Below are 120,842 nucleotides of genomic sequence, written 5' to 3'. Positions count from 1 at the left end.
TCTCCAGCTTCAAGCAGAAATACTTAAGCTCTGTACTTAGGAGTCCTAGGTTTGGCAGATAAGGTAATCCTGGCTTTTGCCTTAACTTCATTCATCTTCGTATTAACTGTGCATTGTCCCATCACAGATTTAACATGTGCAGCATATGAGCAGTTTCTTAGAAGATGGTGGTGATACAACGTTATCCTCATGGGAAGAATGCCAGCTGTAGAGCTGGGCAGCTGGCTTTGCTCCAGCTGCTTTGGCAGACTAGGGGTGTGGAGACAGAATTTCGAAATGCCTTTACCTTTATCTGGGATGGGAATTTTGACTCAAGTTTAGTCTCAGATGTGATCTCATGTTTCATCAGAGGGAATGCAAGAATTAAGCTGTTACCTGTGTTTTGAAGAGCTGCCTAACAGGTGATGTTCTTGTCTTAGAAAGCATTTTTAGACACTGAGCATGGTAGTTTCATCTATGTTGAGAAGAAGCCTGTGCTTGTTTATAAGTCAAGCCTGTTTTGTTTTTTTTCCCCTCTGGCCAGGTAAGCCTCAGCTTTTCTTATCTTACAGTCTTTGATGCAAGTCAAAAACGAAACTGTTCAGTCATAAGTCCTGGGGGTTTTTGTTTCGTTCCATTTGTTTTGGTTTTGTTTTATGGGGTATTGGGGTTTTCTAGAGAATGTTCTGGAACACAACTTTCTACTGAATGTGCAACTGTAATCCTTTTGAGATTAAAGGAGGAACTGCAATTTGCAACCTTGCCTACAGAACTTAATGTGAGGAGTCTATAATCCCTTCTGGCAAATTTATGAAGGTAAATGGTAGAGATCTGTCATAGCGCTGGCAAAGATCACTGGTCAGTGTGAAGCTGTTAATTCTTTGGGGAAGGATACTCTTGCTAAAACAAGGCTTGCAAATTACTTGCCATGCTATTAATCCTGCTCTGACAGTGAATGCTGAAAGTTAATTCACAGATACCTCAGTAATTGAAGGATCTATTCAATATAACCATTATTTTTTTCTTTTTCCTACCGCAAGGTTAAGAATGCTCCTGTTGGAGTAAGAGGTCCAGATCTCTTCATAAGGTATTAGATTTTGTGTCTGTACTCAGAAGAACATTGAGGAGAGGACTATTGTTAGTGATTATAGGAGTTCTCAGGTAACAAACTTAGTGGAACATGGCAGTGATATTTTTATAGAATGGATTAGTGCTGGCTGAAGAATTTAATTTAGTATTTGGGACTAGGTGGTCAATCTCTGTGTCTGTGAAGAGTTACACTACTGCACCTCTCAAGCGTATCTGTTTGGTCTAAGCTCAGTAACAAGCTGCCAGAGCACAAGTGCAGATGATGAGTCTAACCAGCATAAGAAGTAGAACTTGTGTAAATGAATTGTGATCCCCTGGTTTTATTGGTTGGCTGTACTAACTGCTCTGTTTTTACAGTTTGAGTTGTATTTCACAAAGATATCTCTTAAGTTCGTGTTTACAGCGTGATTTATGTTTCCTGAGAATCCATTCCAAATTCATTAAAAGCAGCACTTTCACACAATCACAGGCAATTGAATTAGAGAGGAGGTAGGTAGATGGCTGCTACTTAGCTCTCTTTGTCCTCTCCTACTTCGTATGTGCTGCACTTCACACTCAGAACTACTGTTTTGGTGCAAAGGATGTGACTTTTCATAGCCTTAACTATTTATTTATAAACTGAGAAGTAGAAAAGCATTCTTTATGGATTAGCTATAAATGATACAAGAAAACTCAAGCTTTGAGAAAATGCAGGTAACCCTGAGTCATATTTTTGCACATAATATTCTTTCCAATACTGATAAGACTGGTGTAGAAGAACACTCCAAATTTTCAGAGTGGTAACAGGAAAAGACAGGTTTGTGGAAAAACATTGAGCAGTTACCTTGTAATTTTTGGATGTAAAATTTAACTTGAAACAGCCTTTTTTTTTCTTTTTTTTTTTTAACTTGACTGCTGCAATATCTTAATGTCTTATGCACGCATTATGCTCTGCTTTATGAGGGGTGGGATGGGAGCAAAAAAGGAAGATGAAAAGCGAAGTTGCCCTTTGCTATTTAACTGAAGCTACGTCTCTGGTTCCCAGGGCAGGAGACCAGGTACAGAAATAGGTTATAGTTGACCAATCAGCCCTCCTAACCTTGTTATCCTTCCCACAGCCACCCTGCCGTGTTTGTCCTCACTCTTCAGAGACCTGAACTCCTTTTTTCCACATACGTTTGCCCTGCTAGATAGGGCTTCTTTTTGCTGCCTTCCCTGATCTGATGGGGAATGTCTTTCATGTAACTTAGCTAGGCAGTGCCTGGAGACTCTAGTGCTTCCAATTTATGAGCCAGTATTTTATACAATTGCTAGGGCGAGTAATGCCTCTTAAGGTGCAAAGTATGAAGAAAAGGGGAAGGGGTAGCAAAACTTTATCAATGCAGTAGTTCTCATTGGGAGTTGAGCTTGTAAAAATACTGAAAAAAATAGATTAAGAAACTTCCTTAGGTTTTTAGGTTATGTGAGTACAGGTAAAACAAAGGTCACGTATTAGGCTTAGAAATCTAGAGTGCAGATAATGCAGAGACAGAGTGACGGGGGAAAGCTCAATGTTGTAAACCTCAGTGAGGTTTTAAAAAGAAGTTCCCATGAAGCATATGCTGACACATACATCATGAATAATTTAGGGTGTGGACAGAGGAGAGGGCAGCCAGCTGTACTTTCTGAGCCAGCTGCAGCAAGCTGATAAGCTCTTCTTGAAGAGTTCTGCTAGGAGGAAGTAGCAGTAATCATAGTTGGTGGTTACAGGATTATGGGTCATTGCCGGGAAGCTGGAAGGATAAACAGTGGATCAGCATCCTTGGTAATGAGAGAACACAACAAAAGAGGTCTTGAAAAGACTCCAAGTTCAAGCTACCACCAAGATGTTCACTAAACAACGAGTGACTTTCTAGACATGCAGTGGCTTTCTTATGTCAGCATTAAACTGTCCATTGCTAACTGTGAAAGCAGGAGGTGGCAGGAGAAGCTTAGTTGTACCCTTCTATCCTCCAAGTATACCTTCATGTCTCTGACCACGTATGGAGGACTCCAAAGTGATTATTGTGGAAAAATCGTTACTTGTCAACTTGCTAGGCATGTTGAAGTACTTCATTAGACTGAATTGCCTACAACATCTTTTTAAAATGGTTTTAAGTATCTTTTTGGTGTGATTGAAATTCCTCAGGGCAGTTCCAGGCTTTTAAAAGTATTTGTCAATACGATCACTGTTGATAAACTGTATTGAAAATATGCTGAGAGAATCAACAGAACCTTTACTGACAGATAAGTACTCAAGATGATTTTGCATCTTGAACCTGCTAAGTGCTTAATAACATTCTGGAGTCATGACGGCTTCCTTCGATGACAAAACCCTTTTATCAGAAAGCGATACCTTTGGAAATGATTGTTTGCTGAATGCTGCTTATTTTGCTAGTATGTAAAAAGTACCAAAGGCTTAGGTGGCTGTTCACTCTTCAACACACTAATTAGAACTTTAAGTACCTTCAGAATATTGTGGCACTTCTGTGAAATGTTCTGTAGACTTCAAAATGTATGCTGAGTATTTTATACAATATTTAATTGAAGTTATAGTGCATCTTTTGTCCTTTGATTAGATCTATATTATCTTAGACTAGCTGAAGATCTTTGCTCTTGCTGAAACAATCTTGGAGGAGATTGATTCCAAGCAGTGATCTCTTGTGGTTTTAAGAACCCCTCTACAGGCTGCTGTTGCATTTGTGCTTATCCATAGTCCTAGTGGTGAGAAAAAAGAGTTCTTCCATGGAACAGTGACCCCTGCAGCAGCAATCAAAGGCATAGGGACTAATTAGGGCACCAGATTATTTGGATCCACTGGGCTGAGAATCTTGCTGTAAACAAATGTGTGTGAGTAGTATTTTAGCATGGCCACTCCCAAGAGTCCCAAGGACTGAGCTGAAGAGACAAGGTTCATTTCAAATCCCTAAGGCTCTTTTTTTTTAATGTTTCTAGCCATAAAACTACTGCCTGCCTTCCCTTCTTCCAGTGTAAATATCAGAATATTAAAATTCTGACTAGTACCAAAACAAGAGATCTAGTCAGACAGTATAAGAGGACACAAGGAAATGGAATGAAGGTGTGTCAAGGAAGTTCAGGTTGGACATTAGGAAAAAGTTCTTCACTGAACAGGCTCCCCAGGGAAATGGTCACAGCATCAAGCCTGACAGAGTTCAAAAAACATCTGGATGTTACTCTTAGTCATATGGTTTAGTTTTATTTAGTCCTGCAAGGAGAAGGGAGTTGGACTTTTGATGATCCTTATAAGTCCTTTCCAGTTTGAGATACTCTTTGATCCTTCCAGTACTCTTTGTATACTGCAGTAGTATTTTCCTTTTTGTTGCCATGAGAATCAAGCACATAATGTTTTTTTATACAGGTGAGTGCATGTATAAAGTAGTATTTTTAGTGCTGTTTATGTATGAATTCTTTGGGAAAAAAAAAATATATATAGCCCATATTAAAGTATGCCTGTTGCATGAATGTGCATGAGTCAATTTCTGTAACTCCTGAGACATTTGTACCAGTGCAGCAAGCGATAGGGCATGTAGCTTCCTGGACTGCATGATGATGTAGCTCTACTATGTAAAAGGGTTTTCACTCGACTCATTCAGAGAAGTGAGTATTTTTTCCTGTGTAGCCATGCTCTTGGCTTATGCTGTTGCCTAAGTGGAGCTTGAGCTGATTCAGTGAGGACTTCATTGATTAAGAATTCTGGAAATTCTTATAGGTGATGAAATAATCATTCATCTTTCAAGAGGAAAAAAAAGTGTCTCCAGAGTATCCACAGTTTTCAGTAAAGTTATTTTGAATATTCCCTGGTGCTTGCATTAGAGTCATTTTGGTAGAAATGGAGGAACAGAATTTGTCCTAGTGCTGAAGCTAGGTGCATTAGCCACACTGAAGGTCTGAAAAACAGAGGTCCTGATCTGTCCCAGTGGTTTGTTTGGAGTCACTTGAGTTAGAAAAAGAAATGCAGCTCCCAGCTGTTTCAGCAACTCCAAATCCATTTACATTTACTCATCCAATTTATCAGCTACAAACCTTTGTTGACATTCTCTTAATACTCACCTGCACAGAAAACATTCATTAAAACAGTAGGCTGGATGTATGCTTCATATTTAGTGTGATCTATCTGGTATGTCCTGCTCTCAGTTGGTAAAGTGCCAAGCACATGGGCTCAGTGAAGCCTCTCAAACTGTCATCATGGGGGAAATAGTTTGCTACCTACGATACCCACATTTTGAGGGATTTCATTTGAGACATCCAGGGATGAGTCGTACATTGTACTGTGGTCACAGATGGCTGTCTAGTTTTAGACCTCTAAGAAAGGCTAAGCAACATTTTCATAATGTCTCCACTTGTACTACTTATTTCCTGTAAGCGCCAGAGAATCAGAATGTTTTAATGAGAGTTAAAGGGGAGCTTGGAGAGCACCATCCAAGACTTTACTGCTTATGAAACAAAAGGTAAATAGCAATGATAAGTTTTACATAATTTTATAAATAGATAAGGATTGTTTCAAAATTGTTTATAAAATTAAGAGAATAAAAGTTGTGGGAATTCCATCTTCTAAATAACCTGACCTTAGAAATCTGGCCATGCTGGCTTTAGAGATCCCTAGGCTTTTTTCTGTCTGTGCTATGGAAGGTGGTAACCTGACACCTAAATCCTTTGGTGTAAGTGCATCTCAAAGCAAGATGTTATGTAGAGATACAAATACAGGCTTTTACCCCAGCATAACTGATGAAGGTTATACTCAAGGCATCACCTGTTTTTCTGCTTATGAAATTTTAAAATTATTATTAGGTATTTTTTGCTTTTTCCCTTCCATTACAGCATTTGCCTGCAGCAGCAGCTTCCCTTCTACGTACTTATTTTTAATTACTCATGATTGTTAGTGTTGGGTAATTTTGTTTGCTAAGGAAATCCCCTTGCAATGGCCTACAGACGTTGCCATAATTATGAAAGAAACTTCAGGCCTGCCATTTAGATTGTCATTTTGTATTTTGCTTGTGATAACCTAGTACAACATTCTCTTCTAGTAATGTATTAATAGTATTCTCATCTAAAAGCAATCTTAATTTATTTCCCCATTTTATTTTTAACATCCTTTTGGATGGAGGTCAAGATAAGTACAAAAGAATGTCCTTTAGAAATCCATAGCTGGAGAGCTCCCTGCATCATATTGTCTTTTCTCCAGGGCAGAGAATAACTGTTTAGCACAGTGGTTCTGTTCTGCAGATGCAGTCAGAAAACAGAGGTCTGGTGTTATGTTGAGGAGCTGTGGGGCTTTCAAATGGATATCCTGTGCTGCCTGCAGGTATTTACACTCATACAAACATATATACATTGATATTGCTGCATCTCTAGAAAATTCCCCAAGGTCGGTGATCCTTTAGTTGCTTTGCATCTTTGACAAATAGTCTGTGGTGGTGGTATCCGCAACAGCACACAGTTACCAAAAGAGAGAGCATGCCCTGATACGAACTGCTGTGAACACAAGTCCTGTTTGACTTCAGAAGTGTTTACCTTCAGCAGAAGAATGGTACAGGGTGGACAGGTGGGGGCAGTAATATCTTGAAGTACTGCATCCAAATCTGTGAGAACCTCTTAGTTTAAAACCTTTATATGAACTCGTTGAACACGAATTTGAGAGAGAAAACAGCAGCAGCCTGTTGTGCTGATAGAGACTGCACAGCATTTGGAAACAAAGCACTTCTGGATTAACATGGCAGAATTTGGGCAGCTTCAGTGGAACTACTCTGAATTTATTCTAATAGAGCTAAAGGCATGGCTCTGTCTTCAGCTTTTTGTTTTAGTTGATAAAGAATATCTGCTTGCAGTATCGTAAAGTAAGAATTGTAATAACCTCCTAAATTTGTGGTATTTCAGAAAGAGAGTTAATATGGTACACAGTGAAAGAAAGTATTTATCTTGCTTTGTGTCTTAAGATTTGAAAAGATTAAACCACAGCCTTTAAAACGCTCATATCTTGAAACAGCAAAAATGTCATTTGTTTAAAAATACCCTCAAACAAACAAAAAACAAACCCTAAAACTGGGACATGAAAATGAGACATGATTTAACTTAATTATAAGCCTTGAACAAGGAAACAGCATGTTCTCAGAATACTTAATTACAGCATTGTTTTTTGGTGTGTGTGTGTGTGTTGCTTCAGTCAGTCTTAAGCAGAAAGAATAAAAGGCAAAGAAAACACAGAAGTACAGTAAACATCTTGAAATGCAGTTTCCTTCTTACTGGGAACCTATCACATGACTTGCTGGAAAAGATTTATTTTTAAAAAAATTGCAGTTGTTCTTTGACAGCTGTAAATCTGCTTCTTGAGAAATAATATCCCATAAGATCTCTCAAGCAGCACTACAATGTTTAAATGGTTTTAGTGTTGTATCACTGAATTTAAGGGAAGAACACTGAAATGTTTGATTGCCCTGAAAACATTACTCATTGACAGATGAGGACAGAAACAGAGCAAGGCTTTCTACTATAAATGAATAATCATTTTATAGTCTGCACTATTAAAGGTGAGAAGATAATAATTTTGACTGAATTCTACAGCATGCAAAGCCAGTTGGGGTAACTCAATCTAAGATGATAGCTTTTTAACAGCTACGTTTCGCACGGCCTTCTGCTGCCCAACAGTGTGAGTCCCAGCTATCCCTTTTTGAAGTTGGCAGCAGAAATTTTTTAAGAGAAAAAAAGATCACCTACTGTCTTTCTCTTTGAACCAGTGTTTCTCAGAACTGCATCCTGCCTTGTGCTCTCACAGGTGAAAAAATTACCTGTGGTTGGATTGTGTACTTTTTCTTTATATGGCAGGTGAATGGAAGGACTGGTATTTTTGTATTGTATTGAAACGAAGAGTTGTCAGCTCAAAAGGATTTGTATCAAAAATACATAGGCATGTTGACCATGTTCAGTCATGCCTTAAAGACAAATTTAGGGTGGATTCTTATGGTAAGCTGAAATAGGTGTGTGCAAGCCAGGAGCTGAAACAAAACTCTGATGTCCCTGTTCTTGTTCTGCCCAGCTTTAGCTGCTGGGGCTGGTGTGAAACATTCTCAGTTCATGGAGGTGAGCTAGAACCCTCTGCACCCCCTGGTGCAGTGGGAACAGAGCATGAAGTAGGGTGGGATGTTACACCTGGAGAGTAGCTAAGGCCACCCACGGAACTATTTAAAAACTTGTTGCTTTAATTTCTGCTTTTGGGCTGTGAATGAAGGGATTAACCTTGCGAGGGCACACAGGAAAGCTACAGTGTGACTTGAAAACCGTACTTTGAGTTCTTTCTTGGGAGCTGATGCTTCTGTCCCTTTGCAGATGAATGTTCTGAATTTTTAGAAACAAAATCCACAGCCCTCCTTTATGAGGAAACCACAGTACTTTGAGACGTTCATGACGTTTGTTACGGTTTTATATGCCTCTGTAATTTTATGGAAAAAAGGAGGTGGAAGTCTGAGGCCGTATAAAAGCCTCAAGAGTCGAGGGAGCCAATATTCAAAACCCACTGCGGTGTTGCCACAGCTCTTCCCCATCCCGCCTCCCTGCCGTTTTCTAGAGCTCCGAGTGCAATTGCTGCATCTGAGAGATTCGTAACCGTATTACAGCTCCTCTTATCATTGTTCAGCCGTGCCTCTTGGAGGAAAAAAATAACACCAACCCGCCGCTTCGCCGACTTGCTCGGGCAGGGCTGTGCGCTGCCAGCGGCCGCTGCAGCCGGGGCGGGAACGCGGCCGCTGCCGCTCGCGTTCCGCGCACCGCGCTCGGCCGGGCCAGAGCCGCCCCCGGCCGCCCGCACGCCCCGCGCGCAGCCGCGCTGCATCGCCCTCAGCAGCGCCGGCCTCCTCCCTTCCTTCCTCCCTCCCTCTCCTCCTTCCTTCAAAGCACTGCTCCAGTTCGTAGCTGCCGGTGGCTGTCGCCATGGGCCCCGCGGCGCTGCTGCCGCTGCTGCCCGTGCTGCTGTTGCCGCTGGCGGTGGCCGCGGGCGGCCCGGAGGTGCGCAGCCTGAGGGGGAGCTGGCGGCTCCGCAGCGGGAACGGGTCGGTGTCGCTCCGAGCGGAGGTGCCGGGCTGCGTTCACACCGCGCTGCTCTGCAGGGGCCTCATCCAGGTACGGTACTCGGAGAGCCGGGCCGAGGAGCAGCCCCACCCGCCGTGGGCAGCCCGCCTCGGAGGGGAGAACCAGCCCCCCAAAACTCTGCTCCGTCCCCGGAGCTGCCCGGCCACTGCAGGGTTGGTTGGCGTCGCCGGTGCAGCAGCCGGGCTTCGTTTGGTGGCTGAAGTGTCCTCAGTCGCACATAAGGCCGAGGATACAAATGGAAGTTTTGCAGTATGTGAGATTGTGGTTTTGACACGCAGCCAAGGTGCTGACACCAGATACCTGCAATACCCTCACAGCATGTAAGTCATGCTTATCTACAGTGATACCTCAAGAGAATGAAAAGTTAAACCCACCCTCCTAAAGTTTGGCTTGTTGATGCAATAAGTTTAGGGATTTCAGGCGATTAAAAAGCCCTTTTAAAACTTGCAGAGAGTATCAGAACAGTGGAGAACATATACACCCATTCTGCCTAAATATATTCTCGTATATTCTGAAACACAAGAACAGACATTAAATTTAAAGGACAAGCTCCTGTCGTAACACTTTGAAGAAGCTTTTCTGCTTCTGTTTATGCTTGCTTATATTACGTTTTTAAGTTTATAAAAAGGCAGCAACCACTTTCTTGTACAAATTTTCAAAACTGCAGTTGCAGATTGATAGCAAAGTATTCTGATACTAGCATAAGGTGCTTGTGACTCAGACCTGACAAGAAACGTGGCATTAACTGCGTCATTGTTGAAATAAGATGCCTTTTTAAAAGGAAACGAAGAAAATGGAACATGTACCTGGAACAAGGAAAAGAAACAAAACACAGTGAAGTTAACAAAGTCATCTACAAAGGTGATACATACAGTTCTGTGCTGGAAAATGTAAAGTACTGTTGTATGCTGTGAGTATGTCATATTATCCCTCCTTTATTGTGGGCCCAATGGTGTGGTTTTTGCACATAATTTATTTTAAAAACACATTCTGGATGCATGCATTTTGTATTTTCTATTTCTCAGTTTTTATCCTTCAGCTTATTATACTCTGATTAAAGTTAGAGAGGTAAAAGGAGAAAGTGACACCCTTTGGTCAGGATAATTTTAGCATTTTCTGTGTTGGCACAGGTTGGGAATCCCAGCACTAATAATAGATTCCAAAGAGTGTCATTGCCAGATACAAAGCATCAACATTGGAAAAAGAAATATGTTACGAAGGGGTAGGCAGAGCTATGATGATCTCTTGTTTTAACGTCTGTGTGCTCAGTGATGTGACATCTTGGACATAGAGAATTAAGGTTTCGGAAGGGCTTTTCTATAGTTTTCAAATGTGCAGGGGCCAGGGAGACTTTATGTGGAGGATCGGTTAAGGGAGCTGTGCCGGTTTCTCTGATGCAAAAGTGCACAAGGTAAACTGAACATCTGGGATGTTTGGCTGTTCTGGGAGGTGCTGTGCAAGAAGTGTGAATAATCATCCAGGAGAAACTGTGACCAATGCACTGACTCAGACGTGCAAGACAATGATGTAATGAAAGACTCACATTTAACTACTCACACTAGGTACACTTAGGAAGTGAGAAGGTGTGATTGCTAATTTAGCTGCATGGCTGCACACTGACTTGCAGTTTAGCAGTGTATTTGGAAATGAGGATGATGAACTCTCACGTGCCTGGGCAGAATCCCAAGTCTGCACAGAAGCATGAGAGGTTAGTCAGCCGGCTGGGCAGCAGTGGATGCTTGGCTAATTAAATCGATGATGGTTGGTTGTGGTCCCTTACATGTTTACTTGAATACAAGTAAGAACTTGCTCCAAACACGTGCTGGTACGGCCGGGTATGAACCTGCTGTGGACTGGAAGCTGTTGCTAAATTGGTGGTGTTACTGTCGAGGTGCTGAGTTAACCAAAATGGTTCACTAGTCTGGTTGCTTGACCTCTGGACTGGACCCAGCTGGTGGCTGGCTAGTTCCAAGCTCAGAATGAGATAACTGTTTCTATGTATAGATGTGTACAGGTAACTCAAGGCCATCTTAATTAAACCCGTTCTTACTCACTTTAGCAAAGCTCAGTTTACAGAAAGAAGCATTCACACAAATTTGCACCAGGATAACTAAATTATTTTAAAATCATATTTTTATTTAAAAGATAGAATGGAGGCCATACAAAAACAGGGGAGCAACCTTAGCAGATTTGAAACCTATTCCAGATGGTGTTAGATGTATTCAATCCTTGTCACCAAAGGTGTTGCATTCTGCGAAGCAGCAAGCCTGAGTTGTTTGGAGGGAGTCAGTGACATCATTCGTTATTGCAGTTCGAGGCTTCGTGCTCCAGAGGAGGGCTCAGCTGTTTGTCCTGAGGGTTATTCACTGCGGTGAATGTGACCAAAGGTTTTCAAGTGCAGCTGCCTAAAATCATACTCCTATTTTTACAAAAGCATGCGCACTGCTGTAATTGTAGAGGCATGGAGCACTGGTTGCTCCATTTTTTCAGAGTTCATTATCTCTGGAAATCAGCCCTTTTTGGTGTTGTGTCAAGTATAGAAGTAGGAGATTTATTATAGATGCCTAAATACAAGTTTTGATCTTAGATATTTTTTTCATTTGCTCCTTTTGCTCTTTGCAATGGAATATAGGATCTTTATTCATCTTACAGAAGATGTTACCAGATCAGTAATGCAACTTGTAATCAAAAGTGGAGATTGGTCTGAAAAGCTGTACCAGGAAATAGGAGAACAAAGCTAGTGGGAACAAAATCATTCTGGATAGCAGGACCCCTGTGTTCACCTGGTGAAGTCTACATGCCGTTTTTCTGTGTGATTTGAAATGGCAAATAGCACTGCATCCTTTGCTTCTGTATCTGTGAGATTTTCAATGGATTAGCACCCAAAAGGGAAATTTAAAGCAAAATTTGGAAGGCCCTACTCCTGCAATGTAGCTTAGTGGGCATCTCACAAATGAGGGGAAGGAGGGCAGCAGGGGTAAGCTGATGAATATTAAGCCTTCAGAATGTGGCTTAGATTGCAAGAGTAGGCTGCAAGCAATTTATCACTGTGTGGTTCATTTCAAATTTAGGTCGACACACAAACTGTTTTTGCACAGGGATGCTGTAGCTGACTGCGTGTCTGTAGCCTTACTTTAATCTGCTGTGCAGGCCATACACTTGAAAAACATCTCTCTGATGCTGAGGGTTCATTACTCATCTCTCTGGATCCTCTTAGCATTTGTTCTAGAGATATCTTTACTCTGGCTCATAAAATATACATTGGAGAAACACATCTTCCTGAATGCACGAAATGCATGTGTCTCAAAAAATGCTCTTGGGGAAGACCCTTGAGTTCCCTACTAAAGTATTATTTTCTTTCATATTCAATCAATGTAGTTCAAATGTTGGATTATCTATGATAAAAGCTCTAGGGCCAGGAGATTGCATCAGATTATGTGTTTGACTTGATTGTTTTAATAACATTTCATTAAGACACTGTAGCCCGTACTATTATTTAAATGTAAAATTAAGAAAACACATGAGAAATACACATAAAGAAGGGTAATAGTCACTTGAATAAAGTTAGTGCAAAGCTTCATTTTGAATGCAGACATTTTACAAACTTGCAGTGAATCTGTTCCTAACCCTGCAGCTCTGGAAAAAGATTTGCCAAAACCATTTTGTCTGAAGATTCTGCTTTTGACCACTGTTCTGATAAGCCATATGTACCCACAGGTAACTTGTATATTAAGTCTGTGTGCTGGAAATAGGCATCCTCTACCATTTACTCTCCAAGTTCTGCACTGTGCCATTTCTTGTTGGCAGGTGACACCTGTAAATTTTCAGTTCTGATGAATATGGCTGTTGTAGCTGGATTTTCTCATATGCCAGCCATTTGCATTCATACATAAGGCTATTTTGTCTTATTAGCTGTCACTTAGATTTGCATAGACCATTACGAGAGGTCTGCAAGTGTGATGCTGATATAGGGGCTGGGTAACACTGCATTTTCTGGCCTGACAGACAAGGGCATGCACTTTACAGAGAAGCTCACAGTGATCTTGGTCATACTCAGATATTAAAATTTATTAGAAGTTTATATACCCCAACTGGTAGTTCTGTGTTTCTGGAAAGTAGTGTGCTTTTCTGTAGCTTGTTCTGCATTTGTATAAAATACTCTGTTGTTTATTTTCTGACACTTCATCACAACTTAGATTTTTTGGAGCAAGCCAGGTAACAATTCCACTGGGTATCCTATGGTTCTATTCAGGTTAGATGGCATTCATTGATGATGGAATAGTTGATTATTATATTATTTTCCACTGAAATATAGGTGCTCTGCTGAACTGTGAGAACATATGTGGAAACGTTCAAAAGCCTTAGTAAAACTTTGCGTAAGTATTAAAAGGCACTTAAGTGTTTCTTTCAAAAGCTTGTGATATTAAAAGAGAGAAAAGTTACAGTGGTCTGTTAAATACATCACAGTATTCAAATAATATTATGCAGTGGGTATTAGTATCTTAACTCTTTAGTCATATTTGGCCTAGTGTTCAGTTGTGACACATCTTGAACATTGACAGTGGCATTCAGTTTACTGCTTTCTGAGAGCAGCTACTGACAATTAGTTACTTTAGGAGGAACTTCCAAAACTCACGTTCCAAGAATACAATCCATTTGTCACTACTGTTAGTTCAGCCTGACTTCAAGCTGTGAAAATTGTGTAAGTGTCCTGACTGCTATCACTTGTGATGTCAAGGAGCACATGGGTATAGATAAGTATATATTAAGTATATATTAACTATTTCGCTTCCAGTCTGAAGTTGGGCACAGCAGAATCATTAAACCGTAAATTGTGAAACATCACTTGCAAATTTTATTTTGGTAATCTGTTGCACCATCAGAATTTTCTTACGGTGTACATGATAAAATACCAGCAGAGTTAATTTATGAGAGAAGAGCATGCAAGGTGACTTCAAATTAGACCATAACAAAAGCAGGGTAAGGCAAAGGAATCTGGTTTTTGTTCTCTTTATTACATTTTTTATTTCATACTTTATTTCATTATATGCAGATCTTCCCCCCGTGTACAGCTGACTCCGTCTGGTGTAATTCAGGTGTTTGTGCCATGCCCCTCAGAACTCCTGGAGTGTGGGGGCCTGGAGGTGTCTCTTCATTGGGCCAGGGTGTGCCTGGCACCACTCGCTCACTTGGGCTTGGAGCCTCACGTCTCATGTGTTCATGTCTCATCCATTTCCTCCTTAACAGGAGAAGCTTTTATCAGCGTAGCTTTTCAATATCCCCTTAAAATCATTGCAAGGACAAGCTTCCATCTGGCCTTCATTGTAGTGCTGCCAGTGCTTTTGAAGTCCCGCTGATGTCCTGTTATCCGACCGGGAAACTGCTTCCTTTTGATGATCTGTAGCAGGGCTTTTTACCTAATCTCAGCAGGTGGTTTGCTGCTTGCTTACAGCGTTGAGGTTGGGAGCAGGGAACAAACAGGCAGGCAGTTTGAGTGCTTCAGATTTTTCCCCAAATTGCAGGGAGCAGGAAAATGCAAGGCTGTTATGTTTGGTGGGATCTAAAAATAGCCGTAGTTGACTCCACCCCTCTATGAATTGCTTCCAGGAACACATTGAGCTGTTGAGCTATTGAATGTGAAGTGTATTTAATGGATGTGCAGCCTATTTCCTACCATCTTTCAGTTTCTCCTTGTGCCTTTAAGAGTTTTAAATTTGTGGGGTTTTGCATGCACTTTTTGAACTAAGCCTTTAATTTTGATGTGAAATGATTTCACGTGGGATGAAATTCTGTTTCAGAGAAATCCAAACAATTTGACTTACAGGGGTACATCTTCCGGCACTCAGAACAGTTGTATTTAATAATGAAAAAGTCAATAACCTCAGAAGTGTATTGGAGAAGTAATTCTGCTTTCTTAGAGGACTTTGCTGTGGTCACGCGTTTCTCCTGAATCTTGAGAATTGTCTTAAAAGCATTGCTTGAACGTTGCCACGACTGATTGCATAACAATCAACATTTGTCATGGTTAATATGACTGACCAGTTATTAGCACTTAACAGCTTTTCTGTGTGATATATGAGCTGTCTTACTGGTTATGTAGCAATGATATCAGTAAGCTGTTAAGTTTTACATGAAGGTACACGGAACTGTGAGCTTTCCATCTGAAAGGGCGGATGCCTGTGAGTCAGAAGGGCTAATTAGCACCTTCTATGACACCTATTTTAGCAGTCAGTGCATTTCTTGAAGTTTGAAGGCTTTAGACTAGAAAAGGAAGCTCCTTCAGGAAGAAGGATCTTCAGTACGTTCTGAGATTTAAACATGCCACTCTGTAAATGCCTGTAAGAGCCCGTTTGGCAATGATTTCTGCCTCTGGTAAAATATTCCTACATTTCTGCTCCTAGACAACCGGTTTTGTGTTTTCCAGAAGTCAGGACTTTGTTCATTGACATCTCTGTATCTGTGCTGTTGTGGGAGAAATGGTGAAGGTTTCTTTGTGCATCTTTGCCGAGACACTGATGTCGATTTTTGACCGTTAACCAAATGGCTTTACAGTCTGCTGTTGATAGTGCATTTGCAACTTTCATCTCACACCTTTTGTTAAATATTTCACACATACAAATGGCAATTACTGAAATTTAACTTGCACATTTTTCAAAGCATAATGTGAAATAAAACAGTATGTGATGTTTAATACGAATATGTATGTATATGTAAAAATATATAAGATGGTGTATAATGTTAAAGCAAGACCGTTGTAAAGTACATATTGGGGGGTTTCACAGTCTCTGACATTCAATGCTTGCCTTTCATTATCTCAGTACAATGATCTCAGTGGAGTTTCTTTCATGAGCCTAAATTTTGCATATTAATATGCTTTTCTTAGCCTTAAATTTTGCATCTTAATAAATGTCTGAGATATATTCCCCAAAAGTAATGGTATGAATGTCTTAAAATTCAGTAATAGTTCTGGTAAGCTCACGATGACTTAACTTTTAGAGTATACACTGTATTATCATTACAGAGGTCACAGTTTCACTAAGGTGACAAGACTTTTCCTTTTTGACTCTTCCCTTGTAGTAAGAAATTTGATTGATAGAGGCAAGGTGACACCTTTTCCTCGGTATGAGCCCAAGGAATGATGTTTGTATTACTGTAGGACTCCAGAAGGGACTGCGCTGCTGAGGAGAGTCACTTAGATGTTACGATTTTGCTCTGCTATAATAGGTTTATGTGTATATTACAAAGCCTGACCCTGTTAGGTGCAAAATAAATATGAGGTATGAGACAATTTTTTTCAGAAGATTTCAAATCCATAATGTATTTACTATCTCTACTGACTCTTAAAATGGGGAGAAAAATTAAGTTCCAGCAAGTAGGAAAAAAAAAAAAAAGCTGGTCAGATTTTCTTCAGTGTGAATTTGGATATTCAGGGCGGGTAGTTCAGTGTGTTGGTACTGTTGGAACACTGCTATCAAAGCAAACCTTAACGCAGCTCCCCTCCCTCTGAGCCGGGGTTGAGTCATGCAGGCCAGAAGAGACTGGCCTTTGTTTCGGGGCAGCAGCTCAGCCGGGCAGCGGCGGCAGAGGCTGGAACGGGGCTGCCAGGCCGCGGGTACCTGCACTGAGACGGGATGGGGCACTGTGCCTTCCTGCACTCCGACATGGGATGGGGCACTGTGCCTTCCTGCACTCCGACATGGGATGGGCACTGTGCCTTCCTGCACTCTGACATGGGATGGGGCACTGTGCCTTCCTGCACACTGACATGGGATGGGGCACTGTGCCTTCCTGCACTCTGACACGGGATGGGCACTGTGCCTTCCTGCACTCTGACACGGGATGGGGCACTGTGCCTTCCCGCACTCTGACATGGGATGGGCACTGTGCCTTCCTGCACTCTGACATGGGATGGGGCACTGTGCCTTCCTGCACTCCGACATGGGATGGGCACTGTGCCTTCCTGCACTCTGACATGGGATGGGGCACTGTGCCTTCCTGCACACTGACATGGGATGGGGCACTGTGCCTTCCTGCACACTGACACGGGATGGGGCACTGTGCCTTCCTGCACTCCGACATGGGATGGGCACTGTGCCTTCCTGCACTCTGACATGAGATGGGGCACTGTGCCTTCCCGCACTCTGACATGGGATGGGCACTGTGCCTTCCTGCACTCTGACATGAGATGGGGCACTGTGCCTTCCCGCACTCTGACATGGGATGGGCACTGTGCCTTCCTGCACTCTGACACGGGATGGGGCACTGTGCCTTCCTGCACTCTGACATGGGATGGGGCACTGTGCCTTCCTGCACTCTGACACGGGATGGGGCACTGTGCCTTCCTGCACACTGACATGGGATGGGGCACTGTGCCTTCCTGCACTCCGACATGGGATGGGCACTGTGCCGTCCCGCACTCTGACATGGGATGGGGCACTGTGCCTTCCCGCACTCCGACATGGGATGGGCACTGTGCCTTCCCGCACTCCGACATGGGATGGGCACTGTGCCTTCCTGCACTCTGACACGGGATGGGGCACTGTGCCTTCCTGCACTCTGACACGGGATGGGCACTGTGCCTTCCTGCACTCTGACGTGGGATGGGCACTGTGCCTTCCTGCACTCTGACATGGGATGGGCACTGTGCCTTCCTGCACTCTGACGTGGGATGGGGCACTGTGCCTTCCTGCACTCTGACACGGGATGGGGCACTGTGCCTTCCTGCACTCTGACGTGGGATGGGGCACTGTGCCTTCCTGCACTCCGACACGGGATGGGGCACTGTGCCTTCCTGCACTCTGACGTGGGATGGGCACTGTGCCTTCCTGCACTCTGACACGGGATGGGGCACTGTGCCTTCCTGCACTCTGACGTGGGATGGGCACTGTGCCTTCCTGCACTCTGACGTGGGATGGGGCACTGTGCCTTCCTGCACTCTGACGTGGGATGGGGCACTGTGCCTTCCTGCACTCTGACACGGGATGGGGCACTGTGCCTTCCTGCACTCTGACACGGGATGGGGCACTGTGCCTTCCTGCACTCCGACACGGGATGGGGCACTGTGCCTTCCTGCACTCCGACATGGGATGGGGCACTGTGCCTTCCTGCACTCTGACATGGGATGGGGCACTGTGCCTTCCTGCACTCCGACATGGGATGGGCACTGTGCTCTTCTGCTGCCTCTGTGTGAGGTGCAAGGCCATGGGGTGTCAGGTTCTTTAACCTGGGTCAGGGACATTGCAACCCGCCATAAGGTAACAAATACAGCATGAAGCCAGAAAGGCTGAGGATGTAGCTTAGACCAACTGTGCCTTCTATTCTTCCTAGATAGTGTGGTTAAAGGGAGAAGGGCACATTTGGTGTAAATGCAGTACTATTCTCAAAAGTAGTCATTTAGTTTTATACCAAAACCAAAATCACGTTGCTTCTCATTCTTCTCTTTTTCCATCCCTCCACATAAAACAATTTTGTTTATCCTTACCACAGCAAAACTAGCTGACAAGAAACAAGTGGAGTATTTGCAATAACTTTAAACTAGAGATTTGTTCACTGCTGTCCCTAGAGGCCTAAAATGCTGTTTCTTTGCCTCTTAAAATCCTATTAGTCTTACTTTCTCCATAATTACGAGGGTGATCATGTTTCTGTTCCTCTCATTAAGTCAGAAGCTCTCTTGATTTATTGGTTAATTTCCAGACTGTAAAAACAAATCCTGCTGCTTCTAGTTTGAGTGATTATAGCAGAAAGGGTTTTGACCTATATAAATAAAGCCAAATATTACTAAAGCTTTGCTTTCACGTGAAATTTCAAAGGTTACAAGGAGTATCAGGACTAAGATGGATTTTGCATTTGCAGACTGACTGAAATAAGAAGTGTTCATCTAATGGACATTGTGATTCTTTTTATGTAGTAACACTATTAATAAATCTTGTAATTTTCTTTTTGTTGGTCTGTTACTAGGATCCATACTACAGATTTAATGATGTGATGTACAGATGGATCTCACTAGATAACTGGACTTACAGCAGGACGTTCAAAACTCCTTTTGACGTCAGGTAGGCAGTAAAGATATGTCTAAAATAGTTCTGTGCCATCTTTCATGGAGAATTGCAAGTTAATCCATCAGCTCAAAATCTGCTTAATACTTTTGTATCTGATAAAACAAATTATGCAATCATGTGCAGCTGCAAATCTGTTGCTACAGAACACTTCAATTGTTGCTTTTTCCTTTTTTTAAAAATGGATTGTTAAAATTTACTTATGAATTGTCAACTGAGAAAAGATAATTCTTAGGGTAATTGAAAGCTATCCCATCTAATATCTGGTGGGTATGTGAACGTGTTATATATGGTGCGGTGTTCTTGAACATGCTAACTTGAGCTACTTCAGCTGTCATCTTAATTTGAGCATTTAAAGATACAATGTAGCTACACTGAGTCAAATGTTTTTGCAGGTAGCTGAGGCAACTGCTGGTACAATAGCAATACACTTTTTTATATTGTCTGTTTCTTGTGTGTCCTTAACTTTCCACACATATGTTTTCTTCCGTAGAAAGTGGCAGAAAGTGAATTTGGTTTTCGAGGGAGTAGATACAGTAGCACAGATCCTGCTCAACAATGTCACAGTTGGGAGAACAGACAACATGTTCAACAGATATGTAAGTAATGTGTTTATTTCTGAAGGTGCTTCTGTTTTTTCTTCAAAGCTCTGTTGTTCTGAGCATTTTCAGTGCATTCAAGTACCCATAAAAGTAGGTGGTTGGATGCAGAAAGTGTTGACCTGAGGACTGCGTGTGTTATCAGGTAAATGTTAAAAAGAGAAGCGTACTTCCATTTTCACGAGCTACGGTGTCATATCTAGAAGTGAATGTGCCTTGTCCTAAATGAGAGGACCAATGCAAGAGGATCAGTTCAGCTAATAATACATCTTGCTTCTTGGGATGTGTCCCAGCTCCAAGAAAACGTAAGCTTAAATCTGTTTTATTAGCTGTAAATCTGCTTACTAATTGGTATTAGAATGGTTTACATGTGAATACTGCAATGAAAATGCACATATTGTAAAGCCTTTGTGTTTTCATGCTTTTGGTTTTTAAAGAGGGTGGTTTATGTTTAATATTGCACGTTGGATAACATTGTCTTGCATTTTTGAGCTTCGCTTGTGTCAGCATGAGAGTACTCATTATGGAATGATCCTGAGAGTAGCAAAAACATTCCAACTAATTTTATAGCTTTAAAATACAAAATTATTCTGGTATTAACATAAGGAGAAATGCTTGCTTTTATCTGAAAAGGATCAAAAAACCTGAAGAGTTAAAGGAAGAATAATAGTGGAATAACTAAATTACAAATGAAATCTGGCATCTCCACATCTCAGCATTTACCATTCCAGCAGGTTTTATTGCAGAGGCTCTGGACTAAGAGCTAGATTCTGCCACCTGGGTCTGTGTGACCTAGGACAAGCCACTTAGTTTCTCTTTGACTTAGTTTTACCATCAGTGAAATCAAACATTTCATGGAGGTTTTATGAAATTGTCATTATTTACTATTTGGAGAGTATCTAAAAGTTTGTCAGTAGCAGGCTCTGTAAATTTAGGAAGTGGTATTATTTTGTCCATATTTCTGCAACTTCATTTTGTGTCAGATTGTAACAATTCATGAAATGGCCTTCACTGTAAAATCAGAGTGTACTGCATTAAATTGAGTCCGCGGTTACTGTGACCCAGACTTCTGCCTTGTTCACCCGTTCCACATGGCAACATCTGCAGAAAGGACTCTCTGAAGGCTCTGGATTGGGGAACGCTATTTGCTTTATAATTTCCTGCAGTATGCTACAGAAATAAGGGATGCTAGCTGGGCTGCTTCCAAATTAGAAAAAATTGCTTTTCTCCTTGGCTTTTCACAAATGAGCACTCTGAGGAATAAATGGGTATTAGCCATTGGAACCATATTGTCTTGATAGCACAGGATAGTTCTGAAATGGAACATTTCTCCTTTTATCCAGCCATGTTGAAGGTGATTTTGTGACCTGGTGAGGAAGCCCCCAAATGCTTCATTTGGTGCTGGCATAGAAGTGTGTCTGTACATTTGGGAGGTGAGAATGCAGCTCATTTCATTTTGGGGAATGAAATACAGCTTTGCAGCGTTCATGGACAAGGCAGCTCAGTGCCTTGTGGTAGATGAGCTGGCAGCACAGTGTGAGCTGGAAACACTCCTGTATGGAGCAGCTTTCTGAGTTGGAATAAGGTGTCTTCCCAAAGATGCAGATGAGTTCTGGATGGGGAAGGAGGGTAAAGATTCTCTTGCTGTCCTTGTCTTTCAAGCACTTCTGTGTCCAAGCAGAGCACTGCAGCCTGCAGTGAGGGCTCGGTGTGAGGAAAGTGGTTTGCCTAGAAACATCTCCTTGTATCTAGAACATTCCTGTGTATTTTCTTTTTTTCAGTTTATGAGATAGCTTTTCTCTTCCTTCAAAACCGGAGCACGCTGAGACAGTATTTCAAAAGCCTTTGAATAATATATGTATGGTATTAAAATCCCAATGTAATAGAGATTATAAATCTCATATATAAATGTCAACATGTAATGGTTTTGTTCTGTGTTTTGTCCTAGAGCTTTGATATTACCAGTGTGATCCAGGAGGTCAATTTTGTTGAAGTCCGTTTCTTGTCAGCCGTTTCGTATGCAGCAGAGCAGAGCAGATGTCACAAAGCACACAGCATTCCCCCGGCGTGCCCTCCACCTGTGCAGAAAGGAGAGTGCCATGTTAATTTCATCAGAAAGGTAGGGGCAGAATTGTCTGTCTCTGGCTTCAGGCTGGGAAAGAGGAATGCTTCACAAGCTGTCCTTACGGTTGTATTCTGAAATCTGCAATGTAGTTTTATAAGTAGGGCATATTTTTCATTGCAGCTTCCTTCTCCCGTCCCCCTTAGAAACCTGTAATCTTGTATGTTGACAATACAAGAGGCATAAGAAGGCCAGGCTTCATATCTAAGTGATAAGAATGTTTAAAAGGCTATTTTCATGAAAGGGTCAGCAAGGAGACTTTCAGCTAAGAGGACAGGATAGATACACAGTGGGAAATGTGTAATCATTACATTTTGATCCACTGGGTGGGTTTAGCAATGTATGCTGACAATAGAGTTCACTGTTGCAAATACCAGTGTGTATTGCCAAGGCTGTAAAAATCTCATCCAAGCAGCTTTGTGAGTGTTTGCTGTTGCTCATGTGCTGTGCTATTTATACTGGGCATGTCCCAAGAAGTGTTATGTAACACGGGACCTGTTCTCATCTTAGTAAAGTACTTGTAAGTACATATTCAGTGAAAACAACAATGTAATATAAATGAATGAAGCTCAGAAATTTTAAGATGTGGCTTCTTTGCTGTTAAAACTTAACTAAAGGCAGACTATCATTTGAGTAGCATCTCATGTATTTCTGATAGCTTTGCAGCAGATAGAGGCAATGTCCAGATGATCTTGTCTTCTAATTTCTGGTTTTGGGTGGTTTTGCACGTTTGTCTCCACTTAAATGCCTTTCTTGTTAATTATTTTCAAACTTTCTAATAAAGTCGTTCTGGAGTCTCCTCAAAAAATGACTAGGATCCTGTTAATTTAAACCTGGATATAATTTTCTTTAAAATTTGTTAATGTAAACATGGACTCCTTGTTGTCCTGGAAAGATCCTTTAGGGTTAAGATACTGTCTTTATTTCTAGTTGCTGCTACTTTTATTTTCTGTACATTTTAGAAAGTTTATTAATTCTTCTGAGTCTAATGTGCTTCTTAGAAATCAGTGCGAGGAGAGGCTTGCAAGTAATAATGCACTTACACAGCTGTAGTCTTTATTTATAGAGCAAAAGTGGCCTGGAATGATTTTATGCTTCACTGCACTGTACCTTTAAATTTGTAAGAAAATACCCTAATGTTTTTTCCTCAAATGAGTTGTTTGAGTGTACTTGGAAGCTGCTCCAGAAATTTCCAGAAACATTTCGAGTTCGAAGTATATGGCAACAACAGCAGCTATCACGTTTAAAAGTAAATAAACTAGGACATTGCTATAAGCTGGATGCTTTCCATCTGAAAGTAATGGAGAGCTGTTTACACAGTTCAGGTGCAGTATTAAGTGCAGTAAACTTAACTAAATCTAAATAGGAGTTTGTGGCAGAACAGAAACCTGTCGCTGCTGATGTACTCCAGTGATCCAGGCATATTGTTCTTATGAGATACTGTTTCTGATAGCAGTCTCTGTAGTATTGTAGTGAAACCTGCCAATCTGTCAGTGATTCATTTGTTTATTTTTTATAAAGGGAAAATGACTTTCAATCGGACATGTTTTCTAAGAATATGTTATTCCTGGTTTTCCCTTTGAAATAGGTGCAGTGTTTGCTTCCTGGAAGGCTCTTTTGCAATTTGATAGACAGGGAGGCTGACTGGCAACACAAGGGATGGGCCAGGCTTGTGCAATGTGGTTTGCCCAAATTAGTATGCCTTGGCTGTAAGTTATTAGTCTCTAAATTTAGAACTGTGTGTCACTGTACACTGTACATTGTATTTGCTTTGGGGGCTGGAGCTGTGTGAAACTTGGAGGGCAGATGAATAGATGTTGTCAAGGGATTTGTTAAGTAGAGGTCTGACCAGGTTTGAAAACAGCTAAATGGAAATTAGTGTACGCACTTCTCTGCCTGACCAGCATTTTATAATTCTGACAGTTATTCTGATGTTAGTACCAGAACTAAGCTACTTCTCAACCATGTTTTTGTTCCCTTTGTTTTTGTATAAGAGAACCATAAAAAGGGGAGAAACAGTGAACATGACTGAACTACACAAATGCACCAGACATACCCATTTCTTTCCTTGTATTAATCTGTGGCGTTTAAACCAAAAATAGGAGATAAACTATTTCATATATGATTTTTAATTTTATACTTTTCTTCTAAAATACTGTAACATTTTAAACTCAGTTTTCTGCTCAGTTTGTCTTTTAGGTGTACAATTAAATACTGACATTACAAACTAAGATAATTCATAGCTGAATTGAGAATATTCTCCTGGATTATTTTTTGGATCTTTACTGTTTGGGGTTTTGTTGGCATTTTTTTTAAGTGGTATGCTAAGTGTTGTTTTGCTCTTTCAGTAGTACAAAATTTCTCTGTACCTTTGATGTTTAATACAAAATTAATTTTTTTTAATATAATACAGGTAGTACCAGCAGAGTTCTGGTTGAGAAATAAGAAGAAAATACTGTAAGCTCTTTGGGTTTATGAAAACTGGAAAAATTCTTTCAGTGCACATCAATATTTTATTCCCAGATAGCAAATGTCTTTTATTTCTGGTACAGCATCAATGTCTGTGTGAAAAACAGGCAATTGTAACATAATAATTTTGTTTTCCAGGAGCAGTGTTCATTTAGTTGGGATTGGGGCCCTTCTTTTCCCACTCAAGGAATCTGGAAAGATGTTAGGATTGAGGCCTATAACCATTATCACCTGATTTACTTTTCTTTAACTCCTTTCTTTGGTAAGTCTCTTTCACTTCTTCTTTTTATTGTTGTTTCACCTTTGGAATACAAAGCATTTTATTGTTAAGCCAATTAACTATCAGTTTAGGAAATGTTCTGTGGGGTTTTTTATGACTTTGTGTGTAGTTCTTTCCACAGCACACCTTTTTTAGGCATTGAAACAGTACTTCAGTACAAGCAATAGCTGTTAAAAGTGTTAGAATTCAGAATCTTTTTTTTGCTTAAAGTACCCGAATAACTGCAGAAATAAATGTAGTATAATTGAGATTAGTACCTGTTCTCTGGTTTTTAAAAATCTCGTTTATATTGGCATGTGTTTTGACCAAGACTCCCTGTAAATATGTCTCACTTTCATTTAAAACAAAGGCTAAGCTGCTATGGGAATTTGGTTTTGTGTTGGAAAGACAAATGCACGGTGAATAGAGTTTGAAGAGTGCTGAGTTTTCAGGACACAACATGAAGTCTGAGAGAGAAAAGCAGTCGTGCTATGCAAGGATAATTGTTAAAGCTGCAACTGGAGAGGATAACCTCCTGCATTCCTGCTACCTAACTTACCAAACCAGTTTCCTCGCTTGCAGTGGTCTCTGATTTTCCTCTCCTTTGTCCTGAAGATCACTGCAGCTCAGCAAAAGTAGTTAATTTTCCTTTGAAACTTTTTGCAAGCGGTGATATGCCCCATTGTAGACCACCCATGTGGTTTTTTCACTGCCTCTTGAGCCCAGTCTTCAGTGGAGTAAAGGCTCGCACGTGGGTCCTCTGCACTGGGGCGGATTTCGCCCCTTGGGAATAGATTTGTTGTGTATGAATAAAAGAGGAAGACATCACTCCATGGCTGCTTCTAAAGCGTCCTGAAATAGCTGCAGGTCTTAGCTAGAATTAACGCGACTGGAATTTCCATGGAAAGCCCCAGCACAGACTGTGTGCTTTCTAAAATTTAGTTACAGTAAAAACCTTCTCTGGTCCCTCCCACATTCCCACAACTCCACCTTCTGGTAGGTAAAGTCTTGCTCTCTGGATAAGTGGAGAGAGCAAACCTCTTTTCATTCAGCAGAGAGTGGCTTGGAACCAGAGCAAGAGCTTATTAGTATTTAAACATAATAACGTTTGAAAAAGAAAGAGTAAATGAACAACCTGAATTTAAGCTGCCTACATACTTTTATTGTTCATCAGTGTCATAGCCTTTTGACCACTGAGTCTGTAAAAGATTCATTGTTCTGCGTTTCTGTGCCTAGACCCCACAGATCATTCGGTTAAGAATGGACTGGAATTTTTATATGTCTTTGTAGGGAAGGAAAAATGCACTGTAATGTCTGACCCTTGTACAGTGGGTATTTTTTTAACTTTTTCCACATTTCAGAAAATTGGTCTTCACTGGGTAATGCTGGGTGTAATATAAACTCAGGAACTCAATCGTTGCTCTTCATTCTATGAAAGACAGTGAAAATCACACCAGGGCTGAATGCAATTCTTTGTTTTTTGGAGTGAGCTCTCTTTCTCTTGTGGAAGAAGGAGAGCTTGAGTATATAAATGAAAAGAGAAAGTAAATTATTTGTAGTTTGGGTATACAAAACGTGTCTTAGTTCTAGTTTTCCTTGTTTTCTGTTTTATTCGCTTTTGCTTGTATGTTAATATGTAACATTTGAAATATAGGATTAGCCAGGCTATGTTAGTGGCTAGGCAATTCAATTGCTGAAGTTAGTAGGAAATTTACACATAGATCTTGAGTACCCTTGACCCTGGCTCTCCTTATTCAGTAAGTTCTGTAAAAGAGAGGACGCTCTGTGGTAGCTTCAGAGAGATCTCAGGGAAGTCATTAACTTGTTTCCTCCACGACACATTGGTGGGAGACATAAAGATATAGCCTGTCAAGTCTAGACACAGTGGGCCCAATTCATCCCCAGTGTAGCTCCATTCATTTTGCCCAGTGAGTCTGGGATGAATTCAGATCATTTTCTGTTAATACTGTTTTTGTTTCATTGACAAAAGTGATTGTACTGGCTTGTGATTACAATCTTTCCCAAAGAGGACCATGTTCATATGAGTGCTGACTAAAAGCAAATACAATGTCTGTGGGAGTTGGTGGGAAAAAATTCCTTCCTAATGAAGTGACTGGTGTCAAGGTCTCTGACTTTTGTACAGAGCTCTGAAAAAAAAGGCTGGATGGCTTTTGAATGAAAAAAAGAGTTAAGAAACATAAATCATATTGCATTGTTCTCTTCTCTTTGACACAGATGAGCTAAGTAAGAAGATTAACCGTGTAGATCTGGTTCAAACACAGCCTGAAAATTGTTAAATTTACTCTTAGGTGTTTGAATTTTTTTTTAATGAGAGGTGGTGTTAACTAATAGGTATATAAACATAATTCTTAAATTCCCATTTTTTTTCTCCCCCTTCACTTAGTAAAGAGTGCTCAGCAGTGGTGTCTTGAAGTCGAGTCTATTTTTGATGTAGTCAGCTCCAAGCCAGTTGCAGGTCTTGTGACTGTGAACATTCCCAAATTAAAAACGCAGCAAACGTTCAGTGTGAGGCTTCAACCTGGAGAAGGCAGCATTGTGCTGCATGTAAACATCAACAAGGTAAGGAGGTGTGTGTGGAAAGCTAGTCAGCTGCAAAATGTTTCCCCTGGTTTCCAATGTGACTTTTCGCCTTCGTGCCAGTTTTAGCCCTCCCTCCCATTCCTTACTGTGTTCCTGACTTTTAACAACAGTCTTGTACCCCTTACAGGGTAGGAGAAGAGTTCTTTTGCTTTTTAAAATCTGATGTTTGTGGAGTTATGTAGTTCAGAGCAAAAAGATGATGAAGCCTTAGAAAAAAGATCACATAACACTGGCCACTGTTAAATGACCTATTTTGAGTTATTTGGGTAAATAACCGTTGGATACCCTGTGTCGCTTCGCTTCACTGGCAGCAGATATCTCACATGCTACTGTTCACTGGACTGACGGGGATCAGAATATACTACAATATGCATGATTGTCCCAGGACAGAGAGGAAACATTTCTCAAACCTCTTAGTAGATAATCTTCCAGGTAAATAAAAGCAAAAGAAAATTTTGTGGAGTAATACTCCTTACATTGTCTTGTCCTTTGGATCAGCAAATCTCAGGAGGAATTTTTGACTGGTAAAAGGTACTCTAGTGAGGAGCAAACTCAATTGAAAAATCAGGCTCAGGCCAGTGGACAGAGTGGGAGCCCAGGCAGGTGGAGCAGGAGCCACGCCTGATGGAGTTCTCCATGGGACCTTCACTGCCACAGGACACACATTTGTGGGTGGTGATATGCTGTGAGCAGGAATTTGGGGCTTCTGACAATACTGGCGGTTAATAGCATTTGAGGTCCTGCCCTCAAGCTTTTCTATATTTTACTGGCTCTGCTGATTTTCTGCATTGCTGTGTAAATCTGCATCTGTTTTCCCAGTTTGACTGCATTGTGTGTGTGTTCTTGAGTTCACTTGTCAGTTGTTTGAGTGGAGAGAAAGCAAGCAGGATGTTTATGTTCTAGTTTGTACATTTTGTGACTTGTGCATTTACGTGCTTTGTTTTATTTTGTCACAGAAGCCTAGAAACATAGTTTTTGTTAATGTTGTCATCTGACATGCAAGCTACATGAGCAATCACCAATACCCAGTTTCATTTAAAACAACCATTAGTCTCTGCTTAGCTTTTTAATGTATTATATTAAGCAGGTGCTGAAAAGTGAAACTTCAGAAATTATTTTTGCTTATTTAGTTGTCCCACCCCCAGCCCCAGAAGAGATCTGTTAGTATAGTGCAACTGCAAGTCTGGGAGGAAGCACTTCCTTCAGAGCAGAAGCAGCAGTGTTTCATTATTCTTTGTGCACAAAAGGCTTTGCTGCACGAATTCACATCAGGTGATTTTACGAGAAGCCCCGAAATGTGTTCTCATGTATTGACGAGGCTAACGGAGCCCTTACTCTGTACACAGACTTGTGTGGTGCATGTTAAATACTGAGAATTTAACACCAGAAATTTCCTTCTACTTAAGAGCTTATTGCAGATTATATTGTGGAGTCAGTAGGTGTTCGAGTGCTGCATATCACCAAGATGTTTATCAGCCTTCCTGCAGTTGCCACTCGAAGTGCTGTGTTGCCAACATGAGAGCATTTTGCTTATTAGCTAGTGGTGAGCACAGGGGTGACATCATTAGTGGCCAATGAGACACTCCAGTCGTTCCAGGCAGCTGCGAACACTCCCTTGTTGTCGAGGCACACACTGAGTCTGTGCTTCCATGCAGCACAGAGATCAGTGCTTCCTCACAAGCGGTTATGATAATTCTGTATTGGAGAAGCTGGAAGATACATTCACGATATAGTCGTGGTTGTGTCCAAGTATAGCTACAGCCAAACATATTGTTGGGCTGCTTTCTGGCCTCAGTTTGTTTGAAAAGATTGAGGCACTCCTTGCATGACTATGTTCAGTGCTGATCCCTCCATTGTTTGGTTGCATGCATTATTGCTTTCTTTCCACAATTTTTGTGCTGTGCACTCAACTGGCAAATGCTGGCAACAGGATTGAGCAGCAGAAGTAGGCTGCTAGAGTGAAGATAAATATTCTGTCATCTTAGAGATTGTATTTCATGTTTGTAAAAATTACGGTGTACTAATGAGGCGATTAGGAAGCACAGAGAGACAAAGGAAAAACCACTGAAAGAATGAAAGAATTTGATTTAAAAGCTTGACATACGTGAAGCAGTCAGTATGGTCGCATATTACCAAAGTCACAGTTGAAAAGTGTCACTGCTGTATGTTGAATGTAGCATGGGATAGATAAAGGGATCAATGAGAGGAGGTGTATGATACAGAGCTCAGTGAACAGTGGCTGCTCCTGACACAGATATTTGGGGTTTGGAGGAGTAGTGTGTCAGTGTACCTCAGCTGAGGAGTAGCAGCCAGATGTGTGCATCCATGTCTGGGTGTGCTCATGGCCTATTGTGGACATGAAGTGATAGCCTGGACTTCAGCAGAGGAAATCATAGTTCTCTCTGTAAATGATTTTCACCTCAGAGCTGCAGCTGGAGACAGCATTAGCATATCTCACCTGAAGCACAAAACCTTGTTAAATTTGCGGTAATTCACCCAAAGGTATCTGAGCCCCAGGTGCATTTGTTACCTCTTTTTATATATGTTGCTCTGACTTTATCCTTTGTATGTTCAAGAGTTCTGCAGTGGAGGCTTGGTGGCCAAATGGACATGGAAAGCAAACTGGATACAACATGACAACAACTTTTATGATGGAGGAAGGATGCCAGATTGAGAAGTTTTCAAAGGTGAGCCCTTCAGCTTAGTTACATCTGGCATTGCACTGGTACTGTTAGGACATCTGCTCTGCGTAGCAGGTGTCTAGAGCTCTTAAATATCTTGATGGATTGTAATATGCATGTGAAAATGCTAATGAGAAATGAGTTTTTGTAATATCACAATGTATGGCTACCTGTTTTCCATTAGTCTTAGCTTGTATGGATGCCTTTACTTATATTCAGGCTGCAAGATGACTTAAAGTTAGCTGGAAACCTCAGAAGCGAAAAGATGTTTACTTCTTGAGTTTTCTAGCTTATGAAAAGAAAACAGCACTTCTAAACTTGATATACCATGCTCTTGGTTTTGTATCATGCGCTGAAAACTCCTTTTAGATTTCTATAAGATTATGCAAAGCTTTATTACTGAGATTTTTCTTGATAATTCAGTTTGTAAAAAATTTATGGGATAGACACATTCCTAAAACCTAACATACATTATTAGAATGTGGTAGATATGCTTCAGGCTCGAGAAGAGGTAAGATCTTAAATATGACCATAAAAGTAATATTCAGGAATTTTTGCATAAGGGTTCCTCTAACACCCTGGCTGTTTAATTATCTGTTTGGTTTTACTAAGAAGCCTAGAAGAGGTGATTTCCAATTGTCCATTAAAAAGAAAAATCATAGAGATTAGACTGGGCTCCTTATGCCATGAACATGTGGAAACAACCATGTAAATGTATGCATTTGTTAGATGTTTCTGGTGTGTATTGCTTCACTAAAAACTAACCTGGTCACCAAACATCTAAACTGCTATTTGCTGTAACATTTGTTCATGTGAAAAAACCCTATGAAAAACTAGTAGCTTCTGGTGTTGTAGTCTTTATACAGACTGATGAAGTCATAATAATAATTCTTTGCTGTTATTAGTGTTCTAATTTTGAAACAATTGAAAAACCCACACCAAGTAAACACAGCATATTATGCTTGGCAAAACTGGTTGTAGGAAATACGGCTATAAAGCCTGTAAAAAGGAAAATTCTGTTACTACTGTGTGAAAACTGCACAATGATAGAAAGCTAAGCAGTTCCATTTGGGTGCTTGTGTCAGAATATTTCATAGAGCTCTCTGGCATATGATCATAAGGACTTCATGGTCTACAACAGAAGCCTCTTATTTTTTTCTTCTTAAGGGGAAAGAGGGGGAAAAAGAAGGCATTGCACCACATAGTGGGCATTGTAAATTAACCAGCATATGAAGCCTTTACAGTTTACAGTGTGAAGTCAGATCATCCATCCTGTGTTTTGTGAATCTCTGTCTTGGATTCTGACAGACACACGTGTGCACACACAGCATCACCCGCCACCCAGAGCTGTATGAGTGGAAAAAGGCTCTGCATGCAGTTTTTTCATGTTGTAGCATAATTTTCTCTCATGTCAGCAGGACTGAATAGCAACATTCATATAGCTTAATAAGAACTTTGATTAGTTCAGGAGATACAATCAGGGATTAGTATTCCTGACAGTTGTTTTGTTGTCAGTTCTGTTGTCCATGTTGTAGTGACTGTATTCAAGAGGAATAACCCTTGCTTCCACCCTTTCTTACTTCCACCTTTTCTCTTCTTTTTCCCCAGAAAAAAAAATTAGTGGTGAGGCATTTCACAAGTGGTTTGTGTCCATATGAGTATCTACTTAACTTTGGACAGGAGAAAACTGACGCATGAGAACTGTACATGTGAGAAAACACAGCTTGATTTTATGTCAGATTTGGCTACACCTAGTTTGAACTACTTTCTGGATTCTGACATGTTAGAATAGTCTTCAGAACATTAACTAATCCTTTGGGAATACTTCTGGGTGGCCTTCCAGTATTTACTTGCAGGAGCTCTATAGAGCTCTAGCCAGCCGTGCTGGGAATCTCTTTGGCTGAGAGAAATAATTACTCATTCCAGTTCAGAATAGCAGAAAACCAAAGTAGAATAAAACCCAGCATCCAGGATGGGATGTGGTTTGGTTTTGGTTTGGTTTTCCGTTTGAGTATTTTGGTTTAGAGTTTGTTTCTTAGGATCATGTGAAACAAAGTCATATCTCAGAGTGAAATTAGTTTTCTTGATGGAGGGTCCTATTTGGTATTGGTAAGTTGCTTTTCTTCTTGCCGTCCCTACGTCAAGGAATTGCCCCATGAGGCATTTGTTTGCTTTTCAGTTCTGTTTCCCCATCTTTCTGCATGCCTGTTTCTCCAGCACTGTACTCAGAGTTTTTTGTTTTGTAAGGCTATTTTTACACTTTCAAGATCTTGGCCTCTAGCTTCTTTCCCTCCATCCCTTTACACACTCTTTTCCCCCTAGGCATTTTAGCATGACTTCCAGAAGTCTTTCCTTCTGGCTTTGTAGTTTTCACACCACTTTCATGCTGCTTGCTAATTTGTTAGTCACTGGGTTGTTCTGTGATCTTATTTCAGCTCTAGGCCTCTTTATCCTTACTACTTTTCATACTGCTAAATATGGGAATGCCAAACGTGATCCACAGGTCACCTAACTGTGTACAAAGCCTTTGTATGTGCCTTAAAAAACCAGGTATCTGTTTCATAGTTATGCCCAGAACCAGCTGATTGGTCTGTGGTGGCTAGAGAGTCTCTTGTGCGTGCTGCAAGACTGGGAGAAATGTTCAGCCCTCAGGCAGCAAGCTCTGCCAGACAGATTTCAAGGTGGCCAAGGTTTTGGTAGCCAGAAAGGCATGTAGCCAGGCATGTCAGATGCTGGTTATCTCCCATTGCCCTTCTTTTACCCCACAAGGCAGAAGGAAGCTGTAGTAGGAACAGGAAGATGTGCTGTTGCCAATCGCCCCCGGGGGAACAATGGAGTTGCACTGAAACTTGAAGGCCTGGGAATGTGAGCTGAGGCTAAGGAGCTTTTACTCTTGCTGCTGCTGTCTGGGTGGTCCTGGCCTAGTGTTTCAGCCTCTCAGATTGCCTTGGGTTTGGCCAATTGCATGAGTTCCACTTGAGCATGAATAAAGCAATATCATATAACTTCTGTTAGTAATATATGTACTTCATTATGAATGCACTCTGAGACAGTCCCAACCTGCCTGATGACATCCATTAAGATGACATCCCAGATACTTTGGCAGCTCCAACTGCAGATCCCATTCCACTTTGTGCCATAAAAAAAGAGCCACAATGGAGACTGAGGAGTTTTTATCCAAGTAATTGAATTTACTGTAGGAAGGTCAGAACTTTTTCACCAGTGCAGTACTCATACTGTAGTTTTTCTTTTGTAGCCTTCAGGAGTTAGGGTAGCTGTGAAAGTTGTATGAAACATTGGTTATTTTTTTTAATTCAACTTCTCATGTTAAACTAAGTCTGCAAAATTATAGGAATGGTCACTGCCATGATGCAGAGAGGTTTAGGTTGAGCTCAGTGATCTGTGACCTCCACTAATGCATCTAGTTTGTCACATGCATTGTCTCTATCCAGGTATTTGGTTAATAATTGTCCTGTTAACTTCAAAGCACTGAAAAGGAAGCAAAAAGAGGTGATTTTCTTTTTCTTCCCTACCACTAGAAATAGATTTCTGTCTATATGTGTAGTTCTTGATAAGTTGGAAGTTTAGAAAATGCAGTCCCATAGTGGGATTAGTAATTTCCCTTTTGCACTCCAGCCATGTCTGGTGTGTGAAATAAAGAATTGCATTTTGTCTTAAAGACCAGGTGTATCATTTGCAGTTAACTAGGTTAATTTTAGCCTGATTTACTGACAGATACTTTCCTCAACTGAAGCGTGTGGCAGAGAGAGAACAGGCTGTACTCCCCAAGCTGACCTTTTGAAAAGGTAAAGCAAACAGTCATCTGAGGGAGGAGTGGTTGCTATCTTAGGAGTAGACTAGAAAAAATTAGTTTCCTGCCCTCCTGACCCAAACCTGTTTTGGCTAAAATTTACTACTAGCTTTCTTTCACTTTATTTAATTTTCCAGTTATCTCCCTATGATAATGAGCAACAGGTACAAGAAAGAAGTGTTTTCTTTCTGACTTAGACAAGTTGAACTGGAACAAGGATGCAGGAGAAAAAGTTTAAAGTCTCCCTGAAAGAGCTGTTTTCTGTAGGAGTTGGGAGGTGGGCGGGAGCTGACATGGCAGGTGGGGAAGGCACCTGTACAAATAAAGGGTCAGTGCAGTTGCAGTGCACTAACTGCTCTCTCATGGCTGTTTATGTCAGTGCAATCAGGATACCCCTCAGGGCAGCATCACTGCTTGTAGTAAAGTCCCAGAAAACGACTGGAATGATTTCCTGAGAACTTTAATTCTACCTCCAACCGGAAGAAGGAATGTTGTCTTGTTTCAGCATCACAATGCCATGTATTAGGCTAAAAGAGCAGCTGTAATGGTTTGGCTTCTGCTTTTTCTTGAGATGTGCTTTTATCTGGAGTGATCTTTAATACTTTACACAGAGTTAGTGTTTATTTAGTGAACTGGTCTCTCTGAAACATTATTGCTGATCATGCTGTTCCAACACAGCTGTGATGGCCAGAGGCCACTTGCAAAGTGGCATTTGTGTTTGCATGCATATTTCTTCTCTTTAAGTGCTACAGCTATTAAAAAGGTATCATTTCAGAACAGCGAAAGGGGAAGATTTTGCTGGTACTACATGAATCTGATGCTAGGCATTCAGGGACAAGACTTAAAACTGAGCTGCCACAGTCTCCTGGGAGGAGAAAATTGCAGATTAAATGGTGTCTCTGATCTGGTGCAACCACTGTATTCCTCTTACTGGTCTGCAGCTGGACTTCTGACTGAGTTCTGCAACAACCGAACTGCATATGCCTCTTCCTTACATACTTGCATGCACATGTACAATTGTTTGCTCATGCTTTCTCTTGCTCTCTCTTAAATACGATAGCAACTTCAAAAAGTGAACAGGTTTATTGAAAGAATTCTTTCTAGTCCTGTTACAGTGTCTTTTAAGCAAGCAGGAATTTAGAGATGAGACCATGTCTTTTGACTCCTTGACAAATTCTAAGCTGTTATTGTTCAGTTCAATCCCTTTTGTAATGCTTTTCTTTATTTATTTCGTTTTAATTCATATTTTGTCAGCTTTAAATCTAAGTTTCATATCTTCACAGGTTTATTTTCGAACAGTGGAACTTGTTCAGGAGCCTATTCCTGGCTCACCAGGTCTGAGTTTCTACTTCAGAATCAATGGTCGACCCATTTTTATTAAGGGCTCAAACTGGATTCCAGCAGATTCTTTCCAGGACAGAGTGACCTCTGACACGTAAGCCACATTTGATGTTCTCTAAGGATAAAGGATCATGTTTTCCTCCTCCTGATTCTCTCTACACCCTTTGTCAAAGGTTGGCTTTAGTGAGTAAAACTTTCAAGGTAGCACAGTAATTGTCCTGAGGTGAAGGCTTCAGAATTAGGGCTTAATTAACAAGAACAGATTTGAACAATGTTCAAGGCATGCAGGTGCAGTTACTTGTGGGAAGGGGATTGTTTGCAGTTCATAGGTTACTGGCCTTTTGGGTATTTTTAGGGTCAATGCTCAGGCTGTTTGACCTTATTGCCTGGACACATCCATTGGTATTTGGAGGACATGCACTTCATCCATGTCCTAGCCCATGTCATGCAGGGTTTCATAAGTGCATAGCAGCTTCTTTTCCCTTTTCCTCATCTCATCTAGGCTGCTTGCCTGTCAATGCACAGCACCCCAGAGATGCAGGTGGGGTGGCTGTCCTGTACTTGGACTAAGCTTTGCTCTGGGAACCAGGACAACAGGGCATGCTACAGTGTGCATTCACATGCAATTTAGAGGCTGCCAGTATGATGCAAGGAAAAATGACTGGAGCTTGAAACCCTTAAAATGAGATTGCGAGTCTCAGTCTTTCTCCTCACCCTGTCACTTCCCCATTCTCGCTATGCATTATGGAACTCAGGAAGAGAATATACATTTCTGATTGTGGTTAAAGAGAATTTGAATCCAAGTAATTGACATACAAAGCAAGTAATATCAGAGGAGAAAAGAACAACATGAGTAATAAAATATAGTATTTTTAAATCTGGGCCTGCCAATACTTCTGTAAAAGCACTTACACATGTGTCACTCCATCTATTTCGTATGTGTTAACAGGACCAAGCAACTGTTCTGCACGAAAAATTGCTTTTTGAGAGCTCTGTCCAGACATGCAGGTTTAGAAACTAGAGTATTTTGATACTTTCTGAGTTCTAAGTCTTAGATTGCCTGCTAATGACTTAGATTTGGGGTTTTTTTTCAGTAGGGGAGTTGGTTTCTTCATTTTTTGTATCACCTTAGAAACTCTTAAGTAATACAACTTCACAGAACTTTTATATCTCCTTTTTGTATTTGACAGACTGAGGCTACTCTTGAAGTCTGCAGCAGATGCTAACATGAATGCCCTTCGTGTTTGGGGAGGAGGAGTATATGAACAAGATGAATTCTACGACATTTGTGATGAAATGGGAATAATGGTAAAAACAATAAACACAGAATACTTATTTAGAAACTGACAAGAACTTGTAAATGAAAATCCACTTTAAATGAAAAAAATAAGAGGATTAATGCATAAGTTCTAACCATCTTTCCAAAGGACATTGTGGAGTATCAACACGAGAGGTCAGATCAACTTGATTTTTTGATTGGCTGGGGTTTTTTAGTTTTATTTTAATTTGAATGGTTTCTGATTACAAAGGCTGGGATGTCTGTTGAATCTGGAAATGATATTTTGGAGACTTTGTAGTAGAAGATAGCCATTAGGTAGAAGGTAGCCATGCTTTTCTCAGTTGTGGAAATGGATTTTATTTCTTTCAAAAGTATTTTCTTCCTTTTAGTAATAGCTGAGAAGGTTTAGGTTTTTTGGTTCAGACTTTCCATTTGGCCCATAGTCAAACATGGAAGGCATAATCCAAAGGGCCATTTTGAAAAAATTGTAATTGAATATAAATGTAGCTGTAAGGTGAACACCTGCTTCAATCACTAATCCTACATGAGTACCTTTGATTATATGAGCTTGGAGGCACGTATTAATAAGTTTTGATGAAGTAGTGACTAGATGAATGAAAGTCAAGTTGCATCTGGTATTAAAAATCCCAAGAAGTGTGTTTGGTCTTAGTCTACACCAGGAAAACAGCGAAACAGAATTCATACCTTGCTGCTTTCAGATGTGTGTGCTTGCAAAAAAAAAAAAAAGTTACATCTATTTTAGTCATCTGAATGAGTGTCCTGATTTTCAAGGCTTCTGAGCACTTACAGTTCTTTAATTTTTGACACCAGGCACCTTAAGTAGGCCACTTAGATCTGTGCCTGTACAGTGCTCAGTGCAAGATTTAGATCCTATTTAACAGCCAAAATAGCAAGTAAATGCAGAAAATCAGACCCTTATTCTGGAGGGGGCAGTGGTGGAGGTTTTTGGTTTTGTTTCTTCTGATGGTCTTGCAAAGGCTTAAAAGTGTATTGGAGTCAAGCTGTGCTTAAGGAAAAGCAGTCATAGCTCACTGAGGGAAATAGTGGAAAAAAGTTTCTTTCAATAGAGAGTTTTGACACCAACAGTCAGTAAAGGATTATGAGTGATTCTGCAGCAATAGCTTTGCTTTTTTTGTACAGTGTTAGGATTGTAACAATTATTAATGGCTCCATTATCCCCCACTGTCCTATTCTCTATCTTCAGTTTCCTTAGGGAATGTGTGCTGAAAAGAGCCACGTAAAAGCATATTCTCACTGCAGTGAAAATGCAACTGTATGTGGAGCTGGTCTGTCTCTCTCTCTATGTAGCATGGTGTTCAAAAAGTGGAGTCTCCTACAGACTCCTTTGGGTAAATCATGCTCCTTCTGGAGGACTTTTCATTAACATTTGAGATGGACTAGAAGGAATCTCAAGGTTACAGCAATTTAAAAAACAAAATGGGTAAACAAGAAATCTTATCCATCTCATTGGGCTTCCCTTCTCCTTTCTGTAATTCTCCTTCAAAGTACAAATGGAGTTTACTGTTGTTGAATTGAAAGGCTTGCTGTTCTCTAGTATCTACTTGATCTTTCTTTAAAGAGAAAGATCATTGTGTTTTTAGAGGATCTAATTTGTTTCTGCCCCTCTTACTGGGTAAGATTTGCTGGTTTTAAGATCATTTTGTATGGAGGTGTTTTCTTAACAAGTACACTTTAACATTTGTTAAGTGTGCTCAGTACCACATCAGAAGAATTATCATCTCTTCTCATTAAGTAATGGGTATTTGGTGTCACACCTGCAAAGTAGTAAATAAACAGGAAATTGTTCTGTTCAGCTGCAAATTGCTAGATGTTCATGTTTCTGATTGTTCTTTTGAAACTCACAGAACTTCACCTACTGAGCAGTATTCCACTCCTCAGTGTAGACTGTCAGGATCTCATTCCTCAGGGTAATTATTTTGTAACGCTGATATTGAGGATAACCACAGTGGAGTGGACACATACTTGAGCCCCATGGTGAATGTGATTTGTTTTCTGTCTGAACAAAGGATTGTGCATCCCAGTAGCCATATACTTTTTGTTTGTAAAATAATAAAAATAATTTGCTGACAGTGTTTTCTTATCTTTCCTTTTCCTTGTAGATTTGGCAGGATTTTATGTTTGCGTGTGCACTGTATCCAACTGACCAGAATTATTTAGAATCCGTAAGAGCAGAAGTTTCTCATCAGGTATTTTATCCTTGTATCAAAGCTGTATTTCACAGTATCTATTTTTGATTGACTGACTGTATAAGTTAGCTTTCCAAAAATGGTTGTTTGGAAGTGTTTGTTAGGGTACCTTTATGTAGCAGACGCAAAATGTACCCTTGCTAAATCTTCTTTAACTCCTCTAACTACTTGCTGGAGTAGTCAGTCAAGCAGATTGCACAGAATTTATCCTTCACACATGGCTGAGTAGATGTGGATGGTACACACATGCATGAGGCAGATACATGTCAGCATATTAGAAGTTTGCCCTTCTGAAAGTGTATATTACAAAACTTTGAGCCTGGTGACAAGTTGAGGGAATAGTGAATTGTGTGGCAGAAAATGGGAATTGTGGGCTCAGCATATGTAATATACGTGTGGACTTGTAATTCAATTAGTAATAAAGTGATTTTTTAAAAAGCAATTCGTTTTAAAGATGAGTACTTTTGTTTGACTTCTGAAACTGTAAGTTGTATTTCAGGTACGACGTTTGAAATCTCATCCATCGATTATTCTGTGGAGTGGTAACAATGAAAATGAAGCAGCACTTGCAAGCAACTGGTTCTCCATACCCTATGCTGATAGAGGAGTCTATATCAAAGACTACGTGACGCTTTATGTGAAGAACATACGAGAAATAGTTCTTACTGTAAGTGATCTCAAGAAACCCTAGGGGAATATGGCTTGGCAAAAAGTTTTAATGTTTGAGCAAGTTGGGATTTCCTTTTCTTCTTTTAATCCTTTTGAGACATGAAAAAGAGCACGTTGAGAAATTGCCCTTTTCAAGCCCTTCTAAACAACTCTTTAAACTCAAGAGTTATTCTCAAAGTAAAAAAATAGAAAAAATTACTTGTCTTTAACATTTTGTGATGTGTAAAGTAAAACCTGAAAGTGTAGTGGATCTTGCTTCTTTTTTCCTTCCTGTTTTTAGTACGTCCACAAGTGCTTTCACTTCAGTGGACAAAAGTCAACTTGCCCATTAATTAATCTAGATGATCAGGTTTCCTTTATCCTGATTTTGTTGAAGAATACTGTGAAAGGTATTTAACAACCCTCAGGTCTTTTAATATCAGTTGAACAAATCTATAAAGATGTTATTTTTTCAGTATGTGACTGAATATTTTTTGTTATAAGCAGGTAAAACCAAAGTGATGCTGAACATTAAACTCATGCTGTGTAGTCATTGTATTGATTGTTTTTGAAAAAACAAAATATTGGTATTCTACAGTATATGAAGGCAAAATAAAGTATTTTGATATAAAATTTAAACTGTGAGCATGCAGCCCACAAGCACTTGGAATCCTTGATGAAGTCCACTGTGATTTGGCACTACCCGTTTTGCACAGCTTTTGTAGGTTTATTTCTCCTCTTAGAAGAGCAGACTCTAGATTTCTCTACTGAGCTGTGTGTAAAGGTATGCTGTTGTGTTTTTGTGATTAGCTACATGAGTTGGGTGGCCAGTGTGTGTGCAGCAAAGTGATGTATTCTGGCTTGATACTGTGTTTTAGTTGCAGTTCACTCCTGCAGCACTGCCATCCAAGATGGACCCATTTTTATTTTAAATCCACTGAATAATCCGCTATTTTCCGTGCAAAAAGGAACCATAGAGGGAAATAACTTCAGGTCCTGTGTAATACAAGCCAGCTGAGGAAACCTGTAGCTACTAGTAGTACTGGACTAGGTAACTTGAAAAGACTTCTAACTTTGAGCTAAAGACTTCAGGGAATCCAGGATATCCTCTAGTAAATTGTTTCAGTTAATTATTAATTACTCACATCAAGAAAAAAAGAAGAAGACAGGGAAACAGGACAGTTTCTTAAAATGAAGCACATGTCTTGAGTGCATTGCAGTGTTGGAGCCAGTTGCTGTAACTTGTGACTGGAAACTTAACTCAGGCCTTTATCTTACTACAAGTAGGGTGTTAAATGAATTATACCTGCAAAAGGATTCCTTCAGTACTTTGTAGGCTACTGTTAAAAGATTTAGTATCCTAAGTCTACTGAGGCTATAAATAAAGGCAGCTCTGAACAATTTGAAATGTAACCCTTCTTGTAGTCTCATCTATCTTAGCATGCAGAGCCAGCTAAAATGACAATAACCTGTAATTATACCATGCAAGCATTAAAAGCAGAACACCTTGGATTTGGTAGGACTAAATTTAGGTGACTGTTTAATAAGAAAGGAGAAAATCATGGCCTTTTTCCTGCAAAAACACTGCAACAGTAATAATTTTTCTATAAAGAAGTCACAGTATTCAAATATTAATGTTCCTTGAGTATATATTTCACAAGGCACACTTTAAATAGCCTTCATTAAGAATTTAGAGGTGTATAAAGATAGAAAATCTCTTGATGAGAGGAGAGAATCCCTCAGAACAGCAGAGCAAGCAGAATCATGCCCAGCTGTCCTCCAAGAACATAAGTAAGAAGCTAATTAAGCAAGTAAAGATGATGAATGTTAGGATATAAATTGGAATGTTTCCTAGGTGGTGACTCAGACATTTGGCAATGGCATGTTGTCCCTGCCCCCCACCCCGCCTTTTCAAAAAATGGTCTATGAATTCAGATGATAAAAGCCAATCACTTTGTAAGGGGGTTGTATTTTAGTTTTGCTTTGTTTTCTTTAAATCCCAGGAAGATAAGAGCCGTCCTTTTGTTGCATCCAGTCCCACCAATGGCTTGGAGTCAGTTAAACAGGGTTGGCTCTCCCAGAATCCTTATGACACCCATTATGGTGACACACACTTCTATGACTACAAGAGTGACTGCTGGAACTGGACAGTGTATCCTAAAACTCGTTTTGCTTCGGAATATGGGTTTCAGTCCTGGCCTTCCTTCAGTACAATTGAAAAGGTAAGGCTGGGCTTCCACACCTTACTGTCTCCTTCGCTCTCATTTAGCGAGGGCAGTGAGCTTCTTCCCAACAAAGTTCCACATCCAAACTGTAGTAATGTGTTGTTAGGTGTGGTATGGCGCAAGTGGGATAGAAGTGTGTGCTGGTGGGGAGAGGGGATGAAACAGTACTGTTTCCCTCCTTAGTGTTAAATATACTTACCTTGATGTTGCAAGAGGTGGTTTGAATGAGAGACTATTATAAAACTCTTATTTCTAATAGTAATTCTATTTAAAGTATAGCTCAGTAATGATTGACTAACGTCTGTTTACTTTTGTGGTGTCTAGGGACATGTATTTGAGAAAGAGAAGAAACCTGACAAAAGCTGAATTGTACCAAATTTTAAAATGTTTTGATTTTTATGTATTTACCAATTTCTTTGATTTAAATAATTTGTTTCTTAATGTATTGCATGTAAGAGGATTTGGTTTTGTCTCCTGTTACATTTAGATATTATATATTCTATCTTATTTGTCAGATTGGAGCAGAGACATATCATGCTGTTTGTCCTTTTGTCCAGGGAGAGATGTTGATGTTCATGCATGCAACCAAAAGGAGTTCAGAATATTCCTTTCAATTTGCTGGGCAAAGCATTTTATCTGAAGCATAATCAGAACATTCATCCATATTAATAACATGCTAATAAAAATTATTCAATCCAAAGATTGTTTAGAGAGTATAATTACAATGAAAGCTTGGCAATAATAACTTAATGAGTTATGCTGCATTATTGTCTTTAGTTGAAAAAAGCTGTTTTATGATCGTTTGTTATCAGAGGCAGGTTTTGAAAAGATATATACATATTATTAGAATTTATAACCCTACTGACTTATGTAACCCTTATACCTAAATGTGTTTGACTAGAGTACATTTTTCCATATTAATCTATGGTGTTTCTGCTTTACTATGACTGCCAGCAAAACTCTGAAGTCCCTTGGCCAACCTAAACTGTAGGACAAATAAGTTAAATGTCACTGAGCCAAAAGTTGCTCTTCTGGATTCAACAGCAGTGTGTGTTTTCATTTATTTGTGCAAGGAGTGTAAGCAAAGGGTGTTAGTGATTCAAAATCCTTGCGTGACTACATGAGGCACTATAGAAATGCACTCCCAATTTTAAGGTTTTGGATGATGCCAGTAGGCTGTTATGAATGTCCTTTCCTCAATATCCTGACAGTCATTGAATGTACATTCTACCTTTTCCTTCGGATACCTTACTTTTGTGTTTTTTAAAAGGTTTCTTCCCCTGAGGACTGGTCCTACACAAGCAATTTTTCTCTCCATCGGCAACACCATGAAGGTGGCAATATTCAGATGCTTCAAGAGATTGGGCGTCATTTCAAGCTTCCCCAGAGCCCAGATCCTGTGAAGCAGTTCAAAGATATGATTTACCTCACTCAGGTAACAGTGATGTCTTCCATAGAAGTAGCTGTCAGTACTTGTTCCATTAGATTCTGTCAGCTGTTAGAACTGGACCTGGTCCCTTAGGGAATGTTCCATCATAAAGAAAGTTTCCATACTGAAGCATTGGAGAGTCCAGTTTAATTTGGAACTAGCTTGTCTCTCTTTTACTGTAGAGAGACTCCAATTTTCATCATAGAAGGGCTGGAATACTCAAGGAATTACCCAGAAACTGTCTCAACTGGCAGAAAGTCTGTCAGTATGTGGTACCTTGGTCCTTCTCTCCAACTGGGCTCATGTAGCTGGTGGAGGATGCAGAGATGTGCTGGGCTTCCATGGTACAAGATTATTCCCAGTGCTGCATGTTACTCCCTGTTCCAGGGTGGGGATGTTTTGCTCTTCCTGTGGCTCCTGTAGGCTCACTGCTTTGATTTTTGCCACATGGAACACACGAGCTTTGGAAGCAAGATTTTTTCCAAAAATGTAGTTCTCTATTAATTAGATTAATAGTAGCTTTTATTTTGTTATGGACTCAAATATTGATATTTTAGAGAATATATTTTGGGGTTTTTTTCAGATCAGAAGGATATATTTTGCCCGTCATCCATAGTAGTTCTACCTCATGCTTGTTTCTTTATTTGTGATTTCTGTGCAACTTTTAAAAGATGCTAAGTAACTTTTTAATGCTATTGGGCAAATTGAAAGTGCTGTTAATTTTTGTTGTGTTTCAAGAATTTCAGAAACACTCTTGATGGAAATAACTGCACACTCACTGAGTTTTTAATGTTTGAGAGCTGCTGTCAGCAAGTTTTATATAAAAGCAAAATAGCTTGAGAATTTTTGGCACTCTTGACAAGAGAACAAGGATAGATGATGCTGTGAAATTGAAGACAGGGGTAAAACTTGCACAGTGAGGTCCTGACTCAAAAAGCTGTGAGGGTTTCTGTAAGGCTAAGTCTATCAAGGCCTTATTAACAGGTTAAACAATTTAATACCAAAATAAGGATAGCAAAAAGGATAAAGAAATCAAACTTGCTTTAATGGTTAACTAAAAGTAATATCTTTACCTTTTAAGCTGTGCTAAAGGCCTTTATTTTAAGAACTTCTTCATATTTTCCCCAGCCTAATAATAAACTGTGTGAAGAACATAGAAATCTGTTTAGCGTCCATTGAGAACTTGGCCAATGAAAAATTCTGAAAAATGTTTTTTAGATAAGGTAGAGAATGAGAAAAGGAGTGGGAGTGCGGCTGAAAAAAGGTCGGTTTTCTGATGCACAGTTTTGACTGTATAGTGAGAATGTGTGTTTTAAGTTCAGAGTGTCAGGCTTTAGACACCAAGGTAATGCAGCTTAACGTCATTTTGCAGCTCTGGAGGGGGTTATTTAAATTAATGTAAAAAAAATTATTTTAAATTTCATTTTATTTTCCTTGTCTTCCATTTGCCTTTCAAAGACCATCTTCACTATATGGAAGTAGCCCTGTATGAGATTCTTGAAGGGTACTGCTTGCAAGGCTGTTGGGAGCTGCTAGGAATAGATTCCTTCCAGCAGAGACCCACTGCACTGCAGGTGGATATTCCTCAGGGCTCAAGTTTAAAATTATGTTGCTGTGAAATCTGTGTTGTGTATCAATATATTCACACATGTTTTGCAAAGAAGTAAAATCCAATATACCAAAAATATTTTTTTATCTCTTTGTTTACCAAGGTGATGCAGGCTCAGTGTATAAAGACAGAAACTGAATTCTATCGTTTTAGTCAAAGTGAAATAATCAATGGAGAAGGACACACAATGGGAGCTCTGTACTGGCAACTCAATGACATTTGGCAGGCTCCTTCATGGGCTTCCTTGGGTAAGTTTTTTGATAGTCTGGTAAAAAGCACCAAACACCAACTGTATTTTCCTCATCTGGAAGTATCAGAATAAGAAATACAGCTTTGCTCTGTCTTTTGGGCAACTTTACAAACTTTGAACATATTTCTGTCCATCCTTTAGAAATGCTTTCCAGGATGGGATTTACAATGTAAAGGCTGAGCATCTAGATTTCTTCTGTAGTCAGTTGGGGGAGAGATGGTTATGTCCAAATGTGATTCACTGCGTCCTTAGCTGTCTCAGAACTGGGATGAATTATTGTCTCCATGATGAATTTGATTTTCATAGAACTTCATAAGATATCTCTCACCCAGTGTAGCTTCTGAGGAGCTCTTCATAGGAGATGACTGGTTGAGATTTGATGTCTAACTTGGTGTCAGATGAGGTGAATCACTCCTTATGACTAATTTATTCTGTTAATATGCTCTTTACACACGTGGTATCTTGTATTTCTTTTCTCTTAGAACACAAAAATAATCAGACAATATAAAGAGATAAGTCACTTAGGCAGTAAGAAGTAGGGGAGGAATGAGGAATGTGTGGCATGAGGGAAGTGGCTGTGTTTCATGTTCCAAGCATTTTGTCTAGAAGTCATTTTGAAATTGAGAAGCTGTCCTATGGCAGCTGTATAGGACTTGGGTAAATACTCTTTCAATTTTAGTCATTTCTCACATATTCTGGTTTTGAAAATCTTTATTTAGGCATTTCATATGTGAAAAAACATGAGCAAATAGAAAAAGCTAAGAGAAAAATTTACAAGACTGTCTAAGGACAGTCTCGATCTGTCCTTAGAACAAAAGGCCATTTCGCCTGGTTTTGAGAAAAAATTAGCCCACACCATCCTCCCCTTCCTCCCCCTCTTTCTCTAGGAGATGTTTGTCCCTCTCCCTTTTTGTTTTTTTGGGTTTTTTTTATTAATTAATCCAAGCAAAATAACTGCAACAACAAAGGAAAAACCAGTAGACGAAAGAGGCTAATTTATTTAAATGTTAAGGCAGTGGTCCAACTATGATGCTCATCTTTCTGGACTTTCTAGATTTGTATTAGGAAATGGAATATCACTATGTTCATTTTTATGATTCTAGCAGTGAATGATGCTCTTAGGCTTTAAGTGCCTTAAGAGAAAAAGATGCTTGGAAAAGTGTCCCTTTCTAAAGTCAGGTGTATTGATAGATGTAATGGTTCTGGAGACCATAAATGCCTTTTTGAGTGCAGAGCTGACATCACTGTAGAATATTTATCAAATACTTGAATTATTCATATGTTGTTGAAGTTGCTTTAGAAGAGAGAAGCTCAGCAGAGATACAGCTGTCCCTTTGTTTTGTTGTATTCCCTCAGTGAGATGAGGAAAGGTTTAATATTCATTTAATTAGGCAGTGTGGTAGAGGGATTTTGAAATGCTAATGGCTGAAATTATGCAAGACTTTGGAGAAATTAGTTTTATTTGCACTTCAAAAACACGTTTCTGCATCTTGTTAGATGGCACAGTAGTATCGCCACTGAGTGCTTTTATTTGAATCTGGTACTTTGCAGAAAGTCATGGAGGGGTTTACATAATTTCCGGTACAAAGCAGAAATGTTTCCACATGGTGGGGAAGGAAGAAGGTAGCAAATATTTCTCCTTTTAACTTTTACCTTTAAGATGTTTGCTTGGGGTTGAATGATAACAGAGCACAGCACTTGTGACATAGTACTTCTGCCTTCAGCTGAGAAGTAAACAGCTTTTATCACATCAGGGTTCTGACTGTTAGCACCTCGCTGTGGAGCCTGTTGTGCCATGTTGGATGCTTCAGCATCTCTGCAGTGTATTTTGGTGGAGTGCTGTGACACTCACAGACAAGTATCACCTTGAGGTACCCAATTCGGTTGTCATGAGATTCCCTTGATCAGATAACTGGCTTTTATTGCAGGTTCAATATTTAGAGCCCCTGGTGAGCCCTGGTACAGGCTGTTGTGGAGAATAATTGATCTGAGTTTGTGAGACTGAGGTTAGGAAAGAACTAGCAGCATGTTTCTGGGGTTGCATTTAATGGTGTGAAGTGATTAATTTAAAATCATTTCAGGAAGATCAGTTTATTTGCACTCCTGCCATCAGTGTAGAAGGCTTCAGGGAAGAGTCAGAAAAAAGGGTACTGGGGTCTCATTACAAACCTAATTTTAGTTTCCTGTTCTGAAGTTTAATACCACAGAGAGTGCAAACCTCTTGTTATTGTCAGGAAAATATTGAGGAACTTGGATTTCTGTAAGGATTCGTTTAAGTGTGGTGGGAGGAGGAGAAAACCACCCCAGGGCTATTTTAAATAGCTTTTGACTGTTGCCTTTGGGCATGCATGTCTGTAACAGGGAAGTTTAAACCCAGAGGTTTCTCATGATAACTTCCTGATCTCCAGATTTTTTACATCTATATTTGGGGGGGGGGGGGGGGTATGTGTGTGGTGTATTTGATATGCAACTTGCCCGTTTTTAAATAAAGGAGTGTAGCTCTGGTCTTACGGAAATCAAGACAACAGAAGAACTGAAGAATATGGGATTTTTAAAGTCAGCTTCAGTTTTCCTTGCTGTCTGAAGTTACTTCGACAATTGTATTATCAAGATCCTGTTGCTGAAAAAGTTGTCTTTGGAGGACACTTCCTGTGTGAAACTGATATAGCAGTTCAGTTGTGGTTCTTTAAAATGGCTCTAGTTTTTTTGGGAAGGGAAATACCATCTTAAAAGCTGATCTGAGGTAAGCAGACTAATAGTGTTTCAAACATTCCAAAACAATGGGTGTTGTAGTAGTAGAATGGGTTTTGAAATGGTACAAACTTTTAAGTGTGTGGTTTGATTTTGTTTGTTGGTTGGGATTTTTGTTTGTTTGTGTTTCCCTGTGAATTTTTAATGCCACGTTCACTCTGACTCATCTTCTCCACTGTACAAGTTTTTTGAGGATCTCTGCTGCCCAGGTAGCAAACCTCTGCAGTGTGGCTTTGTAATCCAGTTGGAAATAAAGGCACAGCAGAGATTGAGAAAAGGATCCATTCAAAAAGAAACAGGATTTTATATTAAACTAAGTAACAGAAACTGCTCTTCATCAATTGCATTATCCATTTCCATATATGACAGTTGAAGCCTAGATTTTCATCATGTGAATTAAACTCAAGAAAAAAATTCAAGTCAACAGGCACTGAAAGCTCAGACCATGCTGGGTCTGAGCTTGTGGTGGGCTCTGTCTGGATTCTGCAGTGGGCAACATCTATTGCATTGGCAAATTAATTAATTGACAATTGAAATTCCAGGAAGTCCTGTAGCAGTCCTGAAGGCTTTAGAGATTGCAGCTCTAGATGCCCAGACTCTCCCTGCCCATTTCTCAGACAAGGCCCATAGCTTTTGTTTGTTAGATTAGATACTGCCCCACAGTTGACTCTGTTTCAGATAATCCAGCCCCAGTCCAAATCGCCCATCTTCTCAAGTTTAATGATTGAAGAGTAATTTGTAGCACTTCCAGGTTTTGGTAGATTTGTTCTTTAAACCACTGATGTTTTCTGTCAGGAAGTGTCCTTGGAATGCCAGAACGTGCCTTTGTTCATATCATCAGAGGATCAGACCCAGCCAGCACAGGTTTATGGAAGGCAGGTCCTGGTTGACCAACCTGATCTCCTTCTATGACAAGGTGACCCAGTTGGTGGATGAAGGAAAGGCTGTGGATGTTGTTTGCCTAGACTTTAGCAAAGCCTTAGCACCATTTCCCACAATATTCTCCTGGAGAAACTGGCTGCTTATGGTGTGGATGGGTGCACTGTTCCCCACGAAAGCAAACTGGCTGGATGTCCAGGCCCAGAGTGTGGTGGAGAATGGATTCACAACCAGCTGGCAGCGGGTCACTGCAGGGATTTCCCAGGGCTCAGTATTGAGGCCAGCCCTGTTTAATATCTTTATCAAGTGTCTGAACAAGGGGTTCAAGTGCATGCTCATCCAGTTTGCAGACAACACCAAGTCGGGTGGGAGTGGCAGTAAGGCTCTGCAGAAAGATCTGGACAGGCTGGATTGATGGGCTGAGGCCAGTTTTATGAGGTTCAGCAAGGTCAAGTGCCGAGTCCTGCACTTCGGCCACAGCAACCCCAGACAGCACTACAGGCTGGGGCAGAGTGGCTGGAAGGAAAACTGCCCAGTGGAAAAGGACCTGGGAGTGCTGGTCAACAGTGGCTGAACATAAGCCAGTGTGTGCCCAGGTGGCCAGGAAGGCCAGTGGCTTCCTGGCTTGTGTCAGGAATAGTGTGGCCAGAAGGACCAGGGAGGGGGTTGTTCCCCTGTACTCAGCACTGTTGAGGCTGTACCTCAAGTGCTGTGTTCAGTTGTGAGCCCCTTGCTACAAGAAGGACATTGGGGGGCTGGAGCATGTCCAGAGAAGGACAGTGGAGCTGGGGAAGGGTCTGGAGCACAACTCTGGTGAGGAGCAGCTGACGGAGCTGGCGTGCTTAGCCTGGAGGAAAGGAGGCTGGAACACACACACCCTATCCCCCACCCTATCACTCTCAAAAACTACCTGAATGGAGGCCATAGCAAGGTGTGGGTCAGCCCCTTTTCTCCATTAGCAAGTGACAGGACAAAAGGAAATGGCATCAAGTTGTGCCAGTGGAGGTTTAAATTGGATCTTAGGAAAAAATTCTTCACTGAAGGTGTTCTCAAGCATTGGAGCAGGCTGCCCAGGGAAGTGTACAGGTGTGGCATGGGAACTTAGGGACGTGTTTTGGTGGTGCACTTGGCAGGTGAACAGCTGAACTCGATCTTAGAGGTCTTTTCCAACATAAGTGGTTCTACAGTTCTATACTGAGAAGCACCAATATACTGAGAATATTCATCAGTTTATCGACTGTCTGTGTTGAAGAAACACAGCTGCCTCTCCTGAAGTTTTCCTTCAGCCTTCTCTTTGGTTTGCTTCAGTGCAGTTAACTTGAATGCCAGTGGTGTTTTTGCTGGCAACAGACTTATCTCATAGCACAGTTCAGTCTTGTGTGGGTTTCCCAGGCAGATTTGAGTTGTTGTTCTCCAAGCTAGCTGGTTGTGAACTTGCTGAGAAAAGGTGATGTGGAAGGTGCTAAGCTGGAGCTAATGCACTTATTCTTCACAAAGTTCATTCATGTCTATGTGGAGTGCAGACAAAGCATGTTCAAGTCCCCCTGGGAAAGCCACAGCAACCCTTGAAAGACGACATCACTCTGGATAAGTCTTTAATTATGAGATGTTTGAAAGTGCTAAGAGCTTTGTACAAGAACCGAAACTGAGAGTAATTACTAAGAGAGCTACAACAAAAACATATCACTGAAAATATTTTTCAGCATACATCAGCTTTAAACTTGTTGTATAAAACAAAGAGCCAGAAACAAGAATGAAGCCAGTATCTAACTTTTCTTCCTTGTGAGATGGTGCAGCTGACTTGCTACTTCTTTTTAGTGCCATTTCAATGACTGGATAATGGTTGAGGAAAGACAAATTTAAAATGCAGACAGTGGGTGCTAGATGGAATGTTAATAGAGAAAGAAATGGATGCAGCTTCTCTTTCAAAATGATTATGTGGCAGTGTTGCATAGCAAAAAAGAAAAATTGCATTTTTTGGAGAGGATGCAGAGTTTGATGGCTTTTCCAGTTTAATGGCAGACTTTCAAAGTATTAAAAGTAATGAGGTGCAGCTTTCCATTAAAGAGGCAACATTAACTGTTTGTCATGTGTCTGTCATGGATCCTAACTTCCATGGAGGAGGTGTTGTCTCTAGATCTTGGCAAATTTGTTTTGCCAAGCTCAGAGCTATCTTTGGTTTGAGAACTTATTTTTATCATTATTGCTATTGATGTTCCTCTAAGGAAGAACCGAAAGGAGGACTGAAAAAGGGGAAGAGAGCATTTTGTATAAATTTTTTATACTTTTTGTAGTAGTGGTAGTTCGTGGCAATGCGAGCTTGTTTGTCTGGATTCTCAACAGCACAGATGCTCCAGCTGCTTGGTTTATGTGTGGTACGCTCTGTCACTCTTGTCACTTGTGTTTAAGGCTTCTGTTAACTGAATGAGAGTGTAGCAATGATAGAACAAAGACATAGAAAACTGTAAACTTCTGGTGAAGCTCAAAGTAAGACTTGAAAGAGCACCAGATCTTTTCCAGAGCAGAGCCTTGCCTGGAAGGAGGCAAGAGTGCCTTCAGTCATTCTTTGCACTTGTTAGAGGTGAAAAAGGGTGGAGAAGGATGTTGCATTGCCATAGCAGGACCAAAAGCCACATACAGGGATTGTGTGACAAGGCACTCTTGGATTCTGTTTCAATCTTTCTTCTTTTTAATCGTTTTTAGAGTATGGTGGTAAGTGGAAACTGCTCCATTATTTTGCCCAAAACTTCTTTGCACCGCTGCTGCCTGTGGCCTTTGAAGACAAAGGAGTGTTGCACATTTACGGTGTCTCAGATCTTCATGTGGACCACAGGCTGACTTTGAGGGTAAGTGACACCTCCGTCACCACTCTTGTGTGCCTCCTGCAAAAATGTGAGATGCTGAAAGGAGCAGGTCTTTGTACAGAAAAGCTTCGGTAATGCCATGCTCAAACACCATGAGGTGCAGCTCTAGTCTTTAATCTTCTTAGGGGCAATGCTATCCTTTATTATAGTAGTGTGTAGTGCTTCACAGAAGAAGAAATTGCTTTGCTTATAGCCTGTAGGTATAAGGCTGAAATTAACCATTCTGTTGAAATCTTAAAGAGACTGATGGTTAAATAGAACAAAGTGTGAAAAATGGTACCTCACTACTTAACAAAACTGTTCCCTGGGTGTTAGAACTCGATTAACTGACTGGGGGGGGGGGGGGGGGGGGGGGGGGGGAAGGGATTGTACCATTGCTTACCTGTACTCAAACTATATGGCTTTGGGAAAAAGGACTGGATTGTTTTCTGAAATATTAACAGCACATCTGTAATTGGAAGGTCATCTATGCATGTCACCATTTTGTAATTGATGCATTAACTGTTTTTTGATAATACTGTAGAAACTGATAGGATTTTTAAGGCAGCATTTGGGCTGCTGAGTTTTCTTGTAGACAACAGTCTTCTTTTTCAGCTTGCTACATTTTGTTGGTGTTAATCATATGGCAACCAGATCCCAGATGAATTTAGGGACCATTTTTCACTATGAGATACAGCTCTTGACAGAAAGTGTGTCCCATGTGGGAACACTGTGAAGGATGGAAAAACAGACCTCGAGACCTGGAATGACTCACTAGTCACTCCTAGTTCCAAAATAGTAATTTTGGAACTAGTAGTATGAGTATGTCAGCTCCTAGATCACTGCTCTGTCTGGTGGGCTTCCGTGAATTTACAGATTCATAAGGTTGCTTATATGAAGTAATATATGGTACAGAAAATGGTTGCAATTTCTGGATAGTCAGTTCTTGGAGTAGAACTGCACTTAATGAAATTGTTCCTTTCTGGTCTGAGTTATTCTAACAAACATAAATTCAGATTTTCTGACAGCATCAGAGAAGTGTTGGCAGTAGAATAGTTCTGATGAATACTGTGTATTGCACTTAAAGAAAATTTAGAACTTAACTCTTGAAAGCAGTTAAGATCTATTCCTGACTGTGCACTCCGGTTAAGGCAAAAAATAACTGAAAATTCATGAAATAGAATGTTGTAATTCTCATTAAGTGCTCAATTTCCAAATTATGCCTTTTTTAAATGGTATATTCATAATGCATGGATGATGTCTGGGAATGTATTTTGCTGTATTAATATAACCTTCATAATACCTTTCAAGATGATGGAGCTTGCTTCTGTTTAAGGGTGATTATGCAGAAGCTCTAGCATACCCAGTTGGGTTACATCAGATAACACTGAGCAGTCTCAAGAAAATCCTTTGTTTGACTTCTTTTAATCAAGCAAGGGAGGAAAGAGAGTCAACAAATTAGTCACTCAGTAATTCCATTTCCCAGCACCCCCTTGGCAGGAATTGGCAATCTCTTCTCAAGGAGCTTGGAGAAAAAAAAAGTCTTGCAGATCGGGAGCAGCTCCAGACGGTTTGAAATGGACTTCTTGTTAGGGTTTTAGAACGATCTCATTTTTATGCCATATTTCTATTGTTTAAATCTTTGTGTAGTTTTTTGCTAGGTGGAAATCAGCTGGTGCTTTTAGAAGAACATCTGTTGTAACGAGCAGTCTGAAATCTAGGATGCTGCATTGTTTTCACAGATGTAGCCTTTCTTCTAAGCTTTGTGCTCTCTCGATGTGCTTGATAGGTCATTGTGCACGCCTGGAGCTCTTTGGAGCCAGTATGCACCCTTGCCACAGAAGGTGTGACTGTTAAAGCACAGAGTGCTGTTCCCATCTACAAGGAGTCCATAAGTGACCTTCTGGAAAGATGCAGTTGTACCAGGAAAAGCTGTGTTATTACTTTCTGTCTCGTGGGAGAAGATGGGCTCCAGAGTCCTACGAACCATTACTTCCTTTCATCTCTAAAGGATGCTGTGGGATTAGAAAAGACCCATTTTAGTGTAAGCATCAGTCATGCTAGATTACTGTATTTGGTTTTGCTAATCTTACTGGTTTGAGTTGTTTGCTGGCTACACAGTGTCTGATTCCACTGAATGCTCTAGTATAGTTGTTGCTATTCTGGCTTCCATGTTGAGTTCAAAATGAGATTTTTTTTCCTGTGTCACTATATATGTATCTAAATAAGACTGGTGGGGTTGGTTCATTTGTTTGTTTGTGCATGTTTTTTGTCTGGGATTTGTTTTATTTTAAATAATGAACTCCCCCTTTCATTTGTTTAGACTGTCTTTCACCTTGCAGCCTTGCTCCTTTCTTTCTTTTTGTCCCTAGATAGCAAATAGCATCATGGCAAGTGTTCTGGCTTGCAGACAGCACTGTATGTCAGTATAAGGTGATCCTAGTTCAGCTGAGTGTGGAGTGCACTACTGTCAGCAGTATTTCCTCTGGAAGTGCTCATGCTCTCAGATCAGTGTAACATTGCTAACAGGCAGCATTGCGTGTTCCTTTCCTCCTGCTTGAAATCCCTGCCTTCCAGTAAGGGTTCTGATTTGCATAATAGTGATTATCTCTTAATAGCTGGCAACTGTGTCAGTCTCCTGAACAGGCACAGAAGGCATCAGTGTTGTATAACACTATCATTTAGTCAATTTGCTGCTTTTTCCTAGATTCCTTCTGCTCCTAGCAAGCTTGCTGTATGTAGAGAGCATGCATGCCCTGTGTGTGCATACACACACATTTTGTTAAGCCTCGCTTCTTAGCATGTACATCTTACTGCAAAATTCTTAATCATCAGATGGGCAGGATGGGGACCTTTGTGTTCTCACATTGCCTTTCAAACTGCAGCTTTGCTCTTTAGTGCTAAGCTAAACAAGGGGGGGAATAGAGGTCTAATCTCTTTGAATCTGGACCAGCATAATTGCTTTACAAAAAGAAAATGGGCCAGATTTTCCCTTCTTATCTCTTTCATGGCAGCACAGCCTGCCTCCTGAGTATACAAAGGAAAGAAATAAGCCTGTTTTAATTTTTTTTTTCATCTGGTAGTACAGTCTGGGGTCTGAGTCATGCTGTAGGGCTTTTTTTTTTGTTTGTTTTGGTTTGGTTTTTTGGTTTGTGGATGATACCACCAATAATAAAAGCTCTGCAACTGGAGCATTGCTGGAAAATTTCATTCCTTTATCTTGTAACTGCGTTGTCTTTGGAATACTAATTAATAAGAATAGCTAGCAAGGATAAATGCAAAGTGATCATTTTAAGAAATGCAGGTATGATTAAAAAATGACTCTGTTTTCCAAGAGGCTGGTACTTCTATACTTAGTTACTAATAAACTAACTAGACTTTCAAATACATTGCTAATCCAAGAGCTACTTCCATAACATTGCTTTTAAAAAACATCAAGGCATTAGTATTTCTTCAGGAAACAAAATGCAGAGGATGTGTGCTTTTTCTCAAAAATGAGTAGCGTTGCTTTTCTTGTAACCGGAACATGATGTCTGAACTGACTGTAATTTGTCCTCTTTTTATAGATGGTGAATTGGTGTTTGAAAGTTATGTAGCATAGTCTTTCATTATGGTGAATGGGGAGTACTGCATGAAAATGTGTCCTGGATGGGATTTTAAGTCTCTCTGAGATTAACTACTGATAGAGCTTAATATAAAAATTTATACCTTGACCTGGTACTTTACAACTATTTTTTGTATATTTTCTAAATGAAGTATAAGGGCTTCACTGCCGTGATGCATTAAGATGAGATGACTTTCTGTCTTACTGGGATTTTTACCATCTTTTGCTTCTGTGTATTTCTATTATGTATGTAATTGAAAGGCAAGCTCTTTCAGTTGATGTGAATTGATAAGTTGAGTGAAGTGTTGATGAAAGGACAAATTTCTTTCACTGCAGTAAGTACGGGATACCAGTACTATGTAGAAGTCAGATTAGCATTTATTAAGTTATTTCCATAAGAAGATGGCAAAGTGGTAATACTTCTTGGCATTTTTCCACAATCTGTAGTATTCTGTAGGAAGGCTCTAGTAATGTTTGCAGGTTTTGCATGATTCTTACATATGAAGAATATTAATTTAGATCAAATGTGTTTGTTCAGCCTGTTTCACTGACATGTAGGTTTTTCCCAGTTTGGGTGTAACGGAGGTCTTCTTTAACACATTTGGGTTTTTTTTAATAATACGTTTTTTTTATTTCTCTTTCAGGCCTCTGTATCCCAACAAGATGACATTTATGTATTTGTTCTTCAGACCACTGCAATTGCTCCTTTTGTTTCTCTGGATGTAGGGAGTATAAAAGGCAGATTTAGTGATAATGGTTTCCTTATGACTGAAAAAAAGAAAACGGTTGTGTTTTATCCTTGGGAACCTACCAGTGTTGAAGAACTAGAAAGTTCACTAATCTTGACCTCTCTGCTGGACGTTGTCTGAGAATACTTCATTTCCTTCTAGATAAGGAGTGGAACAGGAGGAGGAAAAAAATTGGAGAATTTGACTGAAGTTGAAGCGACATACACTTTGAGCTGTCTGAAGAACATACTGTCCATTCCTGTCATGTGAATTTTAACTGCTGGTTCAATGTAAAAATACCAACAGCAAAGCTTACATATAATATATGTGGTTTATTGAAAGCACATCCATTTTTTTTTTCTAGTTTCACTGTGCTGTAATTTGAAATTCATTTTAAGATAACGGCAAGGTATGCTGGGGGCAAGGGAGAAAGACAGGGAGTGAAGCTGGGACTGCCGCCAGTAGGCCACTGAGCCCCTCCGTGGGCATGTTGCTAAACATTGGGCTTGTCTGTTGGACGTGGTTTGAAATGCAGCTGGGATCTTGCTGGGGTTCCACAAGGATCCTCTCTCCGTCCAAGCAAATATTAATTTTCTTGCAAAGCAGAATCAGCCTACAGTAGGTGGAGTTTCAACGAGCTCTACCACTGATGTCCACTGGTGTTGTAAAAGCACCACGTGGGTGTTACTTGCTGGTGGTGTGGGGGGTCTGGAGCACGTGTGGGGGGAGCAACTGTGTGTTCCATTGGAGAACTCAGACTGGGGGTTGATTTCTTGCAGTGATCACAGTTTTAATGGGCAGAGAGATGAGCATGTTGACTGGTACTTTGGTGTTAACCAAAACCGACATACTCCTGAGCAAGAGGAAGAACTTAAAGATGAAAGGGAAATGATAAATGAAAGTTTCTTACAAATGCTTTATTGGGTCACCAAAACAACTAACTGTAGTTTCATCTGATTCAAAACTAGTCCTAGTTAAAAGAAGACATGAAAACAATCAAAATACGGATGTGTATGTACCAATGTTTATAGATTTTGTAAAATAAATAGGGAAAATGACAGTCATGAGTAAAACTTAACAAATGCAGGCATTGACAAAGGAAATTAAAAGTTAATCTGAGAGGCACCATGGGCCAACAATACCAGAACAATTCTTCCGTTTTTTGGTGTCCTGGAATCAAAGTGGAATCAAAGCAGCAATAGAGTTGATATAAGGTAAGAATGAAAAAATGTGGAGAAGATATGATATGTACTGCTGCAGTGTATTAGGACAAAGGGCAAGTTTGTTGATGTCTTTCTCTTACATTGATGGAGAAATGTTTCTTCCAGCCACATCTAGATAGAATTTCAAAATGGGACTTAATAGCGTTAAATAAATAAAACTTCAAAGGAATCACTTGTTTAAAGACAATCAAGAGGCCTATTTGGAGGTCAGTGGTATTTGTTCATCTCAGCTTATGAGTGAAGTTTGAGATATTTAGAAAAGAGCTTTTGGATTGCTAGAAGCAAAACCCGTGAATTTGGATAACTGTGACCTTGTCTAGCTTGTCACAATTTTTAGGCAAAATCATGGAAGAAATTATGTGGTACATGATTAATAACTGATGACGTGGCTATGCAACTAAAGTCTACCAGCACAGTTCCATAGAACAGCATTCTATTATTTTTTTCCCCTGTTCCTTTCTGCAATTACCAGATTGACATAGCAAGGTTTGGGCAATTTTTTTGATTATTGCTGGTTTTGAAGGTCAGAAGCTCCCTAAGGAGTTGGTCCGTTCTTTCTCACTGGAAAGCTTTAATTCAGCACTGCGTGCCATTATGAAAGATTAGCAATTGCTTAAGCCAAATGCTTGAACTCAAAACAGAATTTAATGCGCAAGGTTGACTTCCATTATTGTCTTAATATCCTTAATATGTTCTTTTGGTTTCCTGGTGTTGTAGTAGGTGTGTATTTATAGAAGCTGCTCTCTCGCCATGCAGCAGTGGCTGTAACGTGTGCTTTGGTTAACCATTTCCCCTTCGTACTTTCGCAGTGGCGTCCTGTGCTGTACTTGGTTACATTGTTCTGCCTTTGTCTCAGATCAGGGCAGAGATAGGAAGGCAGCACTCCTACCCAGCACTCCTGCGTCACATCCCAGCTGAGTGTTGTTGCAGCTATGGCAGTACCTGTATTCCCAGTTCTATCTAACGGGGGTTTGGCAGCAGGAGCGTTGGGAGGAGCATTTGGTAAGTGTTGTGGTGCTTGTCCTCAGTGTCATTACATTATTGGTGGCAGCAGTAGAGGGGACTGGAATCGTCAGTGTTCTTTCAGTATGCTGCCTTGAAATGTCTTGTTCAAGGACCAGTGAATTTGCTTGTGCCAATGGCCTTTGTTTGCTCCTGGGCCCCCTCTGGGCTGTTCTCCACTGATGGCAAAAGCAGCAGCCAGAGTGTCCCACAGCCATGACAAATGCCCTTCCAGACCAGAACCTGAGAGCAGGTTTGGGAAGAGCACTGTATGGTGTTGGCTAATCTGTTGTCATAAAAGTGTTCTCTGACTGAGATTTGGCTCTGAACCCATTCTGGGCATGCAGAGGCCATCCTGAGCTTTAGAGGGCACCTGTTTGTTCGTACTTTCTGCCACACAAGGAGGATGTATTTTGCTCCAGTTTACTGGGGCATGTCCTTGGAAGCTTTTTCAAGTTCTGCATCTTCTCCAGGAAAGAAGCATGCAAATGTAGCTAAAAGTTCCTCTCTAAGTAAGTGTTCATAGTTCTCTGTCAGTCTTTCTTGTTACCTGCTGTTGGCATACCTTGTGGCCTGGACAAGTTTTCTGCCTTAGAGGCACATCTTTCTTCAGTACTTTTACTTCTGTTAGTTGCCTTTTGGTTTTGGAGCTGTGTAGCAGAGACCATTTCAGTGACTTGTAGCAGTGTCAGGAGCAGAGAAATGGGCCAATGAGTTTCTTATTTTCAGTACAGGAGAGCTGGGTTTGAAACTTACAAGCCAGCCTTTATATTGTCAGAATCACTGTTCGCTTTCTTACCCACTTAGGGAACCAGGAACTCATGGTTTGAAATTTTCAGGACAGGTTTCAGTCCAAGAGTTGTGTTTACATGTCCTTTCCAGTCAGGTGTTACAAGGTAGCGAAACGAAACCACCAATTTAGTTTAATTAGTGTGGAAAACCAAAACTTAAATGAAAAAAGGCCATTTCTGTAAGAAGTAGAGTCGGTCAGTAGAAATGTGTAAGTACCTGATTTAATCATTAGTGTGATGCTGCTCTGTGCATGTGTGTGCTGCTGACTCCACTGGAATGCTGGCGAGTGCACAGGTTAACAGGTGTGAAGTCTGTCCCAAGTGTGTTCCCTTGCAGTATGTAATGGAGGCCACTGCTCTGCTAGTGCTCTTCTGCATTGCACGTGGCAAGCGTGGCTGGATGGCTGAGAAATCCTACTGCAGTTGGGTTTAAATGAGGCCATGGGAAACCTCTGCAGGCTTGAAATAAGAGACATACTCCAGCCTGGCTCTAAGTGGGACATCAGGCTGCTTCATAATGCTGGATGGAGAAAATCAACTACTTGGTAACTAACTTGTGTTATCTTTGCTGTAGCTGTAGGAATCTTTTGAAGCCAGCAAAAGTTTGGACTGGGCTGTTGGCCATTACTCTAGAACTGCTCCATTTCAAGACGTGATCATTCAGAAACACCAGAAGCTGTGGATGGTGGGTGAGTATTGACCACTGCACCCTGAGCTAACAAATGGGCACCACCATTCCTGTCACTTTGCTTGGGGGAGGCAAGGAGAGTGGCTCTTTTTCCTTAAATGCATGGAAAAAGCATTTCACTTTCCACAACAGTTTCCAATTTTACTTTTCCAAAGGAGAAAAGACAGTTCATACACCACTGCATGTAGGTAAGATTCTGTCTCAGTTTGAGACAAGTTTAGGAGGAAAAACACTTTGAAATGAATGTGTCCTCTAAAGAAGACAGGTTTTGGCACTCCCTCCCTCACCGATACAAAAGGAATTTCTTGGATGAAAGTGAAAACAACTATTTATTTAACAAACAAAGTGCCCGCAGGGCATGGGGAAAAAATGAGTAATTGCTGAAATACTAAACCTCCCTGGTGTGGAGAAAGCTGGTGGATTTAGAGTTCCCTCTGTAGCTGGCTCGGCCCCTGCTGAGGTCCAGGGCTGGGATGCAGCGTCCCTGCAGCCTTCCTGCTGGTCCACGGCTTCCGATGATCCGGTTCTCGGATCACAGCTAGGCCGAACAGTTCCAGGAGAACTGAAGTTACTGGAGAATTGCTCTTACAGGACTGGGAAAACTTCTTGCCTCAGCTAACAAAAAAGAAGGTAGCTAAAAGCAGGAACGTACTCTCTGCTGCTGCAAGCAGAGCTGAGCAACGTGAGGGAGCGTGTGTGAGCTTGAACACAAGCCACGCTGAGGAATTCGCCTGGCTTCCCCCCGCTCCTTCTCTCGGACCCAGCTTAAAGCTGCGGGACCCATTTCTGGGCATAAAGCAGATGATAGGGGAATACAGTATTGACCTAAAATCACCCCACAACAGACTGTTGTCCTTCCTGCAGTCCACAGAATCTCAGAATGCCGCCCAGAACTTCCTACTACCAGTGATTTCCCAGTTTGTAAATACATCCCAAGATGATGCCAAGAAACTTAGAGCTGTGGCAGCCAATCTAAAATCAAGGGCAGTCTAACTTTCTGTATAATTCATTTTACATCAAATGTAGAGAAGATCTCTAGTGATCTTTGTCACAACTTTTGTTGCATTCCACAATTTCTGATGTTTATTACTGCAGTACAGTAGCAAAATAACGGAGCGAGCTCTATTCCACTGCAAGTGCAGATTCAGGTTAGAGATTTCTCTCTATGTCAGGTGTAGACAGAAGCTCTCAGGCTGATTCAGCTGATTCCTGGATTCTTTCTTTATTCCATCAGACCTGCAAAATGGGAATGGCACTTCCTATCTTGGCAAAGAGGTGTAAAGATAAATTTGTGTGTGAGGTGAGCAGATCTTATGGTGAGGTCCATGAACATATCTTGATAGTTACATGACATGAACACATTTGCTTTAAGTGTTTAAGACTTGGCATTGCTTTCTCTTGCTAAGCCTCTTTCCTCTGTCTGCTACCTTCATCCTCACACCTGCAAGGAGCCTGACCTTTTCCCATCAGTGCAAGAATCATTGTACAGGATGACCATTACTACTATGAAAAAAGGTCAAGCAAAAAGAGTAAAGCTGTGTGTTCTAACATTTTCTTCTAACTGAGCTGCTTGCAGTAAACGGGTTTGCTCTGCCATACACAAATGTCTCTTAGTAGGTGTCTTGCCACTTTCTGTAGTGTGTCCTACACTTGTTGGTATGTTCTAACTCCTACTCTTGCCTAGTTCTAACACACTGTGTGGCTTGCCTGCAACACATACTTAAGATGCAGAAGGTTAATGCAGGTAGGAAAAGTTGTCCTGTTACGTGACTCAACTGTAAAAATTTAGTGTTCCATTTTGAATTACTGAGAATACTTTTAAAATTAGTATTTTTCTATCTCTAAACAAAGGGAAAAAAAACCTAAAAGGACTAAAGCCTTTTTTATTAAGTACACTGAGACTGAGAAGCTGCCAGACTGCCATTTAAAGCACTTCAATACACAGGACCTAGGGGACCTGCTGTGTATGATCACTAACCTGATAAACAGCTATTATGCAACATCTGGTCATGAAGTGCTTTAAGGAAATACAGATCCAGGTGTCTTCTGGTGGTTTAAAAGCAGAGTTGGTCAGAACTAAAGCTAAAAGGTATGAATAAACAGCCAGGGTGCCCTGGTGTCCTGCAGGATTGTAGAAACCCCAGTTAAAATCTCCACCAGCCCGCTGAGCTGTGCTGGAAATTCTGTGGAAGCAGAAGGTGTGTTTTACTTGGACAGCAGCTCTACTAGGGCTCAAAAAGCCCCTCTACCGCTGGAATATGAGAACCTTTGCCTGTTTCTATTACTGTTGGAATACAAAGAGAACACCGGAGAAGTACATTAATTGAACAAAAATCTGTATGTGTTAGACACTGCTTAGATGTGGGTTATACATACAAGAACTGAAAGAAAGAATGGCATTTTTACTATAATTCGTCTTCTCTGGAAGCAATTAACATTCTCAGTAATTCAGCTGGATATAAAATTAGTTCACAAGTTCATTACTCATTGTTTAATTCATTACAGCAACTACTGCTCTAAACATTAAGCATTCTCAAGGTTTATCTTGATTCATTTTCTCAGGAGTGACACCCAGGTTACTGAAGACTGAGCTGAGCCAAGAACCACCCTGTCAATGCTCCATCTTTGTCCCACAAAAACTGGCTATGAGTGCCAATGCTGCTGCTCTTTGCTTTTTTCATCGTGAACTCTGGTGCCTGTTCTGTTCAGTTGGGCCAACATCAGTAACAGTACACTCACCATCTCAGATTTGATGTCAGACCAGAAGAAACACTGCTCATGAGCACAGTTACTACAGGAGTTTCTAGATAGTTCTCCTCTGGGCTTTGTCAGAGATTTGCTGAGACACTAAAGAGTTGGTTTCAGTGTAAATGATTCTCTGTTGCCTTAAGGATGAGAACTAAAACAAGGCAGAGGCTTTAATCCCAAAGCACAGCTGCTCAGCAGTAGCTGATGGTCCTGCTCTCCCACCATAAAAGATATTTTAGCTTTAAGACAGGTGGCTTGCAACCCTTCATTTATTTTAGTGCTTGGAAAGCAGCATGATCTTGTATCAATGCCTAAAACTGATAGGCTAAATTTTCAATAACTCTACTTGAAAGGTAATGTAAAAATCACAGCAGGCACAGACAGGAGAATTAATTTTGGGGTTTTATTATAAAAGTAAAATAAAAATAAGCATTTAAAAAGCACGATTTTTCAAAAGGAACAGATATAAAAAAACTATTTACAAGTAGGAAAATGCCAAACTTGAAAAAATTTTTGGGTAAGAGGCACCAAAGTTAAGTTTAAATACATTATTTGAAATATACAAGATTCTTTTCGGGTTCTCTTTTTTCTCTGAGTTGTCACTGTTGTGATTAAAGTCATGATTTTTCTTTGCCAGCTACTTTATGAGCTGGTTTCATGCAACTGTGCTGCAACAATTATGAAGAGAGCAGCTAGAAACTGTATCCTCCGATTGTTCTATGTGCTTAACCTCTTTAGTAAGTAAGTTTGTATTATGCACTACAAATTTCTTTTTCATCTGTAAAAGAAAATCCTCCCAGACCAGGAAAATAGTCAGTCTTTCATAGCGTCCAGTCCTGTGTATTAATGCAGCAGTGGAGCCCTGCTTATTGTAAATGGCTTGTAAATGAATACAATTGAAGGAAGCAATGGCTAGAAGTCACGTGCTGCAGTTGCCATTGGTTCAGGTGGGATTCTTCCAGTGCACTTTTGGTTGTGAGTTCACTTCCCTCTGGCCAGGATGACGCTGATGTAATTTGAAATGTGCCATTTGTTCCTGCAACTGCATATTGCTAATTGAACATCACTATTCAGCTATATAATTGCTATGCCCTGAACTGTCATGTCCATAGCCCAGGGCCATTTTGCCAAGTGTTAGTGAGGACTTGCTGTTCAGAGAGTCTGAATAAGTGAAACTCAGCTTGCGGAAGGAGGTCTCCACACCGCTGTCACATGTGCTTTCAGGGTCTTGAAATCTGCTATTACAGAGCTCACCTGAGGGACAGAGAAAAGGGAAACATTATCATTTGTGTGGCTTGAGCAAGGTTGCTTTAAGAAAAGCCTAAGGAATACAAACCAACAGGATTACAGCTCTTCTATAGGAAAATAACATGAGGTATTATAATAGGAAAAGCTGTGCTGAATGTTTCCAGGCCACCAAAGCATGTGACCTGATGTACTGCTGGCAGAGATCAACTTGCAGCTGGAGCTTGATGGGATGAGAAGCCTGGTGCTCTGCTGACGCTAATGGTGTCACTGCACTCTGGTCAGGACTCTGTCTGGCTATGGCAGTTGCAGGGCAGAAGGTTCTCAGAGTCACACTGTGCAAGTGTACAGCTCCAGGATGAGGCTCCTAAAACTTTTAATTCATGTTATGTCAACTTAGAGATTTCTTTTTGAGACAAATACTTGAAGAGTTGCATGCAGTAAGTGACCCCAAAATAGGAACAAGTCAGCAGCATCTTTCACCTGTGAAGGATCCACAGAAGGAGTGCCTGACTGGAAGAGGTCAGTATCCGAGCTGAAGGTATGCTGTGGGATCAGTGTGACTAAAGCAGTGGTGGCATCTTAGAGGTAAGTCTTGTTTATCTAAACAAACATCTTAAAATAAACAATGTGATGCCCTCCATTCATGTTGCAAAGGAGCAGAACACCTCTTACCCTTCACAATGAATCTAAAGGGGCAATATGTGTACAAGCACACTTCTGGGTGGGTGTGAAGGTTTATTCCATGACTGACCAGTTTTCTATAGAGAATAAACTGGCAATGTTAGACCAGAATGGAGTGACTGGGACATTTCTTTTTTCTTTCCAGAAATAACTACAGTATTTTTTTACAGGGTGTAAGGATCCACATTAGGGTACAAGCAGCACTACTGGTGTTTGAACAGGAAAAAACAAAGGTTTTTTTTACTAAACCTGGCCAGGCAATGACTGAACATCCCTGATGACAAACTTCTCACAATCTCTCTTTTTCTCTTAGTAGAGTTCCCTGCCCAAAAACACTGTAGGACCTCCATCTGAGGATGCTCAGAACTCAACTGGATGTAACATGGGAAACCTCATGTAATGTTCCACTGGCCCTACTCTGAGCAGGTAGTTGGCCAGCAGGACTGCTTGAGTCCTGTGTAACCTAAGCCATCCCCAATTTCTCTGCCTACAGAACACTGTGGAAGGAGAAATTTAATACCAAAGTCTTACTGAGAAGTTTAGGAGCCCAAAACATTTTTCATTATCCAGCAATGAGGGGCGAAAAAAAGTCAAAAGCTAATGGCACTTGTACATGCCTAGGAGGTAATTGCCTACATTCCCAGTACATCACCATTAGCAAATGGCAGGTGTCTGGTTTTAGCAGAAGGCAGCAGTATAATGAATACCATGATGCAGGTATGCTGATTCAAGTGGTCCATTTTCCCTCTCTCTTCTAGGCCTAGCAGCTATCTGTGATGAGAGGGGTCATGCTGCCATAAAGTATTTCTGAAACCAGTAAGCAGGTGAAGCAGTGTGTGCAAGAAGGTATGCAATCTATCAGCAGTCCTAGATAGAGTGGGGAGGGCGAACTGAAAAAAAGTCCTAAATAAATCTTTTCATACTTTGCTGTCAATTTTACCTGTCTCTCCATTTGCAAAGGTGAGCGATGATGATGAGGGAAGAGCTTTTGCTGTACTGTCCTCCAGGGGAGAAAGTCTGCGTGAGCTGGATAGTGCTTCCTGAATTACTTCTATGGCTTCTGTGTGATCCATCTGTCTCAAAGCAGTGATGAGCTCCTGAACTGTACCACCAGAAACCTGCAAGAGCAGACATCAGATGCTCAGCATCATCCAGGCTGGCTAAAACTGCAGGGCTGCACTGTCTCACCGTGCAGGAGGACAAGGTTCTCTGCATGTCTGAATGTTCTTTGTAACTTGTTATAGCACATTACCTCATAGTTATCCAGCAGAGTTTTCGATGGGGAAGGACTCAACCTGAAGGCATTATTAAGTATGCCAAGACCCAGTTTTTGTGCTAGGGTGGACCAGTTTTTGGTTGGATCAGGCAATTCCAATAGCTTGTAAAGCTGCATCTTGGAACTCTCACTCAGCTCTCTCAAATGTCCTGGGGAACAGAGAAATATATTAATTTATTATTTATACAAATCATGCACCAATTCATTTTAAAGCAGAAACAAAGCCAAACTGAAGACTGTTTCAGAGTCCAATCCCAGCATTTACAAATGTCTTGCTGCAATACTGAAAACGTACTCCATGTCCTTGAGACCTCTTAAGGGAATCATGCTCATTCTGTGAGTGAGGGGGTGGGAGGGCACCTCTTCTCTCTCACCACCTCAGTTACAAGCTATTGCAGGACAATGTCTTCTCACCACTACAGTTTCAGTACTCAAATACTAGAGGGATATTGTCAATTCTTTATAGGTGTTACCTTGTGTCAGTAAGTCCTCCAAAACCTCTGCTGACTCGTAGGGTTTGCCATTCAATATGTCATACACCTAAGAGAATACGTTAAAGTCAGTATTTAGCAGAAACCTGGTTAGTGTCCTTTAAGTCTCAGCAGTGTGGTATAAAGCCCTAATTCCATCTGTAAATCAGCATTTTTTTCCTCTCCCAGGTTCAGTATGACTCAGGATGCTGTAGAAAACCTGTGCTAAACTTTAGCGAAAAATCTTGAGAAGTTAATCTCCCTTTACCTTAAGCTGTGTCACCTGGCAACTATTTTCAAGACACAGAGGAAGCCTTGGCAGTAAATAAATGGCAGAAGCAGTGGCTAAGCAAGGAGTTGCTGCCTGCCTGCAACTAGTCATTTAAAATGAAGCCTGGGTTAGATTTTCACCTAAGGCTGGTACCACTCCCCAGCTCCAGATGATTAGAGATGCTGACTGCTTGTCCTTTACACTCACACCAAACCAAATGCACAGTAATCAGCTTAATCACTGTTGGGGGAGAACACAGGAGTGCATCTTCCCATCACACACAGGCTGCAATTCTGAAGAACACTCAGCAAAGAAACCCACTGGAGAGTGAGCCTTCAAACACAAGCTGCCCACCCAGCTAAATACTTTCCCACACTGAAGACTGCACTGCAACTACTTGAAGAACTGCTTGGTCATTTCTGTTCAGCAGCATTACTCTGTAGCTTTCTTCCAGTGCTGTTTCATCAGGGGAGTTTTATGGCTGAATTAGCCTAATTTTTGATGGCAAATTAGTTGAATTAATTGAAATAATTGTGGATGCAGTGAAAGGAGCTGGCTGAGAGAGCTGAGCTGTCCTTTATAATTAGAAAAAAACCAACAAAAAACTGAAAGAAAAAGCAGACCACATACCTCACAATTGGCTGCCATATCCAGTGGTGTTGTTCCAGGCACAATCCCTTCATCATCTTGATCATCTTTCACATCATCTAGATCGAACAATGGCTCAAAGTTCTCAATGTGAGGATTTGCACCTGAAGAACAAGTGGGGGGTGGGGGGGGGAAAATCAAAGAAAGGGCTTCAAGTTGCTTCTCAACGATATTTAAAATAGGCATTCTATGTACTGAATGGCAAATCAGCTAATTTAGCTATTCCAGCTAAATGATATTTGATACTAAGCTAGCAAGTAGCACTGTTTATCAATTACATTTAAATGCTGTCACATCTCTGTATAATGCTACTCTCCATTATAAAAAGGGGGGAAAAATGACAAGCAGAGCATTAGGGTGCAAAGAAAGAGCTCTGGTTGTATCAACTGACTTCCAGTCCCATCCTGCCTCACACAGCACAGCACGAATGTGATGAGGTGATGGTGTGGTGCTGCTTTTTAGTGTCAGAGAAAGTGGGGGTGTTTTTAAAAGACCAAGCAGACAGCCTCAGCAATGGGAGGCTTGGGCTTCCATTTCAAATGAGAAAAATCAGGTTTAAATACAATTGACAAAGTTCCAACAAATACTCCAACCTAATTCTTCCACAGTGACAGCAAATAGGAGACACTTACAAGCTCATGCTTCAGTGATGGGGTGTTTTTTTGGCTTTTTTGTTCCTAAAGCAGTCCAACACTTATCCCAGATATATATAAAAGTCTCTTCTCCACTTCTTCAGCTATAAAAGCTACAAAAGAATCAAAGAACTTCCCAAAGTCCTCCAGAGATTTTTTTGGACCAACATAATTTGCCTTTCTAGCCATTAGATGGTGCTGAAGAGTGATTAGTATAGCATCTCAGAGCAGGACTTTCTGAGGAAATTCAGACCTTCGTGCTTTTAACATCTGACTTCCTCCATCCATTAAACAAGTTCACTGGCACATTCTCTCCAGCTTGCAGCCTTCTAACTTGAATTGTCACTGTGAAAGTAAACTCTACAGCAAAGATCTATTTCCATACCTGCTGCTTTGAGAACTGCTGCCAATTTTGTTGAGCCCCTTCCAGCTGCTATGTGAAGTGGAGTTGTCCCATCATATGTAGTACTGTCCACATCTGCATCACCCTAAGTTTTTATTGAATGGCAAAAAGAAAAGAAATCTGTACAATGCAGCTGCAGAGGCTCATGTCAGCACAAACAATGCTATTGTGTGAGTAAGCACCATTCCATGCCTGGTTGCATAAAAACTCTAATTGCTGCCTGAAAAGAAGGAATTAGAAAGTAACTACAACTGTCTGCATGCATATGGTGGGTTGCGTGCTCCAGCGTTAGATGTATATATCCAAATAGGTCAGGCAGATAAAAGCCACTGTGCATTCCCTGTAAAAGTTCTGCCCATGACCTGAGTGGTGTGCACAGAATCCTGCCTTGCTGCTGCTCATCAGAAGGGCAGCCAGGCTGGTGGCACATCCATGCATGAACACTGAGGAAAGCTACTGCAGCCAGCTAGGGCGTGTAGAATTAAGGATACCAGGATCGAGGTGTTAGAGATGAGACAAATATTTATAGATTACACAACTGCATCTCTATGTACATCTCTGTACATGTTCTACTTCACACAGAAGAAGAGATGAACATGTTCATGAGTAACTACAGTGCCTGCCAGGATTACTCAGTACAAATTATACATGGCATATGCAGTCAGGTTAGGGTCACAAACTCTACATTCCTCAACTTGGGCAAAAGATTCACCAGCAATGCTGAACAAAACAGTAACATTACTAGTAATTTTGCCATTATACCAGTTCAAGTAATCTAGTTAATAAACAGGAACCTCCCCCCCTTACTCCCGCTTTTCTGAAGCACTCAAGGATTGTCAACAGCTTTTAAATTTGTAATTGAAAGGACCTGGGAGGAAGAAATTCTGCCCTTACCTCAAGCAAAAGGCAGCCTGCCAAAGGGATGTTCTCTTGTTCAACAGCCAAATGCAATGCAGTTCGTCCAGATTTTTGTTCCTGAGCATTGACATTAACTCCAGCAGCAATCAGCTGTTTGAGGCAGGACATGCTATTTGCCATCACCGCCATGTGAATTGCACTGAGACCTACACAAGACAAAATCCATCCACCATCATGTGCGTTAATATTTTTATAATTCAGAAATATCAGAGTAATGGGTTTTGAAGTGAGAGACTTCTAAAATGAGTTACAGTTACTGTACTTACCTGAGCAGAAGTAACATATTTTGCCTGCTTATACACTAAAAGATGATAGAATCATAGAATTGTTTGGGTTGGAAAGATCATCTAGTTCCACCCACCTGCCGTGGGCAGGGACACCTTCCACCAGACCAAGCTGCTCAAAGCCCCATCCAACCTGGCCTTGAACCTACTTTCAGGAATGGGGCATCCACAGCTTCTCTGGGCAACTTGTTCCAGTGTCTCATCATCCTCACAGTGAGGCATTTCTTCCTTATACCTAATCTAAACCTACCCTCTGTCAGTTTAAAGCCATTCTACCTTGTCCTATCCCTACATGTCCTTGTAAAACACCTCTCCAGCTGTCCTTTAGGCCCCCTCTTCAGGTACTGGAAGGTGCTGTAAGGTCTCCCCAGAGCCTTCTCTTCTCCAGGCTGAACAGCCCCAGCTCTCCCAGCCTGTCTGCAGAGGAGAGGTGCTCCAGCCTTCTGAGCATCTTCATGGCCTCCTCTGGCCCTGCTCCAACAAGCCCATGTCCTTCTTATTTTTGTTGGGGGCCCCAGACCCTAAGGGAGTACTCCAGGTGGAGGCTCAGGATGAAGAAAATGGTGTTAATAAATATGTTCTTTGTGCATAAATTGGAACTTGGAGAGTCAAAACCATATAAGAAAAAAAAAAAATCAAGATTACAGGGTGGAACAGAAGGCAGGAACTACAGAGCTCACCAAGAGCATCTCTTTGCCTCAAGAGAGTAGCGTTAAAAATAAAATCTGCATCTTGATACTAAACATGTAGGTACCCCACACTGGCCCCATCTGCTACTGAACACCTCTTCTAGAAAGTGGTCTGGGGAGTAAGTGGTGTATTTTAGTATCATCCTGCTGTAAGGTCACAGTGACCTGACACCTCAAGAATACCTGCACCAGAAAGATAATAGTAAAACCTTTTCTTTTAAAAACCAACAAACCAACCAAAACCCAACCAACCAAAAAATCCCCTCTCTCTCTGAGGAGGTTTTTTGAATCCACAATGACAATTTTAGGTCAGATATTTTACAATCTATTAGAGCAGGAGTACTAAATTGAAGTCTCCTGTGCACTGAAAAATGGAAGAACTGTCTGTGGTTATTTTACAGGCTCTAATTCTGCATGGTCACAAAGTACCAGATACAAAACTAAATACTAGTCCAGAAACTATTTCTAAGGGGATTTCATTCGCTAGACAGGAGGAAACATTTTCTTCTGGGGGGATTTTTTAAAAAACACAATGGTGGCATAAGGAACAAGGCGAACACAGTGCTTGAGGTTCTGAGACATTGAAGAGAATGTACAGTGACAAAAATTCAAATCCGTACTGTGCCACGTGACCATTACCAATCTTTCTGTTCTGTATAATTAGAAAGCTGACACATCTGTGGTCTCTCATCTGTGCCTGCAGGCATATAAAAATGAAGGACAGCATATGCACAATGGGGAAAGATGTTATTTTCAAGGTCTGTATCTACCTGTGTAGAAACATGGTGTTGGCAGGAATTAAGGTGTGTTTGTCTAGTAGGTCAGTGTAAAATACAGCCATTATCTTTCCATACCTTCTCCATTGGGAAGGTTGACCATCGGAGATACCCTCTCATGCTTGAGGAGTAGACTCAGAATCTTGTCATCTCCTTCAGTAGCAGCTAAATGTAAGACAGAATTGCCGTGGCGATCCAGAAGGCTGACATCTGCTCCAGCCTTCAGCAAGTCTTCCACCACCTTTGCCTGCTTTGTGATTACTGCCAGGTGCAGGGGGGTCTGCAAGTGACAGAAGCAAGCCATGAGAAGATAAGCCACAATTACATCATTTCTGCAGAAATCTCTGAAACCCATGAAAGCTCCTAGTGTGAGAAGATGTTACACCACTCCAAAGCCAACAGAAAATAAAAGCTTGCGTATGTGTACATTCTTTTCTACTGAACACTACAAATAGGGTTTCTACTTACTGGAAATAAAAGCTGCCTTGCCACTGTCAGCAGTTGGACTTTGGGAGGAACAAAGATATTGGCTACTCTATAAGCCAGGGCACTGACCTGGCTATTTGAGCATTGCAGTGCGAGGTACTCGGGAAATGAGATAATCCCTGTGGCCCCCACACACTGTAACCCTGCTTCCAGCTGCCCCATCGCCATGTTCCTACCACGGTGGGAGCACATTTGCCTTCCAGGTCCTGCTCAGACCTGCCTTTAGCAATGAATCTCATTTAGCAATGCTCTCATTTCGCTCCCGAATCAGAGATTTGCAGCTATGGGCATAGGAGTTCCTTATCCCTCAAAATGGCTGCACAGAAAACAAGAAAATTCTGCAGTTCTGTGCATTTGTCAAACTGCAGAACAAATGTGCATTTATGCAGTGTGTGTTGAAGTAGCTGATCCTGCACATTGCCCATTTCTGCGCACCTGCAGCACTGAGCAACTCTCAGGCTGAGAGGTTTTGGGACCTTCCAAAGGTTGGTTGCATACTGCATTCTTGTCAGTCTTGCTTCTGAGCAGCATCACACAGACCATACTCAGAAATGCATGTGTTTAAACAGTAAGCATTCTAGTGAGCTCTGGGAAATCGTATTTCCAATACTAAAATAATTTAAAAATTGAGTAAGATTCCATTTCTAGGTCATTATATTAATGGAGGACTTAAAAAGACTAATTCCAGCTCTGCACAATAAGCTTGTGTTTGTCAATAGATCTGTCAACACATTTGCAATTAACTACTGCATCTATAAGGTATATGTCAGCTTTCAGAATATCAGTAGAGAAGGAAAATTCTAGCCCAAGCCTACATTCTCCTCCATCAATGGCTTAAGGTTTAAGTTGAAGGTAGGAAGAGCTGTAGAGGTTCTGGTAGTCAGGGATTTATTTCCTGTGTGGAGCACAGCTTTGCTTCCTTTTTCTGTTAAACACAGGGCAGAGAATTCAATTCAGAATCTTCTGCTTACTTTCAGCAGCCTCCACATTTCAAACTTGCTTTATATGAACATAAAAATGTGAAGGAAAACAAAGAAGTCAAAATAAACCTTCTGGGACTACCTGTACAGAATTTAAACCTGCCTTTACTGTTCACAGCAAAACAAATGACACAAGTGTCAGTGTGCTGCTGAATGGTGTACACAATCCCTTTAAGAGATTCTTCTCCAGGCAGGTTCCCACTACTCTTTTTAAAACCTGAGTTACAATACAAACAGGCCAAACTGAAGTTGAGGAGACAGAATTGTGCCTGGCAGTTCTTTTCCTCCTAGGTAAAAGACAAGGGGATGGGCTTTTCTCAGTTACTGCAGAAATGAAAGGGAAATCTTGGTGCTCATGTGATGGGCACAAATGCAATCTGGGCAGTAGCAAGGGCATAGGTTATTATGGCTTCCACATGTGCTCACAGGTATGTGCCTACAGATTACTGATGACACAGGAACTGACTCATGATCCCAAGTTAACCAATGTCAGAAAGGTCAGAAGAGCCCAGAGTTGGCACACGGTAATCCATACCTCTGGCTTAGTAACAGAGAAGCCAAATGCTGAAGCATGAACTGAAGAATTGACTCTTTTTGGCCTGTTCAACACTTAACCCATGGAAACACTTCTGTTAACATCAAGCAGAGTTATGGACTAAACCAGTGAAAACATGCTCTCTTTCCTCCACCACCTTCCAATATATCCTTGTTTCTAAACTTCTTTGCATCAGTCTGATCTCTTCCCACAGACAGCAAGTTGTACAATTTCTTCTCTACCAGCTGAACAATCAGCAACACTTACACCCCCACAACTGCGCACCTGATAGAGGTCATTTCTCATGTTAATTATGTCCTTGTAATTCAAATCGGGCATCACTTCCAAGAGGTTTTTCACCAGGTCAGTATGAAGGTGGATAATTGCTAAATGAAGGACACTGAAACAAACAAAGAACAGATTAACAATTTCACACTGTTGTCAAATTTATTACAAAAATGTCAAAGCTTTGCTGTAGATCTGACTATATTCTGATATAAACATTTGACTGTTAGAGGTAATGATTCCAGCGCTAAGTACCAACACCGAAAATGAATCCCAGCATTAAAAAAAGCAGGCCAGAAGGTAACTGCTTAACCCTTCAATCACAAAAGCAAACTCAGGATGGCTTTTGTTGGCCCTCAGCATAACTTCACTACTAGGCTAATAGACAAAATGTGTGGCACAATTATTTCAGAAATCCTCAGATTCTCTCCTGGTTTGCTCTTTTTTCATATTTTGAATTATGCAGCAGATAAACACTTCTTACTGTCAAAACCTTCCTGCAGAATTTCCACAGGCCTCTCTGCCACCGAAGCAGATTTTCCCTTGGGGGTTTCCCCAGATCTGTGGGTTTTTCTTTATTTCGTTTTCAAACAGCAAAATGACTAAGGACTCAGGCTCAATGACTAACAACCACAGGACCCGCAAGCAGTGGCCAGGGGCATCATGCCAAAAAAGCACCTGTTTTGAGACATGAGTGACTGCACAGCAAGACACTTTACTTCTGCTGTGTTAATGCAATGGCCCTTCCTGTGCTTTTCTCCAGAGGCAGGTCCTACACCACCAGCCTGAGCAGCTGGACGTGCAGCATGGCACCAGGAAAAAAGCAGGTTGTGATTCCCATCCCCCCTGTCCCACAGAGTTCCATTTGCCTTGTTCCATTGAGATTTCATTTGAAAATCATGCCCTTTGTTTTGAAACACATCCTGCCAAGCACTTCCTTAGCCGATGCTGGCCACCTTCTAGACTCATCTTTTTAGCAAGTTGCTGCTGACACAAAATAATCAACACGGGACATGTGGTGTGTCTGTTATGCCACTTTAGAAATACCTGAATAGTCTCAGAGTCATACTTTTGTCAGAAAAATAAAAAGAAGTTCTGTGCCATTTAAGGCAAGGAGTCATCTTGAAATTGAGATGGAGAGCAGTGAAAGCCAGAAGATATTTTTAAAAAAGAAAAACAAAAAGTAACTTACCAACCAAACTCATCCTTAAAGGGTATTTTTGATTCTATACACTGCCACTGGAAGTACTATGGCACCTTGCTTCCTTCAACTCTCCTGTGCTGTTCAAACAGTCTCACCATTACTGGAAAAACAGCTGTTCCTCTGCTCTGACAGATGCTTTTTATTATGCTCTGTATCATGCTGACATTTTATTTCCAAATCTCACTGCAGAAACACATTTGTTCTTCTACTGCTTTTAGTTCTCTTTTCAGCAGCAAGTATTTTAATTTTACCCTACCATTATATGTGATGCTGCTGACTAGACCATGAAAGGTCAGTTCCATTTCTTAAACATTCCTACGTGAAAAAATGCATTTGAGCACCACTGTAGAGCCATCAGATACCTACAGATCAGTGGTACTGGTATAAATACAGTCACAGCCAGTGTTACTGAGTGTCAGCAGCAGTAAATATACACTCATCACAGATTGCTGGGTTCTGTCTCAAAGCCATAAATAGTTGACAGCAACATTTTTTAAAGGCTTACTCAAAAACTTTTTAGTTGCCATATAATTTTAATGATTAAAGTGAAAATTGGGGCAATTTATTAATTAATTTTGACCTTTTCCTTCTCCCCTAAGAGAGAGCTGGAAGACAATCACCAAAGCTTTGCTTTGTAAAAAAGTTTTGAAGTAATACAGATGTATGACATGCTCACAGAATAAATCCATCTCAGGAGAAAGGCAGCGTGAACTTGAGCCTCACATACTCGCAGGTACTTCTTGAATCAGGAAGAAAACAACTGTTTACCATCATTCTAAGAAGTATTGTAACTTAGTTAAAATGCCCTGCAAGTCCAAAACTGAGGAGCACCTTATTGATCTTATTGATATTTAAAGGCAGGTCCTACTTGCTCAAGACTAGCCCCCCCCCCCCCTTTTTTTTTTTAAACACAGAAGCTGTGCTTTTCATAGTGCTTGCAGATTTTGTTGCTAGCTCCCACCTCGTTCACATTCTTGCTTATCTCAAAGCAGACATTAGGTTTCCAGTTGGAAAGCTAAGCTAGTAAAGTAGCTCTCTCTGATTGTGCAGTCCTCTATCTGTAATCTGAGACCTATTTTCACTGAAAATGGAGTGAAAGCAGTAACCTATCTCAGAATAATTGAACAGTGAGATACAGGTCTTGGTCACGTGAAATTTTCTTTCTACCTGGACACCTTGAGGCTGTATGGCTTCTACTGTTCAAAACACTACAATTTAAGGAAATGCAGGTGATTGCACAGCGCCTGCCAGCTAAAAAGTGACGATGTGATAGTGTCACTTGCTTATTCAAGAGATTATCTTTGCCTGTGCTTAGAGATGCTTCTGCTGAATTTCATTTTAAATAACTACTGATCATTAGTTCCTCACAGTACTTCACTCTGAGTTCCACAGAATCTGCATGGCTGTAGAGGAACAAAGTGGATTTCCACTTCAACTCACATTATTGAAGGACTGATGTGCAAATATTAGCAGCCAAGTCTGCCACGAACATCTATGCAATCCCTTGGAAGACAACAGTACAGCACAGACATAAGCAAGAGCAAAATAATGTCCTCTGGGAAGAACCTGGTGTCAGTGGGAGAAATGCAGTATGGACCCTCCAGCTATTGTTTCTACATCTCCTGGTGAATCTCTTACTTGAAGCATCCTATGAAGAATTAAGGACTTGCATAGAATAAAAAGGGTGCTCTCCTTCAGCACCAAGCTGAGGATCCCCATACACCGTGTATCATGATGCAAGCACAGCAATTCATGCTCAGTCAAGATTTTAAGTAAAAGACAAAAAATCTCAAACTCACAACATGCTCAACATATCCTCAATGACCAGATTACTTTCTGACTGGTGCTGGATCAATGAACTTTATGGTGTACATGACTTCTTTGCAAATGAAACAAAAATGTCTAAATCACAGCTGTACCTCTCCCAAATAGCAGAAAGGAGAGCAGTATTTATTTGATTAGAGCAGTGGTGCCACTGGTGATTGGCACCCGTGAGGGACAGAACAAATTGACTATACCATTCTGCCCTCAAATCCATCGGTTTCAACCCAGTATGGTCAACTCACTTGTCTCCATTATCATCCTGGACAGCGGTGAGATGGCGCTGAGCTGCCAACAGCATCTTCACATCTCCAGTTACGGCATAATCAAAGAGAGCATTGCAGTGACGCCTGGCAAGCTGCATGGCCTTCTCCAGGAACAGAGCATCTGCAACACAAAATTTTGTCTGCATCAGCTCAGCTGTTTTCCGTGGACCACCACCTACTTTTGACAGGCATTTGTGCTGTCACAGAAATACAAAGTGCAGTCCACCAAGCATTATTCACTGCTTCACTGAGATGGTTGCTAATCACTTCTGAGAGATAAGGACAGAGGGAATGAACGCCTTGGAAGAAAAACTAGGTGCATGCTGAGCATTCAGGCAGCAGGAACCCTTAGAACAGTCAAATCTGGAAGCTCCGTCTGGTTTGACTAGCACTGAATTAACAGCACTGATGTGCAGTTGTGTGTAATGAGACAAAAGGAGCAGAACTTGGATCTGGAACTTGCAGGTCCCAGTAGTTTTGCCTTGAAGAAGCTGAGGCACGTGAAGCCTAAGTGACCCATCAAATATTGCAGAGAAGCTCATAGAAAAGCTATGGAATAAATGCAGGGCTTTGCACTCCTCCTCCAACTCAAATCATGCAGTCTAGCCTGCTTTACAGCAGCAGCACAGAGAGTCTGTTCTTCTGTTTAAAACATTTCACTTTTTACAATGGTTAGTATTTGTATCCTGATTTTAGAATTATAAAATGGACAGCCACTGAGATTTCAAAAAGCAGAAGTTGTCATGGTGGGGAGGCAGAAGGGAGAAAGGAGAGAAAAGAAACTCATTTGCAGAAAAAAGTAACTCCAGCTGCTCTGTCAATACTTCTGTGGTTCTGTATCAGCAAGAAACTGGTGAAAATGAAACAGATGAACTCTGAAACTACGGCGTCATTCTGTGAAGCAGAAGCATCTGAAACCAGCCTGTATTTTGAACAGTTTCATGTTTTTATAAAATCTTGTAAGGTTGGGGATTACTAAGAGCAAACAAGTACAACAGACTGTGTCATTTACAGCATAATGGGGAGACAATACCCAGGATTTCCAGCTACACAAAACCAGGCATTTAGACTGGGTCAGAAGTGTATCCCTGATGAACACGAACACATCATTCCTCTAAGGCAAAGACTTATTCAGCTATCCATGAAGCTTATTGTTCTGGCCAGTACATCCCTGTGGCTGCTGTACTGTATGCCTGGGCTGAAAGATTTATATTTGCTATTTCCCTCTCAACACTAAACGTGTTATATTCAGGATACATATTCAGGGTAAAGGGTGTTAAACAATTCAGTCTTTTCTTGTTATGCACACTTCCAAAGATCAAAGAACTCAATGCTGAAACTCCCTGGTTTTCCATATCAAACACATGGGAAAGATATCTTTCAAAAGATTACATGCATCTTTTAGCCTAATACCAAATGGTCTAGCCTGCAGTAGCTATTTTATGGAGCCTGTTTTTCTGCACCAATTCTTTGTATCATCGGGAGCTAGAAATTGCCTCCTTTCATGCCATTACAACAGACAAAAAAAGAAATGGTCAGCTTCCTGCCTACAATGTTCATTGCTTGGAAAACAGGTAAACAATTCCGACCCCTCCTTCACGACAGCTAAATGGACATTACTATTTCTTCATATCAGCACAAGATTTTGTTTTCTGAACCAGTCATGGGATTTATCACAACCAAAACTGCAAACAGCAGGTTGCTTCAGCTTTTCTCAAGAGCACCATCTGTTCTCAGGTCACAAGAAGCTACACCTTTGAGCTGTTTACAACTACAGCCCATCCCTGTGCCACTTTGGATTCCCAAGCCACGGTTTCTAGTGCTGTTAATAGCAAGTGTCAGACAGGGCTGACACACACAAGGTAATGTGCCCTCTCCCTGACCCAGGGAATAACAAAAGTGGTCTAGATCATGTTGCACTTGGTAAAAACGAAGCCCAAAAAATTCCTTCCTGCTCAATTCCTAACCACTACCAAGTCTCTCCAGTCCAACTACCATTTTTTTCATTTTATGCTAAGCATGATTACTCAAATCTTTTAAAATCAACTGTTTAAAAAAAAAAAAAAATCCAGGAAATGCATGTCTTGCTGTCTGGGAAAGTAGCCTTTATATATTTTAGAGCTCTGCTGCTAAACCAGTTCTGTTGACTATCCTTGCTTTCCTCCTTTTGTTTTCTTGCCTGAAATCAAAAGACAAAACCCTTTGCAACTGAATTAAAATGGTAAGATAAAAAAGCAGTTCTTTATTAGAAGCTTCCAGGTGCGTCCATACTTACGGGCTATGGGCACACCCAGTAATGGATTTCTACAGTTTTTTTAAGTTTAACAAATTATTGTATCTAGCAAACACTGTCCAATTCGAAGAGCAGTTGGTTAGGTAATTTTTCACCAGGTACTGGGACCACTGGAGCTGGTCCAGGACTTCTTTGCCCCACTTCTTGTTATGTCTTCTAAGATTCTGATTGGAAAACAAAATGTTCTTCTTGTAGGTCCTCTACTTGAAAATAAGACTGAACAGTATTTCAGGAGTGTATCAGAGGGTTAGCTTATTACTCTAAAATTCAAGAGAAAGGGTAGGCAAAATACCAGGAACTGTATAACCATGTACTAATGGTCTACAAAGCTACGAATATATGAAAAATACATAAAAAGCAAAAATTTTTAGGCATCAGTTTGATGCATAACACTTTGTACCCAACAGCTATTTTACTGAGTATTTGCCAAATAGAAATTGGGCAAAATTTCCATTTTAAATTCAAACCTATAATGCTACTTTGAAAGAAATTTAACTGTGTTGCAGGGAAGAACTGCTGCAACAGTCATCCTAACATCCAATAACTCATCCACTAGAGTCACTCAAATATCAAAAGCCAAGTCAATTGCTGAGTTATATTCCATCTGCCTTCACTGCTTGCAGCGTTCCTTCCTCACACAAATTTATTAAAAGGCAGTGTTAAACATGCCCAGCAAGCAAAGCTGTCTCATCTCCTTGCATCACAAGCAGAAGCTCAAGTGCCCAGTGGCAGTACAAAGGTGGAAGATTATCTACAAAACTAGATATGGGGAGGCACCTTAGATCTGGGGGAATGGAATCCCTCCCGTTTCCTCCAGGAGGCATTACTATGTTCAGAAAACAGCAAGCAGACATTTTTGGAGTTTCCAGACCTTTAATACTTGCTTTGCCCTTACTGCAGTTTGATTTACCCTAAATACATTTACTTGTTCACTTACCCTGCCACCTGCAGTCTGCTTCGCTTACTTCAGTTTTACAAGAAGAAACAGAATCCTCCTTCTCCTCATTAACAGCAGATGTTCTGCACTCAGTCCTCTCCATGGTTTCCACCTTCACATCATGTTTCATGTCCCATTTGTCACTTTGTTTATCAGAGCTCTTCCTGTCTTGTTCAGCTGCACAATTTGATAGACCTTCTAACAAAAAGTAGAATCATTAGTGTCCTGTATTGTTGCTTTTTTTAATACAAGTGATAAAACACAACCAGACAAAACCAAACGCTGAAAAATAAATACAAAAATTTACTTCAACATAAAACTTATCACTAAACTCATGAACCATAATATTCCAGATGCCAACACACATGGACAGCATAGTGATTGCTCTAAAGTGATGTTAAGTTTTTGACAGCCTCTACTTTAAAAATAAACCGTTTTATATTACAACAGATCTACATCTCTTTTTATGGTACAAGAATGTAAGTCTGAAGTGCTCACATGAAATCTAGCAGAATTACTCAGATACATTTTTTTTTCCTAACAGCAAGTTCATCCCCGAGACTCTGGAAATATCTACGGAGTATTCAACATGTACGTCTGAAATTATATTCCTATTTTAGGAAGCCAAGAGTGTCCTTATTATTAACTTAATCTTTTCCATTGGTTTCTCTGGGCAGTACCAGACTGTGGCAACAAAGGAAGAGACATTTTTGGTGATCTAGTCCTTGGGTCACCTGTAATCAGCACATTCAAGCAAGCGAAAGGGCTGTTGCTTGAAACAATACACTGAATGCAGAAGCCACATGGAGGGGTTTTGGTGACTGCTGCTCAGGACTGCACAGTAAAAAGGAACTACACTTGGAGAGGAAGAAAGAGAAGCAGGGCAGTACAACCTACACAAAACCCCTCTGCTGCCAGAGATTCAAGAAGAGGCCTTCCCCAGCATGCTTAGCTAGAGCTGCCTGACACCTTGGCTCATACTGTAGAAGAAAATACAGGTCAAACTCAATTTAACTGTTGGAAGAAAGACATTTTTGCTGTTACCATGTTTCATGCCAGCATTGGACTTTGTTGTGCCAGGGTGGAAATGCATCCCTCCAAAGGCAGAGTATCCGTATGAAGGAAAACTGAACCCTAAAGAAAGGAAAAGGGTTAAGAATTAATAGAATTACATCCTAAACCAATGAGAACGCTAAACCTAAAGAAGTGAGTTTTTGTTTTCTGCATATCTTCTGCTTTATTCCATGCAATAAATTTTCCAGGCTAAAGGTGAGCTCTCCCCTACCCCTTCAAAAATCCAAAGAAATTCTAAGTGGTCGGCTAGTGACACTTTCTTATCCCAACATGCATAAGACCACACAGATGTAGTATCATTACATCCTTCCTCTAAAACTCAACTGAGACATCACAAGCTGCCTCTGTGCTTTATCCTTCCTCTAAAACTCGACTGAGACATCACAAGCTGCCTCTGTGCTTTTGAATCCTTGTGATTACAACAAATTTGTATTCTGGTGTTATGCTATACATGTGCTGCTAGCAACAGATGTAGCAATTTGATGCTGCTCTATCTTCTGCTCTAAAAAAAGGGCTGTGGTTCAGATGACATTTCCTGACCTATAGGTTTTTAATGCTCTGCTGCAAGAACCAAAGTAATGCTCCTATGATCCTGCATATCAGATATGACTGACCCTGACTTCAACAGATAGAGCACAGTAGAAAATTTACTAAATAGTATCTCCAATTTTTAATAGTTCTTTGCACTAACAGGGTTCATTTGCCAAATTCCACTCGTGGTCCAAGAAACAATTCAGAACCTGTTTAAATTTAGACACACAAAATATTACTAACTGAGCTGTCTCATTAATTTCAGTGCCTCCAAGACCCTAGGAAGCAACAAAGCTTCGAAGTTGGAAGGCAAAGGAGATGACAAAGTGTTTAGAATAAGGAGATGCTTGATTGAATTGAGTAACACGAGTATAAAGGCATCAGAGTCAGGTCTTATATGCCTAGGAGACAAAATCGTCTTCACATTTTAAAAATCAGCATGAACATCTGTCCTGCTCTCAAAGTAGAACCCTTTTCCCTCTTTGCCCAAACCTGCTGCCTTACCAGAGCCAGCACCGCCACCTGCCCCTCCATACATGCCACCACTTCCGGCGCCACTGCCTCCACCATAGCCATCAGAGAAGTTTGGCATGAGTTTCTGTCGTTTCCTTTGCACTTCTTCTTTATCTGGGATAGAAGGAACAGAGCAAACAGGGAGTCAGTCCTGCTGGTGGCCAGGCACAGCGCAGGGTGTGCATACAGAAAGCACCACTACAGTTACAAGTTTATAAAGGAAAATGAAAAGTGTGGTAGAAGAGTCAACTTTCCTCAAGCTCCAAATAGCAGAAAATTTTTGTATGTACCAGAGCAGTGAGAACTCCTCTGAGAAACAAGCCAGGGCCAAGTCCCCAGTCAGACCAGCAGCATGGCTTGGGCCTGAGTGGTCTCCTCAGCTGTGTGCTCAGACTCAGGGGATGCATGTGGAGGTGTCTTGGGGGGCTCAGAACTTCCTCCAAAAGTGTCTCATGTACTTAGAGCCCTGGAGATTGTGGTGCCAAATTTCTTCAATGTCTAAGCCAAGGCATGAATCAGCATAAGTGCTCCAAATCACAAGTTTGTTCAAGAAAATTTGCCTTTGGGGAATATAAGCACAGGCTCTTCTTCCAAGCAAATCTACTTCAGAAATGGAGCCTTATCAGAGGATCACAAGACACTTTGAGTTTCAACAGTGCAGAGTACCTGCAGTGCCCCTTGACTTCTGTTTAAGGGATGGCAAGAAATGGTGAAAACTGTGCTTGCTTGAAATGATTTACTTAAAATATCATGACAGCCACTAGAACAAAGACAACTTATTTTCAGGCAGGGACATATTACTGTCAAACCATGCTGAGTAGCAGTAGAAAAAAAAAGCCTAAACTTATATTATAGTGTAAGTCCAAAATAAGACTTAGTCCCCTGGAAAGCAAACCACAAAGATTTAAAAGGACTATGCCCATGACTGGCAAAGTGAAAATGTCATGACAAGAGCTACAAAAATAGGGATACAAATATTACATGGGTTAAAATCCAGTAGAACTGTTGAGAAAAGAACAAAGTATCATTTGTTTATTAAACCATCTAGTAGTTTTCAACAGCCATATGACAAAAAGAAATTTCATGCACAGGCACATCAGTCAGTGCATCAGATGAGACAGCTGAATACATGAGACAGTACACTGACAAATCCACGTGCATTGTTTCCAGGTACACATGATGAGTAAGTATGCATGCATGCACGCATCAGGCATACTCACACTGATGAGGAGAGAAAACTCTAGAGAGCAATCTAGTCAGAGAAACAAAAAAATCCACATACGTGTGTCTAAGTTTGTGGGAACATTTGCAACAAGGGAAAAATATAGTTCCTAAATGGTAATTTCATTATTAGGTTGCATAGGGGATTTGAAAATGCACATAACAATGTTGAGCTAATTTTACTCGTGTAAGAGGCACATGAAAGAGGTTTGCTTCAAATCTGGCAACTTTGCTCTGCAGTTGTACACTTTGCTTCCCTTAGCACTTGTGCAAGAGGTTCCTGAAATCATTACTAAGAAGAAATCCTCTGGCAACTCTGAAAGCTTTCATGCTTTCTGCTATTTTATTCTAACAGTTGTGAAGTAGACTCACTTGGACCACCACCCTCCTCAGCTGTGCTGAGTGTCTCACCACTAATGCACATGTATTTTAGAGATTTTGACAGGGAATTGATTTCAACACAGCTCTACCTTAGGCACAGAAAACATTCAAGATTAGAACTCAGTGGTGTAACCTGCAGGCAGGTAAACTGCTAAGCAGAAAGATTATCTTAATACAATGAAACACCAGTTATGACTTGGGCCTCAAGGCATTTCCATATCATCAACATCATTGGTATTTAAAACTGTGACTGCCAGTGCCATGCCCGTCAAACATTTCAAATGCAGACTTCAAAGGGCACAGATCTGCTGGTTAAACTTCTTTTCAGTAATAATTTAGGAAGCCGGTCCAATACCAACTATTCTACTTCTGCTAAGCTGCTAGAATTTTAAACACAAGAGATTGAAACAGCACTTTCCCTGCTCTCACAAGAAATGTCTTGGGCTTACTTTAGTATTACAGGCAATTGGAAAATTCAGAAACATCAGTGATGTTGGCGTGATGGTAAAAGGTGAGAACTGCAAAATATGTACCTTTTCCACCAGGCACCAAACAGGCTTTGGTTTAGGGTTTGATCTGAAAGCACTGACAGTAAAATCTCCTCAGGTATTATTTGGCAGAAACTCAGAGGAAGAGAGTGCCATCTACTGTATGGACGGGCATGTGTGCATATAGGGAACCTGCAAGGAACAAGCCTCACTTAGAAAATACACATGGATTTACTGCCTACCAGTCCTACAACAACACCTACAAAGCGCATTATAAAGCTACCACACTGCATACTGACTCTGCCCAAAACAAGGAGGCAAATATATTTTCTAAAAGTAACAGCTAAAACCAAAAATTCCTCATCCAACCAGTCCTATCTTATTAAAAACATTCCTAGGGACCCTACAGTTTTTCTGTTCCCAATCTATAAAACGAGTTTAATAAGTTACCTTTGATTTCCGGATAGTAGAGAAAAGGCTTTGGTTCGCTTGTTTCTAGATCAGATTTCCTACGCAGTTGTACAAATACAGATGCTGGCTTTGTGATATTGACATCTCGGTACTTGGGTGTTTTGAACACAATAGCAAACTGTGAAGGAAACAAAGATAAGCATATCTATCATGGAGCATGGCTTTTGACAACTTGGCTTTTACATTTGCGCTATTTTGTAGGTGTTTGTTTATGGCTTGGAAGGCAAAGTTCAGAGCAAAGGGCAGTTACAGCAATAAACTTCCATTTTAGTTTTCGGTTTCACTTCTGAGCTTGACTCCTAAAGCCTTTTGGGAAAGGGAGAACTACCATGCTAAATGCCACCACATCCCCTGTGGCAGTACTGCACCGTTTGTCTCCTCATCGTTTAGCATCTCTTCTGTGGCATTCTCAGTGTGTTCACAGGAGCTCTCAGAGTTGTTTATATATCCTATCCAAATTTACACCAGTGCATGTTAAAGCAATGGGGCTTTCTCCCAATTTCCTTGTACTGTATTCCTAGTTACCTAACAGATGTCTTTAAAGAACTGTTAAGTTTCTATTATTACTAGGAAGTAACCAACCAAAGAAGAGGTCAGTATGGGATACAGATGCTTTTATCTAATTTACTAACTATAATATAATGCTATCTTACAGAGATGGGATAATCATTAACAAAGGACCAATGCTCAGTTACTTACCTGTCTATGTACATCTGTAGGAGAAAAATCTCCAAAGCCTTCCCACATACCACCATTCTCATCCTCTTCATAGAAACGTATCTGAATATCATCTACAAAGAACAAAAGAAATACTCTGGGATGCTTATGCATTTGTTTAACCTTTGGCTATGGTTATTTCAGATAAAAATCAACATGGTTACTTTTTGGCTGGATGACAATACTACACAATACATCAATTACCTTTTATCTGTTTTGTGAAAACAGCAGAAATAACCCATTTTTGACATCAGGTTTAGATCAGCCTAATCCTAATGATTTCACTGAAGTTGCTTTTACTGAGCTGTAAAAAGAGAACTAGGTTCACATCATCTTCCTATTCTAGGGTTATAAAACATTCCAGAGGAGCCTTATTTGGAACAAACATGTAAGGAGGGGAGAACTGGAAGCATGAAATGTAGAAACCACCCTCTTTCCTCCAACAGTTTCAGTTCAAAAAACTGTAGCAAAACCTGAAGTGCCACAGTTCAAGTTCCGCTTGCTGCTGGCAGAGTGCCACAGTGGAGCTGCAGCTCAGAGACGTCGCGGGTGTGAGTGAGCAGTATGTCAGCAGGGATCCTTCACCCTGCAAACAGCACAGGCCAGAAACATGGCACTTGGCTTCTGCTCCTCTAAACAAATTTTCTTTCATTCTCTTTGTATTTATTTGTTTGTATTTTTAGGAAAAGCATCACACTAGTAAATTCCTTCCACAGCACTCCCGGTGAGAAAAAGCTAGAAAAAGCCTGTTCTCTCTTAGGGTGAGTGAGGCAGGACAAGCTTCTGTAGCAGACAGACTGCTTCCCCTGGCCCACCACCTGCTAGTCTCAAGACTCTGAACCACCACTTCCAGTCCTGCTGTCCTGCACGCTCAAGTTCCTTCAGGCAGGAGGTTTCTGAAGGCAGTGAGGTCAGGGGAAACCCCAATCCGGCTGAGGGGAAACCCCACCTCAGGGCTTCCACTGAGTCAGACATTTATTTATTTATTTTGTGCGTCAGAGTTATGTTTTATCTCAGTCCTTCTGATGGCAGAGGGTAGATGCACTATTGAAAGAAAATAGTTCTCTCAAAGTCCCTAAAAGCCCCCAAAGCTTTCTCTCTTCCCTAAGTGGTAGAAGGGCATTTACAAGAAAGACATATGGAAAAGGACAGCCTGCATCAACAGAAAATGTTACTGTGGTTTTAACAACATGTGCAGGGACTGATTCCAAACAGATGAGAACAGGGCACCCACTCTACCATGTAATCTACACCAGGGTGTCTCAAGTACTACCTGTAGCTGAAAAATACAAAGGATCTTCCTCGCTCCCAAATTTTTTCTTTTTACTTAGCCCAAATATCACCAACCCACATTTAACTATTATCTTCCAATACAAAAACAAAGTATCCTAATCCACACTGCCGAATTCTGACACATTCAAAGACACGAGCAGAGAAAATGAACCTGTGAGAAGTATCTGTTTGCACTGAGTAACCTCTACCATAACCATATAAAAATGAAGTTATTAGCAGCAGTGCTGAACACATTAAGCTCCCATCCATGGCTAACAGAGAACGCTCATACTTACTCTTTACAATCAGGAACTTAGTAATAAATCAGAAACTTCAGAATAATTCAGAGCAGGTGTTAGTTAATGGAGTCAAACCTCACCCAGTACCCACCACCCCTCAAAATTCCAGAACATGGGCAAGGGCAGAAATTTGAGAAGAACAAAGATGATCACATGGTCAAGAGAAGCTGAATTTGCTTTGCAATAGACTATTTGGATTTATTATATCTCTGGACTGCTGGCTTGACTTCCAGAAAGGCTGAGTGCTTACAAATTCTACTGTACTATCAGAGTGAGAGAACACTAAAGACAGCACAGAAGGCTTCATGTGTACTCCAGATGAACACCCTGATGTGCCTTACAATACTCATGATTCTTACCTTTCTGAACCTTGTCACACAGCAGGTAAATCTCTTCCCCTCCTGTCACACACCCTGCTGTTCTGTCCATTCTTACAATTTTTAGGTTGGAGGCATTGGGAGCTTCTATTGAAAGGGAAGATTAAAAACAACGCTTACGTTCATAACAGATTTAGATCAAAAAAACACCCAACCAAGCACAACACACAGAAATGCAATAGAAAGACAAGGCTCCAATACAAAATACCTGAATTTGTTTTTTTAAACATGGATAAATCAAGGGCTTTTCATATGTAAGACAATCTTGTATCTTCTAAGTTTTGCCTGAACTGTGAACTACAAAATAAGGTCCCCGGCCATTCCAGCACAATTACTGCACTAGCAAAATAACCCAGCAGTGACCTGCATCCAGGACCCCGCACTAGTACTCATTTCATGACAACAGGGCCATGCAAGAGAATGCAATTTTTTCTTCCCTGCTTTCTGACAGAGTGACACTCTTGAGAGTTGTTTCCTGTTTCTCACTATCTACAGTGCTTTGCTTTACACTGTGGCTTACTTGAAAGCATGCCAGTTTTTGGCCAGTACACTGGACTGTGATAAAAAAGCCCATGTCCACAGATCCTAGTAGAGGCATTAAGAGACAACTATTGGTCCTCAATACAGAACTATCATCCGATAAGTGAAAGCAGCTGTGACAGGCAAGTTATGGTACCACAAGTTATGTCTGTTCTGCAAGGGAGACTTGAATGGTGCCAATGAAGTATTCAAAAAAACCCCCAAACAAAACCCAAGAAAAATCTTCTGAAATTAGCAGTCAAGAATTCACCTTGGGAGATCAGAAACTAGTAACTGCCACCTGTGTAGCAACTTACAACAGCAGAAACATGCATACAAAATGTCCCCTTTGTTTGTCTCCTTAGTTTAGGACAGAATTTTTGACATCGCTACATTTCCCAATTAACAGCAAGGAGCAGACTGTAGTAGAACAGTTTCATTTAATACCTTTTGATCTAGACTTTGTACTTAAAAAACAATGATATAGACACAACTGGTGCACAAAGGAAAAAAAAAGGTACTTTTTCTGAGTCATTACAGAATGACTATCAAGAACATGGGAATCCACAGCCTCAGCAAGGAAAACTCAGGCAGCAGAAAGGGTTCAAGTAAGATGAGTCAGTATAATTTAATAGCATGGGGGAAAACATGAAGTGAAAAAATTCTCATAGAAAAAAGACGGAGGGATGCTCTAAAAAATACTGGCAGATCTAAAGGAACTGGATTGAGAACTGTGGTTATCTTTTAAAATACAGACAAGCAGATGGTTTGCAAAACTGAAAGGTGTCAAATTCTCAACCAAGATAGAAGCAAAGTAATTTTTTTCCTCACATCTCGTGTGACAACACTTTGTCACAGAAAGCAACTGAAAACTCCGCAAAATTCAAGCCCTTCTTATGGATATAACAAGAATTTACAAAACCCTCATAATAAAAGTGGCAGGATTAAACATGCTAACAGCAAAACAAAATCTTCCTCTATGGCTTACATCACCATTAAAACCCAGAATGATACCGTATGTACTTGGGCAGACATGGGGCTAACTATGCATGGGCTCCTTACTTGTTATTCATCAAATACCAGGCAGGCAGGGCTACATGAGTCTATGTCCAGCAATATCTACCTGTCATTTCTGTGTGTACAAAAGCTTGCCCCTTATTAAAAAAGTAATTAAAGCCAAATATACTTACTGCTGTCATATATTGCATCCGATATAACGGGATCAAGTTTCCGTGTGAAGCTGCCGTTGCTGTCAGGAAGAAAGGCTGTGAACATGAGCCGCACCACGCTGAGATCCATTTCCTTGGTCTGCTGGATGGCTGCCTGGCGGATGATTTCTCTCTCCCGTTCTGGAATTGACACACAGAGGAATTAACAAAAGGGGTAGGCACCCCTAACAAAACAGAGAGAACAAACAAACATCCAAAGGCATGGATAGTGAGGAAATGTCTTTTATGTTTAGCATTCATCAGGTTTTCCCTTTCTAAGCAGAGAGGAGCAGCTATTCAAATTATACTGCATTCATCCTGCAGTTTGTGCATCAGACCTTATTTAACTATAATTAAAAGACAGACAGAAAATTAGTATTTTCTGCTCTCACTTTATAAAGGTTGTGAAAAGGACAAAGGCCACCACTAAGGACACCAGAATTCCTGGTGTTAAGAGTGATAAAAAGAAAGCTGGCCCCTCTCTACAGTACCTGAAAGCAACACAGACCACAGGTTTTACAGGGATATGGGTGAAATGTAGCTGAATGGAACAGTGTTCTCAAAAGGAGGTCCCTAAGTTAATTAAGGATATAATGCCTTGCTGCAGTAATGCAAAATTACTCTATCTAAGAATTCATCAGACAGCATAAGAGCCATGGAATACAGGTGCAGAGGTGGGTATAGGCAGCTGTGGAAGGAAGTTTCTCTATTCTCCTGTATGTGTTGACAGCAGACTCCTTCCTTCAGATTCCCTAAAACACAGCAACATTACACCACCTCTTAAAAGCACATAGATATTGGCTGTTGTCCCACACAACATCTTTTTCTGGCTAAGAATCTATGTTTTCAGAAGCTCAGCCTGTTTCTAGTAAAAGATCAATTAAAACCAGGCCATCATTTCTACATACCAGTTAGCTGCCTGTCTCCACATCCTTCTGCCTGCAGATAGCTGAGTTCCGGATGCACCAGGAGTCCTGGGTTGTATCCCTTCTTGCAAGCATCTATCATGCGTGTTTCCAGAGTCTCTAACACTTTCTTCTTCGTGACATGAAGTATTCCAAGATTTGCAAACCTGCCAAATTTTGATGGAGGGAATTATTTTCTTAATGCTTTAGGCCAGAGCTGCAGCAGGCAGGCAGCCTTTCTCTTACCAGAGGCAGCTACACAACCGAAGTGTACAGAAGGACTCTACAGACATACTTAGGCACTATTAGTGTTTGAGGGAAAATTTCCACCAAGAAAAATTCAGCCAAGATCACAAAATATGTAAAAAGTCCACCACTACATGACAGCGATCGTATGGGTGCACTTTCCTATGGCATAAGCAGTAATCTGTCAGGCTTCAGACTTCCACTGTGAAAGCAACTTACAGAACACTGGAAAATCTGGTAGTCATACTTTGTTTGCTGCATCTTTGGCAATGACATTAATATGTCATTCTGTATGTCTGTTAAGCAGAGTATGCTCCATCTGTTCAAAACGGTTTGGAGAGCAAGCTAAGAGGCTGAAAACAGTGCAATATTTTCCAAAGGAAATGTTTTAAGCAAGGCTCTGGTCATTCTGCAAGACACTCTGGGTATCCATTTGAATGAAAAATTTCGTAATACAAGGTGTGCTTTTGTAAAAATCTCCTGGCACATTTAAAAATCAGTTAGATCTGGAAGTATGAAAACAAGACAATAACTCAATTTTCATGTAGGTCAAGTGAGGACAGGAAAGCTGTTTCTAAACATCTGATGAAAAACAAGACAGGTTAGAAAATGAGCCAAACTTTTCAAGATGAAAAGGAGCATTTGAAATAAAGCCATTTAAATTGTTGTGCGCGGTAAAGTCAGTGCACTGGGCTTGGACATCAAAAGTTACAGTTTAGAAGAATCTCTCTCTCCCAACCTTCTCAGCTTTTTAAACTTCATCATCTTCACCAACAAAGACATTCTTGAGATCACAGAACTAAAACTCACAGCCAGCATGAAACCTGATCTAAGCCTGAAAACATGGTTGGGAGCTTCAGCTCCATTTACCGATATAAACAATTATTCTTTCAAATTAAACAAGAACAGCCCAACTACAATTTCACTACAGTCTTGCTGCTTTAAACTTTAAAAGTTTGACTTATGCAGTATTTTCACGTTTATACATGTCTTGCATTAATTTCAAATCTACTAATCCTATTTTCTTAATGCTTCTCATTACATTTCTGTTGACAGGTTTCAATAAAAGTAAAATATTGATCAAAATGGCAACAAAACAGTAACATTAATTTTAGTCCCTTCTCTGATCAAAACTACTTACATTTAAAGAATGGACTTAAAATACAAATTTGCACTGTACGCCAAGAGATAAAAACTCTACAAATTATAAGTAAAAATTAGTTACTTAAACTTACTGAGCTTGCTTAGGAGAAATTCTACAAAGGTGTACAAAAACCCCAATAAATTTTCTATTTATGATACAAACAGAACAGAGATCAGAGCGTGAAGACGAGCGCTCCCCAGAGCTGCCTCTTTGGAAGTATTTTTGTATTGCTGATGCTTTCCCCACAGCTCAGGTTTACAGAGGAATCCCCAGCCTTACCCTACAACCATGTCCTTAGGTCCTGCGTTAACCGTGCACACTCCATCTTCGCAGAATTTACCCACCAAGCTGTGAGCGTGTAAGTGGACGTATTTCCCATTCGTTACTAACTGGACAATTACTTTTGCTGGTCCAACATAGTTGCAGATCTGTAAATAAATATTAAAAAATGTGGGATAGTTTGCCTACTATTTTTCTTAAATGGAACAAGCAATGATTTCAGTTGAGTATTTTCTGTCAGCTAACTACAACCAAGTTTACATAGGAGAAATGTGTATGCATTTCTTCATGAAAAACAAATGGCAAACTAACTGTACCAGATCATCACTTTCTTTTGCAATTAAACTTGACATGCAAATGGCAGAAGTACTGACCAAAAAAGCTAAAGGAAAGCCTCGTCTGTTTCCAAAAACATGAATCTCAGATTTACATTCTGGCCATTTACTTCACATTGCTCTCCCTAAGTTTCAGTCAGTACACTGAATTCACAATAAACATTGTTACCCATGAAGAAGCATAGAGAAAATGTATGTATTGAACAAAAAACCCTGCATTGTTTTGCCCAATTCAAAAAGACTTTAAAAACTATTTTTAAACATGATGATTGTTTTAAAACATTTTGGCTTCATTACAATGACTCTTCAGGTAGAGATTTTACAGTGAATAAATTCTATATTAATAAGCATTTTGTTAGTTCAATACGCTTCATCAACACATACTATCCAGTCCAGTAAATATCTCCCTTAAGTGTACACAAGGATATACAATAAATTCCCACCTAGGATTTTGCTGGATGAGAACTACAATAAACTGTGTGCTTTCTTTCATATACTCAACTCTGAAAGCCTACAAAGCCTTTTTTCCCCCCTTGCCATAGTTTCTAATCACCATACATTTTTCACAGCTTTTAATAAAACCATCATGTCAAACAATGCATCAAAAACACATCTAAAAGTACTAATAACATACCATACCGGTAAGTTATTTGCTTTACATATGTTATCTAGAACGTTATTTTCTCTCCTCATTCCAAGGCAGTTATGGGTTATGCACTTTCAAATTATGCTGAACATAAAACTACCCCACTTTTTAAAAAGCAAACATTACCTTCCCTTCCAATTCACTTAATTAACCCTTTTATCAATGTTGGGCTTTTCCCCCTCCTCCTCTAATTTTTCTTCTAATTTGCCTTGGGCAAAGTTCTTTGTATTACAGCAGCTTATAGATCTAATCAACCAAGGTATTAAAGGATCACGATAAACATTAAAGTGATGAATCAGTGATGAACTGAATATTTAAGGTTATATTGTTGATAAAATGCTGATAGCGAGGGATTGCCTCCATTTCACCACACTACTGAGTCCTGCTAGCTTCCTTCACTCCAGTTAACCCCTCTCTTGAACCCATTCCATCACAGCTGAAACACTTTGCATATGTAAAATGCATGCCCTCCCTGCCTTCCTATTCACTGCTGAAAGCAAAAAAAATCCCAACTACAAAAAAGTTGTTCCAGGAGGAGCAGGTGTGCAAAAGCCCTCTCATTACCCACTCCTGCTGGTTAACTGTATAATAGTGCAGTAATGTGCATGTTACAAGTGGCAGTTTCTAAAATACAAGGCTCATGCTTCCCTCCTGTTTCCACATTGAAATCTCTTCTGGACTGAAATAATACAGAGATGCAGAATCATCACTGCTGAACTATTTCTGTCATTTACCAGCAGGGAGAAAATTCCTATGTACCTTTCACAAAGTCATCTGAAAATAAAAACGACGGCGTTTGGTGCTATAGTAATGGCACCACCACTGCTACCATTAACTTTTCAAAAAGGTAGCTTAAAAAAAATTCTTTTCATTTTACTCCTCACTGAACAAGCTTTCCCTACTACAAAGCTCCCAGCACATCTGCAGCACTATATTCACTATGAATAGTATCAGTGTTCTGGTATCTCATCAGAAAAGTTCAAGACAATCCTTCATCAGCTGTAGAAACCACAGTGAAAATGGAGGCAGGAGTGCTGCACGTCAAGGACTTTCCAGCCTCTGAAAGCAGAACACAGAACTGCAGTGGTAACCAGATTGCAATCTCCCCCTGTTACTCAGCTCAGCATGATCTTTGCAGTCACTCTCTCTCAGTGGAAAAACAAAAGGGCTCTTAAAACGTAATACCTTATGTAGGTCATAAGGCAAAAAAGGACTACTTTTGTCATCCAGTCTGATGTCCTATGCTGCAAAGGGGACAGAATGTCTCTGAACCATCTTCCACCTTTACTTCTTACAGACTTTCCTTTGATTTTGAGTCATTCGGGGTAACTTGGTGCCCAGGAAAATAGTCTGAGTGGTTAAATATACTCATGTACCATAAATTAAGTCTGAAATAACTTTCCAGTATCCTTGAATCATGCCACAATTTCAGAATAATTTAAAATTTATTCTGGCACTAAGGTATCCAAATAACTATCAGCTTTGGCATAGGAACTTAAGAAACACTACCAAAAGCCTGAAAAGGTAGAAGATATGTTACAGTGCTGAATAGGGATTATGGTTTTGACACAAAAACATAGACTCAGCATGAGGGGGAGATAGCATGTGGGTGCGGTACAGCTCAAAATCAGAGTTGTGATCCAAAGAATAGCTACAGAACTTCAAATTAAAGGTGAGGGGAAAAAAGAAAATAAGGAGTTCCTGGGCAGAGTATAGCTGTAATACTTGATTACATCCTATACTGAAGCAGCATTCAATTGATCTGATAAAGTTAAAAGGCTGCAGGCTTACATTTATTTGCTGTTTCTGTTTGAGAGATCTGTCTGAAAGATTAAAAGACTCTGTGAACTCGAAATTGAGTCAATTTCAAAACAAGAGTAGAAGGTTTTTTCAGTTATTTCACGTTCTCCTGCAATCCAGACCCCTGCCAATTTTTATACGTTCTGAAACTTCACAAAAACTTTATAAGAACATTTTCATACTTCAAAGATGTTTTTTCCAGTTACTCTTACAAGCAAGAAATGAAACCAACTGGTCAACAACAGGAGCAAATGATGGAAAAGACCACGTCAAACCTACAACACCAGCAGTTACAAAAACACCTATGTCTCTTTCCAATCCCTGTTACAGCAACTACAGCCCCAGCCCCACCTAACCTTCAGAGTGGGACTACTGCTGTCCTCGATACACACATACAAGAAGCGTTCCACAGATGAGGCATCACTCACTCTTTATAAACAGCCTGTTTTTACACAGCAGTATCACACTTTTTTTCACTTGCTAATTAAAGACAAAATATTTCAGATGTGGTACAAACCGTGTAGGCAACTGAATACTTACTTAACAGACTTAAGAAAAAGCACTGTAAAGTAATTTAAACCAATGAGAGCTGAAGATCTTCTGATCCTCTGACTGTGAGGTCACTCTAGTGACAAAAATACAGAGCTAGGTGCTCTGCTTTACAAGCCCAACTAAAGCAATTCAGTGACACCTATTCAGCCAAATCAACCATAGCAATAAAAAGCTCAAATCTCACCGAAGTTAGCTTTGGCTGAACTTGGTTCAGTACAGATTTTTAAGAGCAGTAAAGATTTAAAACAAAAAGTCTTCTTTTTCTTGTCTCATGTTTATTCTTTAATTCAGCTGTTAGGTGATTTTTTAATTTGTAATAATTAGGTGATTTAATATAGCAACCTATATCACCCTACAATTTAATTTCTGTGGGGAGGGGGGAAGCAAATAAATATACTCCTTCTGTCACCAAGGCTCATCAACAAAGTAACTTGACTAATTTTCCATAAATTCTCCTCCTGAACTCGAAGTAAATGTGCTGAAATCCCTGATTTCAATAGGAACTCTTATCTCCAGACTGAGGTATAATTTGGGATAGCCCCAGGACACGACTGGCTGGGCAGTTCTGTCAGTGTGCCTGGGCTCAGGGCTGCCTCACTGGTGTGCAGCTTCGATTCGTAAGCCAAAGTGCACCATGCCCAAACTCTTCTGCAGAGAGATGGTGCTCTTATCTCGGGCACACCTCTAAACTCCGGGCTGGAGCTCATTTACATCCAGCTCGCAGAAAACATGCAATTAGAGACTGCAGCCACCCACGTGGATTTGCCCCCAAGGAGATGAAAATTCAGGACATTTCCTTCACTCCATTGTTTTCAGCAAATTCTTGTCACAGCTAAAACTGGATCAAGCACTTCAGTGTAAAACATGGATCTGCCCACACTAACAGCAGTATGGCAAGATCAGGACACACATGGTAAACGTGTAAGGCCAGTGGAAATTTTCTACGCAAGTTTTCTCACGTTTTTTCAAATATATAAAAACCAAGAAAATTATAAATAAAAAAATTTACATAGTTAAGTATGCTGATGACAATATTAGACTTCCCTGTTTTATCCTTTCTTTTTATACTGCTGATTGCTTTTTCCCCTGGACAAAAAGGTAATGATGAATAAGCGGCTCAGCAGCTTTGATTTCAACTGTTCCAGACAGCAAAATTTTCCAGCATTGTGTGTGGATGAAAATGAAATTTACATGAAGAATTTTAGGTTGCAATAATGAAACATATTGTAACATATGCATTATCTACAACTTCTCTGCTCTTCATAATGACATGCAAAGTTATATAGAATCCTCTGAATATGCAAGATGTTTTCTACATATTAGGATTACTGTTAGCAAAGACAGGGCTAAACAAAGGAACATAATGCCATAAATCATTAAGATAAATTAATCCCGTTTTTGATATTATAGAAAAAGATACACTGTTATCTAGACTCCATCTGTCAGGACTGTTCTGCTAAACAAGAGGTTTTACATCAATTCCACCTTGCTGGCCAGTGCAGATTTGCTTCAAGTGTAAAGACTGGCATTGCAGAACTGCTACACTAACTCCTGACCTACACCATCTACTAATATACTATACAGGAAGAGTTTAAACATGTAACTAAATACCAAAACATCTCGCTTAGAGACATAGCAAAGTCTTCAATGCTGCAGCCTTTACATGAGAGATAGGTCTTGATGTGTTCCAGCTTAGTTATGAGTTAGTGATGGTGCAGGGAGATTAAAAAAAGGGTGAAATTGAACAGTCCACATTATGCAAGAAGTCACATCACATAAATGTTTCTTTTGGCCTCCAATCCATAATCCTATGAAAACAGAGTAGGGAGACTGCAATGGTTTTTTGTGCACTGGAGATGTCTAGTTTCAGGACATCCCATGATAGCCACTGGTAAATTTTGAGAGAGCTGGCCAAGCACAAAGTAGATCCCAACGTGAGTTGCACTGACCACACCACAGCCAAGGGTTTAAATATCTGTCACAAAACCTCCTTTTTTACAGTACAGCCAAAGCTCATGCTACTGTCCTTTCATTGCACTGTGATTAACTAATGTAGGTTTTATAGTGAAAACACTGCCACAAGAGTAAAAAAAAAACCACCAAAAAAATCAAATCAAAACAAAAAAAATCCAACACAACAAAAAATTGCAATTTTCAATTGTGCTCCCCTCAGTTATGACAAAGTGAGCACATTCTGACAAAACACAGAAGAGACTTACAGGAAAAGGTGTGAAACACTTCTGTCTTTACTGGCACCACTTGAATCAAGAACAGGCTCTAACAAGCAATGGCCTTGAGGAATTTACTTGTGTTCCCTTGCCAGCCTCTCCCAGCAGGTGTTGCCATGTGGGGATTTGTACTAGAAAAAAAAACCCAGATGCACAGAATAGGATGGGAGGGAGGGGAAGAGATGTATGTGTGTAAGTTCTACATGAAATTAAAAAGTGATGATCAATGAAATTAGAAGGTTTGATGGAAAGACGAAGAACATTCTGCTTTCTAGTTCACTCAAGAAATTCCATTTCCTCTATAACTCCTTGTCATGCTACTGTGTGACCTATCACACCTTTATAAAGCATCACTTGTATTATTACCATTACAGATTGAATTGGAATCCAAAGATCTGGCTCAGCTGAAGTAAATGATTTTATACCTGAACATGCCAGTGAATTTCATTCATTGGTTCATCATTACTGTTAACATAGGAAAGAGAAAAGCAAGTGGATTATTTGCCTGGGCTAGTAATTTTTCCTAAGAGTTTTGCAAGGCTATATGAAATCCGCTTTCCCAGCTTCTTCTCAATTCACAAGACTAAAGCCTAGGCTACCTCAGCCCATGCTGATTATTTTCCATTATGTTATGTTTATACTGATTCATTAGGAGATGCAACTGCTCCAAACTCCAGCCTTTCCCAAGAACTGCAGATGAACTAGAGACGCACACTGAGGAGAACAACGAGGAGTGGCACACCAAGGCAGAAGTTTATTGCTTGCCACTCTTCCCTCCCCTTCTTTCCCCATAAAGGAGTAAGAGAACAGCAGAATTAGAACACCTTAAGAAATAACACCAGAATTAGCATACATTAACCCTGCTCCTCATGAGAATGTGTAGTGCAACAGTTCAAAGATTTAATGCAATAACAAGACCAAGGTTTGCATTTAAGTTAAAAAGAATACTGAAAAGACACTGTGTAGTTTTTCCAGACTTCCATAGAAAAAAAATTTTGCTGCAAGAACCATAGGCAAAGACAGTTCTCCAATCCCAGAATGATTAATCACTTTTCTAATCTTCATACTGTGCCTCCATAGAACATTCTTTTGATTAACATATTTGAATTTTTTTCCAGTGGGAGAAAAAAAACCCACAAAAAAAGTTCAGTGAACACCTGAGCATAACACTGTTCCTATTAAAATGAGAAGTTCTACGTTGACTTTAAAGGAATTAAGTTCTTAAAAATGGCATACCCTAGAGATATTGAATAAGGAGTAACATGAACAGAAAAAAAAGGAAAACCTGGTAAACAGCATTCTAGAATGAAGTGGAATAACTAAGCATACTCATACTTTGCAATAGAAACGGAGCAATTGAGCAGCTCAAGCCTTGCTCAAACTGCACCTTAAGAAGTGTTCCATTAGTCTGCACAATGATAGCGAGGTGGTAGGTGCAGGTAAGTTACTGCTCAACTGCTGGCAGATAAAAAAGGTGCCAAAACAAACCCACACACCTGAGGACAACTTTATTTTTAAAGTCAATTACACTTCGAAAGTTGGGATTGAAATGTAGTCTGTCTTGAGCAACTTCATACAAATTGATGTTGCTATGCAATAAGGTCCTACACACACACATACGATGACACTTCCCTCGACTTGACAAAATTAATGCTTTATGTCCTTACTTTGACCTGAGGGTATGACTTTTTGTTCTTTTCACTAGAAGCACCAGGAAGTCCACCATGCGAAGGCCCTTCACATACGTATCGGAAACGAAATCCCCTCTGTGGAATACAGGAAAAAAAAACTTGAAAGCTGTTCAGAAACTAAACCAAAAGAGAAACAGCACACACAAACATGAACATGCACACACACAAACAAGACTCATCCAAATGGAAAAGTTACAATTGTTCATCCCTAAAATACTGAGTGCTGCTTAACAAAGCATCACTGAACTGTAGCCCTGGAGAACCTCTTCTATTCTCACTTTAATACACAGCAGCAACCTCATTTTTTTCTTTCAGTTAAGTGAAGATGTTTGAAACAGAGATCTATTTATACTCTTAAAATAGGATAAAAATTCACATGTAGAGAATGCAAGAGCAGGAATTCTCTCCCAAGACTGCTGCTAGATGGACAAAATTGAAGCAAATACTAAGGAAGTCCAAAGCATCATAAAGGAAAGTACAGGAATGACACAGAAACACTTCTTCCGTCTGGGAAAAGCACTTGAAAGCTGAATCTCCAAGTGAAATCCCAAAACAGCCCAAAAGCTTCAAATGACTCTGGCTGGTTTTCATCTCTGCTACATAAATAGACATCTGCATATATCTGTAGGATACTGACAACCAGTCCAGAGCACAGCTCTCCATTGATTCCATTGATGAACGTCCCCTTCATTTTACATGGTAATCTATAAGGCTCGAAAGATGCAACTCTTAAGCAAAGGTATCTGCTAACTCTAACTCTACTGAACAGTACATTTCATGGAGTCCCCAGTTTTGCTTTCAGATCTACTCTCCAGTCCTGCAATTTCTGGCAAAATCCTCATCTTATATAGGGCGCCCAGTGTCTGTCCAAATAGCACCAGTTAGTGCTGTAGCCTTTTTTAAGAATAATTCAGCTTCTTTCTAGTAGTAGACAACTCTGAATTTGAAGTCTGTATTAGCTGAAAGCAAACAATATGTCTTAAAATTACTCTGTAAGCAGTAGCTTCAATACCTATCTCACTAAAGCCTTTTCAGGTTAAAAACGTGTTTCCCAGGCAAATGTAAACTTTTATTATTCGGACACTGACCAATTGCCTTCCTACGGTGAACTGAGTGACCCACAGTACTGTGACTGAAGTGCCCAGCTACGATGAGCTTGAACTCCAGATGTCCAAAAGACAGAACAACCTCTGCAAAAGGCAAATCAACCTCTGCAGTCAGGACACATCACTCTGCTGATGGATCACACCGTTATAAAGCACTGCCTAGCTTGCCACACAGGGAATCCACGAGAGGAACCATTTGCTGAGAAGTCACACATGGAAACAATAGTTTCTCCTCATGGACTGTGCACTGCAGGCCCCACCATGCAGAGACGCGGCCTGATTTGGGATGAGCTTAAAACAATGAGGAAGAGGCAGCATATTCTTCCAAGAGTTCACAGTACACTGCTGTTTGACTTAGGACCATGATGAAGAGTCCTGTTCCTGAAGGGATGCTCAAGCACAAAAATGTCTTTGGTGTGTGATTGAAACCAATGTTCTCCCCTGCCTCCTGCCAGGAAGACTGGATTGCAGTATGCTTCTGCAGAAGACCAACAGGAGGATGGGAAAGCTTTTAGCCACTGTCTTCCCCTGTTTACTGAACAGCTCCATAAGGTAGGATTTTATGCAATTCATTGGGACAGACAGGAAAGGCACCTCCATACCACAACAGCTTCAGGAGGAATCCTTGTAGCTGCTGGTGCCACCGCCAAAGGGGAACAATACCCAGGCACACTTCAGGACAACCTTTATGCAGCAATTACTTTGTACATCAGTTGCATGAAAACCAACCAGTGCATTGCAATGACTTCTCTGCTGTCAGAGGAGCATAGGTCAGTGTTTGCTACATAATACAGAAAAAGTTACATTCAAGTACTTATCTTCATTATTCTTGGATTATTCAAAACAGACAACCGTAGCAAAAGGAATCTCAAAGGCCAACTGCATTTCTTTACAATAACAAAACACAAGTCACAAGTTCCTGTAACTTGGGAATTACATGTTTTTATTTTTAATCTGTGTTTCAAAAACTATGAAACAAATCCTAAAAATCTTCCATGTTTGATCTACTAATTTATATTTCCAAATACTGGGGTACTGTAACAGTCACTTCTAAGATGAAGAGTCTATACTTAGCAAGGCGTATTTTTAAAACCCTTGGGGTTTTTTGTATTATGAAACTTCCAGAAAGAGACAAAGATGAAAACAGAACAAACCAGGAAACAAAGTACAAAAGTAAGAGTTAAAACTGCTCATGTTCAAGTGCCACATTTGTTCTGAGAGCTCAGCCTTTTCTATACTCTTTTTTAAGTCATAAGTTTATTCAAAGCTGAATGTAGTAATATAGCTACCTTAGACATTTTCAAAATGTAGTCTTGCTCTTACCTGTTTTGGCTGTTCTATGATTTGAAGATATGGTCCATCTGCTAGCATAAAAGAAAAGAAAGTATTAATAGAAATTTTATTTCTATTACTATAAATAATATATAAGTTGTAGGGGTAAGATTATGTCCTCAAATGACTTGATATAAAATTTTTGAAAGCATCTAAGTCTCTTCAGAACTTAAATTTCAATAAATTATTTAATCACTTGGCAGTCTGTCATTTCAGCTAATGACCAGTGGAATAAGAAGAGGAGGATTAAACCAAAAAGGTTAATTTTAGCTCAGAGAGCCTAAATGGGCAAATGTTAAAACTTGCAGTGGTGTGTAACAACGGGATCCTTCCCTTGCCACTGACAAGAAGTCTGGCTTCTTGAGCTAAGGTTAACATTTGTATTTAAACCCCTGGGGCTCTGGAGACTACACTCACCAGCTTTTGGTCCTGGGGCTTCCTACTGAATAGCTGCTTTTGAAAGTCAAGAGACAGCCAATGGGAAGCTCTGAGGCATGGGAATACAGGGGGAATTCAAGCTGTCTCAACACGCCCCAACAGTCAGAACTACTTTAAAAAAACCCTGGAATTGAGAAGACTAAACAATTTACATTGTTTTAATAATTTCAGATACACTTTTAAATATAGTGCTCTGCTGGGCCTCTAAAAAGACCAAATACACTCAATTTGACTACAAATACAGACTCTATATTGAGATCCATCTTGAGCATGGTGCCAATACATAGGATTATGTTGTACTAAAATTCTATTTGTGTCATTTAAAGAAGGCTTCATTAAACAACTTTCAGTCTCATACAGTGGCTAACTTCATACTATAAACCTCATGCAAAATTCACCGGTTTATATAGCTTTTGAGTATGCCCTAAATCCAGTAAGAACTCAGTGCCACCAGAGTTAAGCATACATCACCTGATCAAAGCTGAGCTGCCAACTCTGATCATTTAGATTATTTATATCAAGAAGGAAAGCTCTCTGGGTGGATGGCTGTGAAATACCTCTTAAAATGCAAGCCACTCCTGAGTCTCGAAACAGTTCCAAGAGCTATGATTTCTTCCCTGTCTCTTGCCAAGATGATTTGTATTTCAATGCTAAAAGATCAGATGTTTTTAAGGCAGACCCCAAATGACAGCTTCACTGTGAATACCTATGTAGCATTTTTCCGGCCATACTCCTGTTGGAATTCGGTATCACAGCTTCTACTCTCTTGAAGGTATTAATGCTAAGGAATCAAGCATAGGTCTTAACTGAACAAGCTTCTCTCAACAGGGAAGTTTTAATAAATACACAATAGATGAAATTAGAATTCTGTTGCTGCAGTTAGCTGACTCAGCAACTGAACAAACTTCATGTCAAAGTTATATTGCAAATGTCAGTCACAACAATTTCCCATTTAAAGATAAATTATCTCCCAAGTCCATCAATTGTACTTTTCTTTAAAAAAGTGAACAGCGCTACTTGAACTCATGACCCTATACACATCATCCTGCATCACAAAGCAGGAAAAACAGTTTGGACTTCAGGACCTTGAAAAGATGTACAGTAATATTTAGCTTTGGCCTTGTGTTTCAGTTTTTGTCTGTAACAGTCAAGATGTGCTGAGCTGGGTTTAAGCAATACATCAGCATTTAAATTAAAGACCTCTCTTCACAGATCTCTAACACTCCTCATGCTTTAGGCACCTGAAAATTTGTATTTTAACAATCCAGAAGCTGTGTATTTTCTAGGCATTGGCAGAAATAATGCACCTAAAATACAACTGTGTGTAGTTCAGCTTTCAACCAAGCCTCCAGGGCATGATCTGCCAAGTAATTGTTCTTTGGCTCTTCTCCTCTTAGGAATTCATTTTCAAGGCATGCACATTGGGTTAGCACAAAATACTACTGCTTTCTCTCAAACATTAGCCAGAAAAGGAAGTGTTCTTATCCAATGGCTAAGTGGCTGCAGAAGTCCCCCAGGACACAGCAGACCCAAGTTCCAACTCTTCCTCAAGATAAGGAAACTCAAAGTCCTAAGAGAGGGATATACACTATCTTGGCACATCGGAAAACTAAAGGAAAATGCTTCATACCACTGAAATGCCCTGACCTTGCATGGCACTTGTGAAAACTCAGGAAAATCAAAAATTGAGGACTGGTTATTCTGACCTCTTGGGGAAAAAAAAGCTTATAAAAAGCATACAAATATGCTGATAAAAAAAATCAAAATATTTTATATACCAGCACTAGAAGTGCAAAAATCATGCAGTGTGAATGCACAAAGCCAAATTAGATGTCTGTTATCATCAACCCCATTATACAGATCATATAGCAATGTATTTAAAATGGTTTTTTTAGGTCTTATTTTAACCTTTGGGTTGTATGACTAAAGATTTTCCGTTTGGTTTTTTTTTACCAGTGACTAAGTAATTCACTGGTATAGCATCTGAACCAGACCCAAGGATCATTACAGAGAAGGCATTCCAATGCAAAGCACTTGATTATATCTGAAACGCTACTTAAAAATAAACCAGCAGCGTTCAAGAAAACATCCAGGCATAAATGGCATATTATTTTGATTATACAAAGGATTTTATTTAGTGAAAGGTCTCATATAGCTATTTTCACTGAACTCTGAATACTTCCCAGAAGCACATTACACAGCCTAACACTGGCTATGTGTGGTTCCTTTTTTCTCTCATCCTTTCCCATGCGGAAAAGAAAACACATTTAGTGTTTTGCACACCGAAGTTTTTAATATTTTGTTTCTATTAGTAGGCGTGTCTGGTCTAAGCAGGCAAAGAGCAGGAACCTGAAGATGAACACCTTGTAAGAGGAACTTAGAACGACAAGATTTGTGATGATCCTTTGTTCCAGCCTGGAAGGTTGTTTGATTCAAGTTCCTGTTTAATGAGCAAACCCTTTTAAATGTTCAACAGCCACAAGAAGGAACACTACTTAATGCATAGCTCATGATCTACTTTTGCCCTCAGAGAGGCTGAACGACACAGTCACGGAGCTGTCTCTACACATGGTTGCCAAGAGCCAAGTTTTGACAGGAGCGCTCCTCACGCTTTGCCTGGCACTGCTACAGCCGGGAGGCCAAGAACTGCAACTACAATGTGTGCTTCTCCAGCCTGGAGGGGCTTTGGTGCAGACTGCCACATCCTGGCCATGCTTCAGGGCTTCTTTTTCTGCCTTCTCGCCTCGGTTGCCACAGACTGACTCGCATCCCACTCCAGTCTGAGTCACAGTCCCACTTCCCCACGTCTTCTTCAACTGCCAAGTTTCTTCATTTTCCTTCCTGCCTGAGTCAGAGGCCCTCCTGCCCCTTGACACTCCCACCACTTACATTCTTTCTTCCTCTCGACAGGCCTCACCCTACACACACACACTTCCGAAGGAGCACCCATCTTAGGCTCCCTCTTGATTCCACCTTCCCACCACAGCAAGGGTGTGGGAAAAAAGGGTTTCTGAGGTAGGTGGGATATCCCTGCAAGCCTGGCAACTCTGTTGGACTAGTGGGGCCCTGTATCTTAACAGCTTTTCTAGTACCTAAACGCATTCAATTTAACCTGCAATGACCTGTGGACAAGACTCTTCCCTCACGTCCTCTCTGCTGGTGGGTCTCCCAGAAGGCATCTCACCCTTGTAACTGCTCTTTTGCTCTGTGGACATGGATGGAAATGCTTGTAGCCTCCAGGTTATGATTGTTAAATCCCACATCAACTCTCTTGTGTCCATCCTGGCAGTGGTACCTTGCTGCTAAAAGCTCAGACTGCAGATCTAGAGCCTTATCCTTCCTGAAGGCCTGTTGTAGCATTTGCATGCCCTCCCCCTCAGGGATTCCCCTGCACAGGAATACTCTCTTGAATACCAGCTCTTCAGTGTTCAAAGCATGATGTTTAAAGCAAGTAGCATATGGGACGTTGCTTAACTTGTCCCCTCAGTTCACTCTTCCAAACACAAGCACAGAAGATCTAGAAAGAACACCAGAAATGGTATGAAAGTCTGCCCAAGCTCCTGAGGATAGGGCCACTGCTATGGAACAGGGAAAATGAACACTCATCTCTTTTTTGGTGGTGGTCTGGCTTCCTTGAACCTCTAACATTATCTCTCTCTGAAAAAACATGAAATAAATTTTTTTAAGTGCCTTCTTTTTCTCTCTATGACCTTCTCATTTTTTCATAGCAAGTGTCACAGAGGGCTGTACGGAGGAGGTTAAAGAAATAGCAGAAAATTAATTTTAGCAGCCTGCAGGCAGTACTGCTCAACTCCTGATAGCTCTGCTTCAACTTCAAAGTTTTAAAAACACACCACCTTAATGCCAACAGCTAGTTAGACCAGAGCCTCTTGAAGCCAAAACAACTACACAGTTCCCAAACCCACCTCTAACTGCCACATGTCATGTGGTTGTAGATGGCCTTGTATCATCATGAGGGAGTAAGAAACACCCAAAATTACAAGGTGCTTAGCTCAGAGCTCTGCCCATTTCCTCTCTAATGTAAGGCATCACTTTGTCTCTTCACTACACAGTGGACATCCCACTGATGTGCACCTGCTTTTACTCTGCCTAAATACATCCCCATCCACTGCCTCCATCCCCAATGCCACTGAGGATCAGTACCTAACCTACCTAATCACAGGCAGGATACTTCCCAGCAGGCCAAAGAAGAGGCTGACTTCGTGAGGTACTGCCTTTGCTGCTGGTAAAAACGACATAACCGCTACAGCTTTAGAGCCAAAATAACAAAACAGCCTAATTTTTTTTTTTAAATGGACATACCGGAGAGAAAAAGAAGCACACAAAGACACTTGAGCACTGACAATGTTGAGAAAATCTGTGTCCCAACATCTCAAAGGTTTTCTACTATTACTGTAAATATTAACGTAACAGCAGAACATCTATCACCAGAAAGTCCCCAAATTCCCCAGCTATTTGTTGATTCAGCCAGGCTGGCACGACATGGCAATCCAGGGTTATACATTAAACCTGTCTGCCGATGGAATAGGTCTGACATTGTGCATATACGGATGCACAGACTGAAAGATATATGCACCACAGCCAAATCATGAGGAACAATTAGTGTCTTTGGTTCTTTCTGCCTTAATTATCCAACCGTCCTAGAGAAAAATCCTTTTTAGAACCTTTATTTGACTCTCTCCATATCTCAGCTGGAAGTACTTTCGGAAAATCCCACATGACTTTTTAAACTGAACTTACTGAATAGAAAGAAATCATTAGTCCCTGTTTGAAAATCAGTAAAATAGAATGTAAAAATTATTATATTATCTTGTAACTGAAGAGCTAGTCCATAGTAACAACCCAGCATGATTTCAAGCATGCGAGTAAGCAAGCATTACTGGGATAATGTTCAAGAAAAAAAATGACTGTGGCATCATCAGGTGCTGTTGAAATTATCAACCTCTCCAAAATCTTATGATTAACTTTTTGTTTGAGATAACGTCAAATCCAGAATCCTTTACTGAATCCCATTTTGTGCACAAGGAACTTGCCACCTATGTTGCAGTAGTAGACAAGAGCAGTGGCAGTTATAAAAGAAGGCCTTTTTTGAAGCAGTTTTGCAAATTAAGGGCAGAGCTAGACTTAGCCCAGTAAGAGTTTTCTGTGGCTGAAGAATTCAGTGAATCCCTGACTCCCTGACATGGTTTTGAAAACAGCTGCTTCTACTTTAGACAGGACATAGTTATCTGAAAATTAGTTTTATATATCTGAATAATTAGCATGGAATGAGTCTGGCATGAAGAATACAGAGTAAGCTCAAAAGGTAAATGTAAAAAGAGCTCATTACAGGGCAATTTCAATAACCTTATTTGTTCAACGGAAACTAGGTGAAAAAACCCCTTGGTATACAATGCACAAGCCCTTTAATCCTACACAGATGAATCTTACTGAATAATTTTATCTGCCTTAATAAAAATACACTGTAAACAAATGATTGCAACATTAATTTGCTGGATGTTTTTCTGTATTTGTCAAGAGCTTTGCTCATGAGAACATTTTATCTTGAAACAAAATTATCTGCACCATGTCTTTCTTGATCCTTTCTTGATACTACTCTTTCAAGAAAACAAGAATGGTTTAAACAAGGGAACACCAAAACAGTAAGCATGCTTTAATTTTTACTTTAAAAGCAGCATTTATTGTTACTTTAGGGTGGAATTTTACCTATGAAGGAAAACGTTAGACGCTTATTTCATTTTACTCTTTACACCCTCACAGCTGTTCAGCATATCAAATGTTGCAGTCAGAAGTGGCTTGCACTTTCAACTAAAGAAAGTAATTTGCCATAAGATACCAGCTACACCCTGATACAACAGAGTCAAACAAGAGAAAGTTGTCATGGTAAAAGACATGAATAGCTGTATCAGAGATATATATTGAGAAAAACCTCCTAAGTAAAATTTTATTTCCTTCTTCCTTTTCTATCAGCTATTCTAATAGACTAAGCAGGAGAAAAGAGTTTTCCAAATTCATGCAAGAAGTAATATTTATAAAGAACTTTAATAAGCAAAATCAGACCAAGGTTGATGGAGCAGCTAATACTGACTGAGCTATAAGAGACTTGTATTTGTTCTTACAGTTCTGGAAGCATACTGTAAGAACTGCTTATCAGACCTTTGCAGAATACTTTTTGCTTATTTTCAGTGGTTTGTTACAAAATTTGTCTGAGCTTTCAAACTTGTGTTATTATTCAGGAAATTGTCGGGTGCTTCTAATACCACACTGCCACTTCACAGGAAACAGAGAAGTCACCGAGAAGGAAAAACAGATTCGAATGGTACAGGAAGTTAATATTCTCTACATTTTATTAGTGAAAAACAAGCACCTTAAGAACTACTACAACAAATGCAACAGCATTCCAAAAGACAAGAAGCACATGTTGCAGTCTGCAAACCGGCAACAGAAACAAGTAACTTGCTGAAGGTGCAAATTTAGAAAAAAGCCTCCACAAGTAATTTATAACACAGGTCACTCAAAAGCCCTTTGCTCACTGTCCTGGTTTCACCTGGGAAACTGCTGCAACTTTCGGTTTCTGTACAAGCCACAAGAAAATCAGATTTGCCTCACTGCTGAAGGCTTCATGAGAGGAAGAAAGAGATGCAAAAAGATGTAATAAAAAAATCTAGTTGACAACTTTGCAATCTACTATTATGACACACAAATTGGTAAACAAAAAAAGGCTCTGAAAAGAACTTCTCAAAAGAAAACAAACAGGAAGAACCAGCAAGACAATAGCACCATCAGAGAGGGTTCCTACCTGTTCGTAGTGGTAAGTCTGAAGTGATGTAATTTGTACTATTAAAAAATGCATTCATTCCCATGAACTGATCCACTGCAAACATCTATATTGAAAGAAAACATACTCCTCATTATTACATGTATACATAGTTGCATAAAACATCTATCAGCAAAGAACTTCAAAGTTCTCTGCAAATACTGAGACTGCAAACACCTTGCTGAATTACAGAAACATTTCATAGCTCTTTTATTTTTGCTGGCAACAGCACTGCAGAGCTGACAGCACAGACCCAAGTTTCACCAGAATCATGAGACCGCATCGACCTCAGCATAGTTTCTAAACACCCATTTTGCTTATGTGCACTAACAACTATAAATTCTAAGAGCTTATACAGTAAATTCTGAAAATCTGACCCTAGATGTCCTGCCCAAGGCCTTGCTAAGAACCTGTGAGTTTTCATTTCCACTTCCGTGATTAAACCTCACCAGACTACATTCTTTATGTAAATATATTTACAAGCTCTAATGCAAAAAATCAGTACATTTAAGTTAAAGTTTAATTTTTTTTTTATTTTTAAACACTTATCTTATCTTACTGTAATTGCTGTCAGGTATAAATCTATCTTCTTCCCAAAAGGAGCAAGCATAAAGGAGAAAACAGTTGCTTTTTGAAAATTAGGATGAGTAGAAATGACCTGTTCTTCACTTAAAACTTTTCACCCAAGCACAATTCTCACATTTCAAATAATTTATGAAATGATACAAGAAAATCAGGAAGAGCTCCTGAAGAGCTAGGCCTACGGATCTGTGCAAGTGAAGGAATATTTTAGTCATCACTGTAAATGCAAACATCCCAAAAAATTACACAAAAGGGCCTTTTAGGGCATAAGGGACTTCATTTTCAGGAAGAGTCCAATGTCCACCACAGAAGAAATTTCAGAGCAAGTGTCACAGGCATGCAGGGCATAAAAATAAGTATTTTTTTTCAACTGCTTAATTCAGCAGGCCTAGCTTTCCTTCTCATTTCAGCCATTAACCAGTGGCAAGGCACTTTACAGGTCACATAAAAACCACCTTAGGGGAAAAAAGCTCTAATTTCTGCCAACGCAGAATGCTTTTCTATGTCCATGCTAAACCTAGGAAATAACAAGACAATATGAGAGAAAGCCTAAACAGAGAGCTAGGAGAGGATACAGGGATACTGAAAATACAGAAATTCACTTACTTGGGGATCAGATACTCCCATAATATAGGAATCTTCTGCCATTTTAAGTCCTGAAACACAAAAACATGATTAGAACTCCCTTTTTTTTTTTCTTTTTTACTGTGTAGAGCAATAGAGAAGCCTGGAAAATGCTCAGAGTTAAAAGCCCAATTTCTGACACATTTTACTCATAACATTAATGATTTCCAAAATACTTCTAAAATTCCTCTGTATTTGGAAGGGGCAGTGTAAGGACAGAATAGGATTTTCCATTGCCTATTGCCAAGAAATTAAAAATTACAGTCAAAGTCTAGAAGTCAAAACTTCTTAAAATCAGGAATTGTTTCCATCTTTGCTCTGACTATTCTGCCATTAGACTTTAAGCAAAATCATTACCACAGAAATAGCAGAAACTCTTTTTATTTTTATACAATAAAAAGAACATGATGAGCATTCATGAATGAACCCTAACAGTTTTCTTGTGAAGTATTACTAAATGCAAATAAAGATGCCCAAGAAAGAACAGACAGTATTTTAAAAATTTTTAAATAAAACCAGGAATCAATTATTGACTAATTTTGAACACCTTTATTTCCAGGGGTCCACAAGTGCTTAGCATGCACAACAGCTCTGCGCTGACGACAGCTATGGATGCACAGCATACCAGAACTCTTTCTCACAGGTCTACATGTAAATGCTGGACACTGGAAAAGTTTAGCTTGGCGTAGTTTTACTGGGACCAGTAGTGGGCCAGTAGAAGAACCTGTGAATTTTCTTAGGCATTTATTAGGTCTATTAGAAAATACTAGTATTAGTGTTATTTCCTTTCATGGAGATGTTACCAAAAGAACTGCAATTTCACCTATGCTGATCTCTCTAAATAAGGCTCTCCAAGGGAATATCTGAAACTAACAGTAACACTATTTCAAGAGACTCATGTCTGCATGCAACAGACACTAAATAAGGTTAATAACTAAGAGAAGACAGAAAAAGGTCTCTGGCCCTCATATTCCATCACAGTGAACAGGAGCCAGCAAAGAGAACTTTGCTAGAAAACCTACCACACTATCAAAGAGAGGTGCAAGAGATCAGTAAATCATTAAAGAAAAACTGAATCACCATGGACCTTCTACAGGAACTAAAAAGGCAAATATCAAAAGGAAAATTGGAATACTTGGGTACTTCATTTCGATGGAGGCCCAACTCTACTTGTTAACAAGCTCCAAAGACAACACATAGTCACCCATCCCCCACAAAGTAGAAAATTAAAAAAAAAAAAAAAAGGAGAAGTAGGAGACAATATACAGATGACTTCAATGAAAAAGAGGTTCATGTGGATACAACTGTTTTTTAACCTAGAAAAAGAAGTACGCACCTGACTGTAAATCCATTTTAGAAATATTTACTGGGCAATATTTACTTGTAGTATTTGGGCAAATATCAAATAACTGGTCATAAGATTTCAGCCAAAAGTTAATAACAGATATAACAAGCAGCCAATGTCACCCATGCTGTACTTCATCACCTAACACAACAGGATTTTAGCAAGATAAAGAAAACACCAGTCAATCACATTAACTCATAGGCACATTCTGGAAAGCATTATTTTCATCAACCATTTGCCATTGTTATTATTCATCTTTATGGCAGAAGTCAACAAACAAGGCATGATAAAACCTTCAGGATACAACAAAAAGTACTAAGATGTTTTTATTCTGTTCCATAGAAAGAATATAAATAACATTATCACCAACTGACAAGTTACTTGAATCACTGAAATAACTTGAAACATTTTCTGTCAAACACTTCTTAGTGAAAGGTGTAGATATTACAGAAAACAATCTGAAGACCTCAACAGCCAACTTTTTTTTATGGAGTGTCAGAACCCTCTTGTTCCACCCTGATTAGGTAACTGTGAGTGCAAATGCCAGGTTTCTTCTCCATAAATAGAATAAAAACTGGTCCTAAAAGTCTTGTTTTGTGATGTCTCATATTTAAACACTTACTATTTCATGAGTCACATATGTAAAATTGTGTTCCAAAATCCTGAAGTTTCCAGATGACATGGTAAACTTGCTTGTTCAGAAAAATAACATATTCGGAGGAGCTAACATGAATGGCATCTGCCCACTTGCCTGTTTGCTAAACATATACTTTGCCAAACTTTCAAAGCATCTCACAGCTTTTTCTGTGAGCCCCACAGGATAAATGTAATAGTAGGTTCTATTTTCTTTGTCCTATTTTAGTTCCTCAGCCCGCACCCCTCTCCCTCCAGCAGCACTCTGGGGGAGAAAGGCAGTGTTCTCACACTTGCCATGCTTCCTGGTCACGTCTACATGTCCACAATACAAGACTTTCTAACAAAATGGAAAAAATAGCGCAGAGGCATTACTTCTGAAAATTTTTCTTTTGAAGTATTTTGATGTAAATATTAGACCCCATACAGAAAAAAAACCCCCTACGTCCATCTGAATCAGTCCTTCAGTTTCACCTTTTGAAAACAGTAATTTCTGGCTTTTTGGCTGCTGCAGTGAACAGTGACATGACAGCAAAACAGCAGCCTTTAAAGATGTTCCCCCTGCAGCACTACATTCAGCTCTGGGCTCCTCAGCACAAAGAGCACATGGACCTGTTGCAGTGAGTCCAGAGGAGGCCATGAAGATGCTCAGAGGGCTGGAGCACCTCTCCTCTGCAGACAGGCTGGGAGAGCTGGGGCTGTTCAGCCTGGAGAAGAGAAGGCTCTACAGCACCTTCCAGTACCTGAAGGGGGCCTCCAGGAAAGCTGGAAAGGGACTTTTTACAAGGATGTGTAGGGATAGGATGAGGGGGAATGGCTTTAAACTGACAGAGGGTGGGTTTAAATCAGATATAAGGAAGAAATCCTTCACTGTGAGGGTGGTGAGGCACTGGAACGGGTTGCCCAGAGAAGCTGTGGCTGCCCCATCCCTGGAAGGTTGGATGGGGCTTTGAGCAACATACGGTAGTGGAAGGTTTCTCCACCCAGAGTACGTGGGGGAGTAGGGACTAGATGATGTGTGAGGTCCCTTCCAACCCAAACTACTCCATTATTCTATGAACATTACACTTGGAAGCAGCAAGGTAACTACCCACATACCACCCAGTCGGCTGTAGGTGGGTACTAATGAATGTCTAACCCGGTATGAAACACAATCTCTCTCACACCAAAAGCACAGATGCCTCTTACTTGAGATCTTTTTGTGTTCAAGTCAGCTGCAGTGCTTAGGGGAGAGGTTAAAGACATTCTCTCTGGCCTGAATGCTAAACCAGTTTATTATAAACAGATTATAATTTAGATGTGCAAACATACACCTTTGTGTATGTAAACTCACACTTGATTGCCTTATCAGGGCCTAGACAAAGATTAACCAAGCTGTTTAAAATAACCCTTCTACGTGACTAAAAACACTCTCAGTTTCACTATGTTTTGTCCTCTCCAAAGCCAAACAGATAATAAAAATGTTCTGGGAGCCCTACCTTCAAATTACAATTTGTCTCCTTAGGATTTATTAAGTTAACAAATCCCTGCACTTCCTCCTACATGAAAATTGGTGCAAATCCGCAGTCAGTAACATGATTAAAACCCTAGAAAGACACAGATAAAATAGACCCTAGCATTAACTGTGTGACCTTCAATTGGCCTCTTCCCAAACTGCTCCAGTTTCTAAGCATCTTTCCCATATGCATCAGGTGGTAAGATTAGCATCTACCTCGAGTAGCTTTGCTCATTCTCTCATTGCATGAGCTGTATTACGGGTCACCGATTGCCACCACTCTCATTTGAAGATGACTGGATTAAAACTGTTTCATGGAAGTTCATGTTATTATAGATGCCTGCTTCCTGCATAAGATCCAATTCCCACAAATTGTACAGCAAACTAAAATCTACAATAAAAACGTACCCCCAACACCTGCACACCACAATCAACCACACTAGTCTCCACCCTGGAGAGCATCTAGTGTCTTTCAGATAATGGGGCACAGGAAACTAGACATTTCAATTCACAGTATTTATAAGTGAGAAAATGCAAAGGTCAGTGAAGAAACTTCATTTAGCTCCTAGTGCAACAGGAAAACAAAATCCAGCTAAACTTGCCCAAAACCACACAACTGTACCTTCTGAGGGTAAGCGTGTATGCCTGTGCATATGCATACACGTTCCTTTCTCCTTACAGCAGGACAATTGCCATTGTCAAAAAGGTTTAAAAAGGGAGAAAAAGAGAAAACACCTAGGAAGACATGTATACACCTATGGGAGAGGACTGTTGCACCAAACAACCAATGGCAGGTACTCTGCACCACTGCTCCTCCTTAATAACCAAATGACATGAGGTATAAGTAGCCACAGCTGGAAGAACATGACTTATTATATTCTGAATATTTGTTCTAAAGCGTCAAAAGGAGCAGCCATTTAAAATGGAAACAGCATAATTAACATAAGAATGCTGTAATCCACGAACAAGAATTCTCATTTCTCTTTATCTCAATAATGTGATTTCAGACCTCTTCCCAGTTGTTCTTCAACATCCACTGTGTCTGTTTACCTTTTAAAAAGCAAGATAAATTTCCATACCCAACTGTTTTCAGGCCCCCCTGATTTGTCAAGGGTACAGATCCTTCCTTTTACTTCTCTTCAACTTTCCAGCCTGAATTTTGAGCATGAGGTAAACCCTTGCTTTCTATGACACCAGTATCCAATCCAACCCCTACAAACTTGGAATGGGACTTCTTCCTACTACCTTTCTACAGACAATCATGATCTTTATTACTCAGTTCATTCCACTTGAGAACTGAAATTCGCCTGATGGACGTTCTTCCATGAGGAAATTTATTTAAACCATCTCTTACTTTATGAGATGTTTTACATCAACCCGTTCTCACCTTTCAAGGCTGGGATACTGAAAGCAAGCCTCACAATAGGAAACTCAACTACTACACTTCAACTGACTTGATACACTGAAAGAACAATTCTTCCTGAAAGTTTTCTAGCAGAGTGCTTTTTCTCTTTAACTTGGCTTTCACTGGAATTCACTTGTTAAAAATAAACTTCTTTAACAGGACACTGAATGAAAGTAATTAAATTCAGTGTGGTTATGCTCTTAGCCTGTTTATTTTGCTTAGTAAAAACAGAGAGGAATAAGGATGAAAATGAAGCAAAAGATGTATCTGTTTCATACATTGTAAGTACATTTTTACTACATCAGGGCTATAAAGCCTGGCAGATGATCTCATTACAGAGAACTATGTTTTTAGGAACAGCACCAAATTCTCAGAATTCCTGTAGCAGCTATGAAGTACTGAGTAACTGCTGTATTGTGCAGACAGGGCAACGTGTTTTACCTGCTGTTTCTTCCTTAAGTGGCAACTATCCATCCTTGAGCCTCAGTCTTCCACCCTTTGCAAAACATGATCTGTATCTGGATAGGGACAATTGTTTCAGAGATCAGCACTTCCCAGACAGAGATGCTGGGAAAAGGTATTGTGCAATAGCCACTTTGGGTTGCTGGGTCAGGGCTGGAAGCAGGACGAGAGCTGCTGAGATGATTTTGGCTGGAGGCCAGAGCACGATCTGCTCTGACAGAGCAGAGATACCAATCCAAGCTGTTCAGTCTCAAGCCTTCACCACTGCAGTTCCTTCAAAGTCAGGATGCTGCCCACCCCCTTCAACGCACAGCATTTTCACCTTCCTTCTTGCCACCTCTCGAATTCAACCAGCACTTCATTTCCCTTGGAACCCAGTTATTCTTCCCAGAATAGCTTGTCCTGCAAGTACAGCTCCAGAGCACAAAACTTTTAATTCAAAGTAAGAGAAGATAAACAGCTAAAGCATTCTGTAATACACAAAGTAAACAGAACTCAAATATTAAGGCAACGTCATGCATACTTTCACCCACAATATTGGCATAGATGTCTTCAGGACAAACAGGAAACAAAAGCATGTTAAAAAACACAAGAAGCGATTGTTAACTCACTCATATTGACATGAAGCCCCACCAACTATGTTATTTTGAAGGGATTTTAACTCAGTAATGAAGCAGATTTGGAATTTGCCTTTAAATGTTGAGATGTTTACTACTATTTCTTCTCTCAGCTATGACTTCAATACCTGGGGGTGTACAGAGCTGTTTTAAGGAAACAACACTGAATTTCTGCAAAAGCTGCATAAGGAAGTTGTATTTTTCACATTCCTTCAGGTACTTCAAAGATGTGTAATCTCACAATAAAGATTTGAGTGCAATTTCTCAGTATACAAGTGCAAAAGTTTGTGCAGAGAGACATTTTGATCAAAGATTCTAATTTCCTCTGCCATTTTTGTCATCCACACGCTGTTGCAGCTGCAATAACACTACATAACCCTAAATGACACTGTTTGTTTTTCTAATATAACAACCCAAATTGCCTCCTCTTGTGACTAATTAAGCGTGCTTATTATTTCCGGTTGGGTGGGACCTGGCAATTGTGTCAGTGTATTTTTAAAATTTTAAAATTGCTGAAGTTAAAATTTTCAAGTATTTTCAGTCATGAGCAGATAGCATTACTTGACTACAGTATAAAAACTACAGAATATTTAGGAAATTAAATCAATCTCAAGTACTTGAGATTTCACAAGTGTGGTGCTCTAAATCAGAATGGTTGGGTGCATAATATTTTTATGAAATCTAGAATCAAATTTATTATAGCAGGTAACTACTAAATCTGAAAAGAAGAAAATCAAAGCGTAAGAAAATTTCCTTGGCAAAGAGTAACTGGACTACCTAAAAGATGTTCTATTAACTATGTTTGCAAACAGAATTTTTGTTTTATTCCTTTCCCAAGTATCAAAGTAGTGAACTAATATGTCAAGAGGAAATGCTAAAATGCCATAAACATACAAACTGTTTTTCCACAATATTGTTGGAATAAAGTTAGAATGTTTTTGTTAAAACACATTCAAAGCAACTTAAATCAAAGGAATAAATGGTATTCAAATATATGGCAACCATATTCTGGTACATGTATAATGCTAAGTAGATGTAAAAATACTGAGGTTCAACACAGCAAAACAGTTCCAGTAACTACATTGAATTTTAGCCATGTGGAGTGCTAATGTTATTAGAACTAACCCTAATATGATGTTAAAATGCTGTTACTTTTTCCTCCAGATTAAGATGAATCACTGAATGTTCTTTACAAATAGCTGTAGTTCATATAAAAGTTGTCCATCAAAGTAAAATTTTAGCAAGCCACACACACCCATTTCATAAGCCTGAAGTGTAATGAATCATTAATACTAAACTGCAAAGCTTTTCCTTTTATTTTGGGGGTAGAGAGGGCACGGGAAGAACAGTGTTTCTGAGAAGCCAACATGTAACCCCAGGATTGCAGAAGTTCAGTTCACACAAGGTTTGCTGTATCACCAGGTACAGTCACACAGGCTCTGGGCTCCTACTGAAGACACAGTCCCTCACCTGATGAACACCAGTGGCAAAAGTGGGCTCAGAAAACAGCAAGGGCTGTTACCACTGCAATCACAAAGGTGAACTAAGGAATTCTCAGCGTCCTTCTGGTTCTGAACAGCCACTGAAATCATAACATGATAGAAGCAATCACTTAAATAGCACCAGTAAGAGGAGCCAAACAGGTAGAGCTGAGTCCAGCACCATCGCAGTTATACCCAGTTTTCAAATCTACAGATGCCAAGTGGCTAACTAAAGCTTAATTTTTTGCTTTTCCCAAAGAAATCGTAAAACCCCTGCAGTCTCAATGTTCTACAGTAACCTATGACACAACAAAACTCACTTGGACTAAACTAGTAAGACCAAAAAACCCACCGGCTTCCTTTGTTTATACTTCATTTGTGTGTTAAAATCTGTCCGCCTTTAAGCAGATGGAAGTATGATCTTTAGAAGAAACAAAAAAATAAAGCCAAACCCAAGCAAAAAAACCCAAACCACACAACTCAGACCTACTTTGCTCTTGACCTGCTGACAGTTTGCTTGAAGGACACAATGAAATACACGGGTATTTCAGGTCAGTATTTTAAATGAAGGAAAAAAAGATTGTGTATCTATCTGTCACTGCTTTTCAAAAGAACATAGAAGTTGAAAGGGGGAAATAATGCTGGGAGTAGCAGTAGTAGCTTCCTCCCCACATGATCTGTCAGCTCCACCTAAATGCTAAACAAAGGATTTTACCTTGAGACTATAATAACTAGAAACATCTTTTAAGGCCTTACTACTGAAACTGTCAAGAGTGCTTCATCAAAATACATGTTTAAATGAAAGCACTGAAGAAGATCCACTGAATTATTTCTATGCTCAAAGCTAGATGCAAACTTAGTGCCTGACTGACCTAAGGGCACAGTTAATGACAACCATAATTATGATCCTATCAACACAGAACTTCATAAAAGGTTCACAGCTTATTTAAAGGCCATCAAATTACAACTTCCACATCTAAAATAACCTATGTCAGAGCTAAAAGTGACCAAACCCAGGAACTGCTTTTTCATTACCTACCTGAAACATTAATTATCTTCTGTTTGTTTTACAATAGCTGTGTTATTTATTCAGAGAACCAAAGGAAAGCTCTCAGCTTTTCAGTTGAAAAAAAGGCTTTTTAACTAACTGTAGAGTTTTCATTAGTTGCTTACATAAACGAGTAACAATTTTCTTTATGACTGATACTTTTGAATTTAGAGTTGGAAAACACTTACAGCACTGAAAGGTGAAAGTACTTTAGCAAGTACAGTTTGAAGCAATCTATGAAAACACGGGGAATTAACCAGAATCTCTGAAGACCACAGGTGAACTTTCTCAACACTAGCTACATCAGAAAGCCAACTGTAAGCTACTAAAAGATATATTGTCTTTCGCTGTATCTTTACATCTATTTTGCATTACAAGCACCTTTGATAGTAAAGACTCAGAGGCCTTCAAACAGTTTCTGTCCTTCCAGAGACAGCAATATGCACAATAAAATGAATTCCTAACTGAACATATTTCTGGAGTTTGCACGTATTCATGAGAAAGTGGCATGGGAAGATTTTGGAAAGGGCAGCAATGAAAAGGAAACTCAAAAATCTATTAAGTAGCAAATTTGCATCAGTGGTATTTATTTGTAGGTATCTATTACTGAATTCACGTAATGCTGCCTGAAGGGAAAAAGTAAATTTATTATTGAATTTTTAAAAGTAAAATTTTAAAGTAAACTTAGATTTATTATTAAAACTAATTTTTAGAAGTAAAATACATAGTAACACAGAAACAACCAGAACTGCTACTTTTCAACAAATGAAGCAGGAAATTTTCAGATGTGTACATAATGGAAACACCACTGTCTGCTTTTCACCCTCTCTCCCTCTTCCAAAATACTCTTGTTCTCTGTCCCAGCACACTTCTATCCAGCAAACTTTTCTGATTTCGAAATAAATACTACAAAAACATTACCAAAGGTGTTGCTGGAAAAAAGCGAGTACAGATAGGAAGTTTATCTGCTGTTTTAAAACACACTGTTTTTTAAAAACATGCAACATGATGCAAAGTGACAAAAGGCTGTTCTGTTTCAAAACCTCAACTCAAAATGTATTCATTTCTTGCATGAGCAAGTAACTACGTTTTTTGATGACTCTACCACCGACTGACATTTCTTTCTTTCTAAAGGGGACAAAGGGTAGAAAGAAAAAGGCTTTTTCCCTTCTGTTTAGTATTTCAAATTAAGATATTTAACATATCTTGCACGGATTTCAGCACTGAGATTCCCTGAAATCTCCACATTCTGTGGCATAATCCTGACAATAACATTTTGGCATAACTGTTAGTTAAATTCTTGGGCCAGGGAAGATTGCAGAACAGAGTATCTGCTTCTGGATGGTTACAGGCTGCTTTTTTCTCTTTCATTTTCTCATAAACTGTAGTCATTTCTGTAGATTACAAAACATTGCACACAGGATGCTATCTTAGAATGACGTCTTGGTTAACGCTTTCCTAGAACGGGCAGCTACTTTCTTTTATGAAAGAATACAAATGCTTTGACTGAAATACTATTTCAAAAGTTGATACTACACAGTACATAGCACAGAGACTCCGGATGTCAATAAAATCGAAGTGCTCTCTTTTCAATCCTGTTCTGTGAGCTTGACAGGGGTGGTGTAGCACCTTGCAGCATGTAAGGCACGAGGTGACAGAGCAAAGAATTCATCCACTTTTCTCTGTGAACAGAGTAAGTGAAAAGAGGGCTTCTGAAGCACAAAACATGTCAAATATAATCAGCACTTTAAAACCATTTTTAAAAATAAAAATATATAATAATAATCATCTGTATTTCCTTTAAAATGTTATTCTTAAGCAAAGATTTTGTGTGTTTTAAGACAGGAAGTTGAAATGCAGCAGATCATCCCTTGCCTCCAAAGTCTTATTCCCCAAATGCTTACAGTCACTCACATTTACTTATCTGAATGAAATCAGGCATCAGTACACACACTATGATAATGGCCCAATAGCACATAGCTCATGTCACAGAAACAATACTCCGTTTTACATTCATGTAAAATACATCAGTAGCACTTCTTCACCCAAGCCACCATCAAAGCAGAAAGCATCAACAGATTAAAAAAATAACTGTGATGACGAGAAGTTCGATATCCTCGGCTTTCAACGTCAAACGTAACCGAGCAACCAGCGTAGTAATACTCCTCGTCGCAATGAGAACTTCTCGATTTCATCATTTACTACTAAATTACCTTTAAAAACCTCACTATGTCGTACCTTTTAATACTGTCTGCTGCACCCAAGACGAGGACACCCAGAGTTGCCAGTATCAAGCCCACGTTTTCGTGGTGACCACCTGCACTCCCGAGCCCGGCCGGTGACCGTGCCCCGGCCGTGTCTCAGGTTCAGCACGTACGTGTGTCTCACCTTCGAAACCAGAAGCGACAAAAGCAGCACCTCCTTTGCCTACGAGCACCCGCTGTGCGAGCGGCAGAATCTGGGCTTGCAAATTTTTTTCACTTTACTGTTCAGCCTGTCACGGACACCCCTTCCCTCGCTAGGAAGACCCCTGTAACACAGCAGCAGCAAAGCCGTCCCCGGCATCCCGCCCCCTCTCCTGGCTGGCTGCAGGCGAATCCCGCGGTAATTCCTCCCGGCGCTCCAGCGGGGCTGCTCCTGGCGCCGGCCACAGCCTCCCGCGGCAAACCTGCGCTCCGGGGCTGCTGCGCTCCGGGGCTGCCGCGCTGCCCCCGCCCAGCCCAGCGAAATGCCCGCTCCCGACCCGCTCCCGCTGCTGCGGGACAGAGGAGCCCAGCCAGGCGGGCGCCGCGGTGGGGACAGGGGGACAGGGGAGAAAGAAGGCAGCAAGCGGCGGGTCAGGGGCCGCCTGGGGCTCACCAGGGCAGGGCTGGCAGCGCCTCCTCCTCGTCGTGCTGTGCCGCCGGCGGTCCCTCAGCACCGCTCCATGTAACCCGTCGTGCCGCCGCCCGCGTCCTGGCTCCGCGCGGACTTTCCCCCTCCTTCCCGCCTGCTCCGCCGGCGAGGGCGCCCGCCCCGCACCGGCCTGCGCAGCCTCCGCCCCTGCCCCCAGCCCCCCGCACTTCCTGGCTGGAAATTCCCGCTGACGCTCCGGCAGCGCGAAGGGCGGGGAGGGGCAGGAGCCGCGGCCGGCGGGGCAGGAGGAGCCGCGGCCGCGGCGCCCCGGGCGCGCTCTCGCGGAGGCGGCGGGGAAGGAGCCGGGGAGCGCCTGCCACCAACCCACCCGCTGGCCACGAAATCCCTGTGCCGGGGACAGGCCCTCCCGCCCGGGTGAAACAGCGTAAATACGCGAGTCCTTTCATCCCAGGGCAGTTACCATCGCCGCAAGAGTAGTCCTGTCCTTGTTCACGTTCTTGGCGCACGGCGGCATTCGCGACACCTCTGTGGAGACGGGCCCGACCCGGTGGC

The 120,842-nt window shown here is 40.5% G+C and overlaps 2 protein-coding genes and 1 long non-coding RNA gene across 10 annotated transcripts; 2 read left to right on the top strand and 1 right to left on the bottom strand.

The window, feature by feature from the left end:
* Nucleotides 1-8,931: 8,931 nt before the first annotated feature.
* MANBA (mannosidase beta) lies at nt 8,932-65,669 on the top strand. 7 transcript variants are annotated; one of them, XM_032110545.1, is made up of 22 exons: nt 8,932-9,195; nt 19,123-19,217; nt 19,714-19,819; nt 21,768-21,938; nt 24,549-24,672; nt 27,074-27,249; nt 29,847-29,957; nt 35,046-35,197; nt 36,294-36,411; nt 38,524-38,610; nt 39,110-39,277; nt 41,262-41,480; nt 42,754-42,918; nt 44,625-44,769; nt 51,105-51,247; nt 53,034-53,288; nt 55,493-57,801; nt 59,167-59,281; nt 60,515-60,580; nt 61,843-64,383; nt 64,716-64,803; nt 64,918-65,669. In XM_032110545.1, exons 1-17 carry the CDS (start codon nt 9,007-9,009, stop codon nt 55,715-55,717), a joined length of 2,649 nt encoding a protein of 882 aa, XP_031966436.1. In that variant the 5' UTR covers nt 8,932-9,006; the 3' UTR covers nt 55,718-57,801; nt 59,167-59,281; nt 60,515-60,580; nt 61,843-64,383; nt 64,716-64,803; nt 64,918-65,669. The 7 variants fall into 7 exon arrangements, with proteins under 7 accessions (XP_031966436.1, XP_031966439.1, XP_031966437.1 ...); XM_032110548.1 differs by lacking the exon at nt 64,716-64,803; XM_032110546.1 differs by lacking the exons at nt 64,716-64,803; nt 64,918-65,669 and having other exon boundaries at nt 55,493-56,790; nt 57,656-57,801; nt 61,843-64,072.
* Nucleotides 62,786-120,375, bottom strand: NFKB1 (nuclear factor kappa B subunit 1). 2 transcript variants are annotated; one of them, XM_032110542.1, is made up of 24 exons: nt 120,294-120,375; nt 108,931-108,980; nt 107,725-107,809; nt 100,458-100,495; nt 98,005-98,103; nt 90,777-90,925; nt 89,111-89,274; nt 88,185-88,343; nt 86,458-86,562; nt 84,510-84,601; nt 83,790-83,928; nt 81,241-81,363; nt 80,176-80,265; nt 79,132-79,329; nt 75,881-76,022; nt 72,611-72,725; nt 70,403-70,604; nt 68,552-68,721; nt 67,640-67,742; nt 66,605-66,726; nt 65,707-65,773; nt 65,210-65,382; nt 64,898-65,075; nt 62,786-63,282 (listed from the first exon to the last, which is right to left on the bottom strand). In XM_032110542.1, exons 2-24 carry the CDS (start codon nt 108,970-108,972, stop codon nt 63,095-63,097), a joined length of 2,943 nt encoding a protein of 980 aa, XP_031966433.1. In that variant the 5' UTR covers nt 108,973-108,980; nt 120,294-120,375; the 3' UTR covers nt 62,786-63,094. The 2 variants fall into 2 exon arrangements, with proteins under 2 accessions (XP_031966433.1, XP_031966434.1); XM_032110543.1 differs by lacking the exons at nt 62,786-63,282; nt 64,898-65,075 and having other exon boundaries at nt 65,084-65,382; nt 100,458-100,498.
* Nucleotides 76,017-82,792, top strand: LOC116444845. The gene is made up of 2 exons (XR_004240548.1): nt 76,017-77,763; nt 79,676-82,792. It is a non-coding gene; the product is annotated as an uncharacterized LOC116444845 (long non-coding RNA).
* Nucleotides 120,376-120,842: the final 467 nt, after the last annotated feature.

The sequence above is a fragment of the Corvus moneduloides genome, chromosome 5 (assembly GCF_009650955.1).
Source record: "Corvus moneduloides isolate bCorMon1 chromosome 5, bCorMon1.pri, whole genome shotgun sequence".
Taxonomy (NCBI): domain Eukaryota; kingdom Metazoa; phylum Chordata; class Aves; order Passeriformes; family Corvidae; genus Corvus; species Corvus moneduloides.
The sequence above is the reverse complement of the archived record's forward strand: the minus strand, read 5'-3'. Positions and strand labels throughout refer to the sequence as shown.

Bases quoted from the DNA above. Each gene is read 5' to 3' on its own strand.
- MANBA (XM_032110548.1), top strand. From the start codon at position 9,007: ATGGGCCCCGCGGCGCTGCTGCCGCTGCTGCCCGTGCTGCTGTTGCCG. The intron at 21,939-24,548 runs GTAGGGGCAGAA...TTTGTTTTCCAG, and splicing joins ATGTTAATTTCATCAGAAAG to GAGCAGTGTTCATTTAGTTG. The intron at 39,278-41,261 runs GTAAGTGATCTC...TTTAAATCCCAG, and splicing joins TACGAGAAATAGTTCTTACT to GAAGATAAGAGCCGTCCTTT.
- NFKB1 (XM_032110542.1), bottom strand. From the start codon at position 108,972: ATGGCAGAAGATTCCTATATTATGGGAGTATCTGATCCCCAA. The intron at 84,602-86,457 runs GTAAGAATCATG...TGTTCTTTGTAG, and splicing joins GTGTGACAAGGTTCAGAAAG to ATGATATTCAGATACGTTTC. The intron at 66,727-67,639 runs GTATGGAAATAG...CTTGTTCTTCAG, and splicing joins AGCAGTTCTCAAAGCAGCAG to GTGCAAATCCTCACATTGAG.